Source organism: Urocampus carinirostris, chromosome 1 (genome assembly GCF_059441175.1).
Source record: "Urocampus carinirostris isolate Australia breed hairy pipefish chromosome 1, RoL_Ucar_1.0, whole genome shotgun sequence".
Classification (NCBI taxonomy): Eukaryota; Metazoa; Chordata; class Actinopteri; order Syngnathiformes; family Syngnathidae; genus Urocampus; species Urocampus carinirostris.
In genome coordinates, this window is record NC_142349.1 from 28,022,106 (window position 1) to 28,136,154 (window position 114,049).

Consider the following 114,049-nt stretch of genomic DNA (forward strand, 5'->3'; position numbering starts at 1 on the left):
ATCATTGGGTTTGTACGTTTTCACTTGTGTATAAGGTACTAGGTCCTAGTACCTTATACACAAGTAGTAACTAGGATATGGGTCTCAATACACACTTTATTTTAGATTGTAAATCAGCTCTTCTAATCTTGTAGAGTATTAACCAACAGTTTTTAGATCAATTCGGGATTTGTCCTTGGTTGCTTTGATACACATCAACCTTGACTGGCTGAAAAATTGTATAAGCCAAGAAAAAATTGTCTTAAATGTGTTAAGACAAAAGTATAACCTCCTTCCAACCCAAAAACACACAACACCAAAATTACATTTCCATCGGTTTATTAGCTATAAAATACTGACTTACTAAAACCAATAAAAAGAAACACTGATAACATGGTCACCTGTAAAAAAAAGTAAAAGGTATATCCTTACACATACAGTATAGAGCAACAGTATATATCTGGTGTCTGTTTTTTGCATTAAAATGTATTCTATAGCATTTTTACAAGGATATACATGTACAAAGTATAGTCTGATACGCTTCTCTCTCTCTCCTTCGACAGCAGAGGATCATTTAAAAACTTAGAATAATCTTTTTTGTAGTCTTTTTCAAAATATCTTTTCTGTTACCGGACAATTTACGATATTGAAGGGACAGCAGACGAAGAACCAGCCTCCAGTCCACCTCTCTCGCTTGCATCCTCTCTTAAGCTTTCTCTCTCTCGTTCTCACTAGCAGCTAGCTCGCGGTGCCTGTCAGTAGGCGTGGACGATTGTTCCGAGAGGGGTAAAAAGAATATACACATACAATATACGCACACAAAAATACACACACAAAAAAAGAGAAATCAAACTGAGGGAAGAAAAACATACAAAGTTGTAATTGAAAAGGCAGCAAATGAAAACAATGAGGACAAGCTAGGGAATGAGGGCGTGCATTGTTGGACCCTGTAAGGCTGAGCTTTGGATGGGGGCGAGGCCACGAGACTGGAAGTTACGAAATGAACAAGTGTGTGAGTGAGAGGCTCCTCATCGCCACACACAGAGGAAAGTGCTTCTAACAAACATTCACAACGGGCACTTGTCGAATTTTCTGTGTTCGCTTTTTGCGATTCACCCTCTCCAACGGGTCGTCTCGCTGTACCTTGTCAAACCTCAAAATAAAAAACATAACTAGCAGCATACGATTAAACTTGATTGGAAAGTCAAACATAGAGAAAGACGATTGGAAAAAATAAAGACAATCGTTTTGTGTCGCATTGGGTACGTTTAAATGCAGGAAATACTTGAATTGAGGTCAGAATTTGGGTTCTTGGACCATTCTAAATAACCCGTTTACACTAATAGGGACAAAAGAATAACCCTGTACACATGGCCTTCTTAAATAATCTGATTGAAAGGGATCTGTGCTCAAGTGACGTCATTACACAAATAAACATCTTTATTTAACTTTTGACAATAAATAAAAAGTGGTTATCTTAATGTCATTTAACACAATCAATAAAGTACAGAGGTTGTTTCCTTTGTCTTTTTGTGGTGCTTGGCATAGTCATGGATTTACACTTTATATGTATGGATACAAGGGTGGCATTTTTGCCATTAGGATAGAAAATAAGATGAGACTAATATGGAAGAAGAAATAAATCCTTGTGAAAATGATTTCGCAAGTTAGCGTGCATCATTCATTTCTGTACTTTAAGCCCCAAGTACTTTGTGGCACAAAGAAAGGAAGAACATCACCGTGGCCGTTTCCTCCTCTCTCCAAAATACTGCTTTGTTTTTGCATCTTTTTGTGGTGATTGGCATAGGCATGGACTTTCACTATATATGTATGGATACAAGTGCGGCATTTTCGCCATTGGGACGGAAAATATTCTGGAGGAACCAATGAATCCTGTGAAAATTTAGCAATTTAGTGTGTATCGTTAATTTCTGTAATGTAAGCCTAAAGTTCTTTTTGGCGCCAAGGAAGAAATACGAGAAGAAGAAATTGAGCATGCTCAGTAACGCAAAAGGAATCTGTTTTGTCAAAATGGAAATAATGAGTACCGGTAATACAAATACGTAACCCAAACATCTCAAAAATATATTCTGATTCCTGCACGCATGCACATACCCTTACATAACCCAAATTTCAACAATATTCTGATCTTAAGACTATTCCCTGCATGTTAATGTACCTTTTGTGGTGTGGCCGCCCATAAATGGAGTCAACACACGACTCCACACAAACGGGGCAACGTAACCATTTTCAATGTTGTTGCCACTAAAAGTCCGACGATATGGTGAAAAAAATCTAACTATTCTCTTCAGCCATTATCATAAGGCCTAGGTGGGGGAATTGGGCCACTGGTTATTTTTAAGCACGACATTCAACAGAAGCCCCTATAACGGTCCAAGTAGGCACGTTGCAAAGTGGCATGGGAGCGAAGAGTGTTTCACAAGGATGAAAACACCAGATGGAAATATCAACCGCAGCAGTTAAAAACTAGTTCAAAGTGCACTCGCGTTAAACACAACGGAGAGGCCGAAATGCGCTTAAAGGCGACAACAGATGAATGCATGGAGGGGGAAATGAAATACATTGATGATGTGATAACAATCTAGTGGGAAGGTGGAGGGGGTTGTTGCTAACAAACTAGAAAATTCCCCCCTGAGCTTCCGTGACTTGTGCAACCTGTTAAGGGACACAGTTTTGCATCCCACTTTTTCGTAGATGTGGAAACATCTATTGCTCTAAAATCCATTTCAGGGTGGATTGGGGTTTTCAGGTAGATGAAAACGGAGAAGTGCTTTCAAAAGTACACCGCTATCTATTCTCTCTCTCAGCCTGAGTGTCTGCGGGAGTTGGCGACAGTTGAACATGCTTGAGTTCGATTGTTGAGGGGGGGAGGGGGGTTGTCGCGTGAAAGGAGCCCAAAAGTGCTCCATCAGATTCCTGTAAGTGCTCTTGTGTTTGGACAGCAAATTGGAGGGAGTCTCTACCACCGTTTGGTCGTTCTGTGCGTAGCTTCCTCTTTTTGCATCTACCGCTCCTGCTGTTCTTTAGTTACACCGAAAAAAACATGACTGGAACATCACCACGGCAACATCAGTATCACAACCTGGGTCGTCACTCACATTTCATTCAAGATTCTCCGCTGTTAAACCCTTATGAGAAAAAGTACTCTGACATAGCTACTACGTGAAAATAAAACACTCATATTTGCTTTTATGTAACTCTGTTACATGTGAGTATTTACACCAGAGCGCAGGACGAGGGCTCGTGTGTTTTCTAATGATCGCCTGACTTTTGTTTGTGTATCCCTTAAACATGTTTGCTGCCATTGGCCGATATTGATTTTGACTGGTCTGGCAATAAATGAGTTAATACTAACAGTAAAGGACTGTTGTCAGCGGTGGGATTTTGTATGTTCTTCGTGTCACGTTTAGTTTGCAAGCAGGTACGAGTGTGTTTTTGCTCAGCAGATGACCGGGACGCCGTCGGTGTTGAAGATCATGCCGGTGGTGGGCTCATAAGTGCCAGCTAAGTAGTAGAGGTCCTCGCTCTCTGCGTAGCGTCGCGTGTGGGTCATCTGCTCGTATTCCTCAACGCTCACCACCAAACATTTGTGACTGACCGTTTGCACGTCGTTCTCATCACTGTGGGACGACTGGTAGAGGGCGCGCTGCACACACAAGCAAATGCTAGTTATGGTCGGTATCGGCATACATACAAAGTCAGGTGGAGAGGCCATTTGAAGACCAGGTTGTACAGAATTTACAACTCTTGAACTCTCTGACGCCATCTCCTGGCTTGAAGTCATGCTCGTAGCCTCAGTCAGATCATTCATGAGTATGTGCAAATCTTAGACATGTTCGTATAAACGCTTCTTTTTTTAATCTTTTGTGGGGTTTGGGTTGGCGTTGACCATTTGAAAAAGGCCCTTTCTTACTTTCACCATTTTCTTGCTAGTCTAAGAAAAAAACTGAAATGACTAACATCAAGTCACTCTACAACGTACCTACAGCCCCCTTTCCCTCCTACAAAATGTGTTGAGAGTCCTGGTAGAAAAAGCTGATGAGTGAGCCTCATTCTGTTAAAATAAATACAATTTTTTTGAGTAAGAATATTAAAAATGCAAGTTTGTATGATAGTTGATGTATTTTTACTTCTTATTCGAATGTTTATTATGAATTAAGTTTTCTTTTTGGGATTTCTGTCCCCCTTATTTTGTCATCTCCATCAAAAACGTTTTAATTCCCAATTATATTATTATTATTGTTTAGTAATTTTATATCATTTATTTACTTTTTATTAAATTAGTAAAAAATTGTTGATTTTTTAAGCAAGCATGTAAAATGTAAACAAAAGGGCTTGCAAGGACATCCAGAGACGATACACAGTCTAGTTTTTCCATATAATCAAAAATGCTTGGAAACGTGTATCCTAATTACACAAAAGTAATAAATTAAGACATTTACCAACAGTTTGATTACATCCAATATAAATGAATGGATTTTTAAATAGAAAAATGTAAATGACTGCCATTTATTAATATAACTACCATAAGCATTTTGCCAAATAACCTAAAAGTCAAGTCCAATTAATATGAAAAAAATCTTAGTCTGGTAGTCTGCAGGTGATAAAAAAAATAAATCCAGAGATTGATAAATTACTTCTGTGTATATAAATACATGAAGAACAGATCAAAACAGAGTAAGAGCTATATGTTAACAAAAATACAATTTAAAAATGGCTACAATAGAGAAAGGGGCTAATACAGTACGTTACAAAAGTGAGTACGCTCCTCACATTTCTGCAGACTTGAAAGAAACATCGAGATGCAACTGGGACGTATCATCACTGATGTATCCTAGGTTCACTGAGTATTTCGGGTCTTGCAACAGAAGACACTCTTGCCCAGGTGACCCAACAGAGGTAGATCACGCCTCAAATTGCATCCCAGTAGCAGCCAATGGATTTGCCCTTTTAAGCCATAGCAACCTATTGGTTTTTTTTTCTGTGGCTTTGTTAGTGCATTTATTGTCTTTCTTCTCGGCTGGCCCTGTCACACCCAACCTTCCTGGGACTTTGCAGTAAGGATCGTCCTGAAAAACCTCTGCAGCCGACCTCTGTTAGCTCAAAGAAAATTTTCCAACCCCTGCACTCCTCCAGCAGCTCCTGGTACTTTGCACGTTTCCTCTCATTGGCTTGTGAGTTCCACCATGATCAGGCGTTTTAAAGCCTTAGAAGTGATGATCATGTCTGGTCGGTGCGATGTTGCTGATACGCGCTGGGGGAACCATGGTTGTTTTACAAGGTTGACGTGCAACTGACAATCAGAGGCAGTCTGGAGGAGTCCTGTTATCTGTGCACATGCCAGGGGTTTATCTCCTGCCTTGATGAAAGGGACTACTAGGGGCTTGATGGTATTTGCCCGTGTTAATTGCTAGGGCGATGCCCTCAGCAACTGCCTTCAGAACCTGGTCATGCGGCCAGTGATGGCAACCATCAGCCAGTGACTTTGGGCAGCTGCTGAGAAGGTCTATAAAGCTGCCTCTTTCAGAGCATAGGGGACAGGAGGGTGCCTCGCTTTTCCGCCAAACATTAAGGTTTGCTGGGCTTGGTAGGACATCAAAAACTGACTACACAAGGAACCAGACATGGTGGAAGTCTGCCTACAAGATGTTTGACCAGGCCACTCTGCGCTGTAATGTGTTCTCCCACCTTGTCCATGCTCCCTGCTTCCGGAGTCCAACTGCCTTGCTCTTCTTCCACACCTGCTCAGACCTGTTCCTGGAGAAGATGGTGTCGCTCCTTTCCTTGGGCCTGGCTCACTTTGGTCTCCGGGAAGAAGCCTTGGCCTGGACTCCCTGTTGCCAGGACCCAACCAGTGTCTTCTGCCTCAGGCATGACTGCCACCTCCACTTTCTTTCTCAGCCCTCCACTTTTTTTCTGGTCCTCACTTCAACCCCAGCTGATGACACCTTACAGTCCTTGGAATCCCTATACTGAAGATCTTCTCTAGTTTGTGCGACCTTCAACTCTTAAGTGAGCCCACTGAAGGTTAGCTTGACAGGGCAGCACTGTTGAGGCTGTGGGGAAGTCTCAGACACTTCAGAAGAAAGCCACCGATCTTCCTTTTGAGAAACTGCCTAGTTGATAGCGGGGCTGCATAGACCAAGAGAGGCCACAAGACTCTGGGTAGAATAGAGTGCTAGTAGATCTGGGATTTAGATCCACCAGGCAGGCTTGACTTGTCTACCTTGATGAGCCACATTCTCAGTGGTTCAGAGATTTTATCATAACGTTTAATTTAACAACACAGAAGAAACATCGCTTTGAAACAATGAAAGGTGGCCAGCTTATAAAGCAGTGTAAATTTATTTTTCCCCTAAAAAAACTCAAAATATAGCTGTTAGTTGCTAAACCCCTATGTACAAATTTAAGTAAAAGTTCCTGAAGTTCAATATATTGTGTGGCCACCATAATTTTGCAGAACTACTTTAATCCTCCTGGCCATGGATTCCACCAGAGCCTCACAAATTGCCATTAGAATACTCTTCCACTTCTCCATGACGATATTAAAGATCTTGTGCTACTCCACCTTCTGCTTGAGGCTATCCCAAAAATGTTCAATTGGAATTATATCTGGAGATATGCATGGTCAGTTCATCTCATTTACCCTTAGGCCCTTTAAATAAGCCTTGGTCCTCTTAGGAGTGTATTTGGAGTAACTGTCAGGTTGGAACATTGCCCTGCCACCGATTTTTTGGGATTTTTCCTGCTCCAGTATTCCACAGGACATCCTTGAGTTTGTATTTCCCTGAATGAAATACAACTTCCCAATTCCAGTTGAACTCATGCAGACCCAAACCATGACATTCCCAACACCATGCTTGTCTTTGGGTACGACACAAACATGCTTGTACTCCTTACCCGGTTGCCCCCACACAAGCTTTACACCATCTGGGCCAAATAAATTAATCTTCGTCCCATCAGACCAGAGGATATCTTTCCATTAAGCCATGGCCTTTATTGACAAACTTCTTTTCATTGTGGCAAAGCGATATTGCTTCATTGATGTTCTTTTAAACACTTTAATGAAATCTCTGCACAAATGTGAGAAGTGTACTCACTTTTGTGACATACTATCTCCAATATTTTGACATTTTCATTCATTTATAAGAAATAATTCATTAAGATTCATTTGTGTGCATGAATGTGATTGTTCTTTGCAGCGGCGCTACATGTTATATTTGGTCCTCACGTGCATCAACACAAGTTAGTTAACATTTTAGAATTATTGGCAATAACCTTGCAGTGAAGCAAAGTACAATTAAATTTTCAATAGACGGTGGCAGACATAAAAACGATTAAATTAATTTGTCCTAATGGGAGGCAATCAAGCAAGACATAAATTGTGCCATTTATCTCAAGGTGCGTAAGGAGTGGAGGGAAAAACAGATTGAAAAGAAATGGCAGCTATTGTTGTTAGTATTTTGACTTTATGCTTATCCCTGCAGTGTCTGTTTCTATTTGTTAGTATAGCATGAAAATGGTGAAAATAAGAAAAGACCTGTTTCGAGTACAGTCTAAACATAAATCCTAAGCCGAAGGAAGATGAAAAAGGCAAAGTTAATTGGAGCATGTTTAAATGCATGTACTTGCACACGCATCATGAATGAGATGAGAGGCTGCGAGGACACAAGCCAGGAGGTGGCAGCAGAGAGTAACAAAGTTCCAAGTTTTGTACAGCTCCTTTAAGTGTGCTTCAAGTTGAAAAGCTGGAAACTCTCCGAGCACAACAACTGTCTCAATAGTTAACCAATACGCTAGCATTGGGTTCTGAAAAACTAAAAGACGGAGTAGTAGTGAGATTTCTTACTTCCATAAAGTCTTTTCGTTGAATTGAAGAATGCAGAGCAGCGGGTAAAGACTGTCCACAAATTTGTTCCCAGTTCTAGCAATTAAAAATAAATCAAGATTAGGAGGAGGATTCAAAAACCTTCTTAAGTTTCTATTTGTTTAACTAGTCTTAATTGATTCCTAATCCTACCTTCTTGTCAGTGAGTTTCTTGCCAGGGTTGGTCTCTTCGGGATGGTAGAACCAATTGACCCTGACTACCATGTTGCTGCCCCACGATTCCCACATGCTCTGGATGCGACCAATGAAGGGCAGGTTGGGCCTCCCGGCTGAAAGAAAGACAGCACAGTCACCGATGCGGATCATCTCGCGCCCTCGCACGATGGCTTTGTAGAAGAGCTTCTTGGCTTTGCCTTTCATTCCTCGTCTCTGCAAGAGCGGAGATGATTACAGAGTGAAAAAAGAAACACGGTGGCTGGCTGAGAGTTCTTTGCTTACCTGAGTGGGTTTCCCAAACCACTTCCAGAGTTGTCTCGCTGGAAGAAAGGCAGAAATTTTGGGCCTGTTTTCCACGCTAGGCAGCCGTTGGCGTTTGGCCAGCTCCTTGGAGGTGGGGAGGTGGACGCTGTCTCGTCTCTTGGGACGCCCCCCTTTTCCTTCTCCACAGGGCTTTGGTTTGGGTGGGCGTCCCCTTTGACCTGAACCTTTCCCAGTCACTGGTTTGACCGCTTTCATTGAGACGCTCGGTGTTGGTGAAGTTGAGAGTGAATCGGAACGAGGAGACGTCTCCTCTTCCTTCATACTGATGTCTATCTTCTGTTCTATGTCTTCCTCTTTCTTTTCTGGCTCCTCTTGGATTTTTTTCTGAGCTGAGGGAAGGGGGGAGCCCGGGCTAGGAAGAGGAGGTGTGGGTGTCCTCTCTTCGTCCGAGCTACAGGAAGAGTCGTCCGTTGATGAAGAGGACGATGATGATGAGGACGACGAAGTTGAAGAGGAGGAGGAATCGGAGCAGGATGAAGAGGAGGAGGAACAGCTGGAGGTGCATTTCTTTTTGGGCTTGGCACCCCTTTTGCCGCTTTCCGTTTCAGACTCTGAGCTGCTGCTGCTACTGCTGCTGCTGCTGCTACTGCTGCTGCTTTGAGTCTCTTCCTTCATCTTCCTCTCTTTCCTTCTGTCCTCCTCTTTTTGTTCCGATTTTCTCTCCTTTTCCTCCTTGACCTTAATGGCTCTCCCTTGGGTTTCCCCTCGTACGTGTGTTGTGTAGCTGGAATCTTTTTCTTCCTCTAGAACCCTAGTCTTGGATTTGAGCAGTTTCTGGTCAGCTGTGAGCACAAAGACGGGATCCTGTCGGACGTTTCTGCCCTCCAGAAGCATTAGGGCTTTGGTCTTTTTTGTTTTGGGCGAAGTCACGCCCTCGTGATCCAGCTTGACAAGGGGCTCAGCGGACATGGGCTTACGCTTTACCGAGTCTCCCTGCTTAGAGGCAGGCTTTACCCTGGCGATGGATTTGGGCCTGGACTTTTCAGATAGCATCCTCAGTTTAGGGCCAGAGAGGGTTGCAGAAGAGGTTCTAAGAGAAAGAGGTGATCCGGATTTGCCGACTGACAGCACAGATCCAACGGGTCTGGAGCTGCCGTGGTGGTTTGAAGTGGGTTTATTATTGGATGTGGAGTTCGATGTGGACCTGACACCTGGGACAGTGGGCTTTTCTGTACTCGACAATGTCATATTGAGTCTGGCACCAGACCTGTTGGGCGTGTGCATGTTGCAGCCAGGCTCTCTTTTCCAACGCTGGCCGTTATACAATGCCAGGTTGGGCTCACTGTACAAGTCCACGGTCAGGACTTTGCCGTAGGTGAACGCATAAGTCGAAGAAGAGAGCTTGGTTTTAGATTTAGGTGCAAGAGCCGAGTTGTTCTTCTGGGGCCCTGTGGAGTTTGGACTGCTCGAAGGAGATGTTACGGAACTGTTGTGTCCCGGCTTTGCTGGGCGCGAAGCTGGCCGTGGCTTCTCCTGACCCATTTTTTGGATAGATGTGCACCTCTCCTGTGCCATTTTACACAAGTCCTGGTCTGTGTCAGGAGGCTGGGTGAAGTCCGGGGACTCAGTTTTTTCTGTGCAATCTGAGTGCAGGAAACATATAACATGAAATTCATTAAAATTTGGACTTTTATTAAAATTTCAAGACGTGGAAAAAAAGGGTATCGCTATTCTGTCAACAATATAACCCTTTTTTAATGACAATATTATAAATCATTTAATTGCAAAACATTGAAGCTACAGCACTGTATGTCTGCTTTTTGCAGACGATGTTGGCTTCCTCAGGCCATGATTTTCAGCTCGCACTAGAGCAGTTGGCAGTGTGAAGCGGCCAGGATAAAGATCAGCGTCTCCAGGTCCGAGACAATGGTTCTCAGCCGAAAACGGGTGGCATGGCCACTCCAGGTTAAAGATGATGTCCTGCTCCGATTGGAGGAGTTCAAATATCTTGAGATCTTGTACATGAGTGAGATCGACAAACCAATCGGTGCAGCGTCTGCCATCATGCGGACCCTGTACCAGTCTGTTGTGGTGACGAAGGAGCTCAGCCAACAGGCAAAGCTCTTAATTTATCTGTCGATCTGTGTTCCTACCCTCACCTATGGTTACGAGCTGTGGGTCATGATGGAAAGGACAATATTCTGGATCCAAGCGGATGAAATGAGTTGGCTTGGCTCTCCCCAAGAGATAAGGTGAGAAGCTCGGTCATCCGGGAGGGACTCAGTCTAGAGCCGCTTCTCCTGCGCATTGTGAGGAGCTACCCTGGGTCGCTAGAGCATCAGATAAAGATGTCTCCTGGACGCCTCTCTCAGGAGTTACTCTCCCATAGAGAGGAGGCCCCTGGAGAGACTAGGTCTCTAGGCTGGCCCGGGAACCGAGAATCTTAAGCTCTCTTGCACACGCCAACGCAGAACATTTACGTTTGATGTACATCTGCCCTTCAATATTATTGGCTAGCTTCTTCCTGGATTGTGTACATGTCACAGACTATAATTTTGAAAAACATTTCATTGTTCTTGGGTTTTATTTTGCATGGAATTTGCATGTTACCAGTAGAGGGGACACTGTCTATGAATTAACCTAGTGTTAAAATCAAAACTCATTGGTTTAAAAAGAAAAAAAAATATTGATAGAAATAATAAGCAATTATACATGAACTATCATAAATGCGCATTTTTTTAAATACTCATGGGTCAAGAAATTTGTATTCATTTTTCATTACATGAGCCTCACCAAGAGGGAGCTGGCATTATTGCTTGCCATCTTGCTGTCAAGGGTACCTCCAAAAACCTTGCGAAAGGCCCGGCAAAAAATATTGAGAATTGGTGAAGTTTGGTCACTTCGACTCTCCATTGTTTTTAATCTTCCTTGAGCTTTTTAGCAATCGTTTTCGGTTGCACTACATTGTACAGCGACATCTAGTGGTCGCATATAACAAAATGTCCCTTTAAGAAATTTGCAAATACAAAGACTCCTGGCTACTTTGCAACTTTTCAGTTATCAGCGGTTCACTCGTTCAAGGATTTTGAGTTGAATTGATTTAGTCTTTATTGTAATTGATAACGCATCGTGCATTGTGTTCTGACTGCAGAGAGCGGGGGCAGATCAGGGAGGGCGCTCTGTATTGGATGGGTGTGGCCGTCTTTGTACGCAACTTTGAAAGGCTGGTGTATGCTGTCCGTCAAACAGCAGGCGGGCACAATGGGGGCTGCCTCCCAAAACAAACTGCAGCGTACCATCAAATAGCATTTAGCAGCCGGTACATTAAAAGGAAAATCATTAATTAAATTAGAAACTTATAAAAGGCAGAAGAGCGCAACTAAATGGTGATCACCAGCGGGTGCTCCATAGATTATCGGGTCTCAGAAGCGACTGAGGCGGCATCTGGGAGAAGTAAAGAACGGCGCTTCTGGTCCGGCCTACTGCTAAAGCTCAACTATGCCACCGCTGCAGACACCACTTTTTTTTTCCAACACTAGGTCCATTAGCCATGAAACGGATGACCTGCAGCTAGAATTCGTGAGAAACGGCTACATTCGTGACAACTCTATTTTAGTCATCGCAGAGATATGGCTCAATCCGAGGACACCCAATGCTAGCACGCATCTAGCCAGCTGCTTTGTAAATTACTTTCTTACACTGAAAGGAAAAGCCCTCAAATTTCATTTTACGTTTGTATACGCGCTGGGGCGCTGTATACAACTGCAATTATGTGTTTTTTGTTATTATTTGTGGATACATAATTGTTATTTTGTTACACTCGTATACTTTCAGATGGTAATGATGTCATCTTGATGAATGTACTTTAGAGGGATTTATGAAGGTGCAATGCTACACCGCAGATTTTTACTTTCCGGTGGGTGGTTCTTGTCCCGATTTACCGTAAAAATTCAGGAATATCCGTATAGCTAAAGCCAGTCTTTAATTAGATGTAACTGGATGATGTAAACACGCTCTACTTAAAAAAAGGGCGACCAACTAAATAATTCCACAACATTTAAGTAATGTAGCAAAATACCTTTTAGTAATTTGGAAATATCAGTGTTCATTTTACCTCTGAAAAGTGATGGGTCCCGGGGACTCGCATGCTCAAAAATCTACGGGTCCCAACAGAGATCTATGGGTCCCCAAAATTTAGTGTTATCGAGGTTGAAATCGTAAATCGGCGACAAATATAATATAAATCTATATAGTCATTCAGTTTTAATCATCAAGTTATTAATTCATTTTCTGCATCAAATTATTGTTGGTAAGATACCGATTAAAGGGATAACCACAAACCTGTCTTTTTTTATTTTCTCCTTTTATACTCCCTTTTTTCTTAACTTCTTTATACAACATAATTCGTAATATCAATCATCAAAGCAAGTGAGCCGTTTGAGAGACGGCTCTTTTTAATGAGTTGAGCCAAAACAGCCGGTTCTCTAAAAAAAGACGGACTTCCTTTCACTACACAACGAGATCTCGTTGGCCGAGATCGGCGTGCAGACGAAAACTCGAACCGCGAGACCGAAACAACGATGTCGGATCTGCCTGACAAAAGGTTTGGAGTGCAGTAAATCTGAACACTGAAATATCCCGTAAAACTTGTTTAAAAACAACTGATGCTTGCAGGCTGTGAATCCAGTCTGATGCATATTTGAAAAAAATCAATTAATGTAGTCATAAATCCAGCACACAGTAATTTTATTTGTTCTCAGATCTTGGACATGTTAATTGTTTGGATGCCACACGCAGGACTCGTGGTGCTCACTGATGTTCCAAGCGATGTTCACTGACTATGTGTGAATTCTCAGACCCGAGGAAAATTAGAGCAAACGTTGCCTCAAAGAAATTTTGACTATTGTTGAAAATTAACCGGATTGTTTGCACATAGCTACAAAACCGTGTGTAGATAAAAAACAAAACAAAAGACAAACTAATAGATGTGAGGATTTAATGAGATTTCCTTCAGCCTATTCCTTTTAATGATCGAGTGATCAGTATGACTTTAATATATTGTTCGATGGCGAATGAATAAAATTAAACTAACTCTCTTTCCTACCTTTCCTAGAGGACGTGCTTCTTGAAAGGTGTCAAACAACAATCAGAATCATTCTCTCTGTCCGAGGTCAACTCACCTGGTTTGGTTTTAGGCTTGCGACCGGGTTTCCCTTTGACTTTCGGTGCGCCTTCATCAGTCTTGGCCTCTTTGCCCTCCTTGCTGCATTTGCGCACCCTTCTGCGAGAGGAACTGGCCACCAGGAGTGCAGGCGACGGCTCAGCGCCTGTTCGGAGGGGACAAGCGCTTCAGGTTTCATGCTTTTTACATATCACCAGTGTTCGGGGTAATTGCTTTTCTGGACCACAATTAGTTTTCCCAGTAACAAGTATTGCAACACATTACTATACAATTTTGTAACTCAAACATCGATACGACATAGTGTTTCTCATTAAAAGTAAGTTCAACATCATCTAATCGGTTCATGTTCCTCCTTTAATCAGGATGTATTATTTAACCCTTGGACTGCCAGCAACACACCGCTGATCATATCATCCACGTAGAGTTGGCATGTTGATATGGCTCTACACAGTACAGATCAATACAGTTAGGGTGGCATAGTTTAGCATAGAGTGAAAGAATTTCTTCCGATTTTCTCCCTACCGTATACTCGCATCTAAGCCATATTTACAACTATAAAATAAAATTCTGAAAGCAGATGTCAGATTATATGCACCTATTTGGTTGTGTCTCACCAGTAGCAATTTGTAGGAAGTGTGTGGGTAGGAGGGTCAATTATACAGGAACAAAAAAACAAAAAAAAAAATCAATGGGCAAAGGTGAGCACGGAATTTACAGTAGAATAGTGCTAAATTTTAGTCTTTGCAAAATTATTAAGGCAAATAAGAAAATGTTGTGGACAGTACTGAACAATGGCAAATCTTCAATTGGTTTGAATACCAGGGACAAAATGGATATTGAGTGTCTGGACTAAGTGTTTGTTTGCAAGCACTAAAGATTACTCAAGACAAGAAATATACTTGGTTCACCGCTTCCACAGGTTGGTGTACCTGTTTTCTTCCATTTTGTTTATTGTGTGGCTATCTTTAAGCACTTTTAGGTGGTCTGTTTCAGTGTAAATATACACGGAAATTTGTAACTATATAGTTACTTTCAGAGTAAAGCTTTACTTTCTGGTGTCAGTAGTATGGTGGTAATCAATTTTAAATGAATCAACTTTTAACGATATTGTCTCTTTTTCAGTAAAGCACCCAATCTGAAAATTTAACAACAACTATTCTTTTTTCTTCAAAGAAACTTGGATGCTTGTAGTCACTATCTGAAAGTCAGCTCTTCCTGGTGTTAGTTGAAGAACAAGTGTAAATGGAGTAAATGTTTTCATGTGTGTGTGAAGATTTACTGAGAGGTATAGAGTCATATTTCTATATATGCAACACAAACTAAATCAGCACATAGCAAGGTTGGAAAAACACCGATCCATTAGGCCACACTTGTGTTCTCAAACCATTTGTGAAGTCAGTTGACTGTAAGCTTCAACACAGTTTGGGTGTGGATAACTTCAAGGCAGCCATGCAAACAAGACTCTTGCAAATCAAAACATGGGTTTACCCCATCAAGCCGAATACTAAAGCAACTTGGTGTGATTTACAGAAACAGAGGTCAAGCAAAACCCCGGAGACTGCTGCAGAAACAATTGTCGTCATTGTCAGTAGAGGCCATTTTTTCCTAGTTGGCTGTGGAAACTGAGAAGGAGGAGAAATGAAGCATGAAGAGTGCTTATGTAGAACATGAGCTCACAGTGGATCTTGTAGTCCGGGGGCAGAAGTCTTATGTGCGAGAGGGGGATTCGTCCTGTGTCGCCGTCATCAAACTCCACAGTGATCAGATCATCGTCCTCGTCAGTGTCTGAACTTCCTGTTTGAGCAGAAAACAGAAAAAAATGAGCTCAAATAAATTCTTGCTCCTTTGGCAAATAATTGTGCTCCTTTTAAGTATTATCTTAATTTCCTTAGAGCAATGGAAATGGGTCAGGGCCTAAATAGTTGAGAAGGTTGGGGAGGAAATTGTATATTTTTTTTGCACACCCCTCATACTTTATTTAAAATCTAGATGAAATGTTTACTTTTCTTAGCTCAACAAAGCATTGAAAGTGTTGAATTGTTAAATACAGGTGGCCATGATTCAAGTGATTAACAACTATGAACACAAAACCAACATAAAATTTACAATGTATTTTTTTCCGGTCCTTCAAAGTCAAGAGTTGTTCTACTTGTCGCGCTTTTGTGCGTGATATGAATCCTTCAAGACGAGTTTCCGGTTTCTCCGTTCTCCAACGTTTGACTCTGGTACCGTGAATAAAAATTGGGTGGTATAAATTAAAATCAAATGCGCGTTACACACATAAAACAATACAATATTCCTGCCCACGCAAACTGAATTAATTTGAAATCAAACACCCGATTCACTCTAGGAAATCTCACATTACCCCCCTCCCCACCCCAAAACATTTTCCCCTCAGTTTTATACAATTAAATTTTTCCTAAAGGTGAGCGATTTCATGCATGTCCTTAGCTTTTAAATTATTTTTTGTTTTGTAAAGTTCAGTTTCTTACTTTACTAAAACAAATTCTAAAATAGAATTATGAAATAAGAAGGAATAAAGGATCATCAAAAATTACCTGCCACAGGAAAACATTTTTACTTAAAAAGAAAAGAAAAGGTTATTTCACTATGTTTTTTCTTTTTCAAACAAAATGCAAGTCTAACTTCATCATAGAGTAGACCTCATATTTAATAACTAAACACTTAGAAACAACTTCCCTCATTTTGACTACTATTGCGCACTGTAGTTCGTTATTTTGACCATTACATATTTGTCACTCTCGGCCAATCAAGTTGCTGTTCTTTGATTTGCACACCACTCAGGGCTGATCGTTTTTTTGTAATCTTGAAGATTTAATAAAGAGAGGGGTAGTGGTTATCAATAAAGAATGACCCTTCCCCTAATTTGAGTAACATTCTGTCCTGACAAAATTTATGACCATTCATGAAAAAATGTAAATGGAAAAATACACAGAAAATAGATGACAGAATAAACAAACTAAAAGACAAAATACATATGTAACGGGTGTAATAATAACTTTTGTTTTATTGAAATTCCTGCTGAAATATGTGTATAGTTTTTGATAAGTGTGCTGCAATGAAAAGTCCAATAGTGCCACCTGCTGGTATGGGGTAGGGTTTGTTTTGGCTTTTGACAGGTAACCGGAAGGCAGGGTTTTGTTGGCAGTCTACAGATCGAGCTGCCAACGGTAAGACACATCTTTTTGTGCTCCACAAAAAAAGTTAATTTCAAACATTACAAACACAGCTGACAAATCTCTCAACATGCACAGTAATGTGATTGATGTTGCCAAGCTGTTTGGATTTATTTTCATTTGTTTCTGTTGTGCTAAAATGTTAATTCCCCTTAAAGAGATCAAGGCCAGCAGAGCAGCTAATGTTGTGACTCATTTCATCTGCAGAAACTGTAATAAAAACCTCATCATCCAGTCCAGCGTGAATGTGGATCTTTGGTGGGACAGGTACACCGCGGTTACACATACATATATGAATACATTGAACATGTGTTTATTTATTTACACTACCGTTGAAAAATTTGGGATCGCTTAGAAATTTCAATTCTTCGACAAGAGCAAAGTTTGAAAGATAATTCTTTTCTTTCAAATAAAAATCATTATTTCTAACCTTCTTAATGTCTCGAGTTTATATTTGAGTTATTTTGAAACTCCTTTGATTAATAAAAAGTGTGATTTTTTATGGAAATCAAACAATTCTCTGGGCGACACCAAACCTTATTTATTTATTAAAACATTTATTTCTAGAAATGGAAGAATCGGTCCTTCGTACCACTGACGGGTTTCGTTAAATTGGTCGGAAAAAAAGTTATTGAACACCCCTATTGTTCATAAGTCATCTTGCTTTTTTAAAAACTTCAATGCAGGCATGAGAATTTTTAAACAAACCTGTTCTGAAACTACTAAGCCTCCTTTAAGTAAGTCTGCCTCACAACTGAGTCTAATTATAACTACATACATTAATAAACATATCGACAAATAAATACCTCTCTCGGTGGGTGCGTGATGCGTTTAATGATAGGGTGACACTTAGGCAGGTAACGTGACATTGAAAAAGCATGTTTAGTATTCAAGGTTGAGAGGATTACTTTAAAAATGTCATACAATACAGTTACTAGTTACCTGTTGAAAAAAGAAATCAGTAACTCAATCCAAATACTATGATATTGCAGTTTTGTAACCTGAATACTTTCAAATTACTTCAATACCAACTAAAGACCAAGTAAACATAATACGATTCTCTAAATTCGCTTTAAGATAATTGAACAATGTAACCTTGAAAAATTATTGGAGGAAACCAAGGTCAGGTAGTCCTTGTAGTCCTACAAAATGTCTACTAATATTAACCACATCGTATAGTTTATTCAGCAAAAATAAAACTAATTTCACCTGTCAGACAAGTTATGCTCTCTTTCACTTTACAACAAATGGACATTAAGAACCCAATATTGTTTTAAACAGACAGTTTTCCATTTCTAATTTTCCAACCAACTCTGGGATGTTTTGTGTTGAAGTTCAAGTTTTACTTATTTGAAGTGAGGATGCCAAACCTCTTGACATATTTACATTTACTAGGCTAAGTCAAATATTCTCACAACAAACAATACAATGATCGTAGAGTCGATTTTCAACTACAATTAACAGCAAAATAAAAAGACATTCAATCTGCTATTAAATGATAAACATGCAGTGATGGATAACTTGGTTGTTTGTACAATCTGCGCAACAGTTACAGATGTTACCATGTTGCATGCGCACCTCGTGTTTACACACGCCTCATCTCTGTCTCTCTAGGGTCATTGATTGAAATTATGATAGACATATTTTGTCTTTTGGCGCATTAAGTAGATGTAAATGTAGTTGTGACCCCTTAACAATGCTTTAAAAGTCACTTAAAATCCCAATCTAAAACAACCAAAGTAAATTGTATGCTGTTGTTGAACCATTCGGAGAAAGGTACAACTCAGGTTTTGTCCCCAACTGAAATAATCACCGCACTGCACTAACGTTGAGTTTTCTATGTTGGAACACACAGAACGTTTTTTATTCTCGCTTGAATCACATTCCTCCAAAAGTTCCTGCAAAATAATCCTTATCTAGACTAAATATACCTGACATTTGGTGACATCTTTTTTTTCTGTAACTGTAACGGAGTATTATTACATTTTTATTGTATTATAATTACATAACGCTGTTACACATATTCTATCATTCCCAAAGTCTGTTAACATACATCCGTCAGTGCCAGCACACAAAATTGAATTGGAAATTGACACCGACACATGACATCTGAGCGCTATTGTGTGTGTGTGTGTGTGTGTGTATATACCATTGACAACGGTGCCAGGATAAAGGCAGCGGTACTGCTGACTCCAGTAGGCAGCGATGCGCGTGCCCTCGGGGAGATAGAGCACCGAAGGAGGCTTCACATCAATGATCTGGACACAAACAAGAAGCAAGGACTTGAAATGTAAGCCCAAGCTAGCACACGCCAAGTGTTTCTTACTAAAATGCCGTTCATATTTTTTTCCATCACGGCTAAAGATGGCAACCGGAACCAGGCATGGGCGCAAATATGCAGAGGGCTTCAGTGTGTGAAGCCCTCGGCACATGACGCATGACCTACTTTATTTCATGCATGTTTCATGTTTCACTTTCAGCAGCTGCCCTCTCGTGTGTCACTAGAAATCCCAGCGAGGGCCGGTTCATTTAACCTCACCGCTCTCATGCGAGTGACGTCCAGTTTACTCACAGCCTCCTGCAGCAGTTGCTCCAGGCAGTAGATGTGTGGCCGGTTCCCTCTCTCGCCCTCCACCACCACGCTGTATCTGCGGCAAACAACCACATCTGGTTCAATGTGGCGCATGCAAGTGTACGTCTCTTTCGGGGATTTTTGTACAACGCCACATTGCATCATTTTGGAATTTTAAAAAAAAAAAGCCATTTAGCAGGGGTGTTAAACTCAGATCAGTGGCCACATGGTAGAGAAAAAAATTCTTAAAGGTGCCAGACTTTAACAGTCTGTTAGCTAGCGGGGTTGTTTTTTGAGCTCACAATTAAATTATGATTCAAGGATGTACCAGTTGATTATGAAACAATTATTGTGTTTTTTGCCCTCAATATTTTCTTTCCTTCAGTAAGAATTTAATAAAAAGCAAAAAACTGAATTCATATCTACTACAGTTTATTTAACTCCTTTGTCTTTCTTACGAAAATGTTTACCTGGATATTGGAGATTCACCGAATTCAGATGCATTATAGAAAGGAACTAAATCTTCTTTTAACTACTGCAAAGACCCCAGCCGCTCTTTTGTTAATTTAGTATTCTTGTATTACTTGAAAAGCACGTCCATGACTTTTATCTAAGGAAAATGAAATGGTGATGGGTTTTCCTCAGTGTTCTCTGGTTGATTATTGGTCATCAAATGCAGCTAAAAAGGGGTGCTTTGCAAGGGCTGCCTGGCTTTGGCGACATCCAGTGGAAATATTTTAAACTCCAAATAATTATTTTATCTTGTGCCTCTCTCAGCATTGTCTCGCAGGCTACATAAAATGATGTGGCTAGTTTGACAGAAGTCCTATATTGGCCTGAATCAACTAATTCGAACTATTAGTAGTTTTAAATACACACAATCACAGTGTCATTTAGATCAGGGGACATTGTAAATGTGGCTTGTACAGTCCTTTGAGACATTTATGATTAAAGGCTATACAAATAAATGTGACTTGACAAACTCATTCACTGCTAGCCTCTCTATAGTCTATGGCAGCTAAAATGGATCTTTGATGTCTGCAGCCATCTATACCAGGGTAGCTAAAATTGATCTTTCACATCAATAGCAGTCAATACCTGCCCAACTTGAATGGTTTATTGACAATTACTGTATAGCACCCAAGGGTTGCCTACATAATATGTATTTTGACGTTTAGAGTAATCCATGGCAGCCTAGCTAAAATGGATCTGCTGTCTGTAGCCATCCATCTATGTTGACCTTGCTAAAATTTGTCTTTCGTGTCTATAGCAGTCAAACTAGAATACAATTTGACGTTTGAGGTAGTATATGGCAGCCTAGCTAAAATTAATATTTGATGTGTATAGACATGTATGCCAGCCTGGCTAAAATTGATCTTTCACAACAATAGCTTTCAAACTTGAATGAATCTTTTGACGTCTATATCTGGTAACATAGCTAAAATGGACTGTTGACTTCTATAACTGTTTATGGCACCGATTTACCGCATTTTCCGCACTATAGGGCGCACCCCCAAAAAATAGTTTTTGGTCCTATATCTTCCATAGATAAGGCGCACCGGATTATAAGGCGCTACAATGGGAACGTGGACAAAACAGTCAGATAGTTGAGTCCAACTTATTATCCCCTTAACATTCCCAAAGCTTGCAAAGAAGCAAATACGTGTCGTAGACACGTGTGGATGCGGTGTCCGTACGATGTCACTCAAATGCATCGTTTCAAATACCATTCGGAAAGTTAAAGTCTTGGGATTCAAGAAATGCCAAACATTTCTTAGTTTCTATTTTGTTTTTCGCTCGCAACTTTACTGTGCATATAACAATAAACACTTGGAATTGAGTTTAATTCACTCAACTCATCACAGCAACATCAAGATCGTTCTAAAACAAGATAACGGGAAAATATAAAGCCGCATAGCTCACCTAAGTTCTCACGTTCAATAATGATACGCAATCATGGTCTTCTTACAACCGTGAGTGTAGTAAATCCAGGAGAGGAAAATATTTTCAAATACAGACTAATGAAACATGTTTCTTTATGGCGTACTTTAGCAAGCTTGCTATTCAGTCATCTTTTTCGGCCAATTGCAGGGTTTGTTTCGGCCCTCTAGCCTATCCGAGGCTCCGAATAACTTCAGCCAATAGCGATCGATTTAACGGATGATTGACACATCTTTTTCGGCCAATTGCAGGGTTTGTTTTGGCGCTCTAGCCAATCCGAGGCTCCGAATAACTTCAGCCAATAGTGATCGATTTAACGGATGATTGACACATCTTTTTCGGCCAATTGCAGGGTTTGTTTCGGCCCTCTAACCTATCAGAGGCTCCGAATAACTTCAGCCAATAGCGATCGATTTAACGGATGATTGACACATCTTTTTCGGCCAATTGCAGGGTTTGTTTTGGCGCTCTAGCCAATCCGAGGCTCCGAATAACTTCAGCCAATAGTGATCGATTTAACGGATGATTGACACATCTTTTTCGGCCAATTGCAGGGTTTGTTTCGGCCCTCTAGCCTATTCGAGGCTCCGAATAACTTTAGCCAATAGTGATCGATTCAAATGATGATTGACACATTGGTTAGCCAATGAAACGCCGGTATATAAATTCCAGCATACACCGCGGACTACTCCACGTTCGGGGGAAAATCGAGTCGGCGGCTGTTGCGTAGGTTGCGAGACCTTGCGATTTAATGTTGAGCCATAAATAAGGCGCACTGTATTATAAGGCGCATGGTCAGCTTTTGAAAAAAATTAAGACTTTTAGGTGCGCCTTATAGTGCGGAAAATACGGTAGTTAAACAAGTAAGGCTGGCTGTGATCAGTAATTTTAAATACTGTCACTTTTATTTTGCATTAATGGAATATCCTCAACTGAAATATTACAATGTAAACATTCCAAGAATTAAATGAACGTCAGCAACAGTACACACCTTGTTGCCGGATTGATAAACAAAAGTAAAAACCTTTGCTGGGCAATAAGTGGAATTTATCCAATTTGCGATTGTTAAACAATAGTTACCAATTAGTCAATTGTTACATTAAGCAATTTAGTCACATGCTAGAGTAGATATTTTTGGCACTGGCAAATATTTTTGGAACATTTTTCACATATTTCAATAATCTTGAAATGTTATTTAAACACACATGTTTGGCATTTTTATTAATCGTTCAGACAGACTTATGAAATCAATATAGCATATTGGGACCTCTAGTGCCTTGCCCTACCCTCCCAAAAACTTATTTGATTACATTTTAATATTGGAAATTTAATATATACTTGTCAATGGCAGTGGATTGGTTAACAGTATGTTTGTCTTAATGTAAAACTCTCATTTACATTTACCAAGAAAAATAATCCTGTTTTAAAAATAATTAAGTCTAGTTTTACAACAAGTCAGTACAGCTAAGTAGGGTACATAAAGTATTTTCTCTCTCTAGTTTGAGTTTTGCAAATGCTCTTAGCGATTAGGTTTGGTGATTAATATGTTGCATTCTGCTGTATCCTGAGGCACTTTGGCATTGAAAAGGAAATAGCAAAGCTCATTCTGCACTGCATTTCTAGTTGCATTTAATCCTGTTAAATAGATCAAAATGCATTCAAATGAATATGAAAAGCATAAACTGGTAATACTTACATATCAGGGGAGTGCACGGTATTGACGTGCCCTGCGTACAAAAGCTGATCGTCCATCGGGATCAAAACTCGAAGTCCGTCTGCCAAAGAGTCTTTGTCCAACACACACTCTACCGGTGCTGAACGCATCAGACCCCCCCCCAAAAACACAAGACATAAATACAGAGGTGTGTGCAGGTTTTTCAGTATAATATTCGTCTGGATGGATAACTGACTGCTAACCTGGTGTTGAGGATCTCTCGGGCACACTGTTGCTGCGCGGCGGGATGAGCTCGTCTTCACTGAAGCTGCTGTCTTGATTGGGCTCGAAGTCTTCATCAGCCGCCATACTCTCCATCAGCCGGCTCACTGCTCCCCTTGATTGCTACAAATGACACGCTTGACCCTTAGTTTTCTACCAGCAGTTCACCTTCCTTGATTCAATTCTTCAAAAGCATGGTGGGATGAACGTTGAGGTTTTCCCAGACAAGAATTTAAACTACGTTGCTACGTACAATAGCGCCTTCATTGATTACATTCAATTAAAGTGATGCACGAAGGGGAAAAAATATTGGCTTTTGATTGACACTTTTTATCATCGTGAGTTTTTGCAGTAAAACAGAACGGCATTATTCTGAGCGACAGTTCTAAATTGCCAGTACCGGGTAATCATATTTTACCCCGCAACTGTATGAGCGGTTCAAAGTATTGTCAAAATATTCAGTGCATACGGCTGGAAACTATAACATGAAGAGGTCAAAGATTTATTCTAAAGAATTTGGAGGTCGATTTTGGTTTGTGTTCCGAACCATAAATAAAGTAATCAAAACAGCCCAGAAAACCATTGGCTGCTCTTTGCTCAGTCTGGAGGATATTGCTGGCTTGCAATACAACAACAGAGCCAGCAACATTATAATGGACTCATCTCACTCATATAAGGTCCCTTAAAACAAGGACTGACAGGCTCAGAAACAGTTTCTTCCCCAGACACATCACCACCCTAAACAAGCTTGCAAAACTGAAAATATTCATCTTGCCACTTATATTAAAAAAAATGGGTATTCATATAATATATATTGACTTATTTGGATATTTTGTTGTTGCTTAATGTTAAAATGCTATTGCACTATTTTTCATTGCACTATTAATACGATACACTTACAACCTAGACCAGATTCCAAGTACTGCCTTGTAAATATATCTTTTTCCGTTTTATCCTGACATTTTTTTGAATCTTATTTTTGTCTTTTAAGTCTTTTATTACGCATTCATCCGGGATTGCGATGTCTAATCACGTTGTTAACAATCACAGAACGCTTGGCAAATATTGAACAAATCTTTGCAAAAAGAGGCTTGAATATTAATCTTCTGGACTTAAAACAAGTATAGCACATCCTCATCTGTAAAAATTAAGTTTACTTATCTCATTGCTAAAAAAGGCCTAAACCACGATCAGGCTAGTGGTAAGCAACCACAGTTTTCGTTTTTTTTTTTTTTTTTGAAGCAAGTAGTACTATCGACCCCAATTGGAATATATTCTTTATCCTCTCTGGAAAAAGTATTGTTTGGGCAATACGTCTTTATCTCCACCCAAAACTGAGGGCAAAAATGCCCAATTGGCAGATAATAATTGACAATTTTGAAATCGTTTTTACCCTTTAGCCATATCAAATTTCTATATCTCCCTTTTTATCTTTTAAGAATTTATTATGCGTTTCCCTTGTTTATCCTGGAGTGCTATGTTTGATCCCGTTGCAAACAATTTTCTCCAAGTTGGTGTAAATGACAATAATGACATCTATTCTGGCAGATTCAAACTGACCTCCCGGGCCTTTGCCTTCGCTTTCGCTTTTGATTGGTTCTTTCGCGCCGGGCTGAGACTCAGAGCCTTGGTGCTGTCTCGTACTGGACTAGCCAAGGAGGACGGGCTCACTGGCAGAGAGGAAGACTCAGTCTTCTTTTTCTGTTTTACAATATGTCGGAACACAAATGGTTAGGACAACAACATGGACTCGTATATGCACAAATGCAGGCTGGAAGACGTCTGCAGTTGTCCTTTCTTGTCAGCAACATTTAAGACAGACGGGGAGCGCAATCGTGATTGAAGTGTCGGAAAACCCCTGCTGGCAATGTGACACATGCTCTACACAAAAACATGCTAGAGGAAGAGTTTGGGGAGAAGCAAATGTATAATGACAGTGAAAAGAAGTCCCCCCTCAGTTGTCAAACAACCACGAGATCAGTGGTACCCAAACTTTACAACCGGGCCAGATACGGCCCACCACTACACTTTGTCCGGTACCCTGAACAACACCAGAGAGCATTTTGATGGACATTTTGTTTTACCTGAAAGAAATAACTCGTTTTTGGGTGTAATGAAATTTGATCTCCGGTGAGAGTGTTAAACCACTGGACTATCAATTATATAGATGTCAAATGAAAAGACAAAAATGCAGCCCGTGATGTCTACAACTTAGACTTTGGAGCTCCAGTCTTCTGTGGATCCATGGACTTAATGATTGATGGCGCGCCACCCATTTTGAGCATCGAAACCTACCCTACCACCCTTCACCAACCGTGCTAGTATTTTTTTCTTTCTGGATTCCCCTGACTAAACCCAACTGGATTATTCCCTTTAAAAAGAACTCTAACGAAAGGATCATCCAATTTCAGTTTTTTGGGCCCAATATTTTGTAAATATTGCGTTGTTATAAATGTTCAAAAGTCATTACTACAGTTCTGTGCATTTCAAAATGACAATAAATTTGTCACTTTCCATGCTAGAAAATGTAGAAAAGTAGAATAGAATTTATTGTCCTTGTATTATGGAACAGATATGGACTCTCTTAGCAAAATTGGAAAGGAAAATCCAGGCCACGGAGATGGAGGCTGCCGGAAACTTAAAATCACGGAATGGACTTTTGCCAACTTTGCCACCACCCGAAAATAGGCCAGGAACCGTAAATGTGGAGAAACTTGTCCAGAGTTGCGTCCTCAGTAGAGCCCCGACAACACAATACAACAACGAAATTAACAAACGTCTCTGGTACCATGACTAAAAACAGTGAGATGATGAGATAAAATCTACTGCTTTTTTGCAAGTCATTACCACCACTGGTCATCCAAAACTCTGACATCTTAGCAGATTTTGTATCTGTTTGGAATGTGCATAGCACAACCAATTTCTTTTTTATTCCAAGATTTTTTTTCGGTCAAGAACCTAAAAAGTGTTATCTGATCATTATATGATCTATAAATAGTATAGTCTATTTTCTCACTTTTTCTGTGAAGAAACCAGAGAGGGTTAAATGTTTTTTTAATTTCATTAAGTGTTACTATTTAATGCAATGGTTTTTGTTTTGTGAAAAATCCAGAAGTGTTATTGGATGATGGCTTACTGAAAAACAATACATTTTTACATTTATGCAATCGTCACACTTTATCTGATACAAACGGACCCCGGGCCCTCATCAGAGAAGAGAAAAGTTATGTGGCCTTCACAGGAAAACATTTGAGGACCTTTGCACTAGTTGAATAACTGACTTACTCTTACTGCATCTTTGGCCTCTCTGTTTGAAGGAGGCTGTTTGGGTCTGGAAGCGGGCTTTGGAGTGAGGGGCTGGGCCGAACCAGAGGACAAGCTCCGACCAGAGCCGCACAAGGACGAGATCTGGTTAGCTGAGGTTGTTGCATCGTGGAGGAAGATCCTCTCGCTGCGACGGCGGTTCCAGGCTTCGTCCTCGCTGAAGCCTCCCAAGCCAGAAGCGGCGGCCAAATCCAAGCTGAGGCGCCGCTGAGGTCGAGGCAAAGGCCGCCTCTTAACGGGTGAGGGCTTGTGTTTGACGGACAGCGATTCGTCACGCTTGCTGGGGCTGCTCTGCTCCAGGCAACGAGTGACCGGGGGCAACAGGGGTAGTTCCGGGGCTGAGCGTTTGCCGTGCAGCAGGGAAGGAAACTTCCACAGGCGCAGGTCGCAACCAGAATCAGACCACTCGCACTCTGATGAACCTGATGGTGGAAAGACAGTCTCGTGAAAATGCAGAAATTATTAATTATTGTGTGCTTCTCTACTGTTTCTTGATTCTTTTGTAGTGGTTTTTTTAACTGTGTGTTTGTGCGCAATACATACACTAACGTTCAAAAGTTTAGGGTCATCCAGACTATTTTGTGTTAAATAAAAGTCACTTTTTTGTCAAATGAGTTGTCCATTTTTGCCCAAATGAATCCCTTCCTTTTGTTGGGAAGTCTCCAATATGTCTTTTTCTTCGCCACTCTGCCTCGATTGAAGGCCAGCATCTTAGAGTCACCTCTCCACTGTAGATGTTGAAACCAGTGTTTTGCAGGTACTATTAAACCAAGCTGCTAAGTGAGTACCCATAGAGGGTTGTACTTGTCCTCTTGCTAGGTTGTGCAGTGGGAGCTCACACTTATCTTTCTAGTCTGAGCTGTTCTCTGAAGGGAGTAGTACACACCATTGTAGGAGTTTCTTGGCAATTTCTCGCATGGTATAGCTTTCAACTCTCATCGCAATAGACTGCAAAGTTACACAAGGAAGTTTTCTTTTTCTGGCTCTTCTGAAAGTTAACCCGCACCCTTTAATGTGATCAGGGTTGGGTGGGGTTACTTTAACTGGATTACTTTCAATTACTTTTGGACTACTCCAATAACAAATATGCTAATAAAAGACAAAATAAACTAAATATGAATAAAATTAATAAATTTTGTGCAGGTTTGGGAATAAATGGAACGGCAAAAATTATGTTGGCAAGCTGTTAGGATGCATTTTCATTTTGTTTGTGTCGCATTTTATGTTAATTTTGCCGGAGATCAAAGAGATCAAAGCCAGGAGAGAAAGCTTACCACGTATTGTGAGTCATAATTTTATTCATATTTAGTTTATTTTGTCTTTTATTAGCATATTTGGTATTGGAGTAATCCAAAAGTAATTGAAAGTAATCCAGTTAAAGTAACCCTACACAACCCTGAATGTGATGCTCCAGATACTCTACTAGCTCAAAAGGAAGGTCAGTTTTATGACTTCTCCAATCAGCTAAACTGTTATCAGCTTTCCTAACATAATTCCACAAGGGTTTTCTAGCCATCTGACGCAATTAGCAAACACAGTGTCCTATTAAATCATTGAAGTTCAGCTTGCTGGAAATGGGGCCTTTTAAGCACCTATGTAGCTATTGCATTAAGAAAGAGACATTTGCAGCTAAAAGTCATTTACCACACAAACCGTCTAAGGATATATTGAAGTTATCTTCATGGAAGAAACCGGGTTTTTCCTTAAACAAAAGTATTTGGCAGGATTTCTATTCTTGTTTTACCATGTTTTAAACTTATTTCTCCTCATGGAATAATTATACTTAAGGGGCAGTGTGCATCGTTTGACCACTAGATGTATGGTGTAGTGTAATTGTAAAGGAAAAATAAACTATGGAGACAATATAAAATAAGCAAATAAATTAATCATGAATCAGAAGGTATTGTTTCTCATATTTTGGTAAAAATAATCTTCAAATGAGAAAATGTATCTGCAAAGCTTTAAAAAAAAAAAATCTGATTTTTACTAGAGAAGCAAGTAAAAATGCAGTAAAAAAATTGAAAAATCGCAAAAACTACTACATAAAAGGATAGTGTGTATTATTTGACCATTAAATGTTGCTTATTGTGAAATGCTACTGAAAATTAGTGCTAAAAGCACAAAGAAGACGACATACAAAGGAGACTCAATGTGACCATTAAACACAATTTTTCTTTAAAAATATTTTCCAAGCCTTTCACAAGATTTTGGGGGTACCTGTAACATCAAGATGACAGATAATTATGTCAGTACTTTTGGGTGAGGTTTGTGTTTTGTAAAATAAATGCAAATGTCTTGACGTATGAGTATCCTTAAAAATGCAGGTTTATATGATAGTTCAAGAATTTTTTTGCTCAATTTTAAATCAATATTAATGAATTAAGTTTAATAACCAATAAAAGGCGCTTGAGTGAATGAATGTTAAAAATAAAGTAAAATAAAATACTACTTATGAGAATAAGTAAAAAATATATAGCAAAATAAAAATAATCAAATAGAAGTTTTTGCAATAATCTTTCCTAATGTCATTCTTATTTTACGAGAGAAATCATACTGAAGGAAAATTATTTTTTAGAAAAAACAATCATTGATAGGAGAAAGGACTATTTCTTATTTTACTCGGGAAATACATTTAAAATATACAAAAATAAGAAAAAAAAGTCCTTAAATTCAGTTTTTGCAGTGTATCGTTAGGTATAAACTTTTGCTTTCAAAACGTCCATTGTTTAAAACTTATTGTGTCCTGGTATAGTTTGTACAGCAAACCAACTGGGAGTGACAAAGAAAAACGCTTGAGAGGAGCACAATGAAAATAGTCTTTGGATACCTGAAAAAGATTTCAAATGTGATGTGGAGATGAAAAGCAATATTTTGACAATGCAGATGTTAAACTCTTGCTAAGGGTTCACTGTGTTAATTGACCATGTTCATGTGGTACAGTCAAACCCAATGACCCCTTTACTAAACAAACAAGATTCCAAGCAAAAATTGAACAAATCTAGCTTCTGTTTACATTCCAAGCTTCAGTTTGCAAATGGTAATCCATGTCGACTGCTCAAGTTCATGTACTTACAAGCACATTATTTGCTTTGTGTGTCACTTTTTTTTTGCAGATTGGGACTATTAAATGTGAATGGTATTTGGTTCTTTGCTCTTGTTTTTGGCCAAATGGCCTATCTGCAGATACAATGCACTAAAAGCAGCAACTGATATCTTGTTTACAATATTTAAACATAAGAGGCAACATATTCCTGTTTTATGCAGATAAGCATTGTCATCTTGTTTGAATATTTGAAACAAAGTCAGTATTGCAGGTCATTATGATATGATTTCAATTGAGGTTGGGTGTTGTTGAGTCATGTGTTGGCCTCGATTCAATAAATCACTACAAAAGTATTGATTACAGCTAAACACAAGCATATTTTGAGATAAATGGCATTCAGTTCGATGAGAGAATAAGAAATGAGCAATTATTTTAAATGTTATCAAACAAACCACAGTGCTGACAAAAACACTATGGCAGATAAACCTGCTTAACCACAAAAAGCAATCAGAGGAACGATTAGATCTCTTAACCTTTCGACAACTTTCATTTTTTTAACTTAACAATATACACAAAGCCACTTTAACCACCTCCAGTTTGTGAGTTTATTTTTACCGAGCATGCTCGTCCGGCTGTGGTTTTTGCCATCAGGGAGCAGGCTCAGTGGGGCGGAGCTGAAAGGGAGAGCACTGGCTGCGAACCTGGCCAACAGACCAAGGCCGCTCTCCTCGCAGCTGCCGTCTTCCGAATCAGAATCCTCGTTGTACTCGTCCTCCGAAGATTCTGTTTCAGAAAAGATGCTTAGCTTAGAGTGTGACATGGCTATGGAATAATGGTTACAATGCTCGCTGAGCACTTAAACTCTCTTCTTCTTTGAAATATCACAGCAGCCTGGATTTAATTTTCACGCGCACACGTTGGCAACAGCGCCCATCCAGAAAAAAGCCTGTATACATTGCTGTGCAATCAAACCGCTTTGCACACTACCTCACAAACCATGACTGCAAATCAAAACTCACCATGGAAAAGGCCATGTGACCTCTAACCTACACATTGCTATCGATTATTTAAAACCCTCTAAGGGCATATAAAAACAGCACTTGCACCTTCAACAATGAGGACAATGCAGCAAGATAACAAAACAGCAACATTTGCACAGATATTATGGCTGGTTAGTGGTCTAGTGGTAAGTGGTTAGGTCTAACAGGTGAACAGGAAAAAAAAAAGTTCTGAGGGTTAACACTTATGTGGATGCACAGTACAAGACAACCCAAACCAAAAATATCCATTACTTGAGCATCAAACTTTCCAATGACTTTAGGATAACTGCACTCTGATGAGAGTTGTTCCCATCTTATTTTACTTTGGAATCAAAACATTTTGTAGTCAGAATTAGAAAATGAATATATTGCAAACATGTTTCCAGTTGAGTAAGTGGAAATTATCATACGGTATTGTTTTCATTGTTTTTCTAGTGGAGATCATCAGATCCTGTTCTGCTGAAAAGAATGGATGCACATTTAAAAGTTAACATTCCAGCTTCATTAAATCTGGTACCAAAATGGTACTTAAGTGGTACTGTGAATCCGCTTTGTGTTGACAATGGCAGGCAGACAACAGAGGAAAAGTCAGGCACTAAGAGGACAGCCCTGCGAGGCCCCTTTGATTCTCGTGCGAAAATTTGAGTAACCATGATTACAGCATTCATCCCCTAACATCACAAGGCTAACTTTATAAACAACACAAAACAAGGTGTAACCATGGCACTCAGAAAAAAAGCTCAAGTTTGTGAGACAAAAAAATGAAATCAGGTGAATGGATTTGAATTTCAGCTTTGCGGAAGGTCGTTAGCGCATATAATAATTATCCTTCATGTACTATCACGCTGGTTGACCTCGCTAGCATGTAAAATATGAATGCTGATGTTGGCCTGTGAGAATACAACTAAACACTAAAAGGCACAACATTTTGCTTCCTAAGTTTTGCTACTAGAGAGGACAAAGCACACTAGTACAAACCAACTTGGTTACCAAGGATATGCATTAAATGCTCAAACGTCTTTCCATTTAGCACCGTCCATGTTAGCGGTGGAGAAAATCAAGGGGCTCGTCCTACTTACAGAGCAGGTGACAGGGGTGTGGCCTCAGGCAGGGCAGGGCGGCACAGTGGTGAGAGTGCAGCCTAGCCTTAGCGCAGCCACGCCTTAGCACAGTCTAGCTTAAGCTACATTTTAGCTGGCGCGTAGACTAGCCGTGGCGAGGAAGCGTTCAGGCTAATGGCTGAGCAAATCCTTGCCAAACTTCGGTAATGTTGTAGTAGCGGCGGCAGCAGCAGCGGCAGCACAAGCACGTGGAACAAGCAGAAAGACACTCAAAGCATCACGGGTAAGACAGTTGGGCTGGGGGAGGAGGAAAGTGGCTGACAAGTAAAGAGGTTGACAGCCAAAGTAATTAGGATTAAGTGTTATTGGAAAGTTTTAGTAAATAGGCAAGGAGCTCTTTTGTTCAAATATCCCCAAATGTTTAATTGGCAGCATCTGGATCAAAAAAGTACTTAAAAAAATAAATAAATACACCTGCAACAAATATGTGAAAAGGTTTAACTGTTAAACGTCCTTCTAACCGAGGGGATATTGGACAAAAAGGAGGCTCTGGGAGGACATGTGAAGGTGCAGTTTGACAGAATGACAGAGGACAAACGTGACAGATGAGGCCGACACAAGGACCACAGCGGTTCACTTTCCATACTAATCAAGTCCAAACCTTTAATAAAGCTTTTATAGGTACCAAACTGCAATACAACTTTATGAAAACAAATCTCACAATTCACACAATATTTCAATTCAATGTACAAATTCTACAAAGGGCTTTTCCATCCAGGCAATAAAAACACCATCATAGAAAAATGTAAACTTTTCCCCCCCAAACAAAAAAGAAAACAAACAAAAGGCAACTTTGTAGAGAAACCAGCAGCAAGTGAGAGGTAGGGGTGGTCAGGCTAAAGCACAATCTGAAGAAAAAGACAAATAAAGACAAGTGGTGGAAAGACCCGGCAGGCAACGTATCATCTGACTTAACAGTGCAGGGTTCTACGACGGGTTCAATAACCTTGATCGAACGAGTCGTCAGAGCTCAAGCCCGCTTCCTCGAGCAACAGGGATAAGTGCTTGTGTGACTTCTTTTTCTTCTTCTTCTTCTTCTTTTGCAACGTTGAATTGGACAGGGGCGAGCTTGGCGACGATGCAGCGTGCCTCTTCCGACTCAGCTTGCCATGGGATCGTGTCCCTGAAAGAGAGGGCCAGCCCCCTCTTGCAGCACTGTGACCCTCTGAATCAGAGTCTGGTACAAAAGAAAAACAAAATTCAAATGTTCAGCAAGAAAAAAAAATGGAAAGCAAGTGTGTTTAAAGTATTCTTTTGGTAAAATATTTTTTTTTTAAAAAGAATCAACAACTTGATTAAAAAGCTTAAATTCATAAACATGCAAATCGTGAGGAAATAACACATGGTTTTAGTATAAAAGCAATATACACGCATTTATTTAAATAATACATATACACATATACATACATATACACATACACACATATACATACATATACACATACACATATATATATACACATACACATATATATATACACATACACATACATATATACATATACACATACACATACACATACACATACACATATACACATACACATATATATATACACATACATATATACACATATACACATATACACATATACATATACACATACATATACACATATACACATATACACACATATACATATATATATATACATATACACATATACATATACATACATATACACATATACATATATATACATACATATACACATATATATATATATATATATATATATATATATATATATATATATATATATTAGACATTCATTAATTTTCTGTAACCCTAGTAATATATTTTTTTTACTATCTATCTATACATTTTTGCTCCACTTATCCTCAGTAGGGTTGCAAGGGGGCTGGAGCCCATCTTGCCAACCAGCTACACGGCACGCAGAGCCATACAACCACTCGCTCATTCACACCGAGGGACAATTAGGACCGGACAAATTACATGAAATGCATGTCTTTGGAATGTCGGGAGAAACCAATGCAAGCACGGGAAGAACATGCAAACTCCGCACAGGAAGCCTGGCAGCTGAATTCTAACCCATGACCTCAGAACTGTGCTGTGGGTGCGCAATCCGTTCAGCTGCCATGCCGCCATATATATCCATATACATCTCATATGTATATTGCAATTATTTTCCGAGATAATGCATTTTGAAGAAGTCTTGTCTTTGTCATCCTGAGTTGTGGCATTATCGGAGAAACACCAGCACCAAAGCAAGCCAGTTATCATAGCGTTTTACATGTTAATTAGTTGAAGAGGTTATAAGTGTTAGGCGAAGTTTAGGTAGTTTTTGTGGAGAATATCTAGGGATCGTGTCATAACAAAAGCGGTACTGGTACAACAAAGGGTGAGCAGAAAAAAGGACCAACTGCAAAGAAATACACAGAGAGCCACCAACAGGGGGCTAACGAGGACCAATCTATAAAAGGTGGCTATAGCTTTGGAAGAAAAACAGAAGGCTGGCCATCAAAAAAAAAAAAAAGTGAGTAGCCAAGCCAACCAGGAAAAACAGCTAAAAGCGGCAATGACTGAGGCGACAAACGAGAGGCTGGCCGGGAGTAAACAAACCAAGGATCACAGCAAAACTGGTACAAACGCCAGCATATAAAAAAAATACGTGGTGAGCAGTCAGGCTAACAACAAGAAAAAGCTGCCACAACTACGGAGATAAACGATAAAACCGGCTGGCAAAACTGGGCTAGCGCCAGGCTAACTAGCAAAACAACACATGGCGGGCAGCTAACGAGCACCATCCAGGAGCAAACAAATCGGAAAAGCCCTTGGCAACCCCGGCCCTAATGGGGACCAAGGTGGACAAAAATGAAGAAATGAGCGGTGTAGAATCGCTGTTCACTATAATGCCATTTTAGAAGTGTTGTGTTCCTTCAACAATGTCACAACTCTACAGCAGACAAGCCAGAAGTCTCAACTTTGGGACTAAATTTTTCGAGTCCCTGAATATTTTGCAACATATTTGCACAATTGTGGGAAAGACCACTATATGATCTGTGCCTAATTGGAAAAAAAAATGTTTCGAAATACCTTCTATGCATTGTCTAATCAAAGTCTTCAATACTATGTTCATGTGTAGATGATACTCACTGTTTGAGCAGCTGCTGAGCTCTGATCTCACAGAGGAGAAAAAAGCACTCTTCTTGTGACCTTTCATTTTTTGTATGGTCTCTGAGGCCTTTGTAGCCACCTTGTTTTTGCCTTTAGATGACAAGTGGATGTTTCGCTCCCTGTCATTGGACTTGCCCCTATGCCGCTCTCCTTTGGAGCTGGGAGCAAGCATGCCGCGCGCACCCATGGAGTCCAGCCGCGAGAGTGAAAGCGCTCGGTCCAGGTCGGAAGCCAGCTGTTCCTGCTCACACATGTGGCCATGCTTCACCTTCAGATTCAGAGAACGGATCATTAATCAGAGAGGAATGGAAAAGGCCCGAAGGGAATGGCCAAACAATATGCACTTTCGAGCTAGTTACCTCGGCAACATGACAGCAGGATGCATCCTGGTCTTTCCAGCTCTTTTTCTTTTTCATTTTCAACCCAAAACTCCCCATCTCAGCCTCCTCATCTTCTTTCGACGCCAGAAAACGTTTTTTGTGACCTTCCCCATTTTCGGACTCTTCTGAGTATTGCACTGACCGAACCACCCTGGGACAAATGACATTTTTGTGCTCAAGTACAGCAAAATAGGACAAGTCTGCCATGCTTTGATTTAAAGGTATGCAACTAAGTAGGACACACTTACTTTGCAGGCCTACTGTCCAGTTTGGGAGGCGTGGCCAAGTGTTTTCTCTTCTTGGGCCGACCTCTGGCCCGCCTCCCTAGACTCGGCCGCTCATCGTCTAGATGCCGTTCACTATAATGACAAGAAGATTGTGTGCAACTGCTGAGTGGGCGTGTGTGATGCGCACTTACTGCTTGTCTCTGTGCTTCTGCAGCTTGCTTATCTCTCTCTGCTTTTCCTTGTATGTTTTCTGTAGCTCGGCCAGGCGGATGCGGTATCCCACCTCCACCGCATCCAACTCGTCCATGGACATTTTACTGTAGAGCTTTAGAGACAAAGTACAGACATTTTGAGGATTTCTTTCCATATTTTCCTGTGCGGGTGGTCATCATTTTCTGCCTACCGGCTCCTCTTTCCTCTGCCTCCAACTGTACTTTCTGTTGGGATTGAGAGTTCTAGCTAGATCTATGTGGGACTGTTCCTCTATAGCCCCGAGCAGAATCTTTTTGCTTGCTTCAAGGAGACAGGCCAAACCCTCTATTCTTAACTCTGAAAAGAATGGACAAAAACACACAAAATGTAACAGTGCATCTGTGTCTTACCATTTTTAAAATTTTGAACTTTAGCGAAAAAAATATATATAATTTACTTCCATCTCAACTTAAATCATAAAGGAGAAATTATCAGCAAAATCAAGTTTTTGAGCCTTCTACCATTTTACAAGGCACAGTCCTTCCTAATAACAGAGTGAGTGTGATGTTATGGCTCCATAACCTGTCCGTGAGAATTCCAGTACATCCTGGCATTCCAACTAGCGCCCTCTCCTGTGTGACTCCTTACTATAAATAATTTCATCAGCTATCTTTGTCGCTTATCCTCAGTAGGGTCGCGGGTGTGCTGGAGCCCATCCCGGCTATCTTCGGGCATTGGGCAGGGGACACCCTTAAATAGTTGCCAGCCAGTCGCAGGGCACACAGACAGACAACTCGCTCGCTCATTCACCCCTAGGGACAATTTTGACTGGCCAATTAACCTCACATGCATGTTTTTTTAGAAATGTGGGAGGAATTCTGAGTGCCGGGAGGAAACCCACGCAAGCATGGGGAGAACATGCAAACTCCACACAGGAAGGTTCAGGTAGTGATACAATTATCAGTTATCAAAGGAAGCTCATTAAAAACTCTAATTGGAAATAAATACTTTAACACAGAACAATATAAAAAAAACATTAAGATGTTAGTGTTTTCTTTTAATTTTTTAAAGTTCCGACGACAAGTTGTTTTTCAAACGAGAGTCCAGCACAAAAAGCAAAACTGGTTGCTCTGCCTCAGAGAGGGGTGGTTTTCATTTCGCCTCAGGTTGAGAATCATCTCTACCAAAATATTTTTTTAATAAGAAAATGCATCACCTTTTAGTTAAAGGTCAGTTATATTTGTATCATTGCCAATAGCTGAATGTTGAAGGACTTATAAAATCGCAATATATTTCTCCTTAGACTGTCAGGTGACAATTCAAGATGGTCAAATCTTTACATAGTGAACGTATCCTGACCTAAATGCACATGTGCAATTGTTATTGTTCCTTGCATTATGCCATTCTCGATGTTGTCTTAACAAGCATCATGTTTTAAAAGTTGACGCATCCTAAGCTTTTCTGTCTCTCCTCTAGTTAATAAGCCAAGCTATTTGTGAGAGGTACACATCTGAATGTTCTTGTTCCATAAAAGTCCCCTTACCCTGATCCATGCTGATGTTTTCCATTTCCGCCTGGGTCATTTGGCTAAGCAGAGCCATGCCCTCTAACGCCACCAACTCAAGGGGGCCAGCACTGTTGCAGTCTGGAGGCCTTTCAACAGGCTCGATAGCCAAGTACGGATGACACATCTCACTGGCTGTAACCAGTGCAAGCATCCCTGCCATGTGATTCTCAGAAGGAACACTTGAAGGATGTGATGAATAAAAAGAGGAATGGTTTTCCTTCTGACTTGGAGTGTGATGCTCCGGAATAGCTGTTTGATGAGATTCACATCCATCACTTGGCTTGGAGGATTCCTGGCCATCCAGATCTGCTGGAACGGGCGATGGGAATTGCTTCAGTTCCTTGTAAACCAAAGATCCTTGCTCGGTTCCATCCAGTGAAGACAAATGTACATCTTGACACTGATATGATTGCACCTCTATTTTGATTAGTCCTTTCTTTTCCTCTTGCTCGACATTATCCACTTTCTGGCTCTCTTTCAATGGAGGATTATGAACCTGTAGAGGTACCGGTTTAAACTCCAATAAGTCTACCTCGTCCTGTCGCGCTCCGACAGAACTGCAACCGTGCAGTAGAGAACTTGAGGATTCTGTTGTCAAATCGGACTGTTGCTCCCCCACAGGTGGTTCCTGTTGCACGAACGACTCATTTGCGCTTTTTAGTGATTGTGGTATGATATTTTCCTCCACAAGCCTCGTATGAAGGAGCTCTGGGGGCAAAGAGTTACTCAAGTCCAGAGAATGCAATTGGTGCCTTGCAAGAGGTTCTGTATTTGCAGTGGGCACCGCAATGCGATAGGCTGCGGCAGGCGTAGTAACCGGTGTAGTGATTGACTGGTAAGGAACACAAGGTGAGACCTCTGTAATCAAATAAAATGAACACAAAGATTTACATTAGCAAGTGAAAACAGCAAAGCCTTCCACATTATTGTCGAGCATATTGGCGTTCGTAAAAAGAGTAATAGGTTATATGTGCTACGTTTTCACCTTTTCTTTGAAGCTAAGCTGTGTTGGGTTGATACATAAGCCCCAAGCATCTGTGATGCTATTTTCAGACAGCAGCAAGAGACAGAACAAAAACCTCAGTAGATAGATATCAGATGGATTTTGTTGCTTGATTAGGTGTTTTTCAAGTTTGTTTGTTTCCAAAGCCTCATAAAAAGTATTTTAAATTTACATGTTTTGGCCACCATTTTTTGTTTCTATTTGTAAAGGTGTGCTATGACATAACACCATATATTCTGGATACATTTTTTTCACATTTTAACCGTTTTCCCCATCATATTAGAGAACATATATTTAACATTAAAATTGTGTTTGAGTGTAAGCATTTTTATGTCAGAGTAAGTTCAAATCTTAAAACAATTAGTTATTATTTAGCAGACAATGCAAATAGCAATTTGCTGTGACTTATTGATTGGGAGGAATATTACAAAGCAGTGTAATGAATTATTTTTTTTGTTCTTACCAGTTAAATACAATTGATAATTTCCTGCAACAGACACTGTCTCATGGCACACTAGGTTGCCACAGGACTGTTCAAGAAAAACTGGCTGAATTTATATTCAACAAACAAAACTCATCAAAAGAGTGGGGCTTAAAGGTATTCCCAAACAGATTTCGTTTTATTTAGGCTAATAACGTGAAGTGTTCCTCCCCACAATTCTGCAAATATGTTGCAAAATATTCCATGCGCCAGGGAAGTTGAGAAATTTAGTCTAAAAGTCGACCCATCTGGATTGTTTTCTGTATAGCTGTGACATCATTGAAGGAATACCTTCAAAATGGCAAAACCGATTAACACAACATGTGAGGCCAGATCAGACAGCATTTGTAGTGAACAGCTATTGCATACAGTTCATTTCTGCTTGGAGAAATTTGCTGACCCGGTCTTTGACTCTTTTAAGGTAAGTTATTGTGGCTCCTGATTTGTGTTTTTCACCGCTCGTGTAGCGGCTGATATAACTTCGTCCGGCTAACTCCCTGTTACTGCAGAGAACTTTCCTGTTTTGTTTGCTCCCAGTTGGGGCAGATCGGCTCTCCACTGTCCATTGTTTTTTTCCCAGCCGGCTTCAGGTTTATGACCGTAGTCGTCGCCACTTTTTGTTGTTGGTTAACGGTTAGCCTGGCTGCCCACTGTGTGTTTATTGGTTAGCCAACCTTGCATTTTTCCGCTTCAACTGCCTTTTGTTGATTGGTCACAGCTAGCCGCTTTTTGGCTGCTCGTCCTTTGTTGTACCATTACTTCATCCACCTGTGACACAAGCCTAGGCAATCTCCACAGAAAAAAACAACAGTTCGCAACCTATTTGACTAAGACGTAAAACAATATGGTGACTGGCTTGCTAGGGTGCTGATGTTACTCTGATGACAACACAACTTGGGAGATTCTGTCATTAAAATGCATTATCATGGAAAATAATTGAAATATAACGATGAAATATAGATTATACAAAAACCATGTACCGTTTTCACACTTTCCATGTATTTGAGATTATCTTAAAAGAAAATTCCTTGGTTGCTTTTACCTTTCATGACATTATTGAACGATAAGTTAAATCCCTCACCCGAGTAGACGCCCTGAAAAGCAGGCTTATGGCCATCTTTTTGCCCCCCTCTGGCCACACGGCTGTCATTGGCAGAGTCGGGCTTCGGCAGCCGGAGCGAGGCCGGGGGCGGTGAGGCGAGAAGACACGGAGAAGACACTCTCCGTCGCCCTTCCTCTGACTTGACGTTGCTCACTGGCGAGGGAAGCTGTGTCAGCGGCGTGAGAGAGGACGTTGAGGGTGTCGGTGAGCGGGACGGTCGGTGAGGCTTGCGTGGATGAAGGACAGGTGAGGGTGATGGGGAAGATATTGATGATCTGGGCTTGGGTTCGGTGTTTAGCTTGTGTGTTTTGTCATCTGTGTCTGGTCGGTGCCCGCTGGCCTTTAAATGTTCCTGAAGAACAAATGAAAAACTATGTGTTTGAGAGAAATCTACAATGCTTTAGATCAGTGGTCAGAAACTACCAGGCCACTGATACCGATCAGGGCCACACAGAAAGAAAATAAATGCCTTTGTTTTCGCTTACACCGAATATATTCGTATCTAAATGCATTTTTTTTGTCAGGCAAAAATAAAACAAAGTCTGGGTGCATGTTACAGAGTTTTTACCACAGATCACCATAATTGAGCAATTATTGATCAGTCGACAAATACTGCTAATCTCATTTGCTACGCATTGGATGTAGCGGGAATATAACCTGAATCAGGCAGTAAGCGCTGTAATACGTAAGCCCACAAGGATTGTATATAAAGCAAAATGCATTATTTAGGTTTCATGTCGTCATTCAACCAAAAGCAGCATTGTACAACGTTGTACCGTGAGTGAAAATATTGCCTAATACCTTTTCCTATGTAATCTAGATCCCCAGTGGTCAAGTGTTTGTGCAGTATATTTATTATTATTTTTGTTATTATTATTATAACTAATGTTAATATTAGGGCGGGTCGCGAGAATATGGTCAGAAATTAAACTGGGCAGTGGTGCAAAAAATGTTTTAAACACTGCATTAGATGACATTATTTTGCTTTTTCTACATCTGTTTGAGCTACCATTTTACACACTTTCCTGCAGTCGTAAACCATCCCAAATTATGGATATTTTAACGCAATGAACTAAATATATATTATATATTGCAAGTCACACTGTGTCTAATCCATTGTGAGCAGATAAGACATTTTCCTGCTGTTCGCATTATCTGCCGTTGCTAGTGATAATATTTACATACATAATCTTTGTGATACACAGATGGACATATGAATCTAAATTAGTGTGAGATGCTGAAATTATCCTGAAAAAGAGAAATATCATCTCTCTTTCCATTTACACTTGCAAATGCTCATGCATACGCGTGCCTGACAAAAGTAGAATAGAATAGAATAAAACAGTCTTTCTTGTCATTGATATCAAAATTGTAAAACATTGTATGCCACAAGATTAGACATGGCACTCCAGGGTAAAACATGTAATAAAGACTTAGAAGAGAAAAAACTATGAGGATAAATGGGCAAAAAAAAAAAAGATTACGCCGTACTAAACGTTGTACGTTGTAACATAAACCAACTAATTAAAGTATTTAGCTTCAAAGAATCAGTGGTGCCGCTCATTACCCTACTGCTTTTAGGTCCTTTTCTATCCAGGAAAATCGTCAAACTGTTCATGCATGTTTTTTTTTTCTTCAATGTTTTAAGGGGCCTACTTCCACTTACAACCAGCTGTGCGTTCCTCTGCAGCTCCAAAACCTGTGCTGTGTGCTGCTGGATCATGAGTAGCTCCTGTTGCCGGAGCATCTGCTGCTGGGAGAGTAGCTGGAGCTGGGCTGCGTGCTGCAGGGAGGCACCTGTGCCGTAAAGCCCCGGCCACAATGAAGTACCGCGCTCCAGCATGTCTCCTGGTACAAACAATTAAAGGGCAAAATGTAATCACAGCTTTCATAGAGAAGTCATATTTCAAAGAAATACTTTTATACCATAGTGTGGCAGGTGCTCTGTTGGGATGGCTAAAAGCTTTCCAGTCTGCGAGTCTCTCACAAACTGGTAGGGTGGAGGTATGGAGCCTGGTAAGGATTGTGGGTAGCCTGGGGGAAGCGGCTGATGAAGGGCAGACGCGCTGAAGCCTGAGAAAAAGCAGGGGCTTGTGTTGAAAATTGGTAGAAATTGTGCTACAGAACAGAACACAATGAAAAGTATTTTGTTGAAGCTGATAAGTATAACAAACTGATGTAGAAAGAAACCTTGAAGATCTAATGATGTAATCGGGGAGCTAACACCCTAATTATCTCACTTTAAAAAGATTTTGTTATTGTTCTTGGGTCTCAACCGCGGTGGCCCTCAAGGAACTTTCTACGCCAGCAAGTGTATTGTGTGCACAGTTGACGTGCAAGCCTGGAGAGATGTGCATGCGTTGATGCGGTTATTTCTGGACTGGGAATGAGGCATTAGACTGGAACGTCCTGCTAAGTTCAGGAATGTCTGGAGCACTTGACCTCGGAGGGGGCTCTAGGCGTAACAACCACTCCAGGGAAAGCCAACACTTCCCTCTGTTACTACGCCGATTGAAAACTGCTCACAAGCATGATGTAAGCAAGTGTTAAATGGACTTGGACTGTCTTTAGAAATGGGTCCAATAACTGGTAGGGCAGGGCAGATGTCAGCTAAAAAAAGGGCACCATTCAATATAGCCTTCCGAGAGGGGCCAAGAGTTGTACTCTCTAGAATTTGAAAGTGGAGACTTGTTACTGAAAAAAAAAACTTTATGTACATCACTTTTTCTTAAAATGACTCTGCATAATAGTTTGAATGAAATAATAACACAAGCAATAAAAGTAACTCATTTGTCCACATACTGTATGGTGAGCTGGAGAGCCAGACTGGAGGGGCTCCAGGACGGGGCAGCCACGGGTGAGAGGTCAAAGCTGATGGGTCGGGATGCCATCGCCCCGCCCCTCCAGTCACCATAAGGTTAGGGGTCATGAGACTGCTCGTCATCATGCTGGGTGTCAAGCTGCTTGAAAGCATGGGAGGTTGTAGCTGGGTGAAGTCGGGCACCTCTTTGTGGTCTCTGCAAAAAAAGCAAAAAGCATACTGCGTTGTGATGACACAAAGTTTGATTTGTATGCAACAGGTCTGTGAAACTGCATATATTTATTTGGGAATGTGTCAACTTTTTACATTTGATGTCTAAACATGAGACCCCATTTCTTAAAGATATCTGCCTCACCTGAGCATTTTGTCATTGCGTTCTAAGCAAACGGCAAGCATCCGGTCTTCCTGGTGGCGGCCACGTTCTTCACATCGTTGTTCATCTATGTTGACAAGAAACAAGTGAAGTCATATTAGTTCTGGTAAAATGTGTGAGAAAATGAGGAACAGGGTAGAAACGATAATCCTGGCCAACTTCCATATCTACTGGCATTATAGACAATATATTTCCCATCTTTCTCTTCTGTCCAACTTCACGACCAATTAGGAAAGTGTCACGGTTGATTAGATGGGTCTCTGAATAGAGTGAAATTCAAACTAAAGTTGTTAAAGCTGCTGCCATTCGTTGGGCAATGTCTTCACTCTATCGAGGAAAGAATAAACACGAGGTTCTCTTTGGACTTGAGTCTTCCGCCCAGTCAAGCTGACTCGAGGTCCCGAAAGTAGAAAGATGAAACAACTGAGCTGAGCCATTCAGAAAGAAAGACGTTGTCATTGTGTATAGAAACAAGAGACTAACCAAACCAGGCATGCTCCGCGGGAAATATTTCAAGACTGTTACCAAGGTTACAGGGAGCCTGCCCCTCGTGGCTTCCTAATCTGCACATCACAAAGTCAGACATTAGCCGCCACCTTTTTTCGCTTCCTCGCCTCACTAAAACTAGTTCCTTGGCATCCCATGAGAATGCTCTCATCCTATCCGTAGCTCTCATTGTTCCACCACCGCCTATCTATGTCCTTGCATCCGCCACGCCTCCTGTTTATATTTCTTCCATTCCAAAGCCTCGGCAATTTACTGAAAGCTTATTTTAGATAAGGGTCTGTTTACTAGCTAACCCAGCAAGGAAAAGACTAAACCCCTACCGGTGATGGACGTGCATGCACAACTACATGCTAATATTTGTACATCGCAAAAACTCTTTCACACAATTCCATCTCTGTTAAAGCTAATCATTGCTTAGCAACAAACCAATAGATTTATTGTCCTTTAAGGCTTATTTGGAGCTTTTAGCTGAATACTGAAATGCAATGTTTAATGTAGAGTGGGAACAGGTGAGGCGAAGAACTGCAGGGAGCCCACAAGCTGCAGAAAAGAGCGAGAAGAGAGAAGAGGACCTTGAGGTGGGACAAGAAGAGGGCGCTTTGCCAAATAACTCAGAAGTAGAGACATTGAAGGAAATTAAAAGAGAGCAGAGGATGGGGAGGAGAAAACATTGGAACTGTGAAAGACCGAAAAAATACTTTTAAATGGAGACAGAAAAAAGCCAAAGACAGAAGGTTGCAGAGGGCGAAGAAGAAAGAGATTCCCAAAAAGAGCTTCACAGTAAAAGCCAAACCCTCACATCAAACAATTATTATTCTGGAAAAAAATCTTTCCAATCATATTGAAGGCATGACTGTTAAATAATTTTTTATAGAAAAAAATGAATGGTCAATTGTCTATTTTATGAAATAGATGTGTGCTTCTTGCAATATCACTAAGAGAGTGGGGAAAAGAAAAGGGCAAATGACAAGATTTTGGGGAAATAAGGGATACACTGAATTTTAGCCTCAGATTTTGTTCTGTCAAGAAATAAAAAGTTAAACCAAAAAAGGCTTCAGAAAAAGACAATGTTGTGATGACATCACGGCAAGGGTGAGATTGATCCATGCTTATTTTTCCCTTTGCACAGGAGAAGGAAAAATGGGGACACTGTCAAAACATTTTTTACATGCAACCGCTAGAGAATTAACTTACTGCAATCGAACCATTTCAGGTGGTAAACACGTATTTTGTGTGTACCATTTAGCCTGGTCGTCTCTAAAGTCCATCATCAGGTACTAAGCGGTGTACAGAGAGAGTTTTTCCATCCATTATCTGACCTGCCTATCCTCAGTAGGGTCGCTGGAGCATAATTTTATAATATTATATATATATATATATATATATATATATATATATAAATATATTTCACTCTCCTCTCCATTAAAAGATAACATGACCCCAAAAATATGGACATTAAAAAGGATCATGTGATTGTGCAGCGCAACAGCTGCAAGCTTTGTTTTTCAGCCACAGTACACAAGATTGCTTGTGTTATTTGCATTTCAGATATCTCATCTGTATTACTTCTTCTGTATCACTTTGTTGCCTGACTGAATATTTTAAGCACTTAAATGCATTTGTTGTGAGAATGTAATAAATGAAACACTTTCGGTTTCACATTTTCAATTGTGTATGCTAAGGGATATAGGGATGGGCGGCTACCAAAAATCCAAACTCAAATGGAACATTATCAAAAGAAAACCCATGAGTGATCTGAAATAGTTTCCAACGTATCAAAAGCAATAGCCTAATCTATTTGTCCCAGCAAAACGAAAACAATACCTTTAACAGCTGTTGCCAGCATGGCTCTCTGGGGCTCCGAAGATGCTTTGCTGCTGTTGCTTTCTCTCTGGCGGGCCACAGCAACAGCAATGCCAACTGGAGGGTGGCGCACCTCTCCGTCGAAGTCCCGACCGAAGGAGCGGGCGCTGTCGGGGCGATCCTGCTCTCGTTTCAGCGGGGGAGGTGCCCTCAAAGGCCCAGAAGCACTTGAGCCAACAACAGACCTGTCTCGGTCTCTCTCACGCTCTCGGTCGCCGTCCATCCCGATGCTGGCCAAGCCACCGAAGGGCCCTCGGGTGTCTGCTGCAAGTCTGGAGGAGGCGGGCCCCTCAGCAGCAAAGTTCCCACTGTATTTAATGAGACTTTGCATGGCTGACACCTCAGCGGGAGCAGAAGCTCGTTCACCATCGACAGACCCTCCTTGTCGGTAAAGGGTTGAGGGGTCCAAGTAAAGTTGCCGACTCCCTTCTTCAGCTGTGCCGCTTTTCCCATGCTCGGTAACATACTTCGGCGGGGAGTGCCTGTGTGAGTTTGCATTAGCAGACGGTCGGTTCGATGTGTGGGGGGAATGTGAAATTTGCCTGTTTGACGATTGCGTGTGAGGGGAGGAAATTGTGTGTCCATGTTGGGCGGCAAGGGCAGCCATGTGATTGGTAGCATAGTTAGCCAACGGACTGATGGAGTTCCAATTTCGGTCCGCTCCTGTTCGCTCTATGCCTAGACGACTTGAATGTTTGGACATATCTTGGGCTTCTGGGCTAAACCTGGACTGAGACGAGTCCTGGCCTCTTTTGCCAAGAGAACCGTTACAAATTACAGAAACTTCCTCCCGATGATTGCTGGACTCGCTGGGCAGGGACAGTCGGGGATGTTCCATCAGGCTTCTCTCGGGAAATCTCTGACTTACCCGTTCCTGCTCATTTTCATTCTCATTCTCTCGCTCTTTGTCTCTGTGTTTTTCACTGTATTTATCGCGGGCTTGCGATGCTATCTGGATGGGCCCGACCCGCTCATCATAAACCTCCACGGAAGGTACGTATGTCGGTGCACTGACTCTTTGCTCTCTTGCAGACTCTCTAAGGGTGTGGGGGAGGGGTACAGCAGTGATGGAGGGCTGCAAGGGAGGAGGAAGGGTGTAGGATAAGTGGAGTGTCCCCGCTTGCGTGGAGCCATTCTTCCTTTGTTGTTCAGAATGAGAGCTTGTCAGCAAGCTTGAGTTATTAGAGTTTGTGTGCGAGTGATGTTGGGCTCTGGATCCCACCTCCCCCTCCCGAGGTCCTTGGTGTTTTTCGTGTCCTAGAAGCTGGCTTTTGCCCACGGCCCAACCTGGTTGAAAAGAGGGGAGCACATGGGATGTCTTTGATCTGGTCTCCCCTGTGGACAGTAGAGAGCTTGATTTCTGATGGTGATGGTTGTGGTGAAGCTGTCGGGACCACCCATCTTTCTCTGTGTCCACTTCCCCCTCTTTCTCTCGCTCCTTATCCCCAGGATGCCCCCGGTGGTTTTCCTCACCCCTGCCATCTAGCGTAAGGTCCACCACACTGTATGGGTGCTGCTCTTCTCGAGAACGCTCGCGACCTCTGTCTCGCTCCCCTCGATAGGACCTCTCTCTGCCCATGTCCCTGGGTGCTTTTTGTGGTGGAGTCACGCTGGAAATGGTGCTTTGAGAAGTGGCAGGGGGATGGAGGGGTGACTGGCTAACAGCAGCTGGCAGAAAAAAACTATCTAAAAGCAGACAAAATAATGTGGTAAGAAAAAACACTAAACACATTTGTGCATGATTACAAATTGTGTGTGCGAGTGTGGTGTTAGGAAGACTGACTTACCTTTATGCGTGTCATACAGGTGATTTTGTGAGATTGAGGGAGGCTCCATATGCCCCAGTGATAGGAAAGGACTGGAGTAAAGGCTGCTAGCAAGTGGGTAGCCTTGATAGATAAACAGAACACAGAGTTAGAGGATGCTTTGACCAACCATAAATTGGCTTCAATTTTATATACATAATAGTTGTTTTAAAATCTTCCAAGATTTTTTAGATTTTTCTGTAACACAACTATTTCTGAGATGCAGATAATGCAATTTTTTAATCTCATTTAAAGTGTATCTGTGGTGGCCAAAAGATGAAATACATTTGATTTATGGTTAATGGGGGGGTTGTCTTGGGTTCCCCCAGCGATATAATTAATTTATGTTGAATACAAATGTATGTGCGTATTGGGAAACCAAGGCAACAGATTCACAACCTAGTTATTAAAAAAATCAAAAGCAGATGTGCCAATAGCCTATAAGCTTTCCAAATACACAGGGTTTACTAGAATGAAAGCTACGATAAACGCCATCTTTTAAAACCGCAGTAAAAGGCTTCCATTGTTATAAACATTCAACGAGTGTCTGACCTGCTATACATATTTAATATTTGTAACTCAGTATTTAACACCATTAAACAAAACTGTTGCGGCTTAGCACCGGCACATTATATTAAGTGTAAGAACCACTTGGGAAACTTGGCACGAATATATAAAAATATGTCTTTCAAGGCAACACATCACATTTCAAAGTTTATATATATATATATATATATATATATATATACACACACACACACACATGTATATATTAGTGCATTACATTCTTATTTCTAAACAGATACAGTGCATCCGGAAAGTATTCACAGCGCTTCACTTTTTTCACACTTTGTTATGTTACAGCCTCATTCCAAATTGTATTAATTTAATCTCTCATCTCAAAACTCTACACAAAATACTCCATTATGACAATGTGAAAAAGTTTTTTTTTTAACTTTTTTTGAATTTATTAAAAATGGAAAACTAAGAAATCACATTTACGTAAGTATTCACAGCCTTTGCCATGAAGCTCAAAATTGAGCTCAGGTGCATCTTTTTTCCACTGATCATCCTTGAGATCTTTCTACAGCTTAATTGGAGTCCACCTGCAGTAAATTCAGTTGATTGGACATGATCTGGAAAGGCACACACCTGTCTAAATAAGGTCCCACAGTTGAGTGTGCATGTCAGAGCACAAACACCAAGCATGAAGTCAAAAGAACTGTCTGTAGACCTGCGAGACAGGATTGTCTTGAGGCACAAATCTAGGGAAGGATACAGAAAAAAATCTGCTGCTTTGAAGGTCCCAATGAGCACAGTGGCCTCCATTATTCGTAAATGGAAGACATTTGGAACCACCAGGACGCTTCCTAGAGCTGGCTGGCCTTCTAAACTGAGCGATCGGGGAAGAAGGGCCTTAGTCAGGGAGGTGACCAAGAACCCGATGGTCACTCTGTCAGAGCTCCAGCATTCCTCTGTGGAGGGAGGAGAGCCTTCCAGATGGACAACCATCTCTGCAGCAATCCACCAATCAGGCCGGTATGGTAGAGTGGCCAGACGAAAGCCACTCCTTAGTAAAAAGAACATGTAAGCCCGTCTGGAATTTGCCAAAAAGCACCTGAATGACTCTCAGACCATGAGAAACAAAATTCTCTGGTCTGATGAGACAAAGATTGAACTCTTTGGTGTGAATGCTGTTTGGAGGAAACCAGGCACCGCTCATCACCAGGCCAATACCATCCCTACAGTGAAGCATGGTGGTGGCAGCATCATGCTGTGGGGATGTTTTTCAGCAGCAGGAACTGGCAGACTAGTCAGAATAGAAGGAAAAATGAATGCAGCAATATATAGAGATATCCTGGATGAAAACCTGCTCCAGAGCGCTCTTGACCTCAGGCTGGGGCGAAGGTTCATTTTTCAGCAGGACAACGACCCAAAGCACACAGCCAAGATCTCAAAAGATTGGCTTCAGAACCACTCCGTGAATGTCCTGGAGTGGCCCACCCAGTGTCCAGACTTGAATCCGATCGAACATCTCTGGAGAGATCTGAAAATGGCTGTGCACAAACGTCTCCCATCCAACCTGATTGAGCTTGAGACTTATTGCAAGAAGAATGGGCAAAACTACCTAAAGATAGGTGTGCTAAACTTGTGGGATCATATTCAAAAAGACTTGAGGCTGTATTTGCTGCAAAAGGTGGATCAACAAAGTATTAAGCAAAGGCTGTGACTACTTATGTAAATGTGATTTCTTAGTTTTCTATTTTTAATAAATTCAAAAAAATAAAAAATAAACGTTTTCACATTGTCATAATGGAGTATTTTGTGTAGAATTTTGAGATAAGAGATTAAATTAATACAATTTGGAATGAGGCTGTAACATAACAAAATGTGGAAAAAGTGAAGCGCTGTGAATACTTTCCGGATGCACTGTAGATCATAATGCCACTGTTTGTATTCTAATTTGTTTATACGATGGCAAATATTTAAAGAACAGCCATACGATGCATGCCAAAAACATAATTTGCCTCGGACATGAGTTCAGAGAGAAAATTAGACCTTAAGACAGTAGTCTGAATGCTTAGCTGAAGTACCAAGTTTAGAATGACACAATGTGGCACATTTCATGTCAGACTTTGCAGACTTGTTTATATTTTTTTGCCCCTAGTTCTTAGTTGTTCCATACATTAGGTCAGCAGTAGGCTTGAATTTGCCGCCAAGTCAGCTGTTGCTCTCTGACACCGTTCTTAATATAAAAACAAAAAACAAACGATCTGCCCCATATTTCCGTGCTAGAATTGTGCTTGTTTGTAACTTGTTTTCTAAGTGGTGTCGCCACACATTGCCACATGCCTGGGAATGCCTTACCAAAACATCTCGAATAATGTTGCGGCCATTCAACTGTGATACAATGAATAGCTCGACCAGCGTGTAAATCTGTCTACCTTGTGACAGGCAGAAATGGAGCGGGGCGCAGTGCTGGTGCAATGGCGGAAGACAGAGTTCGATAGTAGTCTGTATTAGACTAACAGGGCAAATAAAGGCCGAGCGGCTTTATAACACTCAGGACCAATGTTCCCTCTAGTTTTCCACGGGTCTGAGCGTTCACACAAAGTCTGTGAGCAACGCTTGAAACAATAGTGAGCCACCATAATCCCAAGTGTGGCAAGATAATTAATTATCAAACATGTCCAAAACTTGACATCAAGTTACATTTTGCTGAGTTTCCGGGAATGCAAAATTATGTTTCTCTTTTGAATTAATTTACTCATGTACTATTGCAAAGGTTGTACAGCCTACATACGTTTGTTCTTACAATTCTGTCACAAGATATCCATTTCTTTTTATTTCCTGATTTATTTTGTCGCATAATATTAACATTTTTGGGGGCTTATTGAGTCGGTTGTAAGATACAGAACTGTACTTAATCACATTTTTTAGTGGAAGTACAATGTTGGCAACACGTTTCACTTGATATAATTGTAAATTATTTGAATGCAACACAAACTTTTTATTCTTTTTTCTGTGCTTTTTTCTACTTTTTTTTTTAATTCCTTTAAAAAATATCTCAATGTGTTTATTTTTTCCGAGCTGTTACTTTTTTCTTTTTGTTCTCCATTAACTTTTTTCCTACATTTCTTTTTTTTTTCTGGCTTTTTTCTAAATTTTTCCTTCTTTTTTTCTCTTCCTTTTGTTTCTTTTTTTCTCAGCTTTTCATTACTTTTTCATTTTGGTATTTTTTTCGTTTTTGTTCCATTCCCCCTTCCTTTAAGTCATTTTGTGCATAATTTTACTTCATATTTGGTCATGTTGGGATTAAAGAAGCAAAAACAACCTGAAGAGCCGTTTAGGACCCTTTTTAGTGAGCCGAGCCGAAGAAGCCGGTTCTCGACATACTCTACTAACTTTACTCAACTTCGTTCGACTTCAAAATACCGCATTTAGGACAGAACGTCAGGGGAACCCGTGTATTTTTACCTTCATGCACTGTAACTTTGACTTAAGTCGCTTCTTAATAAGTAATTTTGAGCCCTCATTTTTGTGCGCTGGCTAGATTTTCTTGTGCGCCAAGAATGTGCGAGCAGTGCGCAATTGCGCACGCACGCAGCTTAGAGGGAACACTGCTCAGGACCTTTTAAAAAAACATTCAGCGTTGATCTCTTGTGGCTTTCATAAAAAAATCCTTTGACGCAGCGGCGCCACTCCATCCAAAAACACACTTTTATCGGCTTCCCACAAATGTTTCCACTTTTGGATTCCTACAACCAAGCAGAGAGCATTGCAAACCACCTTGAGGCCATGAAGGATTGTATCTGTATTTGTGGCCTCGGGAGTCAGCGGAGGGGTTTAGCAAGATCATGGGGTTGAATTCAGGTTGCATTTCAAGTCTAAACCTCCATCTATTGTGTTACATTCGAAATACTGGGTCAGGCAGTGTATATTTTGCTTGTTTTGTAACCCACCAATGCTGTGCGTAAATCATTGAACTGTCGTAACTGCATTAAATGGTGAGGAAGTTCAACAAAACACTTGCCGGATCTCCTGGAGATAACTCACCATGCAATCACTTATACTCAAATCTCAAATGAGATCTGTCATTCTGCAGGGCATGTTTTCCCAAAAATGTACCTCAATACTTTCTACCACTCCACCGAGGCTTTATCAGGGGACACACAAGGAGGTCCCACAAATGTAATCACTTAGTGAACTTAAGGTGAAAACAGAAGACAAAGAAACTCAAACATCCAAGCATGCATGCATGTACGGGAGAGGAAACGTTGAAAAGTGGGGCAGGAGAGGTAATTGAAGAGCATGTTGGGTCAGGGGACTTAAAAAAGAACAAAAGAAGATACAGTACTACATTAGAGTACAATGTGGAAGGTAAAAGTGAGACTGGTTGACTGCAGCAAGAAAAAGTGAGACACATTCAGGACAGAGCCAGAAGCAAAGCTAACAGAGTAGGAAGAGAAACGAGAAAGAATGATGAGACAAGAAAGAAGAACGGGCCTCAGGGGGCGCCGAGTGACAACAATTTCTCCACACTGGGACACCACGTGTGCCTTTTTTGCAGGTGATTGATGGGCTTGCACAGAAGTGAGTATTAGTAGGTTATTTTTACTAAAGTACGTTTAGGGACATTTTGTAATTGCGTGAGTATTTTAATTCACTATACTTTTTACTTGAGTAGATTTGTGAAGAATAAACTATTTTTATTCCGCTATATTAGGCTACATTAAGGCTGCTACTTAAATCCCCTCAATGCAAGTACACGCACTTCTCAGTCATTGGCCTTGTTTTTTTCCCCTTTGGCGTCTTCCTGTGCGAGAGCCGCAATGTGGCCAAAGCTTTGTACATTTGGGGGCCGCATCACATGCAAAGCAGCTGGCGGTTTTAAAGCAAACCGGCGTGTGTGTGTGTGTAATTGACCAATGTGCCCAAAGGTAAAAAAGAAAGATAATTGCACGGAGATCCAACTTAAACCGTATCAATGGGATTTTGTTTACTTGACCTTTTCTAAAAGATGTTTTCTCAGCCTCCCTGGTAAGGTCTATTCAGGGGTACTGGAAAGGAGGGTCCGCCAGGAGGTCGAATCTCGGATTCAGGAGGAACAGTGTGATTTTCGTCCTAGCTGTGGAACACTGGACCAGCTCTACACACTCTGCAGTGCCTGTCCGATCTACATGTTTTGTAGACTTGGAGAAGGCATTCCACCGTGTTCCTCGGGAGGCCTCGTGGGGGGTGCTTCGGGAGTATGGGGTACCGCACAGTCTTATCCGGGCTGTGCGGTCCTTGTATGCCCGGTGCCAGAGTCTGGTCCGCATTGCCAGCAGTAAGTCGGACTCGTTCCCGGTGAGGGTTGGACTCCGCTAGGGCTGCCCTTTGTCACAGATTCTGTTCATAACGTTTATGGACAGAATTTCTAGGCCCAGCCTTGGTGGGGATAGAGTCCGGTTTGGGGGCCTCAGCATTGCGTCACTGCTGTTGGCTTCCTCAGGCCGTGATCTTCAGCTCTCGCTGGAGCAATTCGCAGCAGAGTGTGAAGCAGCCGGGATGAGGATCAGCACCTCCAAGTCCGAGACTATGGTACTCAGTCGGAAAAGGGTGGCATGCTCCCTCCGGGTTGGGGATGAGATCTTGCCCCAAGTGGAGGAGTTCAAGTATCTTGGGGTCTTGTTCACGAGTGAGGGTAGGATGGAACAGGGGATCGACAGACGGGTCGGTGCAGCGTCTGCCGTCATTCGGACCCTGTACCGGTCCGTCGTGGTGAAGAGGGAGCTGAGCTGAAAGGCAAAGCTCTCGATCTACGTTCCTACCCTTACCTTTGGTCATGAACTTTGGGTTATGACCAAAATGAGTTTCCTCCGTAGGGTGTCTTGGTTTTCCCTTAGAGATAAGGTGGGAAGCTCAGTCATCCAAGAGGGACTCAGTGTAGAGCCACTGCTCCTCCGCATTGAGAGGAGCCACTTGAGGTGGCTCGGGCATCTGATAAGGATGCTTCCTGGACGCCTCCCTTGGGAGGTGTTCCGGGCATGTCCCACTGGCAGGAGGCCCCGGGGGCGACCCTGGACACGCTGGAGAGACTATGTCTCTCGGCTGGCTTGGGAACACCTCGGGATCCCGTCGGATGAGCTGGAGAAGGTGGCTGGGGATAGGGACGTCAGGGCTTCCCTTTTAAGGCTGCTGGTCCCGCGACCCGACCCCGGATAAGCAGAAGATAATGAATGGATGTTTTCTTTTTATTTTGTTAGCCAGAAGAGAGGCACATTATGCACCTTTTTTTCCCGAACCTCAAAATAAAAATGACAAAAATTGGATTTTGTAATTTCATTTTTCTAATTTAATCAAAACAATTAAACATTCTCTTATTATTTAATATAGTAACGGTATTATACAACAGGGTAGTCATGTTGTTCTCCACAGGATGTTCTGCGTTAAGCTTAGTAGGCTATTCCGTACAAAACATAGCACTGAAGCAACTTACGAACAAATTCAACTTACGATCGCCTGGAATGTATCTCGTTCATAAGAAGGGGAGCATCTGTATAGATATAATGAACGCAACACATTATGTATGTAGTAAGGCTTGTACAGGGCTTTTTATTTTTTGCAGCTCCTGACATTTGTTTTTTGGTACAAATGGGCTCTTTCAACATTTTTGGTTGCCAAAGCCTAGGCTAGCTTGTTATTCTTCCTGTAGAGCCTGTTAAAGTACTGAGGCTTTAAATGTGCTACTTTTGCTTAATTTATTTCTTTATAAAATTATTTTACAGTTTATTAAACTACTTGAATTTACCTTGATTATTTTAATCTATTTTTGAATTAAATGTAATTGGATGGACTTTGATGATTTGATGATCTGAGTGGTTGTTTAGAAAAATCAATAAATAAAATACATTACTACAGTTACTCAATACTTGAGTGGTTTTTTTTCACCAAGTACTTTACTTTTACTCAAGTAATTATTCTGATGACGGCTTTTTACTTCGACTTGAGTCTATTATTCTGAAGTAACAGTTGTTTTACTTGAGTACAATATTTGGCTCCTCTACCCACCTCTGGACTTGCATGTTTTTACCTTGGTGAGCATGTGATGCCCATAGCTGAGTCATCGGCAAACTGCCGGGATTGGTTGACCGGTATGCAGGGTCGGCGGTCAGGGGGGAGGGGCACGGATAACCAGCCAGAAAGGGATTGGATCCCGTTGGGAAGGCATCACCTGGAAAATAAATGAGGAATGTCAGTCACCATAGTAACCAAAACCACAAACTTATTTACCAGCCAAAGTCAATCGATAGACAGTAATGTATAAATGATTCACTGTAGCCTGTAAATGCATGGCAGATGATATTTTCAATCAGTCGAAATATGTAGACCAAAAAGTCAAATAATTTCACCTTGGGGGTAAATTCTATTTTATTGATAACATCTTTTTGGGGAAAAAGCATAGGACACGGTCACAAATCCACCACAAAATGTTTTTTCGTTTTTTTTTTTTTTTTGAGCTGATCCATATCGAACTGCTGCACGGATTTACATTTCAAAAATTAAAGTGTATCTCAGAAATGTCAGCTATCGAGACAATTTTCGCTTTTTATATTTTAAAATGCAGCCAATATCATTCAAAACGTTAACTTCATGCAGAAATGTCATTACTGAATTAGTTTGAGTAAAAGGGTAAAAACTGTTACATTATAAAAACAATTGTTGCACTAAGTCATATTTTTTAAAATTACAAATTAACTAGTATAGATACCACGAAGGAGTTGGTAGAAACAATAGTTTTTTTTTTTTTTTTTTAAATATTATAGGATATTTTGTTGTTTTGTGCACTATTTTTCTTTGCGTCCAAATCTTCAATATTTGAATGAAGAAAAGGTAATTAAAATGTCTTTGAGAAATCATATTCATCAATTAACCGAGAAAAAAAATGAATCGACCGATTAATCAATTTTGAAATTAATAGTTGGTAGTTGCAGCCCTTATAGCACAAAAATTCATAGGGGTAACTGTTGTCATTTAAAGAGGAAGTCAACCACAAAAAAATGTTTCCAAATATGTTTAATGCAGATAAACTAGTCCCAAAGCAGCATTGTGAAAAATATATTTGAGTAAAAGTTTTAATCAATTTCAAGATGTGGTCACGTTACCACTTGAAATGCTACTGAAAATGAAATATTATTCCATCACCTACAATTACTGCTCAGATACAGTAAAAAAAAAAAAAAAGATATAATGCAATATAAAGCATAAATCCACAATTAGTATACAGGAGCACAGACAACTAAAAAAAAAATCACTGCTGTAGTACAAACATTTTTTCCTACTTTGGTTTGTGACTGATTAAAAGTACAACACACAAACGTTCGACAAGACTAGGCTACAAAATAAGTTTCACCATAAAGGCTTTATTTTATCCATTATTGACTACACCGTATTCCCCTAAAGGCTCAAAGTGATTAAGTTTCATTAGGTTCCCTTCAGATTCAACAGACATCATTCCTAACTTAATTATAACAACTAACAGGCATCAGTTGGATGATGATGATGCCAATGATGATGATGCCCACTGCGTATGTTTAACTCAAGCTACCCTCATTAGATGCATGTACAATTTTAAAGAAGCTCAAAAACAAAGAACCAGTTAGAAGTAATACTTGCAAAAGACAAGTGACTCACGGACACTTTTATCATGCTACTTTTAAGTTGGGTTGTTCATGCACCATGAGAACATGGGCAAGTGCTAACATTTTGAACTTTTGCAGCTTCCTCACATCACTTCAAAAGATTGAAAATTGTTTCATATTTAACAGAGTTGTTATACCACCTTACACTGCAAACCAACCCACAACGTTAACCAAAATCGGTTCACAGCTATAAGCCGCTACCCAGATAAAACTATACACGTGTGTAGGGGAAAGGGTGCTTTTGCCTCTTCGTTCTTCCAGATGGGGGCATAGGAGAGAAGACCCTGGTTTGTGGGTGTACATGGATATAATAGTCGTACTACAGGAATCAAGACAGATACAAAGGAAAACAGTTTCCCTGCATTAAAAGAAGTAAATTAAAACTGCATGTCAGCACACACATTTTCATGTCAACAAATACTAATTTCCAATTGATTACGATACTTACAGACCTAGAGTGGTAACTCCAAGTTCATATGCATGTCTCAAATATTGAGACATATATTGAGAGCGGTGTGACCGGAGGAGGAAGCGAGGTTGTCGGGCCGGGCTAACCGCTAGGCTAAAAGCTAAACCTTTCAAAACGCCTCTCCCATCCATTTTCCTCTCCAACGTTCGCTCTCTGGGACAATAAACTCGACCATTTACAACTGGAAGTAACATCGAACCGCGAGATGACGAACTGCTGCGCTAAAATTCTGACGAAGACATGGTTAATCTTATCTATCCCGGCTGACGCTCAAGGAAACTGCGGGTCAGATGTATCGACATTTCGTTTTGTATACACGTATACACGAATGACAATAAAGTATATCTGAATCTGAAATGTTGATTGGGTGTGTGTTTGTATGTGTACACTTACAGATTATAAGGAACCTGAATGTTCTTTGCCAACAGTTTCATGTGTTGTTGGTGCTCACTAATTGTGTTGAGGCTTGCTCTGACTTTGCACATTTTTCCCCATTATCGTTGACAATGGAGCAAAACAAACAGTGCAAAACCAAATAATAACAGTAATAATAAGATTTTAAAGGCCCATGTATGCCGATCAGACGGCTACATCTTGGGCACGTCACGCTGGTAAAATATTGCAACTACTCGCTACCAAAGGCCGACATCAAACTGGGCTATATATTGTAATATTTCATTGTGTGTGAGAAGTAATACCCCTTCCATACAGACGTTTGCAGTAGCCATCTTTTCTAATTAGAAAAAGTCAATCGGAAAAATATGTATGAGGTGGGTATTACAATGAAACGATTGAGGTGAAAGTAATTTTGGGCCAGGCAACTGCAGACCTTCGTTTTCTTTCTGTGAATTTACTTTAACATTATAGTTATGGTTTAAAGTGAAACAAATATATATTTTTCCTTATTCAACAATGATGATAAAGTTATGTCCTTCATCTCACTACTCATGCCAGAAAAATGACCAAGTTAAAATCTTTATAGAAGCCCGATATAAAAAAAAAAAAAAAAAGGATCCTTTGTGAGCCAAGGGACACATTTTTATTGAACAAAAAATATCTCTCGACCCACAATCCATTACAAACATTTTTTTAAACATAATTCTCTGCATAAATTTTGTTTTTTAACGAAAACGTTGTCAGGATAGCCTAATTTGATTTATCATCAGTAAGTGTCTTCAATCGGTTTTTTTTCCAGCTTTGGTTCAGGACAGGAAGCATCATGGGAAATAATTTTGCCAAGTCTAATTTTGTTGTAATTCTAGAATTACCTCATTCTAACCTTCTTTTTCAAGTTCTACTAAGATGTTTTACCTTTATTTGGTAAAATAAAATGGACAAAAAAGTGCTATTTTCCCCACCTGTGGAACCTTTTTGAATGGTATTTTTCCACTTTGTTTCCCTCAATTAATATAATAATGGAAACACTTGAAGGGGAAAAATGAGTGGAGTGACATTGCTTGCACTACAAAAACAAAGTGCATATTCAAAGGAATCACATCTTTAAAGATTTGTTTTCCCCCCCCCCCCTAACTGTGTCCACCTCCAAAATCAGATTTCGCACCACAGCTCATTTGCACACACAAGCGCACCCATACATTCACAGAAACAACTTTCACTTTCCCAAGTTGTTTTTTGCTTCGTTAGTGGGTTGCAAGAAGACATGTAAAGGAGCATTTTCAGTTAATCATTTAAGTCTCTGGTAGGCAAAAAAATCTAATTGGGTTTTTAATCAATCGTTGATTATAGGCCATTCTTGGGCAAAGACATTGCAAAAGCAAAAAAAATGGACTGGTTAACAAAACTCTTTACTGATAAGAATCTACCTACATGAATACTCTTATACATACATACAGCGACCACTACGAAAACATATTTCAACCCCAAGCTCACTGTCATTGTACCCGAGTGAGACCTTGTCTAGAGAAGGGACTGCACAATACACAAAGAGGTAAGTATTAGTTTCAGGAGCGAGCAGCAGCAAGTCAACTGCAGGAGAGAGAGTGGGAAAGGTGAGAGGAGAGAGAGTGGGAAAGGTGAGATGGCACAACATTCATTTGGACCGGTAACTTAAAATTAGTTTTACCTGGTTATATCAGTATTAATTTCCCCCCATTTTATTAACACTCCACTTATTGAAACATGAATATTTTGTTTGTTTGTACATGATTCAATTGTTTGTTTGTTTGTACATGATTCAAATTGAATCTTTTCTTCCGGCGCCGTCACGAATGGCAGCCACTCCAGCAGCTCCCGTGTTATTTTCGATTGTTCTCGATTGTTCTCAGCTCAGGGATGCTGCTGGAAATGTGAATTTCCCTTCGGGGATGAACAAAGTATCTATCTATCTATGTTCTGAAGCCACAGCTTCTGAGCCCTCATTTCAGATCATTGATAAAAATGACAGAGGTCTGGACACAAATCACTAAAAGATTTAATAAAAATCTGTCATTTTTGTGCAAGTACTTTTCCATTCAGCATGTGTGACCCAGATGTGGTTACAAAAACAGGTAGAACTAAAACCAAAAAAATTAAAAAAAACAGAAAAGTCCTTCATAGATTGACAACACACACACTCACACGAGCGGATGCACATGCATGCAAACACCGTCATTGGCAGGCAAACACGTACCAAACATCTGTTTTCCATCAGTAAGAAAGATTTAGAGAGTGTGGTCCAGCAATTGATTAGTGTTTAAAAAAAAAAAAAAAACTACAGTGCGTCCAATCTCCGCCACCACAATGCCACTGGTAAATGTAACAAGAACCTTTGAGATTCTGAATATTTGTTGTCAAAGTCAAAGCACAACAAAACTGTGTGGAGCATACGGTCATTCGTTAGCAGTTTTTAAAAAATGCAAAGATCCACAGAATAAATACCCAGAATATATACAGATAAAAACCCAATACCTATAAATTTTGAAGATGTAGAGTGAAAACACCGTTATTCATGAGTACAAATTTCAAAATTCTAAATAACCCAATTTTGAAGATGTAGAGTGAAAACACCGTTATTCATGAGTACAAATTTCAAAATTCTTACGCTATACATACACTGTGTGATGTTCATGAAAAATAACAGAGCTAACATGTTTCAGATTATCTTCGAATGACATTTGCTACTCTTTGATACAAAGACTTAAAACCACAGCAGAGGCCATTTTCCCAATGTATAATCCACAAACTCAAAAACGGGGACATATGTCAGCACTGGGACTGTCTTAGTATCTTTAATTTCTACTGCACATACTTTAGTAACAAAGCTCAGTCAGTATTGCACATGTCGGTTAGTCAGTTTGCTTTTTGGCATTTTTGCTAACGCAAACATTAAAAATCACTTAGGAACAAGACTTTTTAATATTTATACTACTATTGTTGATGCAGTACTTTTAAAAGTTCTGGGCTTTTTGTGATCAACGGCTATACAAATAAATGTGACTTGACTTACCTTAAAACATTCAGTCCCCAAGTCAAGCACCAGTGTATTGAACCAAAACTACCTCTCGCAGTACACAATTTGCACTTGGGTGGCGACTTTCATACTTCAAAAAACAGGTTGTGTAGTGATAAGAGTCACCACACAAAGACTGAAGTGTAAACAAGTGTAGAATTTGCTTGGCAAATTTTACACACAATAGAGAGCATGGAGGGCTTTAGTAACAATTACACAAAAGAAGAATCAGCGTGCAGGAACAACTCTTTAGTTTCTACGACGCTTTCACAACACTACGCGTTGACGGTAATTCCTTGGTCTTACTCCAAATATGTAACCTTTTGTAAGAGGACATGCATGGACTCACCAGGATAAATACACAACATCACGCTGCATGTGACCTTTGTTTGAATTTGAGGCACGGTTCTGGCAGTACAGACACGTTTACTAATGCACTGACTATTTCAACATGCTAAGGCATGCTCATTTGTGCAAGTGCCGATGCGTGCGCGTGCACACCAATCCACACACACAAGGTTCTATCAGTCTCGTGTTTGACAGCTGTGTGCGCGTGGTATGCTTGTGTGTCGTTTGTCTACCTCTGACAGGTTTATTGCAACAGGGAAGCAGTGCCTTGTGCTTTTCCTTAAAGAGCCTGTTTTCTTTCCTGAAAGATTCTATTTATCTGAGAAGGAGTGTGTCCTCAGTCTTCACAGACGCACACACAGTATGGATTGTGCCTTCTTCACATAAACACACACATTCACTCACTACATTAATATTAACGTAAACAGACACTATCCAAGCACCTTGGAAGACAAATTTGTATTGGCTGAGAAAACACAGTCCTGCTTTAGAAGCTGCATGAATTATACTTGCACTCCGGTACTTGAAGTGCATATGAACTTTATGCATTTTTAAAGGACGAACACACTCATCTGTCTGTATGAGTGTGTTGTGGTTATGATAGATATATATGCAGCCAGGGCCACGGGGAAACCCTTAGCAAAGGGTTCAATCACATGCTTCAATTCCCACACAACAACATCACATCTTGCATTAACACATCTCAGATCTTATCCTCTTGAGAGAAAAGAAAACAACAATGACGCTTCCCACCAAAGGGATATAAATTCCATTACGTAGTCTATTTTTAAGCCACCAACTCAACACCTACATTGGTTCCTCGTTTTCTCTAAATATCATTTTTGCAGCCCTGCATTCGACACGCAGGGTCTTGTGAAAAAGCGCTACTGTGCCATTAAAACAGCTCCAAGTTGCTTTTCCTTTTCATAGCGTTAGTTTCCAGTTAGCTTTTTGGAGTCTGTGAGTAACTCTTGAAATTGTATTCTTTGAAACCAGTCACAGTCTCATTGCAATTTTTTTTTATTTACAGTCCTTACAGTACTTAAATTCTCACAGAAAGCCATGGGTAAGGTTGCCAAAGGGCTAATGCAATCATCTGGTGAAATGGTGATTTGTTTTTTTTTTGGTACAAATGTACTTTATATCGCGGTAAACATTACTGGCGGGCCAAATATCAATTTTATAACAGAGGCCGCGGGCAAGTAAGAACTTAATCACGGGCCATAAGTCGAACGGACTTTGGAAATGTCTGTCCTTAAAGGGTTAAAAAGGCTGATTAAGGGACATTGTGTATTATTTAGCGCTTCCAGGTGTTAAAAAAATTTGTTTAAACTAAATAATGAGCAAAAATACATGAATTATCATAACTGTGCATATTTTGGTCACTTAGCCCATGTAGTTTGTATTCTCCATTGTACTCTGTAGCACTTTTTTTTGGTTGTACTACACAAGGGGTCTCAACATGGTCCCTCCTAAGGATACTATGAAACCGCGGATCTTGGTTTTAAATAGCTCAGCAGTGCTGGGTCAAAGATTTTATAGTATAATTATTTTTGGGGTGGTTGACTCCTTTTCACACTAATTCTGATAATAACAGTGATAATATGAGTTATTTTAGAAATGCATATTAAACTAGGTGCTCTTTGTGCCAACAAAAAGTAGCTCAGCTTGAAAAATGTTGGAGACCCCTGCACTACACAATACAGTGATATTGAGAGGTCAGTAACACAGTGTCCTCTCAATATCTACTAGCCACATTTTTTTGTTTGTCATCATACTTTTAAAATTATTTTCCAAAATCTTCATCTTTTTAAGGCGTAATTGTGGCACACGGCATTTTTGACCCTGTCACATTCATTAGTGTAGTCAAATTGTCCAACATCTGCTACTCCCTATGCATAAGGGAGGGAGCAGCACGAATGAACTCAATCTGGTGACGAAAGGCTTCAGTAGACCTCCGCTAGACAGAGTAAAATGTACAGCTACAAATAGCGACGCTGATCCCATTTTTATTTTAGACATGTGTCAGGAAACAAAAAAAAGTAATGTGTGAATGCTGTGAAGAAGGTCAGATATTATTTTTTTTCACAATTACATACACGCTGACCAGCAAGTATCCAGGCAATATACAATCTTTTACACAGCCATACAGCAGTAAATATATGAGGGAAACAAAAACTATGTAGTTTCACCATCTGTGCCTTATTCCCTGCAACAGAACTTAAGGAGAGATTACTAACAACTGTGTGTCCTATCACACAGCCCCGAATCAACCGACGAATCAGGTAATTAGACTCGGGATGACGTCCGTGCAATCATCTGGTGTGTATAAAATACTTGTGGCACTCTAAGTAATTGCTTCAAACAAAGCAGGGAGGGAGAAAATATAACATGCTCTTGGCACTGCACTAAAAAGGGGGCATGGCATCACAGCTTTGTTACACTTCTTGTACTACACCTCAGGTCTACCTAGTACCTGGAGAAAAACAGCAGCACGGGAGAAAAATGAGAAAAATACCAGATTTTACAGGCAATGGAGAAGAATGTTCTTTAGGCAAACCTGGCCCGTTATAAAATTGGAACCACTCCCCTCGAAAAAAAAAACCCGTCTGTAATCCTATTAAACAAAAAAATGAATTTACTGCGCTCACTGGTTCCTCAAGTTCTTGATTCAAGCTGTTTGCGGTCATTAAAAGTAGACCATAGCCCCCATTTACATTTACCAAATATCGGCCATGTGACAAGGCCAGTGTTTTATTATTATATTATGGGACTGGAATTTTAATCCTGTTTTGTGGATGTAATCTTTAGGGATTTGATATTGAAGAGGAGCAATAAATCCAAATGACCTGTTTTATAGGTTGGTGTGAGGGCTGGTGAGTGCGTGTCAGGGGGAATAGTCAACAAATGAGAGAGGGTCAGTACATGAGCAGGAAATAAAAATTAAAACCTTGGAATTGCCATGTGTCGCACAGAGTACGTTTACAAGCAGGGAATAGTCAGACTGGTATCAGAATTTGAATTTTTGTACCAATCCTGATGAATCGTTTATATGACTAGTGAGAAAAAATGTTCTATTTGTGAGCAATTCTTTTAGAAGAACCAAAGTGTCATTAGGCAAATACACATCATTTCGACATTTAAATTTCGAATTTCCATAAAAGCGGATTTCCTTTATGTCACTCAGTGCTAGCAGTGGCACGCGAGTGCACGGAAAAAAATGATTTTTTTTTTTTTAAATGTGCATTACTACCTGAAATTTAGACATTTTCAGTTGGGTGCCGTGTTGTTTAGAGATTTACGGTAGCGCTCCTTCTCCGGCGCGCGATAAATGAACAAATTATGACAGCTCCACCAGCGAAAAAATCTCGTTCTTTACAGCCAGCGTGGACAGATGACTGGGGCTTTGTTTGTCCAAAAAAATGACTGTGCTGTCTGTGCATTATGCCTCGAGAGCGTTGTAACTCGCACATCAAGTGTTAAACGTCATTATGAGACAAAACATGAATTCAAGGCGGACAACTTAAGACGCGCTGTGTCCAGGTAAGGCAAACACAGACCCGGAAAACCTTGACTGCTAAAAACACTACAACAGAAGCAAGCTTTAACATTGCTCACTGCATAGCAAAGCATTTATATCTGCAACCAAATCGACTGTTATTTCTGTTGCACTTATTTTCAAGTAGCCTTCCGCCTGTCTGCTGTTATTTCAACTTTACTATATTTTCTGCAATAAGATTCGATTGATAAATGGTATGGTAGCTGTCCATATTGTGGTAAATAAGTTGAAGTCATGATGTCCTACAGGCTTTTCCACATGTTGCTCATATTCATACTTTAGTTTATTGATTAACAATAATAGTGCAAGATAAATTAGTTAGTTATACGGTTTCAATGTGTATCCATGTTGTATATTTAGACTGGTGTAAAATTACAGTTCTGTAGGATTGAAGAAAAATTTTGATGTGGCACACTGATTTCCAAAGACATTTGAAAGTGGCACTCCACACCGTAAAGGTTGCTCACCCCCTAGTCTGGAAAAATGCATCGATATCTCAAACCTTACTCTCATGGTTTAGGGCCTTCTTCACAGACAGGATGCATTATGTCAGTCACGGAAATGTGACCTTTGAGCCTTTTGGTGTCACCTGAAGCATTCCACAGGGCTCAGTACTTGCCCCCCTCCTTTTCAGTATTTATATGCTTCAGCTTAGTTATACTATTCACAGGTATAACATGAGTGTTAATAGCTATGCAGATGACACTTTATTGTATCCAAGCTGTCAATTCAGTTGAACGTTATAAAGTATTACAGTCGTTTACTTTTCATTTAGTTGTAGGGTATGGTCCTGCCCATAGACTCTGCTCACAAAAGGCTTGATGACATGCATGCCATCACCTGGAGCCTTCTGCATGACTGGTTGATTCAAATGGGAAGCTTTTACACAATTTCAGTTATTTTTTAGGTTTATCGATGTTAACTATGTTTTGTCTATTGGTGCCAAAAGATTCTATGACAAATATGAATACCCAAGGGAGCGACAACAAAGGAACAGCTGAAAAGAGCAACAAGCTGGAGTTGGTCAAAGGTGGTGTAAGAGGTTTGCCACTTAAGCAGTTATGGGAGGCACTACTGAAAAGGCCATTATAATATAACAAGAGGAAACCAGAATTTGTCAAGGTTCAGGACCCTAAATCACAGTAGTCAGTGACGTTCTCTTACATGACCAACAGTGGAAGGCGCGGAGTGACACTGAAGGGCGAAGCAAGCTTTTTTTACATGGAGCGCCAAACAATAACCAAAGCGACTATTGCCATGGCCTGCAGGCAAGTGGCTAGACAAGGAAGCGAGTGGGAAAAAAAGTCAAAGAAACAAGTGCGTGATGATGCCTAGATCACGGGACTAGGTGATCACATGCAGGCTCAGCTGTAGAATGTAAGAGGCCATGAAGTGCTAAAACCACCACCAGAACAAGCTACCTTTGCAAAATTGCCAAACCCATAGTATCAAAATGGCAGCCAAAAATATCAGCTTCTTCAAAGGGTGCCTCAAGTTATGCCAGTATATAGTTCTAAACCTACTAGTGCTTCAAAAGATGTTTATGAAATAGAACATGGGTTTTGATTGTTTAAATAAGTACTTGATTTAAATAATAAAATATTTTACACAACTAAGGGGGTCACTATAGAAAACACAGTGGAGCTTTAAAGATGTATTTAAAATTGTATTTTAATTAAATCTATGTAGGTGGTAGCACATCTTTTCACTATTGATTGAATGCAATCACCAGGTTTACATGTCAAATTGAAAATTACGCAAAGACTTCTTGAAAGGCAATTTGTTTTCAAGCCAAAGCTTGGACCACTTTTTTCTTACTCACAATACATATTCTAACGACATTAGGAAGGTGCTTTTCAGCTATGAGATTTCCTAGTTAATATACAATTTGTGGCTCTCATTCTTAAAAATAAGTGTCAGTCATTTTAAACCATATATTGCAGCTGTACAAACAAAGAGAATGCATTAAAAATATCCAGCACTTGGATTCGTTGGCCTAGAATTGTTTTTTCAAATTCAAGAACCTGTAGATAGCCTCTGACCCGAAAAAAATCTTGTCCTGCTTGAACTGTGCTCTTATCTTTAAATGCTGATTGCATGGCTAAGATCATGAATGTGCAAATACATTTACTTGGTTGGAGAAGGGGAAGACAAATCAGGATATTTACAATCAAGGTTTTGGTTGAGTATTAATTTACCAGACATGAAAAATGCTACCACCTAAGGCAAAATTTCAGATCTTGATAAAAGTCTGCACTGTGACAAGTTACAAGACATTTTAATAAGGTTTTTGTTATTAGAGTGAATCAAAGTCTGTTAACTGATTAATGCAGTCTCTTTGTAATTGAGTCTTTTCTTTGCACAATAAAATTGTACTTTTTTATTTTTAAATTTTGAGAGTTATGAGGGTGAGAAAATATATACCAAAAAATCTCAAATAAAATTGCACACTAATACATTATTTCAAAACATGTTCTCCTTGGAAATTTTTACTGAAATTTACTCCAAATTCACACAAGTCCCTGGAAGAAAAAAATGAATTGTGTACATCTCGGGAATTTAATTCTCAACTATACCCCACGAGACGGAGGTTGTGAGCGAACCACATCCAACAACAAGATCGAAGTATGGTGCTCATTTGAAACATTAGCGTCTCATGGGGTTTACCCTACAACAGAAACAAGAGAAACTGTAATTGTATATCATGCAGCTGCAGCCACATGACTTTAGGAGGAATGTAACACGATGGCAGTATTTGTCATACTTTCCATTTCCCCCACAAAATAACACCCACAGCTGTAACCATTTCTCAATACAACATATTTAGAATCTCGATGCTACTGATGCTCCTGATGCTCTACCACATCACCATGTGCACACATGCATAACTTCGATTACTAAAAACAGGAGCTGACGTGTCCGTCAGTGTAACTACAAGGTAAATCACTAGCTCAGAGGGGAATAACAAACACAGCATTTGATCTACTGACTGGTAGAGAGCTATGCAAAAACACTCACTAATCAGCTTGAATAACACAGAGTGGGTTATTTAATGTTTTACAGCAGTTATTTCTTTTCAACAAACACCAAAGAGCATTCGAGTTGTCCTCTTAATATGGATTTCTCAACACACACACACAGGAAGAATGGTGAGAGGAGCAAGAGCCACTGGCAGAATGTTCCCAGGGAAGTGAGACTCCCTAGCCACAGAGATGCATATTCACTATAATAAACACTGTGATGCAGTCCAGCCAGCAGTCAGTATCACATTGCTGCAACAGCACACATCAAGCAGGGCCAATCTGACAACTCCGACAAGCAACATTTGGAACATGAATGGCGGTTCTTTTATGGTCTACATGCAATCCAAGAGCTACTATGTACTCTGTCCACTGCTATGCTCCCGTTTAGGCCAAGTACTTTTCCACTCATGTGTTGGCCTCCAAACCGTGGGAATCCTTCACACCGTGGCTTTCATTTCCTATCTTGAACTTGCCACGGCTCCGTTTTATTGTTATTTTCCTTTTACAGTCATCACCGCCATATAACAAACATCTGTTCCAAGATGCCACGTTACAAGATATTTCAGAAAATAAACATCACACGCATACCAACTGACACAAACAGTCCGGATTTGCATTCAATACTGAATGCGTAGGAGTTTATTTTATGGCAGTAGTGAAGGCGTTTAGAGTCAAAATGTATACTTACTGTGGTGTCCGTGCAAGTTAATGGCCGACGGCAAAAAATTTCCGGAGTGCAGGGGTGGCGGGTGAGCCGCAGCCAAGTGGCCGTGGGAAGGTGGGATCCTCCCGGCTGCTCCAGCAGCACCGTGTCGGTGAGGCTCCACGGCGAGCCCCGCCAGCAACGGAGGGGGTACGTGAACGGATCGAGAAACTCCAAAATCTCTGCCATCCATTATCACGAACAGGCAAAGTTAGGATAAGAATTTATTCTCTCGGATTGTTGTCCGAAAATAGAATCCCAGTTTGTGCTATAACGACAATAAAAATAATGTCTGTAGTGGTCCGGGAGATTCGGACTCGTTTCCAGCCATCCTGCTGACCTGTGAGGCATAACAAAAGAATCGCTTGATTTGAAATCCTTGAAAAATATGCAATTGTCAGAAAATATACTCGTTTATGTGCATTTTTCATTAATTCGGCAATCAGGGGGGGCATATGTTGCAATGACGCAGTTCGATGGAAAGCACTTCGTCCTTTCGGTGCGGTATCATTTCGAGGGTTTTGGCTACAATTAAATCTTTACTATGCGAGTGTGCGATTGTGATCAATGATTTGAACAGTAAAGAGGCGCTCGGCTCTCCGATGCGCAGCAAGCAGTAAGCCGCTAAAGGGCTCCGCTTCTCGGGGAAACACGACGAGCACGTACCGGTCAGCGCCATGAGCATCGATGAAAATTGCATGGTAGCTCTTACGTTCAGACGCATTTTAATGCGCTTTTACAAAGGCCAGCTTCACTATTTAAACCTAATTTAGGATAATGGTCACCAAGGAAAACAAATACGGCGTGGATATACTGTAGCAAATGCAACATTCCGAACATATTAAAAAGGTCAAAGTTGTGAATACACAGCCGTCATAAATCCGTCCCGCGATTAAACACACCATTTAATTCTGGGGCTACACAGTAGGACATGTGTACAACTTAAAACAATAAAATGTCATTGGGAGCAAACGACATCGCCTAAGTGAAAGTATATGCTTTTAAAAAGAGCGAGTTTGACCTACTTTGTGAACGAGCTTTCCGCGTGTTGCCACAACAAAATTCATGAAAAATAATGTTTCGAGTTCAAAGGGAAACACATCGTGCCGATTTTTATAGACCACGTTAGTTACCATTCCCGATTAGGCATTAACCTTAAAACAGGACCCTAGGTAGCTGTAACCCACACGTTATCTAAAAAAAACTACCAAAAACAACACAAAGTCAGGTTAAATGTGATCACAAACGCTGTAATGTTTAGCAGGGGAAACGGCAAAAGTGGACTTAACCTTCAACTGGTGCAAGCAAACATTACAGCAGTGACTCGTGATATTCAGGCGGACTGGTGGCTTTCGTACACACGGCTCACTTGACAAGGCGATTTTGTGGTTTATTTCAACGCGACATCGTTGAACACACGAGCGATTTAACGAGTCCGCTCGCGAGTTAAGATACATTTGGGGCTGTGATCTGCGTGGTTTAGCGGCGGAGAACCACGACATCGAGAGCCACGTTTCAAAGTTTGCAACCGTTCCGTTAAGGACTAAACTTTCCTGAGTGGGGGTAAAAAAAGGATCACATTTCCATTCCACATATAGTAGCCGAACACCTCCGCGCTTCACTAAAAACAACGTAACTGGCTTCGGAAAAACAGCGATAATTCGCAACATTAAAAAAAATAAAGCGCCTGAAGAAAAGCGAGATAAAAGCGCTTACTTTGAAGATGGGTTGTTTTAAGGGAGCGTGGACAACATTTGAAAACGCCAGTAAGCCTTGCAAAGTGTGCCCAGGTTGCCTGGAGAACTACTGTAGTCCAGTCCAGGCTCAAGTGAAGGCAAACTAGGAGGAAGACGGAGCCCCCGTCTCGTCCGTTTACTTCACAGCAATGAAATGCAGCATTGTTTTACAAGCCCCGCCCCTCATAAGGAGACACCGCCTAACTAAAACTCCACGCCCATTGGACGGCCAAACCCCCCGGTGGTTGGCTAGGTTTCCCGTCGATCAAAATCCAAACACTGGCCCCTACAAAACCAATTATGGACCAAGAAAGGCAGGGCTGTTTCAAGGTCCCCTTCGCTCCTTGCTCCTCTGGACTGACTGGGATCAAAAATGAAGAGGAGGGCTGCTGGGTGGGATGTTTGGTTCTTGGATGCGGGCTTGCAACGACCCCCAACGTTCCACTCTGATTGCAATGGATGCGCAGGGCGCAGCTGCGTTTTCACGCGGTTTACGAGTGAGTGAGTGAGTGAGTGAGTGAGTGAGTGAGTGAGTGAGTGAGTGAGTGAGTGAGTGAGTGAGTGAGTGAGTGAGTGAGTGAGTGAGTGAGTGAGTGAGTATGTGAGTGAGTGAGTGAGTGAGTGAGTGAGTGAGTGGGATACTTTAACATGCGTTTTATCACGGCCCTCTCGAGATAGATAGATAGATAGATAGATAGATAGATAGATAGATAGATAGATAGATAGATAGATAGATAGATAGATAGATAGATAGATAGATAGATAGATAGATAGATAGATAGATAGATAGATAGATAGATAGATAGATAGATAGATAGATAGATAGATAGATAGATAGATAGATAGATAGATAGATAGATAGATAGATAGATAGATAGATAGATAGATAGATAGATAGATAGATAGATAGATAGATAGATAGATAGATAGATAGATAGATAGATAGATAGTCTTTCATTCACGTCTGTACTACACGACCACAGGTTTTTGAGGCACTAACGAATAATTACTCTCTGTCTCTCGCTCTCTCCCCTCTCTCTCTCCCAATTACCCTTACTTTGTTACCGGGTACACTTTTCGGGTTTTGTTTATTTATCTACCTATCTACTGTATGTAGCAATCCAGCTTTCTTCCATTCAAGTCCTTAGGAAAGCGATGCATCTGTGTATGGCTCCTTTTAGTATTCAGTGGATACTCGAATTTACATTTGAAGAGGAAGAAAACATTGTTGTTTTAATATGCTTGTGCAAAAAAATTAAAACTACTGGAAGCTACCAGCAAATCCCTGAATTTGCCACTGCGCATCCCGCCCTCTCCCGGTCTCCTCGGCTTCTCTGAAGTTGCACGAATGCGAGTAACGCAGTTCCAACAAAGGTTGATTAAAAAAATCGGGCACGGTTTCAAGCGGCCCATCTTCCCGACTCCACTGGCCCCTCCCCACTTGACAGTGTCGGTTTCAAGGCGATCTTTAATCGCTAGTGTCAGAACTGTCAGGGTAGGAGTCCGCGAAGGGAGAGCTGCGTCAAGGTTCGTCATTAAACGGAGGAATAAACAAGCCACATTACATGTGCGCCAGGGTGAGATGAACAAGCTTAGTCATAACAAGGACACCATATCGCGGATGAGGTCGAACCAGAGGCTGATCGTCGTGATCCCTCGTAGCGGCTCTCGCCGTCGATAGTACCCGGCCCAGAGAGCCCAGGCTGGATCAAATGTGTGCGACGTCCCGTGCTTAGCAATTCGAGGGACTGCGGCGCCCATTGTTCACGTCCTTCCCACTGAGAATGTATACAATGGGTGTAGATTATGGCTCCATTGCAGACGTTTGGCAGGTTACGTTTCCTCATTTTTATTGTAAAATATTTTTGCGATGGTTGGTGCCTTTAACTCAATTTTGGAGATGAGTGGCTTACCAAATGTATTCAAGAACAGGGACGTAGGACGTGTGTTTTCTTAAATAAAGTCACTCCATACTGAAATGTTGTAGTGAAACGGTTGAAATATCCCATTAACATCTCATGAAAAGCACGCAATAAAAATCCCATTTTCACCATTGCAATATGATGTAATGCTTTTAACATCTCTGTTTTGCAGCAGAGACTACTGTACAACTGGACCATTTGAAATGATTCTTCTTCTTTTGTATTGTTTCTGTTCCACACCTCTAAACCATTTTACTTGACATAATCCAAATGAAAGTAAACATGAGTCACGACCATAAATGCTGCCATTACCTCTTTCTATTCCTGTTTTTAATATTGGTAAGTAAATGTCCCGACAATAAGCACACTTGTAACCCCAAATCCACATTTTTTATCACCTTAAAAAATATCCACATCTCAGTAAAATATTGGGTTTTAGTCAATGCAAATAGTAAATGATTAGACTCAGTGACAAGAATATCTGATTGGGCATCTGGCTGCATAAACTCACAAGGGACAGAGTGAGCACAGAGAAGGCAATGATTAATTTAGTTGGGGTTCACTGCTCTCTGGAAAGGACGTGTAAATAAATAAATACAGGAAGACTGTCCAGTACACAAGCACTCATGATAAACACTCCTTCTCCACAACCACAAGAGCAGCAATAAATAACAGATCTTTTTGATGACCCCACCCATTCTGCCCATACATTTGCACAGAGAGTGTTCGCATGCCCACGGGGCTAAATCTCTCCCCATCTCATGCTCATGTTAGTGGCAAGTACCACTGCATTGCAGCACGACTAATCTCGGGAGGGCTTAATTGCAGCATTGAGCTTTCCAATGGGTTGAAGGATACACTCACTAACACACAAATGTACCACACACGATCCGTGAGGGACACCATCAGCCATATAACGCAATTCAACATACTCGACATACTGTCAATCACCAGATGGTGCCTTGTAGCTTTTACTGGAGGTGAATGTGGTGGTCACACTGTATGTGTGTTTTTAGAGGCGCTCAAGAAATTGTTATAAAATGTAATAAGAGAGTGAACCAGATAGCAGTTTATTATCAAGTGAGGGTGTTGCATTTTATTATGAAGGGAGGGTGTATCAGCAGTGTAAAGTAGAGTCATGCAGGAAGCTGAGTGTGGGTAGAGCTATGTGAAAATGCAGGGACTTTCCCCAAGAGCTAACAATTGGCAAACCAAACGGCTGCACAAATGTGGCATCTCACGCTGTTTACTGTAGTGATACATTAAAAAGGTCAGCAAGATTTACAACCTGAAGCAATTTTTATTTGATGTTTTTGTTCAAGATCCCTTCTCTTGTTTTGTGTTACTTCTATATCATTGCTTTCTAAAGTACCTTTGACATGCTCCCTCAATCACTGTCTTACTTTGTTACCAAGCAACTGATACATATTGCAGTTTCCAGCTCACTGCTTTTAGATTTGAAAGCTGCAATAATCAGAACACTCATTCGGGAATCATCAGTTCAAAATGAACAAGGGCCATAAGAAATCTTTTAATTCGTATTTAACATTCTGTAGTGCTGTGGTGAGGCCCAGCTTCCTGAATTAATAGACTGTATTGATTGCTTTAAAAAAAGTAGAGCAGGTCACTCTAACAAACAAAACTACTAATAATAATTTCCAATTTGCAAATGTGTTTTGGAACATGGAACAGAGTTTAAAGAATGAGAAAACACAAACAAAAGCTCAAAGACAGGATGAAAACTGCTCGTGTATGATTTATAACCTCAGGACTGTGAGACTTACTGTTGTATTGATGGAAATTCAGTCTCTTTTTGGACAATAGGCTATTTCGCCATTGCTCTCTAAGCTTGTTTTTGTAGCTTTAATCTAAATATACAAAAGTATTATTTTTATTTTTTATGTAACATTATGGACAAATAAGTTGAAAGCAAAACAGCAAACGAGCAAAGACAAAAACAAATGAACAAAAGAAGAAAAAAAACAATGGTAAAAAGCAAGAAAAAAGAAGTAAAAAGCTTGGAAAAATAATTCAAAAGAAGAAAAAAAATAAAGAAAAAGAATAATAGAGAGCACCAGAAAAGAAAGTATAAGAAAAAGCAAAAAGCTAGACAAAAAGGAAAAAAAAAGAAAGGGAAAAAAGGTTGGGAAAAGGCAAAGAGGAAAATAAGAAAAAAAGACTGTGCTGGCAGTCTTATATTGTCTTTATGACATATTTACACTGCCATGGTTAATCTCGTTGCATACACTGTTTGATATCAATGAGATAAAGACAATTCAATTAATTGCATAGCCAGAATACTGGCAATAGTCCAATTTTATAACATATAAACCCAATGACATCTTCCTATGAAGTTAAAAATGGCCGCCCCGAGTAGCAAAAAATAGATGGATTTAGCTTCATACCTCATATTCCACAAACACAATAATAACAAAAATGGTGTTCAGACAACTGGTGGCTCTTACAACATATAATTATTCGGAAATCCTATCGTTTTTTTTAGGTGAAAACAAAATTGAGATCACGTTGACATGCTGTTTTTACGTCTAAACACTGCATAATACAAAGCAAGAAGGGTGGCAACGGTGTATTTACGGCCAGACAGTATTTTCCAAAGGCCGCCCTATGTTGGGTACAGCTTGCCTGATGAATTGTCTTCATCTGCTGGGGAAAACAAATATTGCACGTGTAGAGTTGCAACTGAACACGGAATTGCAGCAAACCTCTCAAACAATTGTGGGTATGCGCGAAAGTGGGTCTAAACCCAAATACCAGTACGGTGCACCACCTCCTTTCCACGCAAAAACGTTGAAGTGCACTTCACGTTCTGCAAGCAAAGTAGCCATGCTCCTGAGAGTTTTGCTGGTGGGGCAGTAAAATAATATTAGAGGGGAAGCGATCTCAGCAGAATCAAAGGGCAGTGCGTGCTGCAGCGACCAGAACCCTTTTTTAAAATATCTAAGACTTCCTCGTAAATGCATGCAGCTGTCTGCATTTATTGGCGTAAATATTGTAATGCCGTTGTGTGTGATCAAGGATGCACCCAGTCGCCAATTTAACAACAATAAATAACAGGCGGTATCACCTTCACATAAGAACTACTGTTGGACATAACTCTAAACCAGGGGTGTCAAACTCATTTTAACTCAGGGCCACACGATAGAACAAACATTCTGTCGGGGGCCGATTCGAGAGAAAGAAAAAAAGAGAGAAATAAATAAGAGAATGAGGGAGGGACAAAGAAAGAAAAAGAGAGAGAGGGAGAGAGAGAGCGTGAGAAACAATAGATAAAAAGTTGTGAGAGAGGGGAAAAGGAAAGGCAAAGGAAGAAAGAAATCCAAAGAGAAATAGAAAGACAGAAGGACAGAAAAGAGAAAAGAAAGCACGAAGAGTATGAAGAGAGAAGAGAGAGAAAAGGAAAAAAGTTAGAGCAAAAGAGGTTAAAAGACACAGAGAGAGAAAGACACAAAGAGCAACAAAGGCAGAGAAAAAGAGAGACAGAGAGAGTGAGAGAGATGGAGACAGAGTGGGAGAAAAGGGCTGGAAAAGAAAGAAAGAGAGAGAGAGAGAAATAAATACAAGTACAGTGTCTTTGTGAGAGGCACCTGGCTTTGGCAACATCAAGTTGACATATTTCAACCTGTAGCTTGTTTTTCTCTTGCGCTTCTCTGAGTGTTGTCTCGCGGGCCGGATTCAATCCCTTAGTGGGCCTGTTTTGGCCCGCGGGCCGGCTGTTTGACACCTGTGCTCTAAACGTTAGCGTGCACACCCAGACTGACTCCAAAGCACACTACCTCAAAGCACCAAACTTCTGCATAGTAAACGTCTTTTCTTAAAGGGACCATGTGTGAACACAAACAGAAACACACGTAACATACATTGCAATATGAATGTACCAACAACATCAAATAAACTTGATCAGTCTACCATCTTTTACTCATCTGTAAGCAAACAATATATTATTCAGGTGAAGGTGTAATAATAGTCTGTAGTTTGCAATACTCTCTTGGTCCGTGCAGGCCTTTGTGACTCCTTGTGATTAAGGGCTATACTAATAGAAATGACTTGACTTGACTATTCAAGTATACCACAAATATTCCGCTTTTTACTGGAACGGAGGCACTTTAGTCAAGTCACATTTATTTGTATAGCCCTTAACCACAAAAATGTCTCAAAGGACTGCACAGGAATACAATTACACCATCGCCTGATCTTAACCACAAGTATAATTTTTACACACAACATTCTGTAGACTTCACAGACACACACACACACACACACACACACACACACACACACACACACACACACACACACACACACACACACACACGCACTGTATACTGGATTCCCTTTTCACTATGTTTACTGCTCACCTTGCACAATGTCTGACCATTTCTTTTTTCTGCACTATGATGACTATGTTTGCACCAATGCATATGCTGACTATTTTTTTGCACCATGATGACTTTTGCACCAAATGCAATATTGCACAACCTCTACGATACCAACGGTATCACGATAACAACTGTATGTAACATCCCACATGCCGACATTTCTTGTGTAAATACCATGTAAATTATAACTATAGCCTTATCCCCCTTGTTTTATAACCTTATCTTCTCTGTTCCTTTATCTTCTTGGCTCATACCTCACTGTGAATGTGTAAAACTGGAGTGTCATGCCCAATTTCGTTGTCACAATATGTTAACCCATTTTGTAACAATGACAATAAAGGTATATTCTATTCTATTCTATACCAATTTCTGTGGTGTATCTTGGGCAAGTACAGCCCATACCTCTACAGGCCAGCAAGTTTTTCCACCATATATACCGGTATATATAAACGTTTAAGATAAGTCTAAAATAGTGTGGAAACAAGTACTGTGTAATAGTAGGTCGCAAACCTCGAACCTGCATAGGGATGAGTGCGGTCGCCCAAGACACACCACAGGAAGTGGTGCCCCTACGGCCCAGGATCTGTTAACCATGATGTATATGTAAGTGTACGAAAATGAACAAGATGTTTTTATTACACTGTCAACCATACGCAATTAAAACTCCTGATCAATTTAATGGTCTGTTAGTAGAGTGTCTACTTACAGACTGAGAAGGCATCGATTGGATCTCTCTAGAAAAATAAATTAATGCGAATGAATGAATTCATGAATCAAACACATGTGTTAAATAGCATTTAACTTATGTTTTGGGGTTTACAATTAATAAGATAAGTAGAAAACAAATATAATAGATATTGAATTTGTATGCTTGCAATACTTTTCATTTATTCATTTTCGGTCCGATTTTCCTCATTTGGGTCGCGGGCGTATCACAGCTTATCCAAACTGTGCTGTATGTTTATTGCAGCGCACAGGAAGAAAGACAGACATACAGATACATACATGTACATATTTTTGGTACGTGGGAGGGAACCCACCAAGGGATGGGGGTGAAGCTTAAAGCTTCACATTGGGGAGATGCAAAAGCCACGTTTGGGCATGGAGACGAGTCCCCACCAATAGATAGATAGATAGATACTTTGTTCATCCCCGAAGGGAAATTCACATTTCCAGCAGCATCCCTGAGCTGAGAACAATCGAGAACAATCGAAAATAACACGGGAGCTGCTGGAGTGGCTGCCATTCGTGACGGCGCCGGAAGAAAAGATTCAATTTGAATCATGTACAAACAAACAAACAATTGAATCATGTACAAACAAACAAATATACATGGTTTCCCTCAGGGCTATGGACTCCAGAACCACAGGACCTCAGAGTAGGAACTGTCAAGTCCTGTGGCAGAAAACTACTTTTGGACTATCAGCTTTACTGAACAAGGCACTAAAGCCTGGAACTATTTACCTACTGAACTAAAGGAAGATAATTAGCTTTGGCCAAAATGTTATAGTATGAGTTTATGAAGCCTACTTGTCCCTTTCATATGAAATTTATAAATATGTCAATGTCTCCATCAATGCCAAGACCAAACCTACGCCTGGTGGGTGGTATTCAATCAGGGACCTTTAAACTGTGATCCATAGAAAAAACAAATTAATCTCCATGCCCAATATATACGATAAATATATTTAGCACGGATTTCAAATTAAACAATGTAGAACAAGGGCAGTCTATAAATGCATTGACAGCTTAATATACTTTTACCAGTGTTCATATATTCTGAGGTTTAGATTTATAACTTTGACTTGCACTTGTTTAAGGAATTCAGCATCGTAGATAAAATATGAACCATTCTACTCAGCAACTACCCGCTTAATGGCAGTATTAAGACTTGTACTTCTGCCTGAAATAGGCTAATGGGTAGCATGTCAAAAATCAAGAATAGATGTATCTTGAATGTAATATTGGCCCTGTAAAACCAAGTAAATACAAATAACTTGTCATCTGCAAGGGCATAATTTAAATTTAAGTAGATGCAAAATGATCACACCAAGGCTTTTAATGTGAATTGGTGGGGATTTAAATTACTAGCCATTAAATAGTTAAAGCCCTTAGTACAAAATGCACCTTAAATATGTCACAGTATTAAATCTGAATACCTTCAAAACAGTCAGCAAGACATGCAAATTTATACAGGAATGATATGAGGTAAATAATGACAACCATATTCTGGTCTGAACACATGTGCACTTTATTGGGATAGTCAGTGTACTTGTCTGGCACCCCACCACCTCTGAACCCCTTGCCCTACCACCCTGGGGATGAAACGGCCAACAGGGGGAAGAACAGGTCACAACTAGGTCTTGCATAATAACAAAAAAAATTAACAGGACCAAGATTTTTTTTAAGGCTGAACGTACAAAAACCCAGACATAATTTACATACAAGCGATACTACCACTATTGTTAAGTATGCACCAACCACTGGGCAGCCTTCACAGAGGCGAATACGTGTCCGAACAATGCAGTTACCATTTGGAATCATGTTCTTACGCAGTTAGACATTTGGAATGACTCAAAGAAAAACATGTACATTTAAGTCCCCAGGTGCAACTTCAGGAACCCTGGGGTGCTTTATTGAACCTTGGCAAACATTACCACCAATTCCAGTTTTTTTTTTTTTTTTTTTTAAATCCTGAGTCAAGCGCCAAAAACTAACAGAAGCCATGCCAATGAATTGGTCAACAGGCTCTGCGCTTGAATATGTATGAGAATGTTGGTCGTTTTGCACAGAGCTGAAAATAATGGGCATTTTGTTGGGCAAAGGGGAGGAGCAACAGTCTTTTTAGAAGCATTTGCGGTGGACAATGGAAGGGCCGGACTCGTCGTACTCTTGCTTGCTGATCCACATCTGCTGGAAGGTTGACAGGGAGGCAAGGATGGAGCCTCCGATCCAGACGGAGTATTTACGCTCAGGTGGGGCAATAATCTGCAGAAGAAAATTACTCATCACACATTTGGCATAAATGTCACCATTTGACCTCAAGAGGAACAATCCTTCACCTTGATCTTCATGGTTGATGGGGCGAGAGCAGTGATCTCCTTCTGCATTCTGTCAGCAATGCCAGGGTACATGGTGGTACCACCAGACAGCACAGTGTTGGCATACAGATCCTTACGGATGTCGACGTCGCACTTCATGATGCTGTTGTAAGTCGTCTCATGGATGCCACAGGACTCCATACCTGAAAAGCATCACTATATTAATGCACCGATTATGCACCTTTATACACTTCTTGTTTTGGCACCCAACATACCAAGGAAAGAAGGCTGGAAAAGAGCCTCAGGGCAACGGAACCTCTCATTGCCAATGGTGATGACCTGTCCGTCAGGAAGCTCATAGCTCTTCTCCAGGGATGAAGAGGACGCAGCAGTACCCATCTCCTGCTCGAAGTCCAGGGCAACATAGCAGAGCTTCTCCTTGATGTCTCGCACAATTTCCCTCTCAGCTGTGGTGGTGAAGGAGTAGCCACGCTCTGTCAGAATCTTCATGAGGTAGTCTGTGAGGTCACGGCCAGCCAAGTCCAGACGCAGGATGGCATGGGGCAGGGCGTAACCCTCATAGATGGGCACTGTGTGTGTTACACCGTCACCAGAGTCCATGACGATACCAGTGGTACGACCAGAGGCGTACAGTGACAGCACAGCCTGAATGGCAACGTACATGGCAGGTGTGTTGAAGGTCTCGAACATGATCTGTAGGCAGAAGGACAGTTTTAGAATTACTCGCAGAAAAATTCTTACCACAGGTGACCACAGCATTTCTCCATGCATTAAATGTGAGGATCAATTTCTAAGTTAGTATCACATGGGTGCAAAAATCGTATCATTCCATCACACTTGTGCATTTCAGGCTAGCGCTGAGGTAAAGTAGGGAGGTAAAAGGGCACACGGTCAAGAGACCTGTTTATGATGGATCATCTCATAGAGAGATTCTATAGAAAGAGGAGGGAAGGCGAATGAGAATTGAAGCACATTAGAGGAAACTTCTGCAGACTACACTACACACCTGGGTCATCTTCTCCCTGTTGGCTTTGGGGTTAAGGGGGGCTTCTGTGAGCAGGACTGGGTGCTCCTCAGGGGCAACCCTCAGCTCATTGTAGAAGGTGTGATGCCAGATCTTCTCCATGTCATCCCAGTTGGTCACAATACCGTGCTCAATGGGGTATTTGAGGGTGAGGATACCCCTTTTGCTCTGGGCCTCGTCACCAACGTAGCTGTCCTTCTGCCCCATACCGACCATCACGCCCTTTGAGGAAAATGTACAAGTTTAAGCCTATTTTACACTTTTTTTATTGTCAAAGTGGTTTTATTTCAATTGCCATTACCTGATGCCTTGGGCGGCCGACAATGGAGGGGAAGACAGCACGTGGAGCGTCATCACCAGCGAATCCGGCTTTGCACATTCCGGATCCGTTGTCAACAACGAGTGCGGCAATTTCATCTTCCATGGTTTATCTGAAAAAGAAAAAGGCGGTTAACACTTGAAAGCGGTGGCACCTTCACATCCGCGTTTTGACTAGTCATTGCACTCACTTCCTGCTAGAGCAAGGGGAGTGGCGCAGCCTACCACTAGGGGGAGCATACGGGCCAAATTCCTTGTGGCCAGACAAAAGGAAGTGGCGCTGTGCGCTCTCCTTACCATATAAGGGCATGGTTCGAGTTTGAGCACATTTGCCGCTACCGGCGCCATGGCGCAGAGCCAGTCAACTTTAACTGCGACGACCACTCCCTCTAATCCATTGTTCAAGCTTACCCCTCAATGCCTCATTCTTAAGGGATTTCCCCCTACGCGTAGCGCAATTACCCGCATGATTTATTTTACGAATTCAATTTTTTTTAAGATGACAGCGTTTTATTGAGTATCCTACGGCACCGGCTACACTGAGTCAGGCTCCTTCACAGCCACGCCTTGAAAGAACTAATCCTTATAGCGACAGTTAAACTACAGCATTTGGGTAACACCAAATCAATTTTGTAATTCGGTAAAGAAATGAAGCGGAAATGATGAATGCAGTTAGTTCAAAACGAAGGGCGGTGGCGGGCAGCGGTAAGCTAGCATGCTAAAGTAGGTCACACCCCGCTGCAGCGGGCATGAAAGGAGCAGCCGAGGTCCATACGCCCTCGATACCACATCAAGAACCAATTTGCTCGACGCATATTAAAACCCTGTAAGCGTTAGAGTGGAAAACGCCCAACTCACGCCAAGTAGCTACGCGCAAATTATAATGTGGCGCTCATCATAAGCCGGTTACAAAAGCCGAATGTGAAGGCCAAGACCGGCGATAGCTGGCTGGCGTCACTGCCCTTGTGTTCCCGAGTGGCCTAATAACGTAGAGAGTTAACGAATAATAATAAGTTCATAGAAATGGAGTGTTGGTATACATTTGAGCGAAATTAAGACCTCTCAAGTGCATACAAACGTCATGCGCAATACATTGCTTCATTTTAAAATATTTACTCGAATATTAATTATTCTTAATAAATACACATTTAAGGAAAACTGATCCTTCTTACCTTTAGGTGAGGGGGGGCTTTTTGCTTTAAGGGAAGTTGTTTCAGGCAAGTGATATCCCCGCACAAGTTGTGTGTGACGATGCTCAGAGTGAATGAGCTAACGCTAGTAACCTAGCTTTTATACCGCTTTCGCGGCCCGGCTCACGCCATATAAGGTAAACTTTGGGAATCGCGCCTTCTGATTGGTTTAGCGTCATGCACCGGGCACGTCGCGTGCACGCTGCGCGGCACTGAGCTCTCGCGATTTGAGGGCGACGAGAAAGGGAGGCGACCATGGCCAAAGGTTTGAAAAAAAATGAAGTGCGAATGGATTGATGTGGAGAATATCGCAAGCTTAATCCCTTCTTAAAACATTTTAAATTTACAATCGAAACCAGCATAAACAGGCACAGGGAAAATGGAGTGAAGGTGGACGAGAGTTGATGCATCCCAGTGAAAGCAATACTCAAAATGCATCCTGACACACCACATTTACATAAGATGATGCTGGCGTGTCAGTGTGCTTTTAGAAAGCAGGTGCGAGGTCAGTAGAGACTCAGCATCCAGGGCCACTAGCACGAAACACATAAGAGAGAGTTCAAGGGATGACCACATTTGTAGACCACCCCTTTCCCTTGATTGCCAAGTCCTGCTTGCTTGGGGATAATTCCTAATCAAAGCACTATGTCATCACATTCATTTTGACACATTTGAAGCCTTTCCTGTTTTATACCCGGATTCCAAAACTGATTACCATACTGACATTCGCACATTTAATGTTGTCAACAACAATCTACATTGCTTCCTCCACTTTAAAACTTCCTCGTTTTGTTCTAATTTTAAAATCGTGTATATCAGAAAACCCTGCACGAGCACACAACTGTTTAGTTGCTGAGCAGACGCCTTAAAAAAACAAAATCTTCGTCTCAACTAGTTCAGTCTTGTTTTAAAAAATGACACATTACCAGCTCTGCCTAATCTCTGAAGAGCAGGATGGAGCTTTTCATCAAAAATCAACGGCGACTGGATCACGAAGGTACTGTGTTAGTGTCAGTTCAGGAGGCTTCGCCTGTTACAGGGACCCATGGGGACCAATACTATTTATTTCAGGTAGGGAACAAACCCCTACCTCAAAAAACAGCCTGGAGAAGAATGCCCTCCACCAGGCGGTACTTGCCCAAGAAGACTGCAGGAAGTTGTGCTCCGATGACCCTTGCAGTTAGGGGATGTCAACCATGAACCGTGAACATAACATATTGCAAACAGATCCAATTATTATCAATGGCCCTTGTCTACCAATTCTTCTGCACTTCAAGCTTGTTTTCAATTAATAGAGTTGCAGTCATAACCATTAATTCTCAATCTACTACCCTAATTTTTAAACAGAAATAAATTTAAAAAAAAACTTGTAAACTAATTTTCACAGAGTCAATTTTCGCATCGATTTTTGCATTATAAATGAAAAAACAATATTGAATCAATTGTGTTTAGAAATATGGTAGACTGAGTTTCATAATTCATTTATATGCTTTACACTCAACAGTTTATATAACTTTAATATCCCTTTGACCAAATTATACAAGTATGCTCTTGGATTGCCGTGTCGGTCACTCAATGAGAAAAGCTTGGAATTTGTTACATCGTTTTATAGTGATGCCTTAACATTATAAGAGAACCGACTAGGAAATGTTTAACAAGACACAAGGGAGCGCCCAGGGGTTTTCACAGATATGAGTGAGTGGGTGACTGATGAATCCTGTGGAGCCAAACTTGATGATGATGACAATAATGATACACAAAACAGTGTGAGAAAATTAAACTTTTACAATGGTCCTCCATCATTGCATTAAATACACTGTCAGTGAGAGTAAGAAATAGGGACACTGGATATCCACGTTATTTTTTTGTGGCCAAATGTTTGGTCTATTTTATGTGCTGTGCTGTCAACACCTTTTAAAGGGAATCTCATACATCCAAGTATCAAAGATAGTGTCCTGAGTAGACTCTTCTTACATGTCATTAGAGAGTTAGAGTATTTACAGCCTGACAGCCAGTTTAAATTGCCTGCTCTGAACCTGTGTTGGTAAAGATACATCTATCAAAATGTTATATCAGACATTAGTATACACAATCCTGTGGATTACTATTTAATGACCACTAAGTTGAGGTCAAGATTGGCTGCCAGGGTCTCGTGTAAAATAGAATGTTGTTATACAAAACATATGCAGTGCGCCATTTACTATCTAATGACTGATAAAGCTGGTCTGGGCGGTGTTCTGATACATAAATTGCTTTATTATCCTATTCAGTGACAGGTGATCACCCAGATGTTGTGTCAATACAGAAGTCAATGAATAACTAACCACACTAATGCATGAGTGTTTATATGAGTGTTCAACCCAAAGGGCAACAGCCTATAAAAAGCTTCTGATGACACTGCATGTGTTGCATTCTGAACACAAAATGAGCCTAGCTTTGTGCTGACCTATGTCGGCCAAACAATAACAATATGTAACTACAATGCCCACATCCCAGCAAATGCAGACAACAAGCAGTCAGTTGTGCAGTTCCTACACCAAATGTCTATCTGTGATTTCAATAATTACATTGAAACCCCCGCGAGTGAGATTACCATGTCAAATGAGCAAACCAACCAGCCTGGCAGCCAAGTCTGGCCACATATTCATTCATAGCCACTCCTTGTATGATGTCATCCATTCTACAGTACGCTTCCCGTTCCTGTATCATAAGTTTCTGTTTGAAACTAAAGGCCCAAATATTGATTTCAAATTCAATATACACATGCTATTGGTAAAAGACTTCATCACTAAAAAAAAAAAAAAAAAAAACCCTCAAAATAAATTGATTCATTCCACATTGACAAACATGAAAGTGAGAGTAAGAAATAGGATAGCCACAATTAAATTGCCAAAAGTAAATGTTCATACTCCAGTGAGGTTAGCAACCCAGTCTTGCAACCTATCAAAACAAATTTTAGCCTAGGTTAAAGCTAGGCTAAGCAAATGTGGCAAATAATCTAGTCAGATTTTAACAAAAATGCTGCAATCTCAGGTTTTTTTGTTTCTAATTCAATGCAGTGACTCAGGTTTTTCACATTTGACTGGTTTGTCAAATCATGCAAAATAAGTGAATAAGTGATCCTGCTGCAGGCGTTATGCAAAGCAAGCAAGTTACCTTTTGTTTGCCATTTGTGACTGGTCACAGGGAAACGCCATTCATTAATGTTGCCCTCCTAACACCACCTCTCCCTTCCTCCATCATCTCTTCCCTGCTTTCATGAAACAGCCAATAGATTGGTCTTCTGCAGCGTCATTGATCCGTGGGTCAACACGGCAATAGTCCTACTTCAAGGAGAGGGCCAGTTACCAGCTGTGCATGTGTGTCTACCAGCTGGCTTGTACTTTCTTGGTACAACAGGATAAGCTTCCCATTTACAGCCCAAATTGATCTGCTACCCCCACTTCCTTACTGCCAAACTCACACTGAGAGTACTTCACAGTATCCTGTGCAATACCTTACATCATGTCATTAGAGACTTCAAGTCATCAAAAAAAAATCTGTTTAGATTCATATCTGGGATATAATACGGACCACAACACGTTTATTAATTATTGAAACTGCTTGGAACTAACATCTGAAATAATTCAACTGTTCAAATCTTCTTTGGCCTTAGAAATGTTCATATAATCTGACTGTTATGACCCAATCACATGCTTCTAGAACATGGCCCACTTTTGTTTGCCAAACTAATAAGTAGTGAGCACATGCAGCGCATAAGGCCGCCTTAGTTCCTCAAGAAGTCACAACAGAGGTCCTCCTCTTGTGTTCCTATTCCCCAATAACAGCTTGACTTCCTCCCGAGGCTCTCGGCTACAATTGGCTAAAACTGGGTGCTTTTGGTGCCTTTTAAGGTACTCAAGCAAACCAGCCCAGTGAGCAACTTTAAACCAAAACCATCAAATGACAACTTAAAAGTATGTAATAACATAACAATGGTTTGTTTTAGTCAACGAAACATAAACTTAAAGAGCAAGTTTTTTAAACCAGTTTACTTAACCAGACGTTTATTTTCTCCTTGGTAACAAAGCATCCTTATCTCTTAGTTTCTACTACTTATCCTATTGACAATTTTCAAAAGCAAGCACCATCTTCCTAATTCTCCACAATAAATCTCAACAAGTCACAGTGGCCTTCTTTTCTTCATCAAATATTGTGGGCAATCAAAGAACAATGCATATAATTCCAACTCAAATCAGACGAATACTACACCAGACACCGAATCTTCTCTTTGGTCAAAGACCGCAAAATATAACACTTAAGTATGTATAAAAATAAAATATGTCTGCAAGTTGCCTAATATATGTTCATTCGGGTTTCATTTTACGGTACCGTATTCTTCAAAGCTCTGTGTATTTAGCTATACCTTAACAAATGAAATAGGCCAGTCAATTCTGTAATCACCAACAAACACTCTAAGTCATATAAAAAGTCAAATCCTTTTCATACCTTGAGTTCATTTCTCATAGCTTTCTCAAAATCACACGTGAAGAACGTTGTAGCATTTATGCTCACATCAAATTACAATTATAAAGCAAGAAAAGTTAATAAAAAGTTAATACATAAAACGGTTAACCTAATAAAAATAACTTTGCAGAAACAAGTACCGTAATACCAGCCATTTTACCTCAAGTAGATAATTGAAGCAACTAAGGCAGGAGAAAGTCTTGAAAGCACTGTAATAAAGTAGCGTCGATCTCGAGTGGAGTTGCAACTTTCAAGCACGACGTATTTATATCTTAATGTAAGCTGTGACTAAAGATTTATTTTTCTCTTTCATGTCTTTATGACGCAGAAGAGAGGTGTTTTGCTGCAATGTGTTTGACGTCACAACAAGGCCCGATTTTAGGCGTGTGACTTTAATGACTGTAGTAAACGTTTACAGTCAGTGTTTAGTCTTTTCTCTTTGTTTTCCCATAGTAGTTAAGAGACATAAATTCGGTAAACAAGTGCCTGCAGGGCGAGCCAGGCTTATTTGTGTGTGAGAGTACGTGCCTGGTGTGTTTTTAAAATTGGATTTAACTCGCATTTATACTCTTTTTTGTGCATTAGACACGAATAATGATTTAGGAAATAATCTGCTCGTGCGAAAATCCTTTACTTTCCAAGAGGAACATTGAACGCATCAAAACAAGATTTTTCAGTTTGCCCTGTCTGAGGGAACAGGACGCTTCGTCCTTATTGGCTGCCGCTCTCTGAGATTCTCATAATCTGATTGGCTTATCCTGCCTGCCATATAAGGGAATGACAGCTGCGGCAGGGGAGGCAGGAAGTGAGCTCGACGGAAGTGTGGAACCGGCGCACTCTCTAAAGGCGTGTCATTGCTGCGTTTTCTTCATCATTTCTGCTTTTACTTTAGAATTTCTGATGTCCATGACATTCCTTTTCAGACGTATTATTCCTTTCATGTTTTAAAGACATGTCTTTGGATGCTAAAAACAGTTTTGTGGTCTAGTGGGATAGGTTCACGGGCTATATTTTATGAGGAGGCTCTAAGTTAAAGTGGAATAACAGCACATGGCAGTTGTGTTTGGATACCTGTATTATATAAGCAAGTTACCACTGGAACTAAGGTTTTGCTTTCCAGAGGTTACAACTGCACACACGTGACAGAGGATTAAGCTGAAGTACACAAACAAAAGTTACATTTCCTCGGTCAGATTAAGAAAAAGTTCCAAATCAAAAGGTATTTTATTGCACTTTTCAGACAATACATTGCGACTCAAAGTGCTGTATACGAATAGTGAATGTAAAACAAGTAAATAGAAACCCCCATTTTTCTAAAGTGTTTTATTATAGGAAGGAGATTGAGGATTCCATTTGAACAGGGCAGTCGCAGTGCCGCCAAGAAGAACCGATGCGAGTAATATTCATGAAACAATTCAGCATGTGACAGCATTCCCGGTATCTTGTGCGTTTCAGTCTTGATCCGTGTATTATTTCAAATTCTTTCGACATGACAACCATCAATATAAAGGGCAAAGATCATGCAGTTCTTATTGCAGTAGGTCTCATGTCTCCCAATGGCCTTTGCGATTGGAGAAATAAGTGAGATGTCACCACCGCTACTCCCACTCTGCCTTTGTTTGCGTTTATATTAGAAAAGATGTGCAAAATCTTGCAGTGTGTATGAACACAGTTTTGCACATTGTTGCCTATGAATATACTGATTTGGATGTGATTATGTAAGGCCATGCCCATTTGTTAAATCTGGTATTCTTTAAAGGAGATTATTAGGTTTGTCACATGACAGAAAACTATGTCACGCTCAGCTGTTCTTGGTGAAATTTCAGGTCCTCTCAGAACTATGAAATTGTATGCTACCCCATTGTGTTGTGCACACTTTTCATGGTAAACCCGTTTTAAAGTATGTGTGGTTGAGAGAATGAGATAAGAATTACAGCCCTCAAGGCTTTCACTTCCCTTTCAGTTGTTGTTCCAACTATAGAAAAAGCAGAAGGAAAGGCTGACTATTTTATATCGCAATATTTGCTTTACTTAATGTCTGTTGGCAACTAAACTAAGATTAGCAGGCTCGTCTTCTCAAAATCAAACAAGAGTAAGATTTCTCCCTATGATATGTTCTTTTATCCAGCTACACATAAGTGTATGAATTGTCTGCATTTATACAGTATAGCGCTTTTCAAGTCAATGAAGACCTCCCAAAGCGCTTTACAACATGCTTCACACAGAAGAGAACACTTTTCTCAAGGTTAAGCATGTCAATATGATTTGAGTACTGACAAAAAAAAAACTAGCACAGAAAATGCACTTTAAAAAAAATAAAAAATCACATTGAAATCGCAATGCTGGTCTAAAAAAATCGCAATTCGTTTTTTTTTACTAAGTCGTGCAGCCCTACGCTACATGACTAAAAAATAAACCCAAATGTGAAGAACACAGCGTCAGAAATATTCCACTGCCTTGAAATGGTTCAGTCCATCTGATTTCTAGCACTGCTCTGGAGCTAGGGTCCAGGTGAAACTGGGCCAAATCAGGTTTTCCAGAAGAAAAGCTCAGACTAAAAACTTTCCACTGTTCTCAAATAGGTTTTAATTTGCCACACAAAATAAGAAAACATTAACAATTGAGGTGAAAATTACCCCGCGGGCCGCACGTTTGAGACCCCTGCCCTAGACTGCCAATTCATTTGGGTCTCACAATAATTTGTGGGAAACACTGGTCACTATGATTAAATAATAGTACAAAAACCTGGCACATAGAATGCGCTTATCCTTTAAAACCGAAACTTGCATCGAAATTGCGATTCAGGTCTGAAAAAGCGCAATTAAAAAAATGTTAAACATTGGATGGGTTGCATCGTTATTTGTTAATGAAAGTGTGCCTTGGCTCAAAAAATGTTGAGAGACACTTATCTACAGGGAATTTACACAAAGGAAACCAAATAGGGTAGGCATCATTTCTGAACGTTACATTGACAACGCACCATTTTTTGGACCATCTTGTTTCTCAGATGAGGAGGAATGTAAGGTCTGCCAGTTCCTCCGTGTATTTTTGTAAAATGTGGAAAAACACACCTTGCCCTGGGGCTGCACCATGAGCCTACTACTTATTCGCTCAGTGCTGTCCCCTACAGCTGCTCAAGTGAACACTGGAATCCTGGCCGTGTCATTTCACTCTCAGAAAGACACTTCTCTCTGCTGCAAGGTCAGCACCATATAAGGTGAAAAGTCAGCAGGTGTGGACTTTAAGGCATGACGGCAGAGATATAGGTGGATCCAGACAAACTTGGGATGGTCTTCACTTTTATCTCCTGCGCTTTCAGCTCGCGTGTTAGTCACGAGGAAGGAAGTTTTAAGCAATTTGGCAAGCTCTCTGGCTCGCATGTGTTGAATCACACAATGCCACTGCTTACAAAGCCATTTTTTTCCCCATTCTTTGATCTTTTTTTTCTTTTCTGTTAAATCACTTTCTATGTCAGGACGGTGACAATCGTATTTGTGTCAAGACCGGCTCGCCAGTGTATTACAGCAAACAAAGCGCACTCCCTCCTTTCTTTCGATCACAATTCGGTCACTTCCCCCTCGGCAGAGTTCCCGGCGAGGTGATTTGCACAAGCTGTGGTATTCGCTTCCTCTTGAGGGGGGTTGGAGTGGAAATTCTTGTTTGTGTGTTCTTCAATATGTGTATAAGTATGTATGCACGAGTGCATGGGCATGAGCAACACCTAATTCTATGGAACCCCCTGAGTTGGAGGGCCTCCTCACTCTACTTTTTTGAGTTGTTACTTAATCACGCATATGGCGTGCAACGTAAACGTCTTACTTAATGTAAGCCTGCTGAGAATACTCAGGAGGAAGTGAGCGACAATATCTTGCGGTATGAGCAGAATGTCTTAAACGTGTCTTATCAAGAGAGGCGAAAAAGATTGTGAGGTTGGAAACCCTTTCTAGTGATTGGCTGTTCACGGCAGGTAATCACCTGGTCTGAATTACCTTTTAAGGACAGGCAGTCCTGCAAATCTCTACACCAACCAAGTCCTTGCTCCTCCTCGTTGCATGTTTTTTTATTTCCCTTGAATTATCTATGTATTCAGTCTATTTGCAATTCCCCTCGTGTTTGTTTACACTTTTCTTCCGCAAAGAATTCTTCTATCAAAAAGACAGAAAGATGGGTGGGACAACAATTCAGGGGAGATTTTTCTTTTACATAATAACTTGTTATTAAGACGCGTAATGGAAAAAAAAAGGGTCACATCATGGTTCTCTTTGTTTTGTTTTCTCTAAATTCTCTAACAATGATCAAACAATGTTAGGGACCTTTTCTTATGTTAAACATGGTTGTTTAATCATATTTTTTAGAGCCGCACTTTTATTATCAGCCATGATTTGTGTATGTTTAAGTCGTAATGTAACACATTTCCACATGAAGGATATTCTCAATACCCTGATGTGACATTGTCATTAACTCATTCAATGCCAAATGTTTCTCTCAAATAGGAATTGCGAATGCCAGCACATTTTTGCCGTTTCGACTCATTTTCAAGCCCTAAAGAAAATGTAGTTCTGTCGCTATATAGGCATGGGATATTTTAATTAAAAACTCAAACCCTCGTCTTTCCTTAGTAAAAAGTGTGTTTCAAGACATCACCAGTGTTTAGTAAACAGCAGTTAAACATTGCTAAGTTTCTTGAAAATACCAATTTCCGAGAAAAATTGCAAGAACACTAACTTATGCATACACTTTGCTAGAACACTTTTATTTCCCAATGTTTCCGGGTACATGATTGCACAATTTTGGCCTCTCGGGGGCTGTCCACACAAGCTCTATATCGCTAAATAGAGGAAGCAAAGCAATGCGGGGAGTGGGGGCTCTTCGATGTTTGGACGAAGCTATAATCAAAGCCATTCCTGGCATCTAGTGATGATTTATCATACTGAAATCATTCCCAAAGGCTTGTTACCTACTGATTTGCAGCAGACCAAAGCCTTTAGAATAGTATTTTAAAAATCAAACAACTTTTTTTTTACATTTTGGCATTCAGGGGACAATGCTTCTGAAAATGTATTTATACATTACGGCCATGAAAGAGTTAATCATTCAATAATATTTTATTTCAACATGTAACAACTTTTTTTTTTGAAAGACTCTGCACAAATAGATTCTTGATGTATTTTCTTTGTGGATCAACCAAGAATATAAGAAAATAGCAAATCCAGCTCACAGTTGGACTTTAATTTGACTCGACCAACATATCCCTCCCCACTACTGTGTTCTTAAAGACGTGCATGACAGCCAATTTCTATTCTTTGGCTAGGTCTTCAAAAAGGGATTGGTACAATTAACATCACCCATCTTTGACAACAATTATTGTCAAACAAGCTATTGTAGACAATTAACATGAAATATGTTTAATTTTCAATCAAAACCTTACTGAAAACTTTCTAAAGTTTAGAATTTCAGTTATTCAAGAACATTTTTCACACATGTCATGTAATATCAATGGCAGAAAATGAAACACATTGCCAAATCTAATAGTTTTGACAAAGTTTGTGTTTTTTCATCTAATCTTTTATGGTACACCTTGCAATATTGTGCGGCATGAACAAAAAGTAAACCAATATTAAAATAACACAATCAAATTCACAGTTTATATCTGCATTACATGTTAGATATACAGTGGCCCAAGTATATACGAGAAAATTGAGATACGAGATGTCTCGAACAAGAATTTTGCCTGTCATACAAAAGAAAATCCAATTTACAAGATTTTCCAGACTCTACCACTACTGACCACATACCCGCAGCACCAGCTCACTCCATTTAGCACATGTTTCCAGTTATACAGAGCCCGTCCCATGCTCCCCAAGTGTTGCGCATCATCAGCAGTCTTGTGCTCCCTCACGCCTCTCGGACCCTGCATACTCCTCCGTTAACAACCGGAAACTTCCACCATGGTATATTCTCATTAAAAATTAAAATTTGATTTTAGTAATATTTATCTTATAATTATATTTTTATGTTTAATTACTCTTTGAATGTGCTTTTAGTGATCAGATGTGTTTCATAGCTATTTAGGGTTAAAAGGGTATGAATTGATTAGTTTTCAGTTATTTTTGTGGCTAAAATTCATTCGAGAAACGAGAAATTATGGATAAGATGTCATGTCCTGCACGGTCGTCATGGCACCCAGCTGGTCACGCCCCTTGACACCGGTTGAGACACATTGACTTGATTGCGTGTGGAATACTTAAGCGCTCCTTTTGGGACTGCCCGCTGCCAGACCATTGCTTCACTATGAGGAAAACCTGTTCATGCCTGTTCGTTCTGTGGAAATGCCTTGTTTGTAATTCTGTTTGCCTTTAAGCCTGTTTTGTTTTGTCTCTGGTCCCTGTGTGTTGGAAAACTTTTATTTTCCCATTAAAGTGACAGATCGTCTACGTATTTGAGTTCACACTTCCTGCTTCCTGGCCCGTTTCCTGACATAAGAGCTCGATCTGGGAACAAATCTTTTTATTTTTGTATAAAGGGGCCACTGTACTTTAGTACACTGAATTAACATTTAATCTGATCAGAATATTTGAATCAAACCATGATGATTTGCAAGTATCACTCGCATAGGAATTGTTGGCGATGCTGGGATCATCAAATATCAACCTAACATCAAGTGAGTTACATTATTCTGTTTTCAATTAAAATGTCTTGGCAACTTGTTACGTCCTGATTTGACTCAAACAGTGATTCTGAAATGAAAGTAGGAAAAAAACACCAACACTAAAACAAGATTCACTTCAACAATCAGGTGAGGAAGGGACTGGTGGTTATTCCAGCCACACAGAGAACCATGAAAAGTAAAATCAATCCATGGCGTAAAAGCAGTTGGGGCAAAGTAAGAAAATGGCCGACTGTGTTGTTAGAGGTTTCCGGCTAATCTGGGATGGCTTGGTCCACAGTAGTGCTTTCATTTGTTGCGGCTGAGGAAGAAATTGGGACCTCGTTGGCATCTAAGAAATGAATGACAAAGACTGTTTATATAAGCAAGGGATCTCCAAACATTTGGAGTCGCAGGTGTCACCGACCAGAAATGGACACAGGACTCAATAACGCACGTTTCTCAGTTTTTATTTGAAAAGAGAGTGAGAGTAAGGCTTGCTTGCTTGCATGAGCGCAGTGAAAAATCTAAATTTTGATGGGGATACACAGGGACACAAAAAAACAAAGACTTCTACTTAAAGTCAAAGGAAATCTGAATAGGCATTTGCACAAAAGTCCATGTTTGACAAATGGTATTCAAATTATACAATTCCAATGGGTGGAGTTGCGCGTGGCTTTAGCGACATCTAGTGGCAAATTAAAACTGCAGGTCACTGTTTGATAAGAAGCGGCTTATTTTTTTTCTTATGCTTCTTTCAGCATTGCCTCACAGGCCTGATTAAATCTGTTGGCGGGCTAGATACGGCCCACAGGCAGTAGTTTGGTGACCTAAATAAGACCAGAGTCCCCCCACAGAACCAAGTTAAAAATTACAAATACATCTCTCTGAGTTAAAAACTTTATGCTAACTCCTAATGCTAACAACTCAACGCTACCAGTTCTCTATCAACATCTGGCAGATCAATCACAACTCTTACAATTGCCGCGGGAATTGTCTAGTTGTTATTATTTTGTTTTTAAAATGTATACAAAGTATTTTTGATTTTACTAAATATTACTTAAAGGATGGGGGATTAACTTATGTTCTCAAGTTTTCTTCATTTTCTTCATGTTGAGTTTTTTCGAGTTTTTCCCTGCCTTCATGTAAGTTTTAGATCAGGGGATGGTGTAATATTAGTTTGTAGTTTGCAATAATCTGTGGTCTGGGCAGCCCTCTGAGACTCCTTGTGATTAAGGGCGTCACAAATAAACATGACCTTGACCTTGGGAATGACATCCTTTTTTCCAATCAAGTTTTGATACTTTTCTTTGTTACTTCTTTATCTTTATCGTCTATTCAGTCAACTATCTTTGAATACGATTTCTCGCAAAGCAACATTGTAATACACGAGAAGAATATTTTCTAACTAGAACGCACCAAAATGAAAATTTGGGGCTGGAACTGAAAACACTAAATAAAAGCGTGTATGGAAAAAAACAAATTATAATTCTAATAATAACAACTTGGGCAGCACGGCGGCGCAGTGGTTAGCGCGTGTGCGGCACAGTTCTGAGGTCATGAGATCCAACCCTCCTGTGTGGAGTTTGCATGTTCTCTCTGTGCTTGCATGGGTTACCTCCGGGTACTCCGGTTTCCTCCCACATTCCAAAAACATGCATGTCAGGTTAATTGGCCGGTCAAAATTGTCCCTAGGTGTGAATGAGAGAGCAAATTGTCTGTCCCTTTGTGCCCAGTTCAGGGTGTCCCCTGCCCACTGCCCGCAGATAGCTGGGATGGGCTCCAGCACCCCCGCGACCCTACTGAGAATAAGCGGTGCAGATAATGGATGGATGGATAATATATATATATATATATATATATATATATATATATATATATATATATATATATATATATATATACACAGTGGAATCTCGGTTCTCGACCATAATCTGTTCCAGAACCCTGTTCGAAAACCGATTTGGTCGATCACGGAAAATCGTTTTTCCCATTAAAAGTAATGTAAAATCGTTTAAAGCTGTTCCAACACCCTGAATGTTTAGCAAGAACGTAAACATGAAGCTAACCCAGGCTAATCGTACGTTCGCGTTAGCGTAATCTTCCGTACGAAAGGTTACGCTAACATGAACGCGTAAAAAAAAAAAAAAGGATTATGAATTGGATTTCTTACCTTTGTGGTGGACGGTGGGGAGAGAAAAATCATCAAAAGTTTTTCAACCTCTTCCAAAACTTGCGGCAGTTGTTTGCTTATAGCGCTAACTTCCTTAGCCGCATCACTCTCCTTATTCTTTACTATCGTACTGATAGTAGATTTAGCCATGCTGTATTCACTAGCAAGATCGGAAATTCGTACACCTCTTTCATATTTAGCTACTATGTCTTTCTTAAAGGCAATAAATGGACGAACAACTTGTTTTTTTTTTTTCACCTGTCCTGCGTGCACCGACCTTCTTCGGAGGCATAATTAGGGGCTAAAACACCCGTAAGCCGCTCAGCATCGCACCCTAGCGTACCGGCGTTCGAACTCCGATTTTTTGACCGAACAGGGAAGCAAGAATTTCTCAAAATTTTTGGTCGAACACCGATTTGTCCGAACTGAGAGGCGTTCGAAAACCGAGGCAACTCACTCGCTCAGTCACACCAGGGACAATTTGGACCGGCCAATTCACCTGAAATGCATGTTTTTGGAATGTGGGAGGAAACCGGATGGATATTGCCTCTTGACTTCCTGTGTACCAAACCCTGCCTGAATGAACGACATCTGTTCGCCGTACTAACCAGTACCTCTGCACTTTTCTTCCATGCTACCGTTTGGGTTCTGACAGTTTATGAATAAGAAAAAAAAGAAACAGGATGCAGTTATGTTCATGTGTGCTTCATCACAGGTTCTTTTCCATTATAGGTTCACTATCATTAGCATTTAACGTTGTAAGGAGAAAATTTACGAAGATATACACTGTAAATGTTGAAACGACAGAAGTTGTATGCCTGCCAGTCTCTATTTGTGTGATGAAGCCCAGTTAAGAGGAAAACGACAGAGCCCACCACAGTTGTTTTGTATCCAAAGCTCTTGAGGGTGACGGTGCCTAACAAGTCCTGATAGCCAATATGAAGAAAGATGCAAAGTTTGGAAGAAGGGGAGTAAAGAGGGAAAAGCAGGGTGAAAGAGAAAGGATGAGTATGGGGATTTTCCAAAGGAGTTTTAGAAGGCGTAAAAAGTGTTACGTCAACAGCAGCTGCTCCCGTTCGTCCATTCACAGATGTGCTGAGAATTTCAGTGTGAAATCTTTTCTCTTCAGATGCTATGTGGAGTGCAACACCCAACTGCGCCAGCGGGTGGAACGCAAGAGCTCTTTTAAACGCATTTAGAGTTTGTATGTCTTTAAATTTGAGGTTTTCAATGTGGTGCCCGAGGAGACTCGGGAGCCCCGTAAGAACAATTGGAGTAGACTGTGTACATGTTCTGAAAATTGCTGACCAGTGATGGGTCATTACAATTTCTCAGTACAGTAAATTTGATTTCGAACTGACATGATGTATTAGAGAGTGACTTAACTTCTATAATTATAATCCAGTAAAAACATAGTAACAATATATTAATACATACTGTAGGTTGTTAGTCTAGAAAGGCATATGAAAATGGTAGTTAAAATTACAGATCTACAAAAAGTAACTCTCAGCTTCAAAAGGTTGCTGACCCCTGTTCTAAAACATAACACAAGCAGTGGACAGGATGTGTAAAATACTCGATGAGGATGTCCAGGACGCAAACACAATGGAGATAGAATCATTATAGGCAAAATGGTTTGAGTCAGGGCGGCACAGTGCGTGAGTGGTTAGTGTGTCCGCGGCACAGTTCTGAGGTTATGGGATCGAATACAAGCTACAAAGTTTGCATGTTCTTTCGGTTCTTGCGTAGGTTGCCTCCAGGCACTCCGGTTTCCTCCCACATTCCAAAAACATGCATGTCAGGTTAATTGGCTGGTCCAAAGTGTCCTTAGGTGTGGATGAGCAAGTGTGTTGTCTGTGTCTGTGTGCCCTGCGACTGGCTGGCAACCAGCACCCCTGCAACCTAAGTGTGGGTGCAGAAAATGGACGGCTGGATGAAATACATATCCATCCTTCCATCCATTATCTGCACCGCTTATCTTCAGTAGGGTCGCGGGGGTGCTGGAGCCCATCCCAGCTATCTTCGGGCAGTGGGCAGGGGACACTCTGAACTGGTGCCAGCCAGTCGCTGGGCACACAGAGACAGACAATTCACTCGCTCATTCACACCTAGGGACAATGTGGACCAGCTAATTAACCTAACATGCATGTTTTTGAAAACCGGAGTGCCCGGAGGAAACCCACGCAAGCACGGGGGGAACATGCAAACTCCGAACAGGAAGGTTTGATCTTACAATCTCAGAACTGTGCCACACACGCGCTAACCACTGCGCTGCCGTGCTGCCCTGAAATACAAAAAAGTAAAAAAATATATGAGGCAAAAACAACATTTTCCTCAAGGCGAAGTAATGTACGGTTAAAAGGGTAGGGTAATGTATAATACAATAATAAATCAAGATAATCTCAGGGGCTGTAAAAAACTTAAAGTATCGGGATAAGACATGTGAGGGAACACTAAACGGAACTGTGAATACTTCCAGCAAGCACCACAGTGTGCATTCATGTGGACTGGACAGGATATGGCAAGAAGAGGAAAACTGTATTTTTAGAGGTGGCCTCATCAATCTTTATTCTCCTTTATATACTGGATAGGAAGAGTCATGTGCATCACACTCAGTTGTGTGCACTTGCTCTACTCTATATGTAAACACATTACTGTCCCTACATGACTACACAACAAGTGGCCGCACATGCACGGACACTTTGAGGATTTTTCATCCTCTGGTGTCCAACGCATGCCTCACATTTTGCTTGACTGACCTACATCTTGCTGTCCGCTGCAGGCAATGCTTTCTATCCATTGGGACACACACACACAAACACACAGTCACACACACACACACATACACACACAGTCACACACACACACACACAGTCACACACACACACACACACACACACACACACACACACACACACACACACACACACACACACACACACACACACACACACACACACACACACACACACACACACACACACACACACTATATTAATGTGTTAAACAGAGGACAAAAGCTATGTAGTAGTTGCATTGTTGAAGCCACGACAATAAGGGAAGTTCAGGGAGCGATGGGGGAGGCAAGGCCGAAGCGCACACACGCATGGGCGCACACATAGCTCTGTTATGACCCTTGACCTGACTAATGTTGGGGAGGATGACCAATATGAGGGGTAACCCAGTTGCTCTGGCTTCTAGGTCTTTGTGGGAGCCGAAGGGGTCTTTAGTTGGGCTGCAGCTGTATGTGCGCACACTCGCAAGCTAACCACACATTCCTTTGTGATTGCACCATGAGAGACACACTATCTATGTATGTATGTATGTATCTATCTATCTATCTATGTCATGTCCAGCATGGTCGCCGTGGCGACTGGCTGGCCCCGCCCCCTGGGCACCGGCTGTAGCAGATCGTCTTATTTGCGTGTGTGCTTCTTAAGGGGGGTTTTGGGTATTGCCAATTGCTGGTTCATTGCGTTTTCTGTTCTGCATTAATCTGTTCTGTTTGACGTGAGGAAACCTGTGTTTGGCCGTTCTGAGTAAAAGCCTGTTTTGTGAGTATTACTAGTCTGAGTTCCTGTTTGCCTGTAAGCCTGTTTTTGTTTTGTATTGTTTTGTCCCCGAGTGTTGGACAACTTTTATTTTGCTAAATAAAAGTAACTGGCCGTTACGCGATTTACTGCCTCCTGCCTCCGATCTGGTCCAGTCCCGTGACAGAATGAACGGCCCAAGATGTGAACTCAGCAAACGATCCCAACACAATTTGGGGAGAGCTGGAGGACGCCGTTTGGCAAGCGCCCAGTGAGGTCACCTTCCCTGTCCATTCGAACCAAGGCCCGTCGTGGCCATTGCTGTGCATCGAATGGGGTCCCCGGGAAGATTTGACGCCGACCTGTCCGACTCTCCTGCCTGCATGTCCGACTCCTGCCTGCCAGTCCGACTCCCCTGCTTGCCAGTCCGACTCCCTTGCTTGCCAGTCCGACTCCCTTGCTTGCCAGTCCGACTCCCTTGCTTGCCAATCCGACTCCCTTGCTTGCCAGTCTGACTCACTTGCTTGCCAGTCCGACTCCCTTACTTGCCAGTCCGACTCCCTTGCTTGCCAGTCCGACTCCCTTGCTTGCCAGTCCGACTCCCTTGCTTGCCAGTCCGACTCCCTTGCTTGCCAGTCCAACTCCCCTGCCTGCCTGCCTGTCCGGCTCCCCTGCCTGCCTGTCCGACTCTCCTGCCTGCCTGTCCGATTCTCCTGCTGTTCGCCTGTCTGATTCCCCCTGATGATCGCCTGTCTGATTCCCCTGATGATCGCCTGTGTGACTCCCCTGATGATCGCCCCTCTGACTCCCCTGATGATCGCCCGCCGGACTCCCCTGATGATCGCCCACCTGCCTCTCCCCGTTCCTGCGTGTTCGGAGGAGGGAGCGGGGTTGCCCTTATCGGGAGCGTCGACCCATTCCGGGGTGCGAGGTATTTATTTTTCTTTTTGGGACCTCAGGAGCTGTCCCTTAAAGGGGGGGCTTTGTCATGTCCAGCATGGTCGCCGTGGCGACCGGCTGGCCCCGCACCCCTGGGCACCGGCTGTAGCAGATCGTCTAATTTGCGTGTGTGCTTCTTTAGGGGGGTTTTGGGTATTGCCGGTTGCTGGTTCATTGCGTTTTATGTTCTGCATTAATCTGTTCTGTTTGACGTGAGGAAACCTGTGTTTGCCCGTTCTGAGTAAAAGCCTGTTTTGTAAGTATTCCTAGTCTGAGTTGCTGTTTGCCTGTAAGCCTGTTTTTGTTTTGTTTTGTTTTGTCCCTGAGTGTTGGACAACTTTTATTTTGCTAAATAAAAGTAACTGGTCGTTACGCGATTGAGTTCATCCTACCTGCCTCCTGCCTCCGATCTGGTCCGGTCATGTGACAATCTATCCATCTGTCCGTCCGTCCGTCCGTCCGTCATCCACACATTATTCTTTTTCTGACTTGTTCATTAGTCATTTAGTCACACCTGTGATTATTAAAAACTTATCAATCAAATGGCATTCCTATATTAAGGTAGGGTTGGTTTAACAATTTGCAGTTCTTTTAAACTCTCTGTAGAGGACAATTTATTTTCACTGCCAACTCAACATTACACCATTGTAACATGTTCATGGATCCCTTAACTGCCTGGGTTGTCAGGGCCCCACCGAGAACGAAACTCTGGACACCTTTCTTCACGGCTGATGGTTCCTGGTCCAAGTTTGGGTCCTGGCATAGTTGGCACCAGTTTATTCATTGATGTTGTCAAAGTTGAAGGTATTCACATATTCTAAAACATGCAAAATGTGAGTATTTAGTACATGGTTCTTGCCTAAAATCTATAGATATTTTATCGGTATATCTAAATAATTTTCCAAGGTAATGCATTTTGAGGACAACCTGTCTTGTCTTTGACTTCCTGACCTGTGACGTCATGTGAGGAACACCACCACCCTAGCAAGTCAGACACCATAATGGTTTACCGATCAATTAGTCAAGTCATGTCAAAACAAGAGTTTGTTTTATGCTAAATTTTTGTAGTTTTTTTCATGGTTGCCATGGCACCCAATTGGCACCGCCCATGTGTGTCACAGTTGTCATAGTGCCCAATTGGCCACGCCCGTGAGCTGCCAGCTCGTTGAGAGATTGGCTTTCTGTCTACATAAAGCTTAGCGCTCTCTTGCTTCGGTTGTCAGCCCGTCAAATGAACTTCTGCCCCACAAGACTTGGGTTCTGACTCGGTCTTCTTTTGCTGTTGGTATTTCAAGTCCGGTATTGTACCTGTTTATTTTTGTCCTGTTCAATTTCGGGTGCCAGTTATGTTTCCGTCTGTTTTTATCCTGTACATTAGTTTCTCCAGTTTTTGTTCCCGTCTAGTTTCTCTTGTTTATTTTCGTGATCCCTATTCATTATCGATCTCGTCGGTCTCTGGCTTCCCGTCTTTCCACGCCAGACCGGCTGCCTATCAGTGCATGACTCCCCATTTCGCGTAAAATAAAGGCTTGTGTGAGAACGTCACGCGATTGGGTCCTGATCCTGTTCTGGTTCATGACAGTTTTTGGAGAATGCCCATGCATTGTAATGCAGGTGGGTGCAGTAATGGTTCACCAAAGGCGAGCAGCCAGAAAGGGGCTAACTAGCAAAAATTACACACAACACAAGTCTAACTGACACAATCAACAAAAGGCGGCCGCAGCCTTGTCAGAAAAACACCAACGGACAATTATGTCACAGTTCTCGAAGAAAAGAGCTATATCAATCAACTTTGAGACTAAATTTATGTCGTGTGGAATATTTTTCATCATGTCTGCATGATTGTATGGAGGAAAACTCCACATGCTATGCCTAATTAAAAAATGGTGTTTGTGAATACCTTTAAATACATCTGGAGGGACCAAAACATTGCAGTGAAATCAAACATCAGACCCATGTAAGCGATGTTTACTTCTATCTTCCTCCTTGCGAGACATGGACTCTCACAGCAAAGCTAGAAAAGAAAATCCAGGCCAGGGAGATGTGATGCTACAGGAAACTTCTCAGCATCAGCTACAAAGCCCATGTGACAAAAGATGGTGCGCAACACCATCAGAGGGCACATTGGAACCTATGAAGTACTGCTGTCAACTGTGCGCGGACAAAGACTGCAGTTGAATTTTCACGTCACTAGATCTTTAGGACTGACCAAGAAGATTCCCCAGGGCAAAGTCCAAGGGGGCAGGAGGAGAGGAACGTGTTCTCGAGTGTGATGATATAAAAATAAATAAAACTATATTTTAAAAAATGAAGAGTTTCCTCTTGTGCATAATAGCATAGCTTTAAGGATGTAAAGAAAACTTGCTCATGGTCTGAAATTGAACGAGTTTTTCTAGTTTTTCCATTTGGGTCACAAGATATCGGACGCCAGGGAAAACTGTTAGATTTTTATCAACACTTTGTTTTGGGGAAAGAGTTCCTAGCGGCTTTTTTCGATGGAAACATGACCCGCCCAGTCCCTAGACACGGAGAAGAGAAATGAAGAGAGGGCTTAGGTGCCACAGTGAAGAGAGTCAATACAATCAATACTAATCCCAGCAGAAATTTGTTTTGTTTTTTTATACTTCTCAAGGAGTTCAGTGTTTCTGATTCTTCATCAGTTTATACGTGCCCTTCATTGGAACTCTGAGTCTCTTTGTGAGGTTCCTTTTTTGGAGACGGAGAACAAAACTTGGAAACCAGCACCCTGTTTGTCCACTTTTCAGTTTGTGAGAAAATCAAAGAAGCTTTGTATTTTGCTGCAGCAATGCAGTGCTGCGCCCTCTGTGGGTGTTGTGAGTTCAGCAGTTGTGTCTGTGTGTTAGAATGTATCACTGTTTGCGTACATGTGTCTAGAATAGATGCGTGTGTGTGAGTGCATAGTTTGATGGTTGCAGCAAGCATCTTGCCTAGTTTGTGAGTTTGCATCTTGAGAAATAAACATCACCCCCTGCACCTTCATGTTATTGTCTTTTCCGAGCTGCAGAGTCAATTAAGATGCAGGACAGCTGTTTTTTGTCCTACCAATACTGATAACCAATTACGATCTGATTCAATAGACCCATAGCAATAAAAGATATCATAAACTATGTGTATACCTACTTAAGCTGTATATTTTAGGCTAGGAGTCTCCAACCTGCTGCTCGCAAGCACAAGGGTGCCCCCGAAGAATAGCTGAGGTTCTAAAAGTAGCTCAAAAATGCTGGGTCATTGTGATTTTCTAGTATAATTATTTTTATTGTGGCTGAGTAAGTCTCTTTGACCATACTTCAAATAATTAAACTAGTAACAATATAGTAACAAACTAGTAATAACATGATAGGTTGTGATTGTAGAATTGCATATCACTATTTCCATTACTTTAAAACGAAGTTGTATGTCAATGAATTTGAAATTTTCTGGTCAAATACGGAACAACACGTTTACCTCCGACTGTTTTTCGTCTTGGCTCATTAAAAAAAGTCGTCTCTTTTGGGTCCAAAACGGCTCTTCAGGTTGTTTTTGTTGCTTTAATCCATAGATTACCAATTATTACGAAATATTATGCATGTAATGACTTAAAAAGGGGGACAGTAAAGAAAAAAAGGCAAAAATAGAAAGAAAGAAACTAAAGGGTGAATATAATGTCAATAGGAAAAAGAGAGCTAAAAGAAGAAAAAACTTATGTTTATAAACCTACCAAAAAAAAACATTTTTTTTAATGCTCAACAAATTTGAAGTCAACAACAAAGAATCCCCCCAAAATGAATATTGACCAATCACAAGATCGAAAATATCGTCTCGGAGGGAAACGGCTGTTGATTGGTCAGGAGCCGACTCCGTTTGTTCACTTCTAAGAGTCGGCTAATAGACACAAGTTGGTTGTTGTCAAATATAGGACATTTTTTGCGATTCAGCCCTCATTTGCCTTTTCTTTCGATGCGTTACTACATTATACTATATTCATAATCGCTATGTTACGATACGGTAGTGGTTATTTTAAATGGTGACGTGATCCAAAAAGACATGGCGTAAGCAACTCAGAGGAGAGCAGAAAACCGTACTTCTTTTAAATAGCTTGTACTTTTAAATAGCGGAACGCATACCTAGTAGTCGCCGCCATGTTTTTCTGGCAACTTGCTGCGATGCTGTGCTTATTTGACAATGGGTTTTGTTTGCATTAGACAATAGAGTGCTTCGAGGTCCTAAGATTACCCACAATGCATTGCTGGCGCCCATTTTGGAAGTCCACAAAGCTTTTCACTTCATTGTTATTGTTCAGCGAACCAGTTAGATTCTACATTGTAATGCCGAATACGTGCGTTATTGTTGGCTGTTGTAGCCGAGGGGAAAAGGGTGGGAAGGGCTTCTTTAGACTTCCGAAGTGTGTTTACGATCAGGGGATTGAAGCTCAGGTGAAAAATGAATGGCGAAGACGAATGTGGCTAGCAGCTATCAACCGGTCGAATTTGCCAAAGCTTGACTGTGTTCGTGTTTGTTCTGACCACTTTCTGACAGGTAAATTGAATTATTTATGATGTAGAAATAAATTTTAAAAAGGTTATGGGACATGTGTACTTCATGACAACAGCTCGACGACCCCAAACTACTTTTATACCATATATGTGAGGTATTTCGCCGAAAACGACATTTAAAAACCGAACAAAACTCCGTTTCTCATTCGTACACTATTTTGGTGGAGAAATTCAACGCGGTTTCAGGGAAAGAGAGTCTCCTTTCCTCAGTCAACTCGCGTCAATAGAGGATTTAAAGCCCCCGAAAGCTAAGCTAACTTAGCCACCGGTGCGCCGTTCGGAGAAGCGTTGCCTTTCCCGGGTTGTTCAACATAGAACAAAAGGGAAGCAACATGAGAACAACATTCCCCTGAACCTGCAACACAGTTGCAATGGGCACACAGAATCGATGATGACTTGTCAACAATGATCCATGGTTGTAAACTTGGCTGAGACAAACTCTGAGAATGTAGAACTTTCCCTTTCACAGTCTTGTTTTCATCACCTTCGCTTGTGTGCACAGACACATCCCGAACCCAACCAGACACAAATCTGTCGTAGGCTTCCATACTTTTGTAATTTTGAAAATCCTTCAGTTCACAAAAGGGACTTGGGTGGAAAATAAGATAGTTAACAAGTTCGATGTAAGTCACACACGGCAACAAATCGGGATCAGACTTCCAGTCCTTGTTTTTAATTTTGTAGGGATCCAATTTTCCAATAAAATGTAACTTCGCAGCGTGCTTGCTTGTCTAAACTCTCCACGTAGTTTTCCATAGTGTTGATGGACAAAATCCGTACACAAACGAAGCTAGTTGAGTAAATAAATAGACAAACTGAGTAAATATTTGCTCCTCTCGCTATCACCGCTTGTAATCGACAGACTTCCAAGATGGCGGCACGAAGCCGTGTTACTATTTTTAGCACAAAGCGCGGAGCCCTCTATACTAGTGGTCAAATATTACACAATGTACCTTTAAGGAGTTCACCTTTCGAATAACTATCCACTGCTTCAAAAACAAGCCAGACCTTTCAAAAAGTTCAGTGGATTAATAGGGGCAGCATTATTTAAAATCATGTAATGAAGTCCAAATGTTCTCTCTCTATCAGAAGGGTGGAATTACTCGTTCATGGACCCATTGTATTAGAACCAGGCATTTAAATAGAGATCCTTTAGATGTTTCATTTTGCACCTTAGGTTTGGACAAAAACTCCATAAATCCACGTGTAACGGGTGTAATAATAACTTTAGTTTTATTGAAATTCCTGCTGAAATATGTTGTATAGTTTCTGCACAAGTGTCCTGCAATGATGAGTCCAACAGTGCCACCTGCTGGTATGTGGTAAGGTTTGGTTTGGCTTTAGACTTTGCGACAGAAAGGTGGGTTTTTTTGGCAGTTTACAACGAGATCAAAGCCAGCAGAGAAGCTTACCACGTGTTGTGTTGTGACTCATTCATTTGCAGCAACTATAATAAAAACATCATCCAGTCCAGCGTAAAAGTGGATCTTTGGTGGGACGGGTACACCGCTGTTACACACGGACAACAAAAAATCCGAGATCAACTCCAAAGCATCAAATTTACAAAAAACGTCTGGTTTATTATGCAAGAGGAAAACGAACATATCAGGCTGTTTTGTCTTACCAGTTTTACTGGCTGCCCTTGAACAGCCGTAGGGTCTTTATTCAAAAAGAGGTTTACAACAGAAATATTCCAGGTTACACCTATAGTGATACTGCAAAAAATATCCTATGGATATATCACAAATTAAAACTACAGTCACACTGTACTATAAAAATACTGCAGATTTACAGTAAACATTCTTATATGGAAATACAACAGAGATAGTACAAAAATCCAAAAAAAAACCTACAGTAATGCTACAAAAATATATCATAAAATAACTGTATTAATAGAAAAATACTATGAAAATGCTACACAGATATACTGTCAGGAACCAGGAACGGAGACGGGAACCCAATTGCGTTAGTTTCTTAGTTTTATTTAAAAAGAGACGTAAGCTGGCACCCACGATCCAGTGATCCTTGATTGCGGGGAGCAGGTCGCTGGTGACGCGGAAGTGGCACTTCTCTGGCGAGCGATAGCGGTGTCGAAGATGGCAAAGCAGGTCGGGTTACCGGGGCGCAGGAGCAGAGATGTGATCAAACGGAAACAGGTCGAAGCCGGGAAACGTACGGGAGTCAAAAACAGGGAGTCAGGTTCGGAAGGCTTGCCTTAGCGGGAGCTGAAGGTTCGCAACGATCGGACGCCGGTAACGGGGAGCCGTTTAAAAAGTGGCAAGGAGCCAATCAGCAACCAGGGCTGTTGGGGCCACCGGGGCAGCCGCAGGTGCCCCGAATCAGTAATCATGACATAGACAACAAAAAAAACTACTTTTGATATACAACAAAAGTAGTGCAGAAATACTTATATACTATGGAAATACTTCTTAAAAATACTTCAGAAATACTGCAAAAATAAAACTACAGTAACACGACAAAAAACTACAAAACTTCAATAAAAATCTGATTTCAGAAAAAAAAACTAAAAATACCCTACAGTAATAATTCAAATCTAAATAACAATTAAAGTGCTTAAAACAGGGACCTAATATACTATTTTTGTCAGAACCAGAACAGATACAGGACCCAATCGCGTGACGTTCTCACACGAGCCTTTTATTTTATGGGAAGTGGGGAGTCATGCACCTTAGGAAGCCGGTCTGGCAAGGAAAAACAGGAAGCCAGAGAACGACAAGACCGATTCCAATAACCCGAGTTGATATCGGACAGATGGGGTCGATACTGGACAGGAAGGGACAGACAAGATTGACGACAAATCAAGATATCGATAACTAACCGGAGAAACTAGCCAGGAACAAAAACTGGAGAAAATAATTAAAAAAAGCTAAATAGACAGAAACAAAACTGGAACCCGAAATTAAACAGGACAAAAAAAAAACGGGAACAATACCGGACTGGAGATATCACAGGAAACCAGGACCGAGTCAGAACCCGCGTCTTGTGGGGCAGAAGTTTGTTTGACGGGCTGACCCTGAAGCGAGAGAGCGCTGAGCTTTATATAAACAGAAAGTCAATCTCTCAACGAGCCGCAGCTGGCACCACACGGGCGGGGCCAATTGGGCACCATGGCAACCGTGACACACACAGGCGTGGCCAATTAGGCACCACGGCAACCGTGACACACAAGGGCGTTGCCAATTGGCACCATTGCAACCATGACAATTTTGCTCTAATTGTGGTCCTTTCAAAACCAATTTGATGAAACTAATCTCTGTAAAAAGAAGTAAAACATGTCACATGCGGCCCCCGACTCCAAATAGTTGCCTACCCCTGGAGTAGAACATGGAATGAGTTGTAGTAGATATGCAATCGATCAAGTAATAAAGGGTCCCATACAGTGTTCCCTCTGAATCTAGCCAGCACACAAAAATGAGGGCTCAAAGTTACAGTGCATGAAGGTAAAAATACACAGGTTCCCCTGACGTTGTGTCCTAAATGCAGTATTTTGAAGTCGAGTCGAAGTACAACGAAGTTGAGTAAAGTTTGTCGAGAACCGGCTTCTTTGGCTCGGCTCACTAAAAGGAACCGGCTCTTTCAGGTCCTAAACGGCGCTTCAGGTTGTTTTTGCTTCTTTAATCCCAACATGACCAAATATTATGTAAAATTATGCACAAAATGACTTAAAAAATGGGGGGAATAGAACAAAAAAAGAGAAAAATACCTAAATGAAAAAATAGTGAAAAGCTGAGAAAAAAAGAAACAAAAGGAAGAGAAAAAAGGAAGGAAAAATTTAGAAAAAAGCCAGAAAAAAAAGTCTAACTGACACACAAAACGTAGGAAAAAAGTAAATAGAGAACAAAAAGAAAAAAGTAACAGCTCGGAAAAAATAAACACAATTAGACTTTTTTTTAAAGGAATTAAAAAAAAAAGTAGAAAAAAACACGAAAAAAAAAGAAAAGGTTTGTGTTGCATTCAAATAATTTCCAATTATATCAAGTGAATCTTGTTGCCAACATTGTACTTCCACTAAAAAAATGTGATTAAGTACAGTTCTGTATCTTACAACCAACTAAATAAGCCCTCAAAAATGTTAATATTATTCGACAAAATATATCAGGGAAAAAAAAAGAAATGGATAAAATAAAATAAATTTGCATTGCCGGAAACTCAGCAAAATGTAACTTGATGTCAAGTTTTGGACATGTTTGATAATTAATTATCTTGCCACACTTGGGATAATGGTTGCTCACTGTTGTTTCAAGCGTTGCTCACCGACTTTGTGTGAATGCTCAGACCCGTGGAAAATTAGAGGGAACATTGGTCCCGTATCGAATTTTGCTTAGGGCCCCATGAAGGCTTGGGCCGGCGCTGCAAAGTAACGCACCGCTTTTGACCGTCAGTGAAGGTAACGGCGGAAAAAATAGTTGGTTAGATTACCCGTTACTAGAAAAATAGCGCTGGTCTTGAATTTTAGGATTTAAAAGTATTTCTTTAAAGATATGATATCATCATATTATGCAGCTGGAGGAGAATTTCATGTTCTAATGGTATTGCTCTTTGGCATTTGGTTTTGATGAGTACTCAAGATTTGGATATTGGTATCAGTATGAAAAAATGCTGCATTTGAACACCCCTTTTTTCTAATGCATTTTGAGTTGGTGGAATTATACTCCGAAATGTTGAACTGCAAAATGAAAACAGAGAGTCGCTGCTTATTGGTTCCTACATGCCGAGTCCATTAAAGGTTTATAACAGTTTTTGACACACACGAATAAACAATGTATCTCTCAGAAACCCCCTACATTTTCTGTTTTACTAATTCTGCGCTTACAACTTCAAAGAGACAGGTTCAAAAAAGACTATTCTTTTTGTGACACTACAGAATATGTTCTATCAAGGCGGTGATCATCTATCCAGATCATCATACTGTAGTATTGTTGCTGGAAAAAAGGGATCAACTCCACATTTCTATCGTCATTACTTCCTTCTGTGAAAAACAGCTGTCCTAATACTTTCGTTCATATGAATCTATGATTTATAAGGGCCACTTGGAAACTACACAAAAGTCTCCATTGGAATTTCCTCTCGGTTTGGGTTTATTCCTCTGCATAGACGGAAAAAATGTTATGTTATTTTCATAGAATTTGTACACTAAGTCCACATTTGGTAAATGACGATTTGCCACAATTATGCTCCCTTCAAAAGGAGAGGGTGGACAGTTTCCAAAGTATTGATTTCACTATGTTTGTGATGAGTTTGTTTATTGCTTGGTCTTGAAAGCAAGAATACTTTAATCTTAGATGGTTGGTGTTCAAAACACAGAGACCTCCTCTGCATAGCAACAAGGACGTCAACATGATTTGAGCCGCCAACCAGGTTCTGAAGACTCCTATGCTGACTGGATACTCTTGAAGCTTGGAAGCATCTGCACTTTCACTTGGAGTGAAATATGTCTCAAAATGCTCAGTGCATGTGTGTTTGATTGCAGGGCCATGCACATGCACGGAAAAGATGAACGCCAAGATCTGTTTGGCTTCTTTGTTTGCTGAGCCAGCTCTCTTCCTTCCTCTGATGTCCCTGCCCAAGCTGTGAATGGAGCTTTGTGTGGAGAGCTACATCCTCATGACTTGAAAGTCCCTCTGACCCATCAGTGTAGGTTGGCGTGATATTATTAGATTGGGTCTCCAGAAGAGTTTGCTTTGGAAAACAATTGAATACCTTTTAAAAACTTTTCATCAAATGCTTGACTTCTGGTGAGAGTGCTGGGCTCCATTACTCTAAAGCAGGGGTGTCAAACTCATTTTAACTTGGGGGCCACACGATAGAACAAACATTCTGTCGGGGGCCGGACGAGTAGATTCAAGAGAAAGAAAAAGAGATAAAGAAATAAGAGAAAGAGGGCGGGACAAAGAAAGAAAAAGAGAGAGAGGGAGAGAGCGTGAGAAACAAAAGAGATAAAAAGTCGTGAGAGAGGGGAAAAGAAAGGGAGCAGAAGAAAGAAATCCAAAGAGAAATAGAAAGACAGAAGGAGAGAAAGGAGAAAAGAAAGCGTGAAGGGTATGAAGAGAGAAAGAGAAAATAGAGAAAAGGAAAAAAGGAAGTAAGAGCAAGAGAGGTTAAAAGAGAGAGAAAGAGACAAAAAGCAACAAAGGAAGAGAAAAAGAGAGACACAGAGAGTGAATGAGACACAGACAGAGGGGGAGAAAAGGGGTGGAAAAGAAAGAGAGAGAGAGAGCACGAGAAACAAAAGATAAAAAGTCATGAGAGAGGGGGAAAAGAAAGGGAGAGGAAGAAAGAAATCCAAAGAGAAATAGAAAGACAGAAGGAGAGAAAAGAAAAAAGAAAGCACGAAGGGTATGAAGAGAGAAAGAGAAAAGAGAGAAACTAAAAAGGGAAGTTAGAGCAAAAGAGGTTAAAAGAGAGAAAGAGACAAAAAACGACAAAGGAAGAGAAAAAGAGAGACACAGAGAGTAAGAGAGACACAGACAGAGGGGGAGAAAAGGGGTGGAAAAGAAAGAGAGAGAGAGAGAGCACGAGGAACAAAAGATAAAAAGTCGTGAGAGAGGGAGAAAAGAAAGGGAGATGAAGAAAGAAATCCAAAGAGAAATAGAAAGACAGATGGGGAGAAAAGAGAAAAGAAAGCACAAAGGGTATGAAGAGAGAAAGAGAAAAAAGGAAAAAAGGAAGTAAGAGCAAAAGAGGTTAAAAGAGAGAGAAAGAGACCAAAAGCAACAAAGGAAGAGAAAAAGAGAGACACAGAGCGTGAAAGAGACACAGGCAGAGTGGGAGAAAAGGGGTGGAAAAGAAGAGAGAGAGAGAGAGAGAGAGAGAGAGAGAGAGAGAGAGAGAGAGAGAGAGAGAGAGAGAGAGAGAGAAATACAAGTACAGTGTCTTTGTTCGAGGCACCTTTCTTTGGCAACATCAAGTTGACCTATTTCAACCTCCAGCTCGTTTTTCTCTTGCGCTTCTCTGAGTGTTGTCTCGCGGGCCGGATTCAATCCCTTAGCGGGCCTAATTTGGCCCGCGGGCCGCCTGTTTGACACCTGTGCTCTAAAGGGTTTAATGGTTTGAGGAGAATATGACAGAGTCATGTAATGGAGGTAACAGGGCACAATAATTTGATCAAACAATAACATATACAAGTCATTGTACAATATTTCTCTTATCACAAAAGAGGAAATAAAATCTGTAATTCTATATTTCTGGGCTTAGGTATCAACTTAATAGCTATTTTAGAATGTGAGGGCAAATGCCTTCTTATCGGTGGAAGTGTGGTTTACATTTGTTTAACTGATATTTCATGAACAATCTTTCATGGTAATTTAATGTGAAAAGATACTGCATAGTCAAATTGACCTTGCTCACTTTTCATTCTTGGTTCATCATCCACAATGTTTTGAAAACATGCTGATTTTATTTGGATTATGTATGAATCAGAAAGTGCAGGAAATTCATGTGCACAAAGCAGAGAGTGGGTGTAGCAGTACCAACATCCAAGCTATATGCCAATGCCAGCCATATATTGAGCTATTGGTACTCCTGGAGAAGAATGGGCGTGGCCAGGCTGTACTTGCTCAAGACACACCAGAGGAAGCGGTGTCCTGACGACCCAAAACCCGACCTGAACGTAATGATTGACATTTTAGGCCAGACCTGGCCCGAAATTCAAGTTAAACTTGGCCTCACAGTGCCAGTATGTAATTTTTGACCACGAGATGGCAGTGTATTGTATAACAGGAACAAAAACCAAGATGCCAGACAAACATGGCTACGACTTCTAGGTAGCGATTCCACTTTGTAAAAGAAATACAAATTTCTCAACCGATTATTTTTTTTGATAAAAAACAATAATGGTATGATAGTTCATGTATTTTTGCTTAATATTCAAATTATTATTTTTTTACTTAATGTAAGTTGTTTTACAAGGAGGCACTAAATAATACATACTCCCCTTTAAGATCTTAACTTTGATGCCTACTAGTATTTTAAAACGTGCATTTATTTCCCACATTGTGCAATGCACTTATTGAGTTGCTGCTCACAAAAGACCCCCACTGAAATGTGAAGTTAGATTTATTATTGTACATTTCAGACTCAATCAAAGATTTAATGAGAATGGATTTGATGAATGTTTGCTTATTTTTTTCCTTAAAGTTTCTCCTACTTTCACCATCTCTGTAATTTGGGATGGGCAATATTATGAATTTTGGTATTTATCCGATCCAAGTAAATACAGGGTATTATCAATTGATACCCATCTAATCTGAAACATTTTGCTTGGAAAATGTCACGATCATGAAATAATTGAGCATTCCCCTACGAGTTACTTTAAAATTATGATAAACACAGCTCAAAGATTAGAGACAGTAATTGTGTTTTTTCTTTATAAAATAACATCAATGCAAACTTAAATAGTATAAAAAATAAATATTTCTATTACAACTGGTTAAAAACAAAAGCCAAGAGAGTCAGACCAAAAAAAGAGACAACGTAACAAAAATATGAATATTGTATAATGTTAACTAGCCCACTAAAAAACCTTCCAATACAAAACAATATTTGGAAAATAAAGTCGGTAATATGTACAGGTCTTTGTTCAGGAACAGTAAGATGTTTACATTTTTGGTTGCAACTCGTTGCTCTCTGCAGGGGGATATTTTTTTTTTCAGGTGTTCATGTAATTTCTGGTGTCACCACAGTAGGGGACCACTTTGCCAGACGAATTACCTGGCATTTTCCTTTCAATGCATTAAATGGGCATTTTGGGGAAAAGTATTGATCTCCGTACAATATCCCATCCAAGTACTTGCTTAGTATCGTTACCATACCTGTCAAGCTTCACGGGTCCATGCCCTTACAAACTGTCGTATTTTCCTTTACAAAATACAAAAAAATTTTAGACCATATTTTTTTCAAACGTGTTTATTTATGTAGTTTAACATGTTATATTGTACATGTGTTTCGTTATATCATATATATTGTTAATTAACATTTTGTTGAGAGATCCCGAGTTGCTCGACATGAATGACGTTTATTATAAAAAAAAGTTCAAAAATTAAGTAACTTGGACGTTCGCTGTAAAAGGAAAAAATACATGCAATTGTTATATAATTCTGTACATATTCTTAATTAAAAAAAAAAGATCAAGAACAATTGTTATCAGCGTAATAAAAATATCCATTAATAACACTTTACATTTAGATTTGTAAATAAAGATATTTTTGGAGGAAAACAATAATTGGAATTTCTAATTTGTAAACCAAACTACAATATCAACCATTGATGTGTAGTGCCTAATTTCGACTCCCCTGCAAAATCCTCCCCCCTCGCATGAACGCACATTCTGCTGCGCTTCCGACAATAGCTTTATTGTTTTAATAAGCTTATTGTATAGAATACAATTGCTATTGTCGGAAGCGCAGCAGAATGCGCATTCACGCGAGGGGGGGGAGGATTTTGCAGGGGAGTCGAAATTAGGCACTACAGCGGCAGACGCATGCATACAGTAGCATCAAACGCTCGCTTCGTTTGCAACGAAAAAAACGAAATAAAGGCTACAGCGGCGAACTCGTTTGACTTGATTAATTTGCCGTTTCATGATAGTCGGTGTATACCGGATGGTACCCATAGTTGACAAATTTGCGTTTTTCCGTACAGATTTTCTTGCACGTCGTACACGTCTTAAAATGCATAATAAACGTACTTTGTACGGCAAAAACGTACAGGTTGATTTTGATATTTTGATCGATCTGCCTGCAGTCAAGTGAAACTCCCTTGCCAGGCTGCAGTTTTTAATGCAGCCGGGAGGGCGGGGTTTCTTGGTGACGTCACGGTGCCTTAAATATGCTGCAGCTGTGGCGGCGGGCTTGCGCTGATGAGGCAGGCAGAGGAGCGGGGGCGCGCGTTCACGAACACACTCCTCGAACAAAGAGAAGCACGCGAGGCCAAAGAGGCGACACAGCATCGCAGCCTACACCAGTGCCCACCTTACCACACTCGAATACCCTCTCACATAGAACCGGAGCGAAGCCACCATGACGACTAACGGTGCCGCAAACGGAACCAGCGACATGCTGCAGATCCAGTTCGGGCTCATCAACTGCAGCAACAAATACCTGACGGCCGAGACGTTCGGTTTCAAAATCAACGCCTCGGCTTCGAGCATGAAAAAGAAGCAGATTTGGACCCTGG

The 114,049-nt window shown here is 40.7% G+C and overlaps 3 protein-coding genes across 3 annotated transcripts in view; 1 reads left to right on the forward strand and 2 right to left on the reverse strand.

The window, feature by feature from the left end:
* Positions 1-806: 806 nt before the first annotated feature.
* On the reverse strand, positions 807-69,748 carry tnrc18 (trinucleotide repeat containing 18). Its single transcript, XM_088333203.1, has 30 exons — positions 69,576-69,748; positions 67,845-68,199; positions 54,701-54,841; positions 47,107-47,208; positions 45,281-47,005; positions 42,932-43,016; positions 42,558-42,772; positions 41,682-41,828; positions 41,422-41,603; positions 39,735-40,107; positions 37,146-38,027; positions 35,814-35,959; positions 35,602-35,735; positions 35,432-35,542; positions 35,163-35,334; positions 34,783-35,071; positions 32,611-32,841; positions 30,119-30,286; positions 26,422-26,882; positions 24,697-24,837; positions 23,118-23,259; positions 22,897-23,014; positions 19,260-19,335; positions 18,837-18,945; positions 15,168-15,284; positions 13,489-13,635; positions 8,327-9,951; positions 8,021-8,257; positions 7,850-7,924; positions 807-3,646 (listed from the first exon to the last, which is right to left on the reverse strand). The coding sequence occupies exons 2-30, from the start codon at positions 68,050-68,052 to the stop codon at positions 3,440-3,442; spliced, it is 8,766 nt and encodes a 2,921-aa protein (XP_088189329.1). The 5' UTR covers positions 68,053-68,199; positions 69,576-69,748; the 3' UTR covers positions 807-3,439.
* An 8,393-nt stretch (positions 69,749-78,141) lies between these two features.
* actb2 (actin, beta 2) lies at positions 78,142-81,657 on the reverse strand. Its single transcript, XM_088333231.1, has 6 exons — positions 81,491-81,657; positions 80,302-80,431; positions 79,983-80,222; positions 79,231-79,669; positions 78,977-79,158; positions 78,142-78,902 (listed from the first exon to the last, which is right to left on the reverse strand). Exons 2-6 carry the CDS (start codon positions 80,422-80,424, stop codon positions 78,759-78,761), a joined length of 1,128 nt encoding a protein of 375 aa, XP_088189357.1. The 5' UTR covers positions 80,425-80,431; positions 81,491-81,657; the 3' UTR covers positions 78,142-78,758.
* A 32,054-nt stretch (positions 81,658-113,711) lies between these two features.
* fscn1a (fascin actin-bundling protein 1a) overlaps positions 113,712-114,049 on the forward strand; it is a 20,744-nt gene continuing 20,406 nt past the window's right edge. The window contains exon 1 of the mRNA XM_088333242.1: positions 113,712-114,049. This exon is cut by the window's right edge and continues 684 nt beyond it. Coding sequence (XP_088189368.1) covers positions 113,893-114,049 — 157 coding nt within the window. The 5' untranslated portion in view covers positions 113,712-113,892.

Excerpts from the sequence above, each read along its gene's own strand:
- tnrc18 (XM_088333203.1), bottom strand. The coding sequence starts at position 68,052 with ATGGATGGCAGAGATTTTGGAGTTTCTCGATCCGTTCACGTACCCCCT. Across the intron at positions 30,287-32,610 it reads TGACGACTCGTTCGATCAAG|AATCTTCGGAGGACGAGTAC; the intron begins GTTATTGAACCC and ends TTTCTGAAACAG. Across the intron at positions 24,838-26,421 it reads AGGCCAAAGATGCAGTAAGA|AAAAAGAAGACTGAGTCTTC; the intron begins GTAAGTCAGTTA and ends ATTGTAAAACAG.
- actb2 (XM_088333231.1), bottom strand. The coding sequence starts at position 80,424 with ATGGAAGATGAAATTGCCGCACTCGTTGTTGACAACGGATCCGGAATG. Across the intron at positions 79,670-79,982 it reads ACAGGGAGAAGATGACCCAG|ATCATGTTCGAGACCTTCAA; the intron begins GTGTGTAGTGTA and ends TTCTGCCTACAG. Across the intron at positions 78,903-78,976 it reads CATCAACCATGAAGATCAAG|ATTATTGCCCCACCTGAGCG; the intron begins GTGAAGGATTGT and ends TTTCTTCTGCAG.